Consider the following 121868-nt stretch of genomic DNA (forward strand, 5'->3'; position numbering starts at 1 on the left):
GGTTGGTTGGTTGGTTGGTTGGTTGGTTGGTTGGTTGGTTGGTTGGTTGGTTGGTTGGTTGGTTGGTTGGTTGGTTGGTTGGTTGGTTGGTTGGTTGGTTGGTTGGTTGGTTGGTTGGTTGGTTGGTTGGTTGGTTGGTTGGTTGGTTGGTTGGTTGGTTGGTTGGTTGGTTGGTTGGTTGGTTGGTTGGTTGGTTGGTTGGTTGGTTGGTTGGTTGGTTGGTTGGTTGGTTGGTTGGTTGGTTGGTTGGTTGGTTGGTTGGTTGGTTGGTTGGTTGGTTGGTTGGTTGGTTGGTTGGTTGGTTGGTTGGTTGGTTGGTTGGTTGGTTGGTTGGTTGGTTGGTTGGTTGGTTGGTTGGTTGGTTGGTTGGTTGGTTGGTTGGTTGGTTGGTTGGTTGGTTGGTTGGTTGGTTGGTTGGTTGGTTGGTTGGTTGGTTGGTTGGTTGGTTGGTTGGTTGGTTGGTTGGTTGGTTGGTTGGTTGGTTGGTTGGTTGGTTGGTTGGTTGGTTGGTTGGTTGGTTGGTTGGTTGGTTGGTTGGTTGGTTGGTTGGTTGGTTGGTTGGTTGGTTGGTTGGTTGGTTGGTTGGTTGGTTGGTTGGTTGGTTGGTTGGTTGGTTGGTTGGTTGGTTGGTTGGTTGGTTGGTTGGTTGTACAACTTTTATTTCCATCGGAAACGGGGAGTCGTACGCCCCCGGATTAGAGGCTGGCAGGTAGCCCTTGGCTTCTTGCGGCCTCTTCCGCCAGATGGACGGCGCGGTGCTGGATCGCAGGGTCCGCGCTTCGCAGCAGGGTATCCCAGGCTTCTCTACTTGTAATATTTTGCCCTATCCCTGGAGATTGTGGGCACTCCCAAATTATGTGGTCGAGGGTCCCTCTCGCCCCACAGTGTTTGCAGAGATCATTGTCCCTAAAGTCTGGTAGCGCGTGAAACGCCCAGACCGGGTTCATGAACGTATTAGTTTGTAGCCGCCTCCACGCGACAGCTTCTCTATTATTTAGTCTAACATCTGGCGGGGGTACCAGTCTACGTCCCAATTTATAATGGTCGATGATTTCCCCATAATTTTGCAGACGCTCGTCGTATGCCCAGTGTTCGGGGGGCTCGACGGCTACCCGGAAGTAGAGAGCTCGGGCTAGCTCGTGGGCCGCCTCGTTACCAGGGACGGCAGCGTGAGCGGGTGTCCAAATTAACTGAATTTTCCTATTTATTGTTCTTTGGGTGAGGATTTTGGCCGCCTCCGGCGATATCCTCCCCTTCCCAAAATTTCTTTTTGACGTTCGAGAACGACCTTCCTGAAAGCGGAGCTGTGGATGGTCGGCGCGCGCTATGGAGAGATGTTATAATAAATGGCATCGACGATGAAGACTTGCGCAACTAGTAGGTGACGACACTAGAAGGGGAGGTTTCTGAATTTAGTTATAGGTGAGTGAGAGAGCGATTGTAGCGCTGCTTGCGCAGAAAAGGGACGCTATCGAAAATTTAGGCAATCACTGCCGCTTGAATTTAAACCGATTGCGTCCTTGCCCGCTTCTTCATGGAAATAAATTTCAATAAGCACGTTCTGCTTTAAATGTGAATATAAATTTGTAACCTTGTGCAGAGGTGGGAAGCGAGACCAGTGCTGTCGCTTTTTCTGTGCAGTTCTCTCGGAGCAATGAATCGCACCTTCTGTTCTTCGTTTGTGCAATGCAGTCCTCCCTCGTTAGATGTGACCTTAGCTTTCCTATCAGTCCGCCGTACTGACTGATTCCAGTGTCAGCAGGGACATGGGGCAATATAAAGGGCAAAAATAACCAAAATAAAATGGAATCCGAAATAAATCATTATGTAACAATTCATCCTATTTTTCTTCTTTCATGCGTAATAAAGTTCTGAATTGCTATACACGCGTAGCAAATAGCGCCTCGTATTTGCATAGAGCCAATTCTAGTCAACGCAAGTCGGCGGTTGGTAAGTACTGAGATCTAATAGCTCGGTAGGCTTTCTGCTACGGCTGAAAAAGTTCGTTTTTTCATGTTATGTACTTGCGACGACAATGTCGAAACGCCTCCTCTCTGAGCTGTAGCAAACCGGTTCCACTGCCGCTTTCACCGCGCTAGCGAAACATGCACACAACAGCCCAGCGCGAGCAATTTAGCGACGCTCAGGACGCCCTCCTTGCAAAGGTCTATTGGTGGCACCAGAAGGATCTCGTAATTACGTTTGGTCGCTCTTCTACTTCGTCAGTTTGCAAACATTCGTGTAAAAACGCCCTTTAACGTGTATACTTTTCACTAAAACGTGACAGCAACTTCTAAATGTGTCGGTGCAGCACTCCCTGGACGGAAACAATTTCTATTTTCGGCACCCCTCGAGGAGTTTTACCCCTCCCGCCTATAATTTCGTTTTTTTTTTTTTTTTTTTAGCCTTTTCCGCAAACTCCAGAATATCTTTCTTGCACCGGATGCCAGCGCAGTTTCCGTGGTGTAGTGGTTATCACGTGCGCCTCACACGCGCAAGGTCCCCGGTTCGATCCCGGGCGGAAACAAATTTTGTTTGCGGCGCACGAAATATGTTTTTTTTTTCTTTTCTTTTCTTTTTTTTGGATGCGACAGGCTTAAAGGTTCCGTTCTGCAAACAATCCGGCGTCGTTGTCGGCGTCGTTGTGGGCGTTGTGAGAAAAACAAATCCCGGTGGCATGACCGATTCTTCGATGGTTTGCCACGTGGTATCAGAAATTTGGAAGAAGCTGCAAACTCTGGTTGTTCATTTGAGCAGGGAAGATGAAGAATCTACCTTACGGTGCTCGTGGATTCAGAAGGAGGTCCGCTACACCCAGGACTTAAAGTCAGGGGGGTCTCGAATGTATAAGGACTGTATGAATACGAAGGAGGATACCATTTTTATTTTTGTCAGACATTTCTGCTCTGTTGCTTCCGTAATTTAGAGGTGAGTTTTAATAAAATCATTAATGTATTTTCTAAAACACAGGACACCAGCGGCTTTCTCTCTCTCCCTCTTTATTTCTCTTTCCACCTGTGCTCGAATCAACAAACCCCCTCCGATGGAGCTAGACTTTAAGCACTGGATACACCTACTCTGCGCAGGCGCGTTCATACGGCTTAGTAATTAAAGTGGGGGTTTATATGTGGGCTGGTAGCCAATGCTATTGCGTCATATCCTTAAATGCGGAATATTCCACACACACACACACACACACACACACACACACACACACACACACACACACACACACACACACACACACACACACACACACACACACACACACACACACACACACACACACACACGTTACGGTGCTCGACTACTGTTCCCAAGGATGCGGGATCGAATCCCGGCCTCGGCGGCCGCTTTTCGATGGAGGCGAAAAGCAAAAGCGCCCGTGTGCTGTGCGATGTCAGTGCACGTTAAAGAACCCCAGGTGGTCGAAATTTCCGGAGTCCTCCACTACGGCGTCTCTCATAGCCTGAGTTGCTTTGGGACGTTAAACCCCACAAACCAACCAACACACACACACACACACACACACACACACACACACACACACACACACACACACACACACACACACACACACACACACACACACACACACACACACACACACACACACACACACACACACACACACACACACACACACACACACACACACACACACACACACACACACACACACACACACACACACACACACACACACACACACACACACACACACACACATATATATATATATATATATATATATATATATATATATACATACATATATGTATGGCGTTTACGGCGCGCGCCAAAGAGCGCTGCGCCAGAAAAAGAAGAGCGCCGGGGCAAGTGGTGTTTGCCTGGTGTCCTCCGTTCTTCTGTGTCTATCTCTAGGCGAACACAGCGTCCCACAACAATATATATGAGGGGCGTCCGTGTGCTGTGCGATGTCAGTGCACGTTAAAGAACCCCAGGTGGTCGAAATTTCCGGAGTCCTCCACTACGGCGTCTCTCATAGCCTAAGTCGCTTTGGGACGTTAAACCCCATAAACCAACCAACCAACCAATCTGTTTCACAACCTTAGCAATGCATTTCAAATCGCAGCTCTCATCTCCGTTTCTGTGGTCTAGCGGTATCACAGTGATCCACTTCTGGATGCCGAGGCGAGCAGACCTCTCTTCTGTGCTCCAATGTAGCGATGTCAACGCCCAACGCAGCGAGCTACGTGGTTCCGTCCGCGCCGAGTAGTGCGAAAGCACTTCGCGAGGTGCTAAATCCGAACCCAGGTTTGTGTGTTCTTTTGACCGGCCGCCGATTTAGTAGGCGCTACCAACTTCGCGGTTGAGATGGGAAGGAGATGGGAAGGTGAGATCAGAACGCAGAATCGGCTTTGTGCCTATGTCGCTCCGCCCCGTCGGGGTGGTGCAGTGGTAAGACGCCCGACTACTGTGCCGGAGTTCCCGGGTTCGAACCCGACCGCGGCGGCTGCGTTTCGATGAAGGCGAAACGAAGAGGCGTCGTGTGCTGTGCGATGTCAGCGCACGTTAAAGATCCCCAGGTGGTCGAAATTACACCGTAGCCCTCCACTACGGCTCCTCCTTCTCTCTTTCCACTTTCACTCCCATCTTCATCCCTTCCCTTACGGCGCGGTTCAGGTTTCCACATAGCAAGTGTGACAGATACTGCGCCTTTCCGTTCCTGTGAACCAATTATTATTATTATTATTATTATTATTATTATTATTATTATTATTATTATTATTATTATTATTATTATTATTATTATTATTATGTCGCTCCTGGCAACTCGGACAGCATACATCACGGTCATGTGGTGGTTGGCAAGTGAAATGACCAGGTTGATTGGTCGGCGCTTTGTGACGTCACCTGCCGTAACTTTGGTAACACTGAACGTGTGCGTGACGCCTCGGCAGTGATGTCAGCCTACAAAGCATCGAAGAATCAGTGCCTGGCCATGCCTGCACGCGAACACCTGCCAGCGCAAGGCCCATGATCTTTTTCTCACAACGCCGACAACGACGCAGAAGCCGGATTTTGTGAGTAACAACTACTGTAGCGCTCGTTAAAAAAAAAAAAAAAAGAAGGAAAAAGCAATGCGCGCCGCAAATAAAAACAGCTTGTTTCCGCCCGTGATCGAACCGGGGACGCTGTGCGTGTGAGGCGCACGTGATAACCGCTCCACCACGGAGACAGAGATGGGATACGTGACGAGAAATATATTCCAAAGGATGTGAATCTGTCTGCTTTGAAATGGATGACGAGCGTGGTCCTTCGCGAAAATTACAGGGGACTGAGATGCGCCGCTTCAAGCGGCGTAATAACTCTCGACGACAGCGACAATGTCATTTGCATCTAACAAGCTAAATTATGCCAATCTACTACTTTCAGCTTCTCTAAACATTTACATATTTTTTTCGAATAGCTTGCGATGCCGTCGGAGTGTGGAGCCAATTTCGTAAAAATGTTTTTAAAGACAGCAAGCCGAATAAATCGGCTGGCAGTAATTTGAGGTGCAGGAAGCAAATAAAGAAAATTTAGTTTCAGGAAATGATACGAAAAATTGATGAGAAGAGGTTCGCCGTCAAAGTTTTCACGTAGGTCTACACAGTACAAATATGGGCGTCTGACAAAAGCAATGACTATATTCATATACTCATTTATATTAACTTTTATATCCGATGAACGCAGTTAAGCAGATGCACTATCAAAAATGCAGACATAATAATCCAACAGCTAGCTAAATTATGTGCCAGAAGAAGCATGAAAACAATCACTTTTCAGAGGATAATAGCGAGAGTAGACATATTTATTGACCGGCTCTAGATGACGCAACAGTTTATCAGCCTATAAAGTCAGTACAAAGCCCCTCTATCCTTCGCAATGCAACGCCATTTTTAGATCGTGCCAACGCCCCGCTCATATCGACGCTTCCTCCTCACGTTCTTCTTTAGCGGATCTTGAATGTTTAACGTGCGCTGAGCCCCGCCGGGGTGGTGCAGTGGTAAGACGCCCGACTACTGTGCCGGAGTACCCGGGTTCGAACCCGACCGCGGCGGCTGCGTTTCGATGGAGGCGAAACGAAGAGGCGTCGTGTGCTGTGCGATGTCAGCGCACGTTAAAGATCCCCAGGTGGTCGAAATTACTCCGTAGCCCTCCACTACGGCTCCTCTTTCTCTCTTTCCACTTTCACTCCCAGCTTCCTCCCTTCCCTTACGGCGCGGTTGCGGTGTCCACAGAAAACAAGTGAGACAGTTACCTCGCCTTTCCCTTCCTATAAATAAATCAGTAAATCACACTCCCCTGATGGGGCTGGGACAGGTGGGTCGCCGCTACTTGCGGAGGGGGCCAGCCTGCCACCGAATTTTTATCTGTTGTGGGCCATCATTGCATCCGCCACCGCTTCGGTGGTGAACGACGGCTGTTGTTGCGGCGCGCGTCTCTCTCTCTCTTCCTTTTCTTCCTTCTCTACTTTCTGTTCTGTCTGCACGAGGCAGCGGAGGTGGCTCAGCTACAGAGCCAATAGCAGGGCCGTGCGTTTTCTTTTCCTTCTTCCTACAGCCACAACACCTAGTCCGAACTCCTTGTAATCCGAGAAGGCCTCAATCGAAAGAACAGACCTCCGCCTCCTGCAATCAGGTTAGAGCTCAAAGGACTAGCAATCAAAGAAGTAGACACCATCCGAATCCTATGCATGTTCATTCAGAGTAACTACAGGAACTTAACAACATTAGATAAACTGACCACAACAGTCACCCAAACAAGCCAGACTAATCAAGCGAATAGCCAGCGAGAGGAGGGGCATGAAAGAACGCGACACCTGTCAACTCATTCAGGCTGTCATCACCAGGCTAGTCAACACCCTTCCCCATCTGCATCTTTACCAAGACGAAAAGCAAAAAGGTTGAGCGTCTTATCCGGCAAGCTTACAAGACAGCACTAGGACTATCGAGAAACACCTCAACCGATAAGCTCCTAGCTCTTGGAATGCACAACACACTTGATGAACTGAAGGAAACGCATTTAATATCGCAGTGCTCCAGACTGGCGCACACCAAAGCCGGGAGGCTTGTCGTGCTGAACCCATGGCGGACAACCCCAGGCAAATACCCACAGCAATCGGGAAGGAGCTTATTATCAAGCCCCTCCATAAGAATATGCACCCCATTCACCACGAAGGCAGGCGACTAGCACGCGCACGTGCACTACACACCAAATGCAAAGAAAACCAGTCAGTTGCTTACGTAGATGTCGCCGAATATGAAAAGACGGACCGAGGTTTCGCGATTTGTGCGGTGACTGGGGCCCTTAACAAAGACCGTTTTTCAAAATTCCAATTAGAAGTATTTTTAAAAATGAAAACCAGTAAATCGAAACCGAAACTGCTTTCACGGCCAGAAACGACGCCCCAGTTGACGAAATGGTGACGTCACACTCAGTATTAGAAAAACACTCGTACGTGCGTTGGATGGTGAAAATAAAGTATGGAAATCATGACGCACTGCATAAAATGCCTGAGGTAGTTAAATATAAGCCTCACAATTTCATAATCACGCGGGAAGTGGACAGTAACGCAAGTATACTGTTTGTGACGTCAGAAACTCAGTGTTGTCCGCAGAAATACTCTCAACTTAACCCATGAAAACGGCATATCTTAAAGTCGTGCTGCGCGCGAACAAATTACCGTACGGCGCCCAAATTTCGTAGAATGCGTCAGGACGGATAGAAGAACCCACAGTAAAAATTTTATTAGAATATTCGAATGTAAAAAAACCTCCGGAGTTGCCCTTTAAGCAAGACCCAGGAGATACTCTGGCGCTAGCTACAAACCCGCTCCTTCCCCTGCCCCAAAGTATATTCATATACTATATTCAAAAAGCAGGTTGACCCTAAATGCTGTTGTTGTTGTTGTTGTTGTGGCTGTGGGAAGAAGGAAAAGAAAATGAACGAGCCTGCTACTGGCTCTGTAGCTGAGCCGCCTGATTGATTTATTGATTTATAGGAAGGGAAAGGCACGGTAACTGTCTCACTTGTTTTTTGTGGACACCTCAACCGCGCCGTAAGGGAGGGGAGGGAGGTGGGAGTGCAAGTGAAAAGAGAAAGAGGAGCCGTAGTGGAGGGCTACGGAGTAATTTCACCACCTGGGGATCTTTAACGTGCGCTGACATCGCACAGCACACGGACGCCTCTTCGTTTCGCCTCCATCGAAACGCAGCCGCCGAGGTCGGGTTCGAACCCGGGTACTCCGGCACAGTAGTCGGCAGACAGAAGAGAAAATAGAGAAGAAAGAAAAGGAATAGGGAGAGAAAGACGCGTGCCGCAACAACAGCCGTCGTCCACCGCCGAAACGGTGGCGGGTGCAATGACGGTCTACAACAGATAAAAATTCTGAAGGAGGGGACCTGGCCCTACGGGGCTGGGACTGGTACTCCCCTGATGGGGCTGGACAGGTGGGTAACCGCCGCTTGCGGCGGGGGCTAGCCCTAAATGCAAAGAGTGTGGCGTCGACGTCACTTTAGATCACATTACATGTGGGTGCGCGGCCTATCCGCCACCCGCCGATTTGCTGCTAGCTCCATCTCTGGAGGAGTGGGAGGCCGTGCTGCGCTGCTCGGACCCGAACATCCAGGCCTGGTTCACTGAGTGGGCCGAAGCTGAGCCACCTCCGCTGCGTCGTCCACCAAGTGGCGGGTACACTGGCGACCTACAATAGATAAAATTCGGTGGCTGGCTAGCCCCCGCCGCAAGCGGCGTTGACCTACAGTCCCAGCCGTAGGGCCAGAACTGCCACCCTTCACCCCCCCCCCCCCCCCCCCCCCGCCACTCGCCGCGTTTGCTGCGTGCGTGCTGCTGTGCGCTTTGCTCGCAGGACAGCTGGACACTCCACGCTCCCACCTTGCCAATTAAGCGGCTTAAAGCCGTCACTTGTTTGAACGGCGCTCCGACTGCCACCCTGCAAGCCCCTCCCAATAGAATGAAAAAAGCGCTGGAAAGCACGCAGGAGTGACATAGACGCTACGTCACTTTTGTATCACGTGATTGCGTGTCCAGAGCCCGTATTCCGAGTTTGCATCGTTCATTTGATTGGTGAAAACGCCGAAGTCAGGTGTTGCCACTGCGGAACCGGAAGAGGTGTCAACATCACGTTTCGGCGTTTGCACTAATCCACGGTGCACCAATAAGATGACTCGAGGTCATGTGAGATAGCGAGACTTTCGATAACGACGCAAACTTGGAACACGGGCCCAGGACCTGTAAAAAATATCCTTGTACTTCGACGACTGGGGGAGCGGAGAGCGTGTGCTAAAATATGTGGAAATTACACAGCATTATAGATTAAATTCAGGCTTACCTTCCCACCCCTCCCCCTCCCCCCTCACACACACACCTGACGCAAAACTAGATAACAGACGGGCAGTCGCTTGGAGATGATTGCAAACCTACACGTACCCGCACCCAGTTGAGCCACATGTTCCCCGAGGCCAGGAATGATGAACGCAAATACTGTGATGAGAGAGGGACCATCGATCACATAATTGGGGAATTTCAGCCCTTTCCCGGAGGAGTGCACAGAATAGAGAGTAGAGAAACCTGGGAGCCCTTGCTGCGTAGCTAGGACCCCGGGTTCCAGCTCCTAACCATCCGACTGGCAGAAGAGGCCGCCGGGTCACAAGACCTCCCGGCTAGCAACTGCTCCTTCCCCCATGTTCTGTAGGCCTGAGGTGAGGGGAGCCAGCGATTTCCGGTCGGAAATAAATGTTTTTTCATTTTATTCCCGCTCCAAACCGGCTGTGGCTTCCCATACATAGGGAAGTGCACAGGGAGCGCCATGATACCGTTTCATTCGGTACAAATAAACTGACATATGCCTCAGTTACACCTCAGTAAAAGACGTGGAGGTGCCCGGGATACTTCTTTTATACAGTGAAGTTTTCAAACTTGCACAATTTCGCAACACTCCCGGCGCGTATCGAAAGCACAGCTTGCCTTGCTTGCGATCCACACTTTTAATATACGAGGGTTTTACTATTTAAAGAAAGGCTCGTTACTTTTTTTTGTCTCTTTTTGTTTAGCGCAATGTCGGCTAAGCATTCTCATGGTCATTTACTAACCGAAGGAAAAAAAAAATCACTCTTGAAAAAATGTTGCGTATCCTCGAACAAAATTTTCTGCGCGCTTGGCTAACACCCCCTAGCTTCGCCCGTCTACGCGTAGTCTGCTATCGCGGGTAGGCTAGTGAGTACTCGCGCTATGCTACGTTAATACAGATTTGATTGTATTCTGTACTTTTGGTACACAATATTTGACTATATATAAGTTATTTGATGCAGGAATGGGGACACAAACAGAAGCACTCAGAACGAGAACTAAGCTGACTAAGCTAAGGGACCCCGCCGGGGTGGCGCAGTGGTTACGGCGCTCGACCACTGTTCCCAAGGACGCGGGATCGAATCCCGGCCTCGGAGGCAGCTTTTCGATGGAGGCGAAAAGCAAGGCGCCCGTGTGCTGTGCGTTGTCAGTGCACGTTAAAGAACCCCAGGTGGTCGAAATTTCCGGAGTCCTCCACTACGACGTCTCTCATAGCCTGAGTTGCTTTGGGACGTTAAACCCCACGAACCAAACCAAACCGACTAAGCTAAGGGCTAAGCTTAGTCCTCTTTCGGTGTGCTTCCTTCTGCGTTCCTGTTCTTTTGGATCCTGCTGCATAAAAAAGCCTGATGTACCAACTAGCTCAATTATCCACCATTTTGTCTGTATTACCGGTTTTAAAGATTTACCCGTCCGTGACAAGGCTTCATTTTTTACTGTGAGTCATGCAGCCCATGCAGTGGCAGCTGTCCGACGTTACTGGCAACGTACAGAAACTTCGAATCACGAACGCAAGAACTAAAACTTAGACGAATACTTACTTTTCTCAGCATCAGGTTGCGCGGACACTTCTGTCTGAAAGGAGACATTTATACTTGCAAGCTCGCTCTGAATGCCTTGAGAGTATCTTCGCTGCCCAGTACCAACACCCCCGAGACTAGGTGGTATTGCCAGTACCCAGTTCACTGCTTATCCACTTTCTTCGCATCTTTTAAATGCTTCCGCATTAGTCCTCCTTCCGCGCGAAGTTCTTCTGCAGAATATGATGCGTTAGGCGGCGCATCCGCCAAGTTATACGTACATGGCTGAGCGGCACTTCGACGCTGCAGCCGCTTTAGCTTCGCAGGTTTCGCTAAAGTTTGTTTCAATCTTGGCGCGAATGCAGGCGTGTTCCGCATAAACCAAAATAAGAAAATGTGCGCCTGCGTCTGTGTATATGATTTTATTAAATTATTTTGTTTTATGAAAAGTTAATAGCTAATTTGTGCCTTTATCTGCAAATAACGTCGCGCAAATTGAGAAGCGGTTGGCGCTACTCTCCAACAACGTTTTAACTATAGTGCCTAGAATATATTGGCTAGTGTGCCGACTACAGTGCCTAGAATATACTGGCTAGTGTGCCGAGCGCCCGCGCTTCCCTATGGGCGAGGATGGCGTTGTTTGCAATGAAAGCCAATCGTTAGCGGCAGAGGGCGCTGCTTGTCGGGAGGGTACTACCTGAGCAGACGATGCAGTTTTCTCACTTCAGAATACAGCAATCTGTTGGTGTTGTGCGTGCGTGTTAAACCTGCTTCTGCGCGTTTTTTGCTTTCACGAAGGTGCAGCAGTTTGTTTACGGTGTAGGTATCTGCTCATGCCAGTCGTTCCGCACTTCTACCTGCTCGGCGACGATTGCATCGGTTTTGTTTTTTTCGCGTTTTGTGCGCGCGTTCTGTGCTCGCCTGTATCCCTTCTTTTTTTTTTTTTTTTTTTTTTTTTACTGTGTCGCCCGCCAGTGGTGAAGCGCGGTTCGCGATTGTTGTTTCCCCAGTGCCTCTCACTAGACTGCAGAGAAAAATGCCAAAGAGAAAGCTGTGGTGCACAGAGAAGACTTGCTTTTTTGGCAAACGGGGCTACCGTTAGAACAAGGAGCGTACGTATTACTGCGCTATCTGATGCTACGTAAGTACGCATTCTGTACAATGGGAACGAAGCATCGACAGAAATGACGGAAGGTAAACGGCAACTGCTTTTGTTGGCGAGAAACATTTTTAGAGCATGCAGTTATATTCACAAGGATGGAAACCTGGACGAGTCGGTAACGGTGCTCCATGGCAGTGTGTAGCACAAAGAGTGTACACAGGCGCTACAGGCAGCACCTGTGTTGTGTACCTTTTCTGTGTCCCTCGAGTGTCCTTTTTTGCGCTGCACATACGTCATATATATATATTTTTTAGTCGATATTTATTGCCTCAGGGCATCAGTAGGTTATGAGATGATGTCATATGGATGCAGTTATATATTAGGCGCATGTTTCACCGTAAGCGCGGCATTACCATGCGAGCTTCCTCGTGATGAACCGGCCGCGTCTCGTGCGTATTGTATATCTGAGAAAAAAAAAAAAAACTTCGTCAGCTTCTTCATTCAAAAGATGGTGACTTCGGCAAAACCCTGTGTGCAATCACAGGCCGCGATGTACCTTAGCCGCTGTAAGTAAAGGTTCCTCGTTTGTGCTCTGCTGTTCATGCAACTCTGCCATATGTGCCTGTGTTTGTTATTACATATACAAAAGAGGAGTGTTGCGTGACTTTATTTCCTGTGTTGTTCGCATATACAATATATAAATAAAACTGCGCGTACGTGTTTACTTGTCAGCAAGTGTACAGTGCGCAGAAAGAACCATATGTCAATAAAAATAAAGCATTTCACTTTGTTCAAGAGATTGCAAATATATTTTATATCAATAAATGCCTATGCTTTAATTGCTCTTCGAATAGAAATTCAGTGTTTCCCTTTGTGAGCACGGGATGTCCGGGACTAAGATGCTCAAACTTCGCAGAAGCCTTCGCAAGGAAGAAGCGTTAAATACGTGCGCCGCTTCCAGTCCAACTTGTAGTCAGCGGCTTCAGTTATAGCTGAGGTCTGTTGCGACTTAATGAGAGCTGAAATGCAGTGCAAGCAGCCCTCTTGCCGAAGATGTGAGAGCGCGGTAAGCAGCAGACAGCGCGGCTGGTACCCACCCAGTTTGCAGCGCTCCTGGCGGCGGCCGCCGGCATTCATCGCTCATGGTGCCACGCGGGAGGCCTCGGTCGGCACTATAGTGCAATGGTAGCGAAGGCTGGGCCCAAAAACGGTCCAGCGCGACAGCAGCACAGCCACTTTGGGGGGGCCAAAACACTTAGATAATGAAATTCAAAAGCACAAATAAAAACGCTATAAAACAACATAAAGAAATACACATTTTAATGTCACGTTTTGTAAAATAGGTAAACTATTTTAGCAAAATATTACTCCCCATTTTTAATTTTTTGCAACGTTCTTGTTGCGCCCCCTGTTGATGAGTGTGCGGTGCATTTGCAGCTTGACTTTGCAGGCCTTGTTTCGGCACCCAGCCACAGTGGCCGCGGGAGCTCACGAAGCGGTTTCTTATCGCCAGTCTCGAAATGCCCCTTTTGCGAAGTTTTCGTCGTCCTTGCGCGTCGCGTCTCTGTCACCGTTTTGTAAAATTTGCACCCCGCCGCACCGCTGCGGCAGTTTTCTCGGTTTTTGTCGTTTCCTTCGACGTGCGGCCAGTGCGAAGTCTTTTTCCGTCTTTGCACGCTTCGCGCTGTTCTTTTGAAGCGCTTAGCGCTTTATTTCAAGATGAGCTTGCGGCGTGTGAAGAAACGATGCGCCGTGGCACATTGCGACAGCATGGACAGTGGCGTCGGTGTCAAGCTACACCGCTTCCCGCTGGACTTTCACAGGTGAGCTGTTGTCAGTGTCGTCTGCTACAAGGCGTCTGCTCTAGGTATGCTCCGAATGCTTTCGTTGGGCTGTTTCTTCTGTTTCTGTTTGTTTGGGCTTCTGTTTCTGTAACCAGTTCGTGCGCACGTGGGTTCATTTTTTTCGGTGATATTTATGTAATACACTACAGGGCACACACTTTAAGTGCTGAGCTGTGCGAAGGAGGCCCCCCCAGGCCCACCATTTGTCTGATTTATGGTGAGTTTCATGCAACCGGCTATCACCAGCGTTAACTTGATACCGGGCTCTCAGGAGCAACCACGCGCATGCCACTGACCGGAAGGCCAATTTAAAACCAATTGTGCTGCCTGACAAGTCTGAGCACAACACTGTATAGTTTTCCAACACCGCGAAGCCAATTTGACCCTCGCAACTGGTAGTATCAAAATTCAGCCACGTGTATATGCGCGGCCTTGAGGGTGCTTTAACTGAATTCACTCAGGAGTTACTGCCTGTCTTCTTATTGCTATCCTGCATATGCATGACCGTTAGGGTAACTTTAAACGCACTTCATTCTCGTCAATCTTAACCATAGAAAAGTATAGCTACCCGCATGCCATGAGGACGAGCGTACGTAACCGCACTCTTAGGCGCTGAGAGCTTGGGGCGAGCATTTACTACCATAGTTCAGATATAATGGAAATATAATGTACTGCAGTTAGCATTGACAGGAATAATGACGCATTGGCGTTTGGAGTATGCAGTATTCCTTACGGTGCAATTGTGAATAACGTGCACGTTGCATCACGTCCAGGTGCCGAGCGTGAGCGTGGGTGCTACCACAACGTCAGCCTGGAGAAGAAGACACCATGGCAGCTGCGAGACTTGCGGGGTTTTTTTTCAAGCACTTCGAACCTTCTGCGTATCTGTCGTCAAAAAAGCTGCGACCCGTGTTGATGCGCCTACTTATGTCATGTCATGTTTGCCTCAATTGAAGCAGCACTGTCTTCTATGCTTTTCAATTTCCTACCTGGCAACGTTCGTGGAACTGCAGGGCTTTTTTCTATCCGCACTGTGACCATTAAGATGAATAGCCAGCTTAAAGAAACTACTGCTTGAGCTGCCTGTGACGTGTATTTTTTGTTGGTGTGCTTTATCACTGTATTTGTTTGGTTGCTGTAATAAAGCATGAATATGAAAACCATACTTGCCGTACACTGTATTGCAAACTGTGCACTTGAGCCTGTGCTTTGTGCATCATACCTTGTACTCAAAAGTAGTAGCATCAGTATTTCCACAAAGGTTTCCCCTACGAATCATGCATGATTGCATTCTTAGCCAGCCAAGATAAGCCAGCGTCTGAAAGTGTTGCTGCCTTTCTATGCTGCCTTCTTTGCCAGTAACTTTCATTGGGTTCCGAATTGCACATTACCAAGGCCATAACTAGCAGGAACTCGAGCACATTTGACTGGAAAAGGTTGGTGCGCACTGAAAGGCAACCTTCATGAGATACCGGCTTGAAAAGGCGGGTTCTTTAAAAAGACCACTTTAAAATTCGCGCTAAAAACATACGTATGCGTGACGTCATTCAACGTCACTCATACGTAGTTGCCCCCCAATATGGCGGTGCCCATGAGCCGCCATTTTTTGGACCAATGGGAGCCTATGGAACCTTCGCTACCATTGTACATATACCTTGGGCACTGTAACCTCCTTCCATCCTCCATGCTTCCATCTGACAACGGCACGTGTGTGACGGTCGGTGATAAAAGCTACCGTGGCTGTGATGGTAAATGATGAGATGAGTCTGTGTAGAAGTGGAGCGCTGTTTGTGCACGCATACATTGCAGGTCGTTAAAGTGCACGTTATAATGGTGGCATGGCTTGCAGAAGTGATCGTCTTAAGTTATGCTCTCTCGTGTTCTACTAGGTGTCAACTGTGGTCTTGAAGCTGGTCAGCGTTGTGACTGTGCTTGATATACGCCACGACGTTTACGTGCGGCCAATGCGTGTCTGCAATGTATCGGATTTGGCGACCTTGTGCAGTTTTGGAATGCCTGCTACTCCCACAACGGCGTGTACTTCACGGCAAGATTCATCGCGAGCTCGAGAATGAATATTTCCACGGAGTTTTAGAAAAATTACCCGGCCTGAAAGGCAGCGTGATAACACAGCCGAACAAGAACGCCGTGCGTAAGTTTCTCGGTGCTGCTTACGCTGCCGTAGGCACACCCGCGCGTCGGTTCGCTGAAGACTCCGTGCAAGCGGACGAACGCAGCTGCATCGAAAGCGAGCACCTCAAACCTGTTATAGCGGACGTCGTCGCAGACCTGCCGGCAGCGTCCTATGATGGTTTGAAGTGCGTTCTTATTAGCCTTTGCTTGTGGCCGCAGACCGAGTCAACGACGACTCCACACTTTAAACTGCTGTGGAACGCGCTTGATCACGAGTGCAGCGCTCGATGTACCGCATGGGACAAACAACGCCAACTGCTACTAGCCGATTGTTTCTATCATCTGAGGCTAAGCAGGATCACGAACTACAACAGAACCATGCTTCGCTTGGTAGGGCATGCAATCGGCAATTTGACCGCGCAAGAAATGGTTCAGTACTTGTTCTATACAAACCTTCAGCGCTCGATGGTACAGGAGGTAAAACGTGCTATTGAAGGAAAGCTGCTTTCTTGCTTCGAGGAGCTTAGTGTTGCAGAAGTAGGCATAGCTTGTCAAAGCTTTTTCAAATGTCAGGAGGTAATTAGAGACAGGAATTTGCTTGGCTGCATTGTGAAGTCTCTGGAGAAAAATGCTTCAAAAGCAGACAGCATTGTCGTGGGCGCATTGGCAAAAGCACTTCGCTACAGTCGGTCTGGCCACGACACATCCAGATGGCAGAGTGCTCTTGCAGCATGTGAGCCTTGCATTAGTAACTGGGCTCCCTCCACTGTAGCACAAGTAACTACGCTGGCTACTGCACTGAAAAGCTACCACCCTGGACTTCTAGACGCTGCGCTGCAACACACTGTGGTGAAGCTGACAACAGTTCGCCTCAAGGAAATAGCAAGGACGCTGCGAGCTGTGGCACTGTTTAATCACAGCTGTGAAGGAATGAAACAACACCTAGAGTCCATCTTACAAGAGCTGTGTAGCCCTCGCAGGAAAGCAGAGATAGAAGCTCACCACAATGCACTTGTGTCTGCAGCGTGGTACCTGGCAATTATTGGCATATACTCCAATGACCTCCTTGTAATGGCACTAAATGAGGATCGGATGTGTGGTAGTCATAGACACAAAGATGTCAGCTTTCATGCAGAAGCACTCCAGAGTTCAGTGCAGATTGAACACCCACAGTACTTGGGTCCATGGCTGAGTCAGCAGACACTTGAAGGCCTACGGACTGAACGCCACCTAATTGGGCGAGACCTTGACCAGAAAACGACTGGGCTGGTCCGTGCCGAGAGGGCTACATTAGAAATTGCCAACCGTTTGCGGGCCCGGTTTGGTGATGTTTGCCATGTCACACGTGCACTAGCCCACCATCATTATCCTGATATCTTGCTCTCGCTAGAGAAATGTGGTGGAGAGTTGAGAGCCTCAGAATGCAAACTTGAACTTGTTCGCACCGCATGGAAACCACAGGAACAAGGCAAAGCTATGTCTTGTGCCATAGTTGTGCATGGGCCTGGATCCTACAGTACCAATTCTGGCAAGCTTCTGGGAATTGAGAACATGAAGCTGCGCCAGCTTTGCCATTTGGGATTCAAAGTAATTGAAGTGCCTCATTTCCTTCTCCATCAGATGTCAAGATCAACATTTGACCTCTGGATTGAGCAGCAGTTACTGGCTTTGTGGGTGTCTGATGAGATTCCAGATACTTGCTCAATAAAACGAACCATGTAGGCGATGTATCCACCGAAGTACAACTTTTATATACATGGTCAGATGCTTCTCATATGGTTCATACTAGTTTAGTGCTGCAAAATAAGTGTCTGTAAAGGCTTTCATTATGTGGCCAATATCATCAGGGACTAACAAACACGCTCAGTTTAATAAGTGAACTTATTTTCAGCACATCACAAATGTGACTCATTGCAGGTGTTTGTACCAATAGAAAATCGCGGTGCATTTTTTCTGTGACGGCTTTTTTGCAAAAGCTAAGGTTCTCATGCTTAAAGCTAACTTCTATGCTGATCATGCCGTGTACTTTCTTTTTAGCATTCTCCATCAAGCCACTGGGAATTTACCATGTCACCATGTAAGGCCGTTAGTAGTTACTGTTGTAAGCATCCACTGAAGAATTCATATCGAAAGTTGCTTTCAGACTTCTTTTCTCTCTCTCTAAACGTTGATTTCTCCACCAAGATGATACTTTATATACATCTCCTCTTTTGCACACTCGGCCTTCTGCTTCTTCTTTAGGGGTATGCAAGTAATACTTTATCGAAAGTGATTCAGATATGGTTGGAACAGTGTAACAGCCCGAATTGAATAATTATGTGATTATGCGCTACTTGTGTGAATATTCGTACAAAATGTATATTGATGCGAAGTGCTAGTGGCGAGGCTGAAATTAAGGCTGTAGCTGTTAAAAGATGCAACAGTGATCTCCACTAAGAGCACACAGCGTGAAATCAGTAAATTGAGCTGGTGACCCTCAGGTCATTGACAGAAAAAACTACCTTTCCTAATGACGGCAAGTAAAGAAATTAGCATTATATCTCGGGTGATGAGAGGGGCGGGAGTTGCGAGCCACAACTTAATGTGTGGGTGAATACCGCCGTGTCGCCTGGTATTGGACGCCATGTGGTTGTACGAACTGCTTTGTGGTGCTGCAAGTGCAATTGCAGCAGCATACTGTATGGCGTTGGAAGTGTAGTTGTTTTTGAAAGTCTCCAAAGAAAACTACAGTGTGCCCAATTCAACCAATTCAAACTATGCGTCTTTTATTAAAAAGTACTCAAAACAAGAACTTGAGATTGTATTTGATAAGGTTGAATGTGTACTATTTGATTCATCCAGAGCATTAATTAGGGGGATGTTTAATTTGATAATAAAAAATAAATATTTGCACCCCCCCTATTCTTTGACTTCCAGACAAACACTAATGCTGTTTTGCAGAAGCCACTGATATCCACAATTCTTTGCCGATGTGGAGATTAAGGAAGCCACAAGTTCTCCACAGCATCACAAACATGCGACATTAAGGAAGTTTCTTGCACATTTTACATGATAGCTCTTAAAAGCCCTGTTCATTAAAACTGGTGTCATTGTTATGAGCGAAAAATTACGAGTACGATTGGCTGATGGTAGTGGGCAGGCGACATGGCCGTGCACTGACCGGCCCTCGGGTTGTGTGGCACCAAAAGAGCACGAGACATGGTGCTTGCCAACTCGGGCTTCACCTTTGAGGTGGGAGGGTGAGTGTTAACAAGCTCTTGATGATCCTTGGATCCAGAGTTGACATGCTACTCCTAGGCCACGTAGGCCCATTACTAGTTCAGCTTAGCTTTACATCTATCAGGTGGTCTTTCACACAATGTGACAGCTTTTGACTGTATGCTAGTATGTGTGGGATAACAGAGGCACAAAATGAAAGATTAGTGATTAAGCAAGTAACAAAGGGGAAGGAGACTGCAGCCATGAAATTAGGAGACGCCTGCTTCTGGGAAAGAACAATGGTTAGCCTTGACCGCCTAGTAAAGAGCAGAGACATTAGTCTGCCAACCAAGATTCGTATAACTCGTGCTATGGTCTTTCCAGTTGTGATGTATGGATGCGAGAGTTGGACTGTGAAAAAGGCTGACCGCCGAAGAATTGACGCGTTTGAATTGTGGTGCTGGCGAAGACTCTTGAGAGTTCCTTGGACTGCCAGAAGATCAAATCAGTCGATATTGTCGACCATAAACCCTGACTGCTCATTGGAGGGTCAAATTCTGAGGGTAGGCACTGTTAAGTTAAAGCTCAGCTACTTTGGTCATCTGATGAAAAGAGAGGAGCCGCTGGAGAAAGATTTGATGTTGGGAAAGGTTGAGGGTCGCCGGAGAAGGGGTAGGCAGCGAACGCGATGGTTAGATGGCATCCCCGAAGCACTGCAGATGAAGTTATGTGATGTTAGGAAGATAGTGAGAGACCGGAAAGCGTGGCGTGACATGGTCCATAGGGTCACGAATAGTCGGACATGACTGAACTGAACTGAAAGGGGCATGTATGTGTGTGTAGGGGCCATTAATGCTGTTGCTTCGTGTGCAAGTGTCCCAATTGTTCTTGACAAATTGCATTTTCACATTAAATGTCCGTGCCATACTTCAGTATTACTGGCCAATAATGAGCAACAGTTTAGCAACTCTTCACTCTTCAGGCTTCCCTGTACCATGCACTAAATGGAAGTTCACAGTCTATTGAGCACAGGTACATTTTGTACAAGTCCAAGGATATCCTGCTACAGTGTACTAGTACACTGTGACCGTGCCACCATCCTGGAATGGTCGTGCCAAGTTGGCTGTTTAGTGTGGTTTGAGGCAACGATGGACCTGGTTGCTTGCTAACACTGCTACTAGCGCACTGCCAAAAAGCAATGCAGACCTGCCAACCCCACAGTGCTAAATCTGCTATAGCAGATGCCAAAAAATACTAAAATGTTTTTATTACTCAAAATCTCTTTTCAATGATTGAAAACAGAGCAGTCTAAACTAGAGTTCCGAAAGGTTCGTAAACACAACTTCAGAAATACTTATTTGAAGTGAAAGGTTGGGAAAGTACTGAGGAGGTTACTCCTCTTGCCTTCCGCAGAAAGTCCTTGTCAAACACCTGCTTGTGACAAACTCCAGACTCCTAGCATTTGACAATTAAGTTGTTCACGGCCCTTTTTTTGACATGGAGGAGGATAATCTGGTGCATGTCTTCTTGACTTTGCTAAACACTCTTTCACACTCTGCGTGAGTCAGAATGCAGTGGCATAGCCAGAAATTTTTTTCGAGGTGGGCTGACGTTGCTGCTCAACCTCCTCGTATCAAGATACCTATCATCAATATGTCACCACTCAACTGCGCCACAAATTCTGCATGCCGGGATGCAAAGATTGCACGGAAGAATAGTACCGTCCGGGGCTTTTGTTCCATTGAGTATCCTGCGCATGTATTGTTCCAGACGAAAATCATTTGCTTAGCTAGCAAATTCAGAACTGATAATTCATCATAGGCAGTCTTCCAGCCATAAAATTAACAGTAGTTCGAATATGCAGACTTCTTGACAGACCCGCAGATGAAATGATTGCCTACCCTCTCTCCAGAGTGCTTATAACTTTTGATTATAATGCAGCATCTGACCTCTAACAAATTGAAGTGTTACAGACGAGGGCTCTCAGCAGACCACTTCGACACTTTTCACCGGAGCATAAATAGCGGCTAAAAACACCGAGATCCAGTGCGAACAAGAGGCCCGAGAGGAAGAAGACAGCGCGGCGTCAGAAGATCGAGTTTGGCCTGCGGAGGTTGCGCATGTGGCGTCACGCTCCTTTCTAGCTATTTTTTCTTTTCTCCACGCATTCCATCTCTGCGTGCTTTGTCAGCTTGTCTGATAGTATGGTATAGTATAGTATAGTATGAACGATTTCAGAAAACTAAATGCACCTTTCCATTTTTTATTCCCACCGACATCTCTTTTCGGGCCTGAAAAAGATATACTGGAGACAAAGTCCAGATTGACTTCCGGCTCTGGTGATTGTTTTGGTCTGCGGTGTACGACAATATGAAAAAATTGCGTGGGGGGCTGAAGCCCCATAAGCCCTCCCCCTGGCTACTCAGAATGCCTAACATAACTTCTGAGAGCGTATAATACTTGAAAGTATGCGCAATGTCCTGAAGACTAGCAACAGCGTGCCCTGCTCGTCCGTGCACTCCTGAATGGTTACTTCTACTCGATCAGAAAAGCCGTGAAGAGACACCCGGCTTGAATAGTGGCTTGGTCCACTTCAGAATTAAAATACCCATTAATCTTCTTGTTGGTGTCAACGATACTTGCCGAATCCTTATTCTTCTTTATACCAAGATGGAGCTGAATTTCCCGACGACCGGAATGCGCAATATTCACATCAAGCAGCAGGAGGTGCAGAAAGTGTACCTTTCGTCTTTGCTATATTTTTGTATGCACAAAAATTCCATTGAATATTTGGGCATGAACACTTCAAAAGTACTTCTTGTAGACATCTTACAATCGCACCCGCAGCAACTATGCTGCCAACACAGTAAGCCTAACAACTTGACAGCCTCGGCTAGCCGAAAAGTGAACAATTGCGATGATGATGTAGCCGTATTTTATTTAACGGGCATGATCTGATTGAAGTAGAAGCGCCGGCAAGTGATGCGACAAATAAGATGCGCCGCGGAGTACACAGCCCGCCATGAGACGGCGCACACGGCACAAAACCAGCTGGGTTTGCGTTTTCACATGTCAAATTAGGAAAAATCGTAAAATGAGAGTGGGCACTACGATACTCGTAAGAAAGCACTGAAAATCTGGCACTTTACAATAAAATCGTAAAATGTGGCGGGTATGGCTATGCTTGACATTCTGTTACTTAAGATACCGGTTTAAAGTACTTGGAAGAGTAGCAGCTGCAAAGACTACAGGTTCATGCCTTGCAAGAAATTAAAGGAATGTTTTATGAACTATCTTACTGGGTCTCGTAAATTGTTTAAGAATGGCATGAATACTTGCCGACCAGCTGAACGGAAGATGTAGCCACTACTCCTTGCTCTCTTGTGACATGAGCATTTTCATGCAAAAAAATTTACCGGGTGCATGCACTTTCATGACTTACCCCTGCATCATGATCATCAGCAAATGTCGGACTAAGGTGACTGCAGAACAAAGACCCCTCTCATCTCGAACTGAGTCAGTTCTATGCTACCAGCACTCAAAATTCCCAACGTTATGCCCTGGTATGCTTAGCAACTCTCAGATTTTGATTGGAGTGTCATTAACCTGCATCTACTCTGGACCCACTCTGCTCACTTTCTCTCTTGTGTTACTGCTGTAGCCAGAAAAATTAAAAAAAGGTGCACCTTTCAGCAAGCCATGAATTTATGCACTTTCAGGCAAGAGAAATTACACAACTTTTGAGGCACTAGAGAACCAGCACAGACATCATTCTCAGCATGCTGGCCGAGAATCTGGAAACTTAACTGAAAGTTCCACTGCTTTTCAATGCGAGAGAATAAGGTCATCTCTCACTACATGGACTTTGACAAACAGCACACAAGTAATTTTGCAGAATTTATTCTCCTTGCCATTTAAAATGTACAATGCTTTGAAATAATTTTACAATGATCAAGTTAATCATGGCACATACAAACACTAGTACTTGCAAGGCAAAGTTCCACTCGGCTTCGGACCAAAATAAGCAGCCTTTACAAGACAAAACACTATAGGCGACTTTTCATATATCTTTTAAAAATAGAGCATAACAGCCAAACTCGAAAATTAAAAAACTGGCTCTGATACAGCACAATGCAGACTGTTATTTGTCAATGATTTAAAATCATCTGCCATTCTAATAGGCCATACATGTAGCAACTGCTTAAAAGTGGAATTAAAACTAATATATGCTATACCTGTTGTGTACAGACTAAAAACCTCAAACCTTGTTGTCCATGACAGCAAACGGCCACTCACTGCTCTGCAGTACGTAAAATTTACACGGATGTTTTGACGAAAGGCAATGAAGTACTGCTCCCATCTAGTATCCAAGTGAGCGTAGTCCATCTATTAAATAAGCTGTATCCAATGCTCACTTGAACTAGACGTTTCTCCAGCCGAGTCGGCATACTCTCCAGACAGACCTAACACAAGACAATTGTAACATATGACCTCAACATAGACTGGCTTCGCCTTTACAGCAAGGAGGGGCAGTGTAACACAAACTCATATCCTCAACATTCACAAATGACTGTTCAGATCAGAAGGGACTGCTGTTTAAACACCTTTGAGTTTGCACAATTGAAGCCATTAAACTGGGTGCTACCCAGCACAAAGTACACTGGACCATTTGCTACACTACTGAATCAGATGGACTGGGCATCACCTAGATTGGTACTAGTTCCCTTTCTGGTGGCAACACACAAGGTACAAAGTCATGAAAAAAAAAAAAAAAAGGATAAGCACAATTGACAGATCCCAGGAACTGTCAAATGGCAATGCATGGTTTTACCGTTCGAGAACACATAGATACCAGCTGCAAACAGCTATTTTTAAAAATTGTTAAAAAAAAAAAAGGGCACTGCAAAGCTTTCAAACTTGACTTGAATGCTCAGAAACCCTTTACAGATCTGTTGCACAACTATAGAAAGCAGATTATCAAAATCGTTTCATGGTTTCTTTCAGCTGTTCCTTTGTATTCACTGCTGGCCTTCCTGTTCTGCTAATACTACTAGCGTGTTCATAAACTGCAGCATCACACGATGCAACTCCAACTTCTGGTCATGTCACTTGTGCTAACCTTTTTAACTGGCTAGTGTACAATAATCGCCACAAGCAAAACCACAACAGTCTGCTGCCAGTATTTGCCATACACAGACAAAAACATGCAGCAAGCAGTCACACAAGGCGTAGCCAATCAGGAAGGTTGCCTCTTCCCCGTCATTTGAAGAAAAACTGCACACGAGTGCTAAGCATTAAAAACTAGCCATACATGACTCGTCCCTGACATCGTGTGCAACCGTGATGTAATACACATGTATAATTGCTAAACTTGCTACCCCCTACAGCAGCAGGTTGTAAAGGAGTACATAACGGGTACATCGCTTTTGCTCCAATTCTGCCTTCTGCCTACTTTCACTGGTTACACCAGTGCAAATATGCAGCTAAGGTGTCCCCAGTCCCTCAGCTTCTCATTGCCAGTCACATGGTTGCACATGAATAACCCTTATGATCTCAGCCCAAGCACCTTCGCATGCTCAACAAAACAATGCATGTTTGGATACAGAAACCTTATTAAACCATCCCGAAGGTCCGATATACAGTAAGCCAAGAGGCAAACACCTTTTCAAAATTTATATGTTGTCATGCAGCATGCAAACTGGAAGTTTCTTCGCAGCATACTATCTACATTTTGCCCTGGCAACACATGAACTCAAGTTACATTCTGTATGAAGCCACAGTCTTCACACAACCCTGACGTCATGGCAACACTTTCACAGCTTTTTGATGTGTGCAAATACCGGCTTAGTGGTCAACGCAAATTAAAAGCATATAGGCTTACATATTTCACATTTCTTACAGCTATCAATCTACCACTGTGTCAGCCATTCAATTACTGTTTAAGCATCGCTATCTGATGATTTAATGCTAGATCAAGGTATGCATAAGAGCTTCAAAGTATATGCCATTATGAAACCTCTTCACTGATGGCATTGACATTGCTCATGCAGCGTGGCTCATCTACCTTCACTGAACGATGATCTACACGTGTGCCGCCAGGCAAATAAAATGTTAAAAGGATAAAAAAGAGAAATCTAGTCTCGTGCCGTCAGGCAAATCCAATGCTGGTAGGCCAAGTGGAATTCCTGATGCCGTGCATTCCTTGCTCTAAGCAACATCCAAGTTCGAACACAATGCCAATACTCTACTGCCAGTCTTCCACAACACCCAAGCAAAAAACCAAATCGCTTTAAAAACCAGCACCCAGCTAAATGAGGTTTTCAGGAAAACACGATAAAACTCCTGCCAAACTGCAACAGAAAATAAAAAAAAAAGATTTGAGATGAGAATATCGCCTAAAAACAAAATAAAAGGTGAGGATGAGCAACAATGAAGGAACCCGACAATGGCCACCTCTGCCCGTCATGTGGGCACAAGAGAGAATGCGCGTGGGAGAAGCAATAATCACACTGCGGTCACGTAATCAGGGAAGATGGGCTGTCCGTTGAAGTCATATTCTTCCGGTTACTTTTGGCCTTGGCTGCAATCTGTTTCTGCAGTGTCAGGAGCTTGTTCTGTGAAAAAACAAAAAACAAAGTTCAAGCAAATATTGAGGCACTTGTGTAAAGCAAGAGTGGCATGCTTCCTTTCTGAAGCATCTGCGGAAAGAAAAGAAAAATATTTCAACTTAATTCAAAACTTTTTGCATCTGCACCAAAATGGACTTATAACCAGTTTTGAAGCAAATGATAGTGCAGCCTAGCCTCTGAAATTTGCACGAAAAAAAAAAAAAAAAAAAGAAAACGAACAAGAATCTGTCAATGTACTGCAAGGTGTGTTCGATTCGACTGCACTTGTGGCACTAATTCAAAAAGCACAGTACCTTCGCATTTGTTCTAGTGCATGCCCATTGCACTTCCGCTTTCGGGTTGTATAAAAGTATGTGCCTAATGTAGAAGAAAGAGCTGATGTTGATGCTGAATTTTAACGGCACAAGGGTGGCTTGGCTTGGACAAAGAGTGCCGACCCACTTTCCAAGCATCTCACATCGGAGAAGCCAAGCACCACACCAAGGGAAAGCTTGTCCCCATTCAATCACTAGTGGGTACCAGCACCGAGTATAGACCTTTCCACAAATTGTAGCGCCGCGGCATCCCCTGGCGGATCCATGCAAAGCATGATGGGAGAACGGAATGATCGCCACCCGCGTCAGCTGCTGGCAAACGTGTTGGCATGCTGTGGTGCTGCTTTCTGCCATCATGCGTCTTCTCGTGCGCGTTGTTAGTGCTTCCTTGCAAAATGCAGCAAGCCTTGGATTGCTTTGATGGTTAACTGCTAGTCTTTGTGCAATTTTTTGCGACTTTTGAAGCGAAGGCTTCACTACGCCATGTAAAGCAAAGGTCGCCATGTGTGGCACCCGCAACTACAGCGGACCCGCCGTAACCATACTCTCTGCAGAAAAATCGTCAAATCTTCAAGCTGGGCGAGACTTTGGCGTGGATGAAAAGAATGTTCGCCGTTGGAGGAAACAGCGTGATAAAAATTTTGCTTGCGCCGCAACGAGGACTTTCACAAGACCGGAGAAAGGCCACCACACTGAAGTGGAGTCAGCACTGGCCGAGTTCGTCAAGTTGCAGAGAGCAGCAACACTTCCAGTGACCACGGAAGTGCTACAAGCCAAAGCAAGAGAGCTGGCAAGAGTGCGAGGTATTCCATGGGACCAGTTCAAAGCCAGCCGGGGCTGGTTGCAAAAGTTCATGAAGCGCTTTGGCTGCAGCTTCCGACATCACACGTCTATCTGTCAAAAGCTGCCGGGCGACTTTGAAGAGAAGCTGATTTCGTTTCAGCGATTCATTATAAAGAAGACGATGGAGAACAGCTACGCCCTAGGGCAAATGGGAAACGCTGACCGAACACCTGTATGGTTTGACGTGCCAGTGGCGTACACTGTCAATGAAAAAGGTGCGATGAAGGTAAAAGTGTGCTCAGCCGGGTATGAGAAGTAGTGTATGACGGTGATGGTGTGCTGCACGGCGGATGGCCACAAGCTGCCCGCCTATGTAATTTTCAAACGGAGGACGCTTCCAGTTCTGGAAGTGTTTCCTAGGAATGTGATTGTCTGTGCTAATGAAAATGAATGGATGACAAGCGAAATGGTTGAGGAGTGGATAAGAATAGTTTGGGAGCGGCGTGCAGGGGCCCTCTTGGCCAAACATTCACGCCTAGTCCTGGACTCATACTGTGGCCACTTAACTGACGACGTAAAAGCTGCGCTTGCCAAAGCTAGCACCGACGTCGCTATCATGCCTGGCGGCATGACAGGCCAGTTACAGCCTCTAGATGTATGCCTTAATAAGCCTTTCAAGGATCGGCTGCGCGAATACTACTTGGACTGGCTTGGTGAAGAGCGTGAGCTTACACCAACAGGTCATGTAAAGCGCGCATCGCTGGGAGTCGTGCCCAGTTGGATTTCTGCAGCCTGGGATGATATCCCGGAATGCCTGGTTGTGCGCGCATTCCACAAGTGCTGCATTTCCAATGCACTTGGTGACACCGAAGACTGTGCACTCTACGAGGAGCCCAGCGATAAGGAAGTCTGTGATGACGATGACTGAGCAGGATAATGTAAATAAATGTCATTTGCGTGCGGTACTTCTTGTTCGCAGTTGTCTTTTCGGTCGGCCTAAATTCGAGTAAATATGGTAGGCCTGAGCAGATATGAATGACCACCAACCTGAAAAGGTGAAAGTTCTTTCTTGAAAGGATGTGGGTGGCGAGTCAAGATTGTAAACACGACAAGCCAAGCATGACAGGCAGCATTGCAGTGCAGGCTGGTAAATTGTGCAATGCACGTAAGTTTTATTCAAGAAGACAGTTTACGGGGCTGGTTTATGGGAAGACATTAGCCACAATTCTGCTGTCAGAAATTTTGTGTTCCTGGAGGCCAATAATGTAAGCAGTACACTGCTGCTGCTGCGATTTGGCAGCAATGCGATGGCAAGCAGACAAATGCCTCCCCTCGACCACTCATTTCAGAAGCTGCCAAGGCCGAGCGCTGCACTTGTACTGTCTGGCACTGTCCACTGATGGCACTGCCATGGCATGAGACTGGTGCAGTGAGTGCAAGCAAAGCAGAGAGGCCTTTAATTAAACTCAAAGCTCGGTCAGTGATGACGACATGGCAGTGCTTGATTTCTCCTCTGGCTTTTCCTAGCATATAAAAGCTACATCCTCAATCCTTACTGAAAGTGGAACCTTTGTCAATAAGATGTGTAATATACCAATGCAGGCAGACTACAGTCCACGCTAATGGAGGAAAATTCTGTCCAATTATTCTTCTCCAGAAAAACTGACCCTGGTGTTTCTGGGCTAAGCTGATGTTTGTCTGGCAGAAAAAGGCTCATTTCCTGCCAGGAAAGCTGGCTATAAAAATGTATGCTTGCATTTCCAAGTGTAGATGTAAGCATGAAATGCCTTGTAGTATCGGTGCAGCATATTTTACAGAATGAACCTCTATCCAAGACACGGTCTAGTCCAAGACACAACCATCCCCTGCAGTGTCGATAGTGCGGCACGTAGAGTGCAACGTCTAGTACGTAAAACCTCGATGTAACGAACTTCAATTTAACGAATTCCCGGTGTAACGAAGTAGTTCAGTTTCTGTAACTTCGGGCACATAGAACACAATGTATCTTTATAGTCCCCCTATAACGAAGTAAATTTCACCGAACTTTCAATGTAACGAAATTTAGTTGAAGGCTCAATGCCTGAACAAAGGTGTACCATGAACCTGAGCGGTTGAGAGCAGCGCCCATCAAAGCGCACGCAGCCTGAAAACAAGCGCAGCATGGCCAAGGTAGGTCAACCTTGGCGCGGCAGCGCAGCAGAGTTGAGCGCGCTTAAAAATATGATGATGATGATACGACGCGACATACGCTGCGCCATCTGATGTACTAGTGCGCAGGAGGCGCGAACATGGTGTTGAGCAACTTCGCCAGGCGGCACGAGCATCGGCTCAGGTTAGGTGCCGCGGCGAAGCATGCAGGCTCCCTACCCAATTTATGCCTATTTTTTGCGCAGCGCAGGTGGGCGTGCAGCGTGAGTGCATTTGCTTGTTGTCGCATTGTCGCGTGACTGGTGACCTGTTCCTCATCGTCGTTGCAGTCGTGACACTTGTCTGGCGGCTCCGTTCCAGCAACATGAGTGGCAAGCAAAAGGTGCTCTCTCTAGAAGTGAAGGCCAGCATACCGGATGCCGTCGCGAAGGGCGAAAAGAAAAAAGATATTGCCGCAAAGTTCGGGATACCACAAGTTCACTCTCCACGATTTTGAGCTCCAAGGAATCCATCATGGACTCCCTAAAAAATGGGACAAGCAGCCAGTGGAAAAGGTTGAAGGCAGCGACCTATGAAGAAGTGGATAAAACCATTTTTAAGTTGTTCATGCCTACCCGGGAGCAAAACATTCCCATGTGCAGGTTTCGCGGATGATTTGAAAAATACTGCTCCAAGGTCCAGCATTTCTGCGCACATCACTGACAAAGTCTTGGAAAATCAATTCTATGTTCATTTACTGAAAGGCTACTGTCTGGTGGAAAATTAATACAAAGATTACACATTGTCATGCACGCATGCTACGACGCACATGACCCGGCTTGGTGTCGCCGGGTGAACCAGCATGCTTGTATGATGCATATCTTGTTGCCACCCAAGCCAGCGGGAAGCACGTCACTGCAAAAAGACGTGCCCCTCGTATTTCCTTGTATAGTGAGGTGCACCCAACATGCCTGCACCCCATTCTGGCTTTTACACTGCATAACAGTTTGTTCTTTCTGGTGTGAATGCAAGACGAGTCCGCTGCTGACAGACAGTGTGTCCGGGATTTCAGGCCGATCATGGAGGTCGGGACGACGCGTTCATAGTCAACAATTTTTACATGGAAAAAATTATGTTTGCACGAAAAAACCTTTTTTTTGGCTTACATTTATATTATTATTTCTTTTTAATGTACCGGTCACCAAGTTTGGGGTATAGTCCTTACACAAGTGGTTATGATAACTGGACAAACACTACAAGTGAAAATATCTAAAAAAATATATCTGATGTACAGCATACTTCCTTAATTTGAAGACTTGTGTAAACATTTCTTGCCATCTCATGCACATTGAGATAGATTCTACCACGTTAGCGACCTACACAATTAGGCTACTATCCTCTATATCAAAGGTGGCTTGCATCAATAACAACGTGCTGTTTAGAGACTACATACAGACTCACAGTGATGGTGGTAGTTCTCAATGCGAGTGCAATGAGACAATGAAAATAACTCTCACCATAAGGTCCTGCACAACTTCAGAATGCTTCTTTTGCTCCGCCTGTAGTTTACTTCGAGCATTGCGCTCGTCCGACGACATGTGGGCTTTCAGTTCTGCAATCTGTAATAAACATCACATTAGCAAATACTGCCTGGTTTAAACAGCAGAACGAGGCTTTCCTGCAATACATATAAGTGGTTGTAAAAGGGGTTCGGCATTCTGAAATGACTCTGCTATAAGGAATGCCGTAGTGGAGGGCTCCGGACTGATTTTGACCATGCCCTAACATCATACAGCACACAGCTACCTTTTGCATTTCATCACCATTGCAACGCAGCCACCATGGCCAAACTTCTGCACGTAAAGGCTCAATGTTGATAGCATTACCTAGAGGGCCCTAGTGTAGCTACAAGAATGAAATGCTTGTACTGGGCAGGTGAACACAGCATGGAATACGCTAAGAAACAGCTGTGCAGCTTCGGATGTCACAACTCTCCTCCACTGAAGTTGCAGCAAACACTCTCTGGCTTAACAACACACTTTGCAGCATTTCTTTTTTAGTGCAATTAACAACCCCAGGTATGAACTGGTCAATCTTGCTCAGAAGCTTCGACTTCCAAGTCTTGTCGTCCCTGCCAGCATGTGGTGCTTAAACCTCAACGCACCTGCTTGTCCTTGGCAAGCAGTTGCTGGTCCTTCAAGGCCACCTGCTTCTGCAGAGAAGACACCTGCTCTCGCAACTGGGTCAGTACGACCACATGGTCACTGCTGGTTGGGTCCAAGAGGCCACTGGTTTCCGGGGTGCTCCTCAGAGGAGTGCTCCCGTTGGCCAACTTTGCTGTGGGGTCCAGCCGTGGCCTTTTACTGCCTCCATGCTCGCTGCCAACCCTGGAATAAAGGGTAGTAACAAGGGGGCACAAGTCAGTCAAGCCAATGAAACCGGCACATCCAGAGGTCTGAGCAATAGAAGGCTATGACCATACCATTGCCACCTAAAAGACAAGGCATTCAGTATATGTCTAAACAAGATATACAAGACATTACACATGCCACAAACCCATTTCAACAACAGCAAAAAACAACCAACGGTACAGGTTGAAACAAGATGGATGATTTGGCTTCCATAAGTGAAAGTATTGTTCTCTCAAAACTATGCTTTGGAAGCAACGCAAAAGTATGTTTCAATAGTAGTCCGAGGAATCTTGTATGGTTTGTATCACTAGAAGCTCGAGATACAAGCATGATAGCACATTCCCATACCTGCCAACCTAGCAAGGTCGAAATTCAGGAAATTTATTATTCACACAATTGTACAAGCGAGGAGAGAGAAGAAAAGCAGAAGGAGGGTCCTTTTATTATAGACTTTGCAGTAGATCTTGCTAACTTCTTCAAACCTCTGACAGAGAGAGTAGCATGCCGTGATGAAGTGGCTAGGGCACTCGACTACCGTGCCCAAGGATGCGGGATTAAAGACCGGCCGCAGCGGCCGCTTTTTGACGGAGGAAAAAAGCAAGGCGCCCGTGTGCTGTGAAATGTCTGTACACATTGAAGAACCCCAGGTGGTTGAAATTTCCAGAGCCCTCCATTACATTGCCTTTCATAGCCTGAGCCGCTTTGAGACATTAAACTCCATTAACCAAACCAAACAGTAAGAGTAATTTCACTCAAAGCGTGATCCATAATGATGGCCGTTCACGAGCAGCAGATGTTGCACACTAATGCATAGAATTCTGTTCTAGTTTAGGTTTCAAATCACCCCTTCTGCCGTGAGACACACTGACGTCACATCTACACATTCAAAATGTTCACTTTTTTTTGAAGTCATGAAGCACCAAAATTCATGAGTATAAGATTGAAATATCGCTTCTTGGGCTTTGATGGTGTCGTGACTTCCAAGCATACAAAGATTCTAACTTGACACGGTGCACGACACATGGCCGGCCTAGCTAAGCAGAAACATATATGCAAGCAATTGCAACTGCGAGCATGAATTGCTACGAAGCATACAAATTTTGCTTTGGGTGGCTGCTTAGCCAAAGATGCTACAGCAGCCGTTGATGGTGGTGCTAGTGATTACGATGCAGCTGCAGATTCCGTGGTGCTGGATTCGCAAACACCATTCTTGCGTGGGCACAGTGGGATTTTTGATTGAAAAATTTTATTTTCCACCAGAAGAAGGCGATCATCCCCGCCCCCGGCACATAGGCCTGGAAGACGGGGGTCACCACCTTAAAGGCTGGCTGGCAGGCCTTGTCCCATGGCAGCCTTCTCCGCCAGGTGTACGATGTTCCACTATATGCTCAGGATCCGAGCATTACAGCAGAGTCTCCCAGTTCTCTCTACTGAGTATATTTTTCCTACACTGGGAGAGTGCGGGCGTTCCTGATATTGGGTAGTGGTCATATAATCCGCCTTTTGCGCGAGGATGTGGCGCCATCATGCGGTAGCGGGCGGGAAACACATTGAGCGGCAGTGTAGCAGACGACGCGAAAGCGCACCATACGAAATGGCCACGCCAACGCTGGTAGAAAGCGAAAGCTTCCCCCCCTTTTTTTGGCCTCGGAGCGGAAAGTAGTGACAGTGATTGCAGCATATCATGTTCACGCAGTATGGGGGAAGGTAGAGCGTTTTCACAATCCACTCATAACGCACGTACGCATATACTATCTTCGTATTGTAAGAGCGTGTAGCGCGGGCCGTGTTCGACGTGACAGAATGAGACGCTCTCAGCGTGCAGGTTTTCGGCAGACAGGAGAGCGTGGGGGCAGAGAGAGAGAGAGGGATCTCAAAGCGCAAAGCAGCCAGGGGTTTGTTGATGCTGCAGAGCTAGGTGGAATCGTCTCCTGTGACTTTGAGCGGCGCATAAGCGGGGTGTCTTGAGTTACCGAGCACAATGCGGTCACCGCGGCGCCGGCATGGTGCAATGGGCGTCGCTTCCTCCTCGCGTCATCTACAACCGTGCAGCTATAGGATTTCATCCACGAAGATCGACAGAGAGTCACATATACACACCCCGTGAAAAGGGCATTGTCCCGGCCGGAATGCACACCTGCAGGAAACGCGCTGCATTTTTCTGGCAATGGATTATTCAGAGCTGTAGCCGGTTTCTGGCCTCAGGAGTCAGAACGGATGTGGTCGCAGTGGTGAAAAGGTTCTCGGTGCAAAGAGAATGGTCATTCTGTTGTGAAAGGATCTCCAACGTTCATTTCTGCCTCCGCCGCGATTTCTGCGGAATCAACAACTTGGTGACACATGTGAATCTCCTACATATCGGATGCGCATCTCGGTCAGGAACCAACTCTGTTCTACGTCCAGAGCGATCCACTCTGCAAGTGAACGAGCATGAACCCTTCAGGAGACTCATTTATTGTGCCGGGCGGTTTCCTTGCCGTTGCAAACGGTTGGACGAAGACGACGATTATCAAGCTCCCTAACGAAGTGCATCTGATTGCGTACATTAAAGGAACAAAGTCCGGATGCTTTGGCGTGCACGAAGGCGAGCCTTTAATTAAAAAAAAAATACTGTGCGTCGTGCAAGTGTCAAGTGCGTCATATGCTCCGAGCGGCAAAAACACAGATACTACAGGTATGTATGCATCTAAGCGAAATAGGCATGATGAAAAGTACCTACTGGAATTTTCACCCAGGCTGTAGCGCACCAGTGATAGCTGCAATGAGGATTTCTTCGGTGCGTGATTGCTTCAGTTGCACCGGGGCCTGAAGGCGATGTATTTTGTCCCTTCTTATCTTTATGTGCGAAAGGGCTAGGTAGCTTAGATATCACAGGCGGCTGTGTGCGCTAGGCCGTAATATTTAGCATGTTTTATCGTGACTGCCACCTCACTAACAAGAAAAAAAATACGGCGTTTTAATGCACTGCCGTTCGCGAGCGCCTCATGACCAGCTCAACCACTCGGCTCGCTAACGGCGGTGCATCACAACAAACACCCTTTTTTTCTTCTTTTTAGTCAGCGGCAGTCGCGATAAAACATGCTAAATATTACGGTCTAGCGCACACAGCCACCTGTGATATCTGCGCTACCCGGCCCCTTCGCACATAAAGAAAACAAACGACAAAACACATCGCCATCAGACGCCCCGAACAAATGCTCATTACGGCTATCACTGGTGGGTTACAGGCTTGGTGCAAACTCCGGTAGATACTTTTCATCATGCACATTTCCTTTAGATGCATACATACCTGTAACGAAGTGTTTTTCGCATAGTCGAGAGCACGCAGTCGGCTGCCAAGGTCGCCCATTCACGTCTTGACGCTTGGTTGCCCTAATCCAAGCTTCACGCCGTTGCAGGTCGCGGCTCGCCGAAGGAAACCTAACAAAACGCGTCTTGCATCCCGGCACGCCTCGATAGTGGCAGCCGTAAGCGGCACAGGTGGTTGGCATCGTTTTACCGAGGCTGTGAACGTACCGCGCCTCCAGCCCCCGTGCGTTGGCTATGAGTGCGGCGACGAGAAGCGCCGTCGACGCCTCTCAGTGTGTTTTCATCAGTCGCCGCTGGGGCTTCGCGCATGCGCATAGAACTCGCGCAAAAGGCGGATTGAAAAGTTTTGTAAAAGATGGGGAGTTTCCCAAGCAAGCCTGGAAGGCTGGCAGGTGTGCCTTGGTGATGAAAATTTATTTCCAGATTATTTCATTTTTTCTGGAAGTTTGACCAAATGTGTTTGTCAGATCTCTGACTTCAACCTCAACTCATACAAAGTTATACACATTTTTCTGCAAACAAAGCAAGCAGTACTGTTCACGATTGCCTGAAGCATTTGAGTTTCCCTCTTTGTTTTCAAAGCATAATGAGAAATCTCGGTGAGTGCTTCCGAGATTTCACAAATTTAATCTTTAGGGCCACTGAAGTTGTCGAATTCAGTCTGTTTATGTCCCTTACAGAAGCCTACATGCACTACAGATTATAGGTTTGCCCACAGGTTAATCTTACCACTGATAACTCAAACTGCTTACCAGTCATTACCCAGCTTGTACTGGTAGTTGCTTTAAGGCACAGGTGGTGTAGGAGCTAACTTGTAGGATCTAACTAAAGCAGCACTTTCAAAGACTCCAATAGAGCCTGGGTGGGTTTGGCTTGTCAGCTCGCCATTTACTAGGGTCTCTCAGGATGCCAATGCACAGTGGCGCAGAACATTCTCTGTTTCATCAGCTTCAATCTTTGTTCTGCACCTGAATGCCGAGTTATATGTGCTGTTTACTTGTAGCTAGTTAACACAAGAAGTTGCTTCACCGACGGTGCAAGGAAACAAATGCTCTCGGCCAAAAATGTTTTACAAGAACTGTAGCTTTTATGGCGTCAGGCCAGTGATTTTCACCTGAAGGCACGCACTTGATGCCCAGCATTGAAAAAGATATTGACACACAGTGTCTGGTGAGACAAAGCAGTGGCTGACGAGAGCCAACACCAATGCAGAAACCTCCTTTCCTTTTCCGGTTTGACTGCTTGTGCCTGCCACCCCTAACACGGCCGATGGGCTACACACTGGTTTGGGAACAGAAATGTAGTGCTTCACCAAGCACAAAATGTCACTTTTTTTAGTGGGGACACGGTGTTACCTCGGATCAAAATGGCTTTATGTCCTTCCTGAAGTGAAAGGTGTCGAAGAAAATTGCGCCGAAGGTATCCGCAGCCGAGCGGGAGTATGAAAGTATGGATCTTTATTCATTTGAACACACAAATTCTTGCAGAAACCCGTGTGCGTGTGCTGCAATTAGTAAAGAGATGTCAAAATTAACACTTTTGCAGTTTTAACAGCAGACTGAATGTCGCTGCTCTTACGTGTCTCCCCGCATAGCGGGATTTGTTACTTATCACATTTTCTTTCACGTCGAGTGATAGGCAGTCGTGCTAGTCACTTCTTTGTTCCGCGCATCTCCAGCTGGGCTTTGTGCCACCATGGCTCTTTCTGCCGTGCGAATTATGCCTTGTAAGAATCATTGCTACATGCATCCCACGCTTAGAGTGCAATCGCACCAGGAGCAGTCAATGGCTGCCCTGCAAGTTGCCATAACTGCTGAGTGCCCTTTTGAGAAAAGTTTTTATTTTAAAAGACTTTTTAAATCCATTTTAAAGCATCTCAAATGAGACAACTATGAATTTAATTCTGGGCAGTCATAGGTAGGTATTTGTGAGCACCGTTTCCAGTCCAGTCGTGCAGACAAATATGCAACCACAACAAACATGGTAGCTTAATTGACAAACAATGTCAATTAAATGGCATGAGGGCAGGCTAAAGAGATCCTGAAACACATTCTACCTAACTTCTCATGGCTTCTGATGCTTACCCTCTCTGCCTTCCTACCGGGAGATGCTGCCAGAAGGCATCAGGTGTTACACAGAGCGCATAGAGAACTACCCGTGGATTACCTCACATTGGCCTATTCTCACCTTCGTCAAGGAGCCAGCCAGCAGTAATGCAATCTACACTAAATCCACACGCACAAAAAAAGCGAGTCTGAATGAAAAAATGAAAAGCTCCACTCAACAAATGCAATAACATATGCCAACAAGGCTTCTAGGCAGGGGTGTGCAAATACTTGAATAACCGAATTTAATAAGTTCTCAAATCATTGATTCGCAAATCTCTCTATATTTTGAGGCAGGCATCACGTCTGTGCTGGGAAGACTAGATACAGTAAAATTTCGCTAATTTGACACCTGCTAATTCGAATTTTCGATCAATTCGAACAAGAAGCACAGTCTCGGCCGATGCCTATGTAAATCTGTGATATTGGAAGCTTGACAATTCAGGTGGGTGGGCCACATCAAGGCGCAACTCACGAAGCCAGCGATCGTTCAAATAGACCTGCCTGTACATGAATTGCTTGGAACAGTGTTGCCTGCACACCTGAGATGCGGCTCTGTAGCAGGAGCTACGACTATGGAAAATCCCCCTCTAGTCGAAATATATAGCCCAACAGCATAGTTTCAGTTTCACTTCCCTTGAATTCACACCACCCGCTGCTGACAACGGGTGCGCGCATCGGCCAATGGCACCATTTTGGACTCTGCTTTGCGCGCCAGTGGTATTTTAGTTTTACAGTGAATAGCGTCATGCCATTCTAGCACCTACGCCTATTTTCCTCTTACACATACACATGCTTCCTCTGCGCTTGAAGTATGTTGATGTACTGAATTTTAATGTGATAGCATTAAAGGTTCTGTTACTCAAAACATCCGGCATTGGCGCTGTGATAAGGAGCTTGGCGCTGGCAAGTGCTAGCTGGCAGTTGGCTTCGCTGGGCACTGATTCTTCAGTTTGTGAAATTTACACAATATCAGATGTTTGGAAGGAGCTGCAACTCTGGTTGCTCATATGAGATGGCAAGGTGAAGTAAGAATCAATCATCCAGTGCTCTTGGATGCAGAAAATTACTCCTGGGCTACACAGGTACATTCACACGGCTTGGTTAAAGTGGGGGTTTATGCATAGGGTAATTGCTTACACTAGCTTAAGTGATCCCCACAATTTTGCTGACGATTCTCTACACGCCATTGCACAGCCTGTGCAGTTAAGTATCTTCAAAACACGATGGGGCCATTTGCGAAGAGGCACTGATCAATTTTGTCGACTTTCCCGATTGTGTGCGCAAAGCAAAGCACGACAGTTCTGGCAGTTCCTTTGGGACATTCAATAATTTGAGCATGTTTACTGGTACCCTGAAGGTACCACATATGTTTGGCTCTGCTGAGCAAAGTTCAATGTTCAAACGATTCGATTCAAAAGACTACATATTGGGTATTTGCACAACCTTAGTTCCTGGTAGCAGGAGGCTGCTGCCACCACTCACTTGTGGTTGGAGAGTGAGGAAGAAGAGTGGGAGTGCTTGCGATGGTGGTGGTGGTTTTGGCTGGAAGAGGAAGTAGCGTTGGTGGTGCCTCCACCAGAGCCCGAAGATGACCTGTGGTGGTGATGGTGGCTGTGGTGGTGGTGGTGGTGGCTGTGGTGCGGTGCCGAGGTGGCCTTGCCCAAGGTAGAGTGCCGCATCGGGTCGTTCTGCTTAGCCTTGGCCAGGGCCCTCTTGTACGACAGCGTGCACAGCCAGCACAGCAACTTGCCATCAACCTGCAAGGCCAAAGTCAAAAGAGGCACTTCTGACAGCATATACTACAGCACAAGCTGCATGTCATGTTTGCAATGTCCTGTGCACCAAGGTCTTCAGCAAGAGTTAAGGATTTTGCCTGGGCTATCTGGGAAGGATGTCTAGAAATGTTCCATGTTCACAATTAGGCAGATGGATTTGGCACAAGCTGGTTAACAATGAGGAAAGATTTTCATCACGAGCATCCATTACCAGTGAAATGAAGCACAAGGAATGAGCGCAAGACTGTCCTGATTAAATACACAACATATATAAAAGCACTTTAAAGGTAGGAAACAATGCAGACGTGGCAATGACACAAAGAGAAAAGAGCCTCCATCTGGCAAAATATATTTGTTCACTAATACACTGAATCCCTTGAAAACTGTGCTATTTTTGTTTAAAATTTTACAGATTTTGTAGCGTCACAGCATTATAACGTGCAGAGTTGGATCTCTACCAAGGCGATGCCTTATAAACTGTACCATCATCCCACCCTTTACTTCCTTTTACCACCCCTGCAGTTTTCTGGGGCCGTGACCATGAAAACAAAGAAACACGCGTCATATAAAAAAGCTTGTGCAAAAGCGTTCATTCCTCACAGATCACCTGCCATCACACATTATTAACGAAGTTAACTTGCAAACTTTTCAAGATCAGTAGCAACAAAACCTTGGGAGCTAGCGTATTCTGTATTACAAAAAATATAGCTGCTGATGATAATAAGCTTAGACAAATAATTCACAACAAAAAGCTATTTATTAATCATATTCTGCAATTTACAATAGTGAAAAAGTTGTTAAAGAACGTCAAAAGTTTGCTGAAAATCAAAAGTGCACTGATACCAGCCTCACAGCATGCGAGCCAACAAAACCTTGGGAGCTAGCGTATTCTGTATTACAAAAAATATAGCTGCTGATGATAATAAGCTTAGACAAATAATTCACAACAAAAAGCTATTTATTAATCATATTCTGCAATTTACAATAGTGAAAAGGTTGTTAAAGAACGTCAAAAGTTTGCTGAAAATCAAAAGTGCACTGATACCAGCCTCACAGCATGCGAGCCGCCCACCCTGCAAAAAGCCGAGTCAATCTAATCCAACATGGCTACACGCGCTGGCGCACTACTCTCGCGCAGCGCTGCTGCATATTAACTGAGCACCCACCTCAAGTACGTATTGGCTCTTCTACTGTGGCAGCTCAGCCATGTGTTGGCGTTGTAATCATATATAATGCCTCGCCTTGCGGAGGCCGCGCGCTGGCTAGATAGCACAACAACAAAAAAAGTCTGCATGAATAACATATTTGCTGTGCACCAGCTTAAAATGAAAATGCACTGCAAAATATATCGTGCCATTTTCCCTGACTTGGCGAATGTTTGATGATTTCCCTGACATTTCACCGATTTTTCCTAGTGCATAAAATTTCCGACAATTCCCGGTTTCTAGACACCCTACAACTACCCTTCCTTGCTACTGGAGGGCCAAAGTGAAAGTAATGGCTAAAGGATTGCAATCACAGTCCCCGAACACACAACGAGGAAAAATCTGCATTAAAACACAGGTATACTTAAACCCAGGTACCAGCAAGCACTATACGCGCATAAGCTTCGCATACCTTTCGACGGCTGTCATCTTTGCGGTCAAAAGCACAGCGCTGCTTGCACTGCTCGCAGTTCACAGGTGGCCCATATCTTTTTTCAGAGTTGGTACAGCGCTGGCACTTGTTGCCAATGAAGGCAGCGATGATGTTGCAGTACTCGCAAGCGGTGGGCTAATTTCGAGAAGAACGAGAAGAGGGACATGTGACAACATATCGGAGAGCAATACCAAGGAAGCGAGCTACTTCCTTGGCACTTCACAGAGCTTACCTTTCCGTATGCCTTGACATTCTGCTCGCATTTCTTGCAGATGGTGGATGTACTGCCCTTACTGCATAAAGAAGAGTTTTGAGAACTAGGACAACACACTGAAAAACTGACGAGCTTAATCATCACCACCACCTGATGGACTATGTCCACTGCAAGGCAAAGGCCTTTACCGTATTTTCTCTAATTAACCCAGTCCTGTGCTAGCTGTATCCACCTGACCCCCGAGAACTTCTTAAAAGGAGTATAGACACCTATTTTTGGGTTTGAGTTTAATCCCCTATAATAATGCATAAGACATTATTTTACATGAATCACCATGTAATATTCGCCTATGACTACTGAAAAATTTGTAATCACATTTCTTTTCTCACCTGTTTCGGTTTAGGTTTCAATAGCCAAGCAATGACGTCAAAGTCAAGTCTAGGTCACGTGAGGAATGAAAAGCAAATAAAGAAATAAACGTTTCTTTGTCGTTTGAATTCACTACAGTGCTAAAGCCAGCCTGCCACATGAACAGGGATCACAAGAAGTGAACAGTCAATGATTATATCATTGTTTTTTTTCATGCCGCGAGTGACCTAGACTTGATTGTGAACTCACAGCCATCTCTAAGCTGCTGAAACCGAAACTGGTGAAAAAAGAAAATTAATTATAAATTATTTAGCAGTCGTAGCTCCACATACAGGAATATTTATGCATCCTTAACAAGAAGAAAAATGCCATCAAGATTCGGTGTCTATACTCCTTTAACCTCAACCGCCTACCTAACTTTCTGCCGCCCCCTACTAGGCTTTCCTTCCCTTGGAATCCAATTTGTTAGCCTTAGCGACCATCCTCTCTTAGCACTATATATGCCCTGCCCATGCTACGGTGATTTCTTCTCGATTTCCACTAGAATGTCTTTAACTCGAGTTAGCCCACTATGCAAGCTTGCTATCTCAAAGTTACACCTGCCATTTCTCGTTCCGTAGCTCTCTGCGCTGTCCTCAACTCAACTCGGGAACCCTTTTCGTTAACCTCCAAGCTACAGGCCCATATGAGAGTACAGATAAGGAGCTTAAATATGCTGCAGACTAAAGGGTTACCAGTATATGCACAAGCAGGCAAATAGTGTCCTGACTTCCCTCCAAGCTTTCATAGCTCACAACACTCCACATATCAATGTTCCTAGGTCTGCAATCATAAAACACAGTCCTGCTTATGTGTGTGTGTGTGTGTGAAAGAGAGAGAGAGAGAGAGAGAGAGAGAGAGAGAGAGAGAGAGAGAGAGAGAGAGAGAGAGAGAGAGAGAGAGAGAGAGAGAGAGAAAAAATCAAACTAAATATCCAGCCATTAACAGGCCTGCCATATTACTACTAAGGTATAACCTAGCACACTTCCTTTATTTCCCACAGCATTTGGTAGCACACAGTACTGCAGCTATTGTACTTCTGGAGAACCATTTTGCTTCCCACATTTCGGACACTTTGTACTTAAAAAATACTTGTGCTTACTTCATTTACACAGATTCCTGCATATACCTACCCATAAGAGGTGCATAAAAACTGTTATGCAAAAGTCCTTCTGGATAGCCATATGGGATAGCCATGGGATAGCCATACCCATGGGAGTTAAAAACCAATGCAGGATCATTCCACGCGAACCAATCCAGACTTTGCACTCTGCTATCTTCGATTTCTTTTCAGGAAATCATGGCTTGCTGCTCAATTATGGCAAGCATTACCCCAGCTTGTCTTAGTAGGAAAAGTTTTTATTGTGTGCCGTGGCCGCCATTTTGCAAGCAGCAGTAAAACCTAATCACAAAAAGGATTTGTAAAAAATAAACCTTTTACACATGACCAACAAAGTTTTTGCACAAATAAAGCATACCACACTTCCGTATGCAGAAACTGAACTGAATGTTTGTTTTTTTATGTACAAAACATACAAGAAGGTACAAAACGAACTCTATCAAATTTTAGGTTCTCACAGTAGTCATTTAAATTATTGCAGAAATCCTCCAGAAAACAAGGAAGGAAGAAAGGCCAAGTTCACCAGTAAAAAGTTCTAAGTTTGAGATAATTTACTTTTTGAGGCATATTCAGCCATCAAATAAGTAGTATGTTAGTCCTACTAAAGCTATGAAAGACAGTAAGTTGCATGGTACCATTTAATGTCATTTATGCATTAAGGTTTAATGTAATGATTTTTAAATGAGAAAATAATTTGCAAACTGAGTCCTTGCCCTCAACACTGTTGTTATTCTACGATTGCTCTTCCCAGCAAGTACACTTCCTGCCAGCTGAAAATATATATAAAACCAGCACTCCACTGAAGGAATGCAGTGGCGTTCTGGGCCTGCATGTTGAGAGCTTCAGCAATACGAAAATCCACTGCATGCATACAGAGAACAAAACTGCTGTGGCAGCGTGAAGGAGGTTCAGAGTACCCGGCACTGTATGGTAACATCGCAGCTCGAGAAGAGTAAACTCTATGTAAACGAGAATAGTTTCTCAATGTAAACAGTACAGTGTGTGCTGGCTCTAGCGTGCACTGCAGCAAAGAGCAAGCACAGAACATCACAGTTGCATCAGAGTTGTATGCAAGGGATTCAACTCACGAAATAATCTTCTCGGCTGAAACAAAAAGCTACTCATATTAAACTTTCAGAAACAATGCGCGTGAATGGTACGGAGCAACTTACCATTATATTTTTACTAGGACCAGCTTACTATGCACTCGATGGCTAAAGATGACCCAAAAAGCAAGTTCCCAAATTTAGTTTTTCTGCCGATACTCCTTGCATTTCTTAATTTCTGACATTTTTATAGGCTTCTTTGCCTTCTAGGCAACTTAGAAAAATAGTTCGAATGACTACCGTGAAAACAAAATTTAGTGAAAAAATCTAAAAAAATTGTTTACCTTCTGACACAGTGATTTGTATATATAAAAAAAGTCAAATGGTTCAATTTACCGCATACGAAAGCACAACGTATTTTATTAGTACAATGTTTCATACTCAAGCATAAAAACTTTGTAAACTTTTTTTTATAACTAGGTTTGGTTACTGCTTGCAATTTAAGATAAGCCACGATGTTAAAAAATTTTTCCTCCAAGCAAGCTGGGATAATGCATCTCATAATAGTAACGCAATAAGTCACGATTTTTTAAAAAGGAATCGAAGATGGTCGAGTACAAAGCATGGACAAGCTGGCATGGAATGGCCCGCAATAAACACCAAAGGTCGAGAAAAAGACAGCAGGAGGCAGTGCAGATGCAATATTAAAATGCTCACTTTTCCTGCTGAAACTCTGTGCGACAGTAGGTGCACTTGACAATCGGGAAGGCACCTCGACAGTCCTGCACAAAAATTCATTCATTAAAAACACAGCCACTCAGGCAAGGCAGAAAATCATGTGGAGGCACAGCTCAGAGTGAGAAACAGTGGGACTGGGTGGGCAGCAGAAAAAGTGCTACCTTTTTTTTTTTTTTTAAACATTTACCTATACTGTGTAAGGCATACTGCCATGACCTTCCAACACTGTCATTCTGTGAATGCCCCATTTCTCTTCAGCTTATTCCCTGCTACTGGATGTTGCTGCACTCAAGCAGGTTTAAAACTGCACCCCTTAAAATAGTTATCTTGCAAACTTTTGTTTTTTATTCACAAAGTAACATGTCATTAGATGTTTTAGTCACAAGGACAGGCTTGCCATTCAAGTGCAGATATACCTTCTAGGCAACTTTATAAACTGAATCTTTCTTTCCCAACAATATGCCAGAGTCAATTTATTTTATTATATGTCACTTGCCCAGGAAGTCCCAGACCTAATGACTGGCTTTCAACTCATGTCGGGAAAAAAGTAGTGCTAGGCAGTGACTAAAGATTTTCTTGAAATGGGATTCCAGTGAAACGGGAGAGAGTAGAAGAAATATATAAGAGGACAAGGTACGCACAGACCTGAGAAGTTCCCAATATGAGCAGTGCCTCCACAAACTTCAGCTCACAATAACAGTGATGCATAGCCCTTTTGTTTTTATTTCTTTTTGCAACATGCACATCACAACCGTGGTGCATAAGCCCTCCATTTTTTTTTTTAATTTTTGCAACATGCACACTGGACTGTTTTGTGTGTTGTTTTTTCCATCTCTTTTCAAAATATCTGACATAACCTAACCCAAGATCATAACAATGCAGCTTGACTTCACTTGTTATAGATCATAAGTACCAGTGACACACACCAGAGTGCAGTCCCAGAAAGCAACATTAAAAAAAAAAAAAACCGGGAAATTTTTTTTTCCTTGGCCAAGAGCATGAAATTGGAACCACTCTCTAAACTGACCGGGATAGCTGCACTTAGCAACATAAGGTGAAATTGATCAACAATTCAAAGCAGGTACAAAGTTAGTCCAATGCACTCAAGAAATCTCAAGGCAGAGTTGATTATACAAGAAAATAATTGCCATTCACATCAATCTGAACACAGCCACATTCTATGTTGACCCATGGTTGTCATTATAGTGGTATGACCATGCTCAGATTTGTGCTAATAGCAGTTGCACCCTTATTTCACAACTACTCTGGGAATCCCATAAACACATTGGACCATGGTTATTTAATGACTGCTTACTTAAAGAAATAAAGGAAGCCACGCTCCCTGCTTTCAATGATTTGATGCCAATCCTCACTGATGAAATAAATAGCTTGCTTAGCTGATTACTTAATAACACAAGTCCCACATGCTTTCATGCGTGCTATAAAAAGGCAGTAAATGAAAAAGAGCGCTGAAAAAATGACTGCGCTAAGCATACTAGACAGCAAGTGGGAATAAAGGCTCCAAGAGAATAGCACTAGTTCCTGCATAGCCTCATGCATGCTTACAGTAGCTGACAGAGATCCTGGTTAGTGATATTAGTGCCAATAAAAGTGCACTCAGTAACAACTCCACAAATTTCAAAGCAACACCATCGGAGTGCAGCTCACTTGCGATCCCCCACTAAGAGATTGAAAACAACACACAACCACGATCCAGCGGCCCCATAGTAATGATAAGGCCAATGTAGAATTCGGGCATTTCCTTACCTTTGTCGAGAGGCAGTAAGCTCTCTAGAGTGGAGGCACTCTTCATGGTGGGCACAATAGGCTGTGAGAAGAAGAAGACACAAGGCAAAATGCCACAGCAAGCATGAGACTTCTGTGACTCTTGCTCCACTGGCAAAAACAGCTCCTCAATAAACTGTTCCCAGTGGTAACGAGTATTTCCATTCTAACACCAACAGCAATCACATCATCACATGAATTTAGTTTTTGCCTTTAACCAAAACAAACTGCACACACTTTACCAGGTGTTCACAACACTAAAGGCAACACAACCTCTAACACAAGGTGTTTCTCTATGCAGTAGATAATGTGTTCAACATGTGCACACTGCACACAACACAATTAGAAAAGTGCTTCTGCCCAGCTCCACCATTTAGTCTATGCGTCATGTTTTGTGCCACTGTGCTTGAAAATGCAGTGAAGTGCAAGCAGAAAACGTTCTTTGGGTATAAAAATATAGAATACCGCAGAGTTGGCTACCCTAAAGAAGTGCTGGCAACCACAGCCAATGCAATACAATTGTTTTTTACTATGTTCTACCACGGTTATCTCCAGCACCAACCAGCTGAGCCCAGTTATAATTGTGGGGAAAAATAAACTGGAATAGGAAAATTATCCCTATCCCGAATGTGAGACAACTGTAGTAGCAAATGCAACAAAATTTCTGTATGGCCTCCAGTATTCATCAGTGTTACTGCCAGAAGCGATACGCTTCACTGATTATAAATATGCCTAACACTTGCACATTTCAATACATTAAAAACTGCACTGCATAAACAAAGAAATTTTCGCACTACCGGTGGTGTGCCTGCACATTTTGCTGTGCAACAAAATGTGGATGTTTTAACTGTAAACGAATGACTTTATAAGAAAACAAGGCTGAAATTTGTTGGGACATTTCTGAAATGCAACCATTCCCTTTTCCCACAACCTTTACATGGACACAGGGAAGCTTGTTTAAAGTTCTGAAGTTGATTTCACATGTGCCGAAAGATGTTCCGGGTGTGTCATTAATCCACGCAAGGAATGAAAACATCTCTCCCAAAGACATAATGGAAGCAAGACGAGACAATAATTCATAGCTCAGTGAAGCACCCAACAAATCAAAGTCAGCCAAGAATGCTGCTTTCACATAACCCTCTCCGGTGCAAAGGCTATCATGTGATCTCCTCTGAACAGAAATGTAGCCAGCTACAGTCCAAAGGCATTATACCTTTGGCACATGGGAACAAAATCAAGAAGAGCACTAAGTGGCCAATTCAAAAAATTATAACATCATTGTGAAGGGCCACACGGACAACATGACAGTGTTCCCACTAGTGTCATTTGCACCCTAATGAACCCAGAAGTGGTTGACCAATGAAATGCATGCTGTTAGCATAAGAGAATACGTTTGAGAATGAACTTCGCCAAGCTCTCTTTGTGAAAATACTTTGAAGGTAAATGGGTATTCACATGTGCCAATGGAATATTTTGGACTGCAAGGCTCACACGGTTTCATTTTAAGCAATAAAATTCTGCTTCATTTTCCCACTAATAATGATTTGCAAAGATAGGGCCAAAATAGTTTTCTGACCATTCCCACAGTGTTGCAATTATACTGAAGTTACAGGTTCCAAACAAGAATCACGACAGGTAAAGGCATTAGGCAATTAGTAACATCATTTCTTGTATTAACATAGCACAGACATTCCAAGATGGGTACAAGTACCGTAGACTACAAATGCAACCAGCCATGCCAGGTCATATCAGGTGCACTTGTTCATTAAGTCCCCATTAGCCCACAAAAGGTGTAAACAAGAGGCCCACGGCATGAACTCCTTCAGATTTCATTTAATAATAGGGCAGAGAGAACAACACTAAGCGTTCAGCAACAGGGACAAATGCACTGGCTACAGAGAGGCCAAACGCAAGTGCACAAAATATCTCCGTGCAGAGGACAGGTGAAGCTTGGCACAAATAATAGCATCCAGGTAACACTTCAAACTGTTATCAAATGGAAGGCAAACAGGTGTACCCACTCTGGCTTCACACAACTGGAGTCCCCTGTGGATCACTAATGAACACACATCACACACGTACACATTTAGGATGACTGCTGGTGGCCACTAAAGCACAGTGGTGGTCCCTCTTTTCTCACAGTCCTTGTACTTCCAGCTTCACATTTACAGAGCGTGGCATGGTGGCTCCTGTTTCATTGTCGTTCGGCCACTTGTCTATCCCAGCACTGTTCACCTTGATGATGCAACACAGCTCAATCTCTCCTGTTGGCACTCCGGACAGAAAGTGAACATTCTTCAGTCACTTCTCGGGGCACTTGCAGATGCTTGACTCTGAATTCCCATCTCCAGTGTATTTGCTGCTTGTGAAGCATCAACTCGGTCTATCGAAGCCCGAAATCCAGGTTCTGCACTACTCACAGGGTCAGACACCTTCCCGACATCGAAACAAGATTTACCATTTTTTTTCGCCTTTCCAAGCACCCCACCCCCCCTATTTAAAAAAAAAAAACACAGTTTCCATTCAAATCTAAATACCCCCTTTTTTTGTGGGGAAGAGCATGTAGACAAGGCTGTCAGTGCACTTGCTCACTCATTCACTGAGTCAGAACAGTCGTAGTCCCAAAGTAGCGAGGCGTCCACGACACTATCTCTGGCTTCTTGCGTTGCTGTGTTCAGACACTACACAAATGCTGCCGGCACAGAACACCAAAAGCCAACCGAAAGCGGCTTCGATAACTCTATCAGCGTGTTGTTGCGTGGACACGGAATCTGTGACTATTTGACAGCGCTCGGCAAATTTTTCAGGTATCGCAGGCCTTCGTTGCTATCTGGTGTCAGCTGTTTGACAGCCACGAAGGGAGTCTGAGTTTGAAAAGGGCTACCATAGTTTGAAGTTCAAGCAAACTGTAATCGCGTTGGCCAAATAAACTGGTATTTCTAGCACCCATCCTGTGAAGATATCACAGCAAAAACAAGGTGGCTACAACTTAATTCAGGTCACCAGGAGTACTTTAAGGTCTGCTGACATCAGACAGCACATGGGTGTTCTTGCATTTCGTCTTCGCTAAATATGGCTACCCTAGCCACAATCTGATCCCGCAGCTTTGAGGACAGTGCTAATATATTTTCTCCTCTTATGGTCGAGTTTTCCAAGCTATTCAAACAGAACCCAAAGCGCCACAAGAGAAAAAAAATTCAACCACATCGTTTACCAAAAGTAGGTAGATGTTACAGAATGCTTCAAGGAAAAAAAAAAAAAAGAAGCAAATAAGAATTTAGTGCCTGTCCTCCTTAAGTGATGATACGCATGCATCCTGTCACACAACAAAGCATATATTATTGGCCAAACCGACAAGCACACAGTCACCTGAGGAAGATGTCAGCAGATATTGTTTACAATCACCACAGCACAAACTAGCTGGCCTCAAGAGACTGAACAATAGTGAATAAAGAAGGTGCAATTATGCATTTTTTTTTTGTGCCACACATGACCTGTATTTAACTTGGATGCCATACTCATCTTTACACTGTTGAACATAACTTGCATGAGGAAAGAATTTCAGATTATTTACCGCTTGCTGGTGAATACAACCTGGTAATCAGTGCTAGTAATCAGTGTTGTTAAATCTGGAGTTTTTCCTTTGTCAGTAAACGAGTAATTTTGGAAAAAAGGAAATTTTTCTGGGTTTCAAAGAGCTTTAGGAATTGAGCTTGTCTCACCTGTTTAAAACTGTTTTAAAGCTGCCACATGGATAAAGGGCCAGAGTAGATTTTGGTGTCTATTTAAAGAAATATTCACAGTTGTAGCATGGAACATTATTATACTCCGTTTCATACATCAAGTGCAACACTACCAAAGCTACAGCTCTTGTTTGCGCTCTCCGCATCCGCGATAAAAAATAGTGCCTGCTCTTGACGAAAGAAAATAATAGTTGCTTTGTCTGCAAGCTTAATACATTTTACATTTGCCATCAACTTCATAAAAAGCACCTTTTTTAGGGAGAAAAGGTCGGATTCGGCTAATTTGTATGTTTTTTTATGTCGTTTTTGTTCGTGCCGCGTTTTGCTGCCCCGCAACCTTGTAAGCTGTGCCACCAGATGGCGTTGGCTGTGCCCTCCGCGCTGCGCATCCCTTTTTGAGAAAATGGTTCTTTGGTGCGCATTTTTTCTATAAGATCCGCTCTGTGAAGATGTCTAAGCATGCGAAGCATGTTATTGCAAACGTGTATGCTCGAAGCAGAGCCCGTTTCGTCAGGAACCACTCGCCTACAGAACGAGCGCGTAGTGATACGCCTCCCGTTTTTTTTCTTGCGGACTATTTGCGTAGCTCTCGCTGCGTTGCACCTGATGTATGAAACGGAGTATAGTAATGTTGCAAGGACATAATCTTCCCTTTTTCTATATCTAATTCTAAATTTCCACATAGCGCTGCTAATTTCCATTGAGAAAACACATCCAGTACCAAAGTAAATGCAAACTGGTTCTCCAAGTAAGATAACGATTACAAATTTCTGTGCACAATCTTGAGAGAATGTCAGGTTGGGAATGCGATTGCACTATCATCTTTACAGGTGCGAATAAAGCTATGTCACCTACAGCAAACCTATATGAAATATGTGAAATTCTTCATTGGGGGAATTGGTTCATTCTGTTTCCACTGCTGCAAAATGAAGAACAGTGCAACCTAACAGGGCAAGGTGACATCCCATATTGTTCATTCGCTTTTCAACGCACATCATATCACGGTTATTATATTCCGCAACGACCACATTTCCTATACCTGTAACGAATATGTCACAAACCAATCAATTAGCCCAGCTCCTGTTCGGCGTTTCTGACAGACGGATATATCGATCAATAGGAGCTAGATTGAATGAGAAGGTTGGTGACTGTTCTTGCTATGCGATTGTCACATAATTCTGCCATGGGAGATTTGATTTTCAACCAAAATTGTCCATAACGTGAGCCGTTTAATTATAAACTGAAAAAAAAAAAAAAAAAAAAAAAAAGCATTCTAATCAAGGTGTGCTGCTGCACATAGCAATAGCCAGTGAAGTTCAAATTATACAATGTTAAAAGCTTCCAACCATTAAACCCTTGCTGTCATTATGCTTGAAATAATGGGGTGCAGGTTGACATGCCAAGCGGTCTACAATAAAGTTAATTGAATCTCACAGCTGAATGACCTAACTCTTAATGCAACTGTTCACATCCTACAAACTTCTACGTATTGGCACTCAGGTGGCAGACAGCTTCTGTACGATGCTTTCTATATGGCAAAAGCTGTCGGAGTTTCCTTCCCTACTATTCATGCAAATCGGAATACGGTTAGATGCATCGATTGGGCAACCTGGCACTCAAAATGCAGAAAATAAAACATTTGGTCGGGGTAGTAGCGATTTTGTTTTCATCACTGTCCAAACTAGTTTTGAAAAAAAAATGCGTAGGCTTAAATGGGCTTTGCATTTTTTGTTTTCCCTGTCGATTGTCCAGACAGTGAGTTTCCATATTAATCAGGCACAAATACAATTAATAGGTTTAATTCCTACAAAATGTCCTTAATTAGAGTATTCTATGTTAAATGGGGGTTGAATTAAAGCATTACGACTGTAAATAATGAAAAGCCGAGTACCCTAATGGGTGGCCCTACATAGTTTATGCAAGAGAAAAAGCCCACGTAAAAAAAAAATGTTCTGAGTGTTCTATGTGCAAAGGCAAGTACTGAAGTATTTTCTTAAAAGGACAGACTCTTGCAGTGCCTCTCCTGGAAAGAATCGGCATGCAAACCCCACACAGTGGCGGAAATGGTCAAGATCTTTTGGAAGCAAACTTTGTAGCAGGAAAACTGCCAGTATGAAACACCTTACTGTGGATTTGTCACAAGGAATCTAACAAATTACAAACATATGAATACTCAAACAAGACATCCCTGGGTAAGAAGCAGACGAACTTGAATACCTCACAGTACATGCGAAATGGGGGTGCTAAGACAAGGAACTTCTACAGAAATAATGCCACTCCTTCTCATTAAGCCTCGTTTAGAAGCCTTTCTGTCATATGCTGTTTTACTCCTCAAACTCGCAAGGTTGTTATTACCCAATCATCAGACATGTCCTAGTTGTAATGCCAACCTTTACCAAGCAATGATATTTATATATATTGCTTAACATTTTGAATAGAACTATGTTAGAGAAGAGTTATGAGGAAATGCTATGGCCTAAACTATGCCATGGCATCACCAGGTAAAGTAGCAAGAACATTTCCTATCAGGCTGATGTGTGCATCAAGAACAGGCAACAGCGAGAGGTGGGCTGTACAGAGCTCGGACTCAATGGCCAGGTAGCAAACTAAGTGATTTAGAGCAATGGAAGGTGGTTAACTTAGAAGCTTGCGAGACACTGAGAAAGCTTCAGTTCTTTCCCTGCAAACATGAGATGTTTCAAGAACTGGCCGTTACAAGACTATGGACCTCACGGATACAAGTATATACCACCTGAAGAAATGTGGCTTCCTTAATTTGTGTACTGTAACAATCCGTTCGGTACTGTAACAATCCGTGACAAAGCAGAAAACTAGGGGGCATGGTTGCATGTGGTCAGTTGACCAAGATGTGTTAGCCACATCCAGAGAGAAACTCCCCGCTCGACAAGTGAGTGCCGTTGTCGCAGTCCCTAAGCGCCACACTAGCTGAATGGTGTGCACCACTGTGCTGTTAAGTGGACGCAGAGGTGCCAAGCACTGAGCTGCCTGCAGTATTTTTTTTTTTTTTTTTCCTTTTTGTATGCTGGCCAGACATCAACCTACACCATACTTCCAGTTGCAATGCATATAGCCATGATACATGGGGGTTGAGAAACAGTACTGTGAAGCTTAGGAAGGTGTGGGTTATTGTGAAAAGTATCTGGCTGAAGAAGCTACCACAACACATTGTAGCAGCAATGGGAAGCAGAAGTGACAATCTAATAGAGGCATGCACGATAGCAAGAACATGAGTGTAAACAAGCCAGTTACTGGATCGCCTTCTTGAATGCAGGCAAACGAACTCAATAACTTTTGAACACAACGGATGCTTTTAGTTCCTGTTACCGGCAAATATAGGCGAAAATTGTCCGGGGACCACAGCGAACCTTAAGCCAAACATTACTGAACAATTCCAAATATTTCCCATTAACAACACCCAGCGGGGAAAAAAAAAAAAAAAAAAGCTACAAGAGAGATTAAAACCAGCATTGGCACAAAGAAGCCTTGTTTTTTAACCCATTAGACTACCTTGGCCATTGCTACAACCTCCTGCGCTTTGAATTCCCATAGTAAGACTTGCACTACTGTTGTAAAGTTAATTTGTCTCATCTCTCAAACATTAGTTATGCATTTCTCAATGCTCAGAGGCAGTATGGATGGCACCTTGGCCGTGCAATAGAGGGGATCAAGTCAAGGAATAAAAAGACTCACCTACGTAAACTACTAGCAGCTTTACGCAACTGCACACAAAAATGAAAAGCTGACCCAATTCTTCAAGGCCAAAGAGCTGCGAGCGCTATGGCATGCCAAGCAATGAAGCACTGCCTAGTGTGAAAACGGTAACGGGCTGAATGCAGATGCAAGTAAAGATAAAAGAACAAGCAAAGGGCACTGACCGCACCGTTCAGGTTGAAGAAATTCTATAGAAGACAGTGGCTCGCAGTCAATGCTATATACAACTATAACACTCTTCAGGAAATAAACAGTGATTCCTTCACCCTGCAAAAGTTCTTGTTCTATTTTAAGATTGCAAACGGGCATGATGAAATGAAAATGATATCCATCATATACAGTTCCAAAACAAGCCTATATATTCTCTGCCTTCACTTTCTGTAGCATGTTACATTTAAATTTGCTTGAAGTATGCAGTCTAATACAAAACTATGTGAGCTTACTGAAACAGCACAAAAGAAAAAAGAAAGAAGCATCCTATCAAACACATGTTGACATAAGCAGAGGTGGAAGCAGGCCTGCGTATTTTAGAGCAGCTTTGGAGCAAGAAAAGTTTTGGAGCACATTTCTAAGGTCAAACGCCTTTGATAATTGCAGTTTTCTTTTTCTGAAATGCAATATCTTCAGTCCGATTCCTCTTTATGCAAGTTCAACGCCTTCCCAACTTCACAGAGTGACGAGACAAACGGCCAAAGCATGTAAAGATATATATATACATATATAACAGAGGCTGACCTTAGCATCAACTTGGAACAGACTAGCAGCAAATGGAATGCTTGCTGGTGTCCTTCATAACTGAACACCTAGTTTCACCTAATGCGTTTACCTATTTTGACTTGTCGAGTCGAGTCTACCACTTAGATGCGCTTGAGCAGCGATACTAATTTGGAGTATCTTGTGCATATCCTCCTATTTGTTTATTTAGAATATACAACTCAAAGCCACCAGATATGGGGTATTACACGATCCTTTTTTATCCTATGCCTGGGCTTATCTGATAAATTCCCGAACACTGGTTATTTTGTCTGCCAAAAAGGCACCTTCAAACCACAATAACTTGCCTTGAAAAGCTTGGCGCCAGTGCCGCTCCCATACTTTTTGCCTACTGTTGGATCATAGATGACTGCAGCGCCACCTCGATCACCTTATTTGTATGTAAACATGGAGGAGGTCTACAGTGGTAGAAATGGCTCGAGAATTTTGGAGCACCTGTTAGACAGACAGCATTGAAGACCATACCATCCTTCAGCTTTACTTCACTGCCTCCTGCCAATAGTTCACCATTCTTTGCTTGAGCAATGCTGGGGCTCATTTTTAATATTTTGGCAGTAGGCCATATGCCTTTCCAACCGTGATTGACAGCTTTGCCGTACCCACCCATAACGCTTCAAGTATGATTTTGTCTGACGTAGGCCTGATGTGCTTTTCAGGAACAAAGGGGCTTGATGTTGAAGTACTGGCCTGTTTTCATAGTAAAAGCATTACAAATACGTGTATTTTTTGCAGCCGGACAAGTTTCCTAACAGCTCGCGGTAGTTTACGCTATCTGCTTAGTTTGCTACTCTCGCTACTGGCGATTCGAAAGGCTGGAAGGAGCTGCTATGTCACATGCACAGCATTTTTTTTTCGCAAATATCTTCAATCACCTGTGGCTCATTGCAAATTTACTTGTGAATAAATATTTATTATGCTCCATGCTTCCTTGCCTTACAAAAATTTCATTTCTATCAAGTCCATTGCAAGATATGTTAATGTTTTTGCCCCTGGCGCTGTGACATTGTTCCTCCGGTGTTCTGCTTAATTTGATGGCAGAACATCAAGGCAGCCAGTTTGGAGCAGGGAAAGCAGTTTGGAGCAGAATGGAGCAATTGGAGCACCACTTCCACCCCTGCATAAGCCTGCAAAGAGTTAAGACCAAGGCCCGTATTCGAAGTTTGCGCCGTTATCAGAGGTGTCATTCTCACCATTTTTACTCTTATTTGATCGGTGTGAACGACAACTGGAAGCGCCGGTTGCATTTACTTCCTGTAACCACCAAACTGACATCCAGTTCTGGTGCTTCCACCAATCTGGTGACTCAAGGCAAAGTCAAATACATCTCCTGTTCTCCTTGGAAAGAAACCAGAAGACTTTTAGACATTAAGGCGACAACCATTTTAATGGCCCATGCTCGCAGATCGTGTCAGTCCGCAACGCTTTCGTTACGTGGGAGGCGGTAGCTAGCAGCTGGTATGGCCGAGCACTACATGAACGTATGGCTTCCAGACATTACGTTTGGCAGGAGCTGAAAACTCTGGCCTCTTCTTTCATATGGGAGAGTGATATCAGAATTAGCCAGCCAAGACCCTTGCATTCACATTATCCCTAGGCCATGCAGGCATGAAGTGGGGCTTTATATGTGGGCTGGTAGCTTATGCTATTGTGTCAGGGCGAAGGTGGGAGTGAAAACAGAGAGAAAGGGGTGCCGTAGTAGAGGGCTTAGGACCACCGCACGATAAAGGCTTTCGCCTCATTGCAGTTTAGTGATCCAAAGTGACCCCTAGAAATTTTTGCTTAGCATTTGCTGCACTTCCTGCCCTAGTTCAACGTGTACTGCACTTGATTTCTTGATTTTTCAGTGCACAAGAGCACTTGTACCCCAGTTCTTTATTCTAGTGTATGCACACATGATGCTGCCCCTGAGCAGAGACCCTTGCATCTGCTTATGCTAAGCAAATACAGGTCGCGTTTCTCCTACCGTCGTCACCTACTGCGAGATACATCTCCCCCCTTTCCTCTCACAAACTCCAGCCCAGTATCCTCCACCATAACCTCCGGAGACAGCGTTCCACTTCTGGCTTGCAATGGGAATTCCTCCTTTGCTGCAAAGTAGATGCATACTTCTCATGTTTAAAGAATATATAAGCAGCATTCCCAACAACGTATTTGAAGAGATTACTGCATCCAGTCAATATTCTCAGTTTACCTAAATTTTGAGGAAGTTCTTGGTCCTACTTGACCCACTGAAACGCAGCCAATAAAGGGAGAAATGAAGCCTATCCAAGCGAAAGATACAACTCCCCCTCCCGATGTTCAATATGTTGCCTGTGTAATTTTTGGCGTAACTAATAAAATTAAAATATGAGCAGTACTGCCCCCAGGTCACGTTTCCAACTTCCTTCTTTTCATTTTATGTTTGTTTTCGGTCTTCACATGTATAAAAAAGCTTCCTCCCAGAATGACCTACTGAACGGCGCCGACTACATTATCGCAGGTTATAAACCCCAATCGCGGCCGATGATATCGGTAGGTAAAGCGTAAAGTTTTACATATTACGGCGCAACTACAACTATGTGCCGCCTCCCGCTACGTAGTACTCCCTCAAAACAAAGTAAAGCGCTATATTACGCAATAGAGCGAGATCAGGTGTGTTTCAGGCGAGCTCGACCCAGCGCAAACGTGCAACGCTACGTTAACTTTTGCTGCAGCCCGTTCATTCACAGATTTCTACTTTCAAGCCAGCTGCACAGGACGGCCCATCACCGGAAATGCACAGTGCCACAGAAGAGCGGCCATTATGACTCATGCGCGTCGAAGTAGGTGCGGAAGCGAGTTGTCCCAGGAAACTTTCCTACACGCTTGTGTAAGCATACCGCGCGATTGCGGCGATCTGCAGGATCTGTAGCATCGCCTCCTTGTTATGTACGACCATGACCGGTCGTGTATACGACAAAACAAAAATCGCCGTTACAACGCACTCCCAGATATTCGCATTGCGGAAACGACATAAAAAAAATCGCAGGTATTCGATCATAGCACTTCTTCGATCATAGGCAGACCAACGTACGCAAATACGGAGCATATGACGAAATATCAAAATTTTTGCTAGCATGTCGAGGAAAAATATATAAAGGAGCATCCGCTAGCATCTCATGGTAACAGCATTAAGCCTAATGCGAAATTCAGGTATCTCAACGCACTGCACCCTAAACACATTGTTAACCTGCCCTTGTGACAAACTCTACGCATTATCGTTTGGCAAATTGTATACAGTGAAGAACAAGAAACTATAGCACTTTTCACCTACTTTACAAAGCTGCTGCCCTTGAGAAAGTTCTTCGAATGGATGACGTGCGTTGCATCTTGTGCATGCGAACAACGCCGAGGCCATATAAAATGCTGGGTACAGTAATTAAACGAATAAATGTGGCGCCTGCAGGACCACACAGCCAATAATTAGTCGCTTTCACCAGTCCACTACGCCTTGCCAAACGGTCAGATGTCAGAAGCGTCAACTCCGATCTCTTTTCAATAACAGAAGTGAGCAGGAGCGGCGCGACCAAACCAACCATTGAACATGTAATATTAGTAGTACGTAGACGGCGCTAGTAGAAAGACACTTTGTTTTCGAAAAAGAGACTATTTATATTTCTCTAGATTTGGGGGTCAGAATCTATTTTCGCTTTCACAAACCGCGTATTGGGTTCAAAGCGGCTTATAAATGTTGCGGTGAATCTGGTAGGTGCTCAGAGTAATGTTGGTTCAGAGCTTGTCATGAGTGTAATCGTGAGGAGCACGCAGTGGCGGTACGGCCATGTTGAAAAGGTAATATCCAGAAGTGTTGATGGAAATGAGACTTGTAAATAATCCCAGTAGCTTGATGATCAACCCAGGAACAGCCTGTAATAAAGGGACATGTTTTCAAAAAGCTGCAAGTGAACAAAAACAAATGCGGCAAGGAGGTTTTAGCGCGTGTAACGAACCATGTCAGTTGTCTTGATAAACTTCTCTGCATAGACGATCTCGTTGCAGGCACAGGAGCGTGGATACATAATGGATAACGTTCCAGCGTGGTAGACGGCGAGAACGAAGTATAATGGGTGCACTTGCATAATGTCGGCCTTCGGGGATAGAAAAAGGATTTAAAAAATGGTTATGATCAGCTACGCAATGTGAAGCAGATGCATGCGCTTCACGCGCTTCACGCTATGATGCACTTGCTTGCTGCCTTCTGGAACTTTCAGTCAGCGCAAGAAAATGTCGAAGAACGAGTTACATGAACCTTGCACGTAGCTCAATTCATACCAACAGCGCGTTGCACAATTAGAGGCGCGATGTAGAATGCTTATCCCAGCTAAACCGCGGAATCCTCGCAGTTCAAATTTTGCACAGAAATGGTATTTTGTTGCTAGTATTTTTTAATACCAAATTTGCTTGGGGTACTTGCCTGATTCGATCAAAAGAAGTCAAACGTTCTCATCTTATGCGGCGGCGACGACGCCAGACGAACCACTGCCCTAGCGATGGTACTGGTGGCGCCACCTCATGCTGCTACAACAACTCTGTAGCACGAAAAGAGGGGGCGAACGTTTCTGGCAGAAGGTTTGAGTTGTTGTAAGCAGCATGAGGTGGCGCCACCAGGACCATCGCTGGGGCAGCGGCTCGTCTGGCGTCGTCGCCGCCGCATAAGATGAGAACGTCTGACTTCTTTTGATCGAATCAGGCAAGTACCCCGAACAAATTTGGTATTAAAAAATACTAGCAACAAAATACCATTTCTGTGCAAAATTTGAACTGCGAGGATTCCGCGGTTTAGCTGGGAGAAGCATTCTACATCGCGCCTCTAATTGTGCAACACGCTATACCTCAGTGCATAAGTAACGTTGACATGGCCCTCATAACATCGTAGAGAAATAGCTTGGTGCCATAAGTGGTCGGAGGACAGCCAAGCCAACTGGAGCGTCATGAACTCTGACACCACTTCAGAAACTCCGCTTGAAAAAGTGACCAGTTTTAAACATTGAGTTAATACACTAACTGTTAAAACCCATTATTTGAAAGAAAGAGAGGATGATGATGATGATGATGATGATAGTGCTGGCTAGTCCCTTTGTATCGGCACGACCGGTCTCGAGGGAGAGCGCGCGATCTTTCTAACGGCATTCTCAATCGCCGCGGGAGCAATGAGGACGTTTCGCCCATGACCTCCGAGATCACCCCCGCGTGCTCTCGGAGGCCATGTTTCGCCTTGAGTTACGCTCTCCGCCGTCGCAAGGGGCGCGACCTGCTCACCGTTCACTGCGCGCCTGCTGCAGCGGCGACGGGCGGCGATGGGTGCCTTTCGCTTGGTTTCGCGCTGTCATCCGCTGGTTTCGTAGTGCGCACAACACCGAAATGAAAACAAACAGGACGTAGTTGCTTTAGCGGCATGTCACCAGTGTATTCCACATGTGAAGGAACTTGGAAGCCTTTATAACAAAATTTGCCCGTTCGAACCAACAAAAAGATGAATCACTATTCTTCTTCTAAAGTATGACGAGCATATGACAGATACTGCTGATTTAAATGCAGAAGATGGCGTATTCTTCCATTCCCTGCAAATGACCATACTGGGCTGAGAAGTACTATAAGGAAACATATTAATGCAAGGTTGCCATGTGGCGTGTCTACCGGATTTAAAGTCCCAAAGTAACCCATGCTATGAGGGATGCTGTGTGGAGGTCCTAGAAATTTCGACTACCTGGTTTTCCTAAATTAATGTGCACTTCATCCCGCACCGAGCACCGTCGCAACCGAGGTGGAACTTCAGATATATCGCCCTGTAAAAACATCTAAGATGACTACTGTCGCCAAATTCATTTTTTTTAAATTTTTTTTTTGGGCAGAGGAAAATCGCAATTTTATATTCTGTAATATGCACGCTGGCAGTTGCTGATAAAATTGGCCTAATTTTCATGGACATCAAACTTTCGCGTTTTTTTTTTTTGCGAGTTGCATAATTCACCCGAAAATATATAGCTCTTTAGAATAACGTAACGAAATAGAAATTAATAATTCAGGGAATAAAGTTCCTCTCAGATTGGCACGCTTCTCCTATTTAGAAATATAAATGGAAAATAAAGCGGTCTCTCCCGTGGCGGGTGTTCTTCAGAAGTTCTAGGTTCAATAAAATCCGTTATGCTCATTTCGAGACGCTATCGACACGCCAAAAGCTCTCCAGCGGAGTCATGTGCTCAGCGCCAAGACTCTCCGCAGGCAAGCTGCTTTCTAAACAATATATATAAAAAGTATAGTGACAGTTGTGACGACGCCAGATGCGCCCCTAACCTCATACCCTCCTGCCATAGATTGTGCTTATGTGAAATAATGGACACAACTTTAAAGGAATGTTCACCTTTTTTTTTTTTAAGGGGAATGTGATTTTCTATTTCCTTAAATTTACTTTAAAAGGAGACCATTTTGAGGTCCTCACTTCTGCAAAGTAAATATTTATACCCAATGTCTTGATCAAAAGTTGCGTCAGTCGCGAGCCTACATACTCTTTCAGCACAGTGATATCCTCTGAATGTAATGCATATGCAACTTAAAGACTGTGGCTAAAATTGCGGCTGTCCAATGCACTGCCAGTATATCCGGTGGTCTAGAATACCCAATATTCTAGAATTCTACAGGACGCAGTAGGACGGGGGAGGAGCTCGCTACTTCAAACAAGAAATTTTTAATAAGTAAACCAAGAACGTTTTCGTTTAGCAGGAAGTAAATTAGATGCATGGCGCCGATAAGCAACTGCAAAAAATTGTGGTATTTGTAGATTGCTATTTTTTTGTCACACTACAATGCCCACGGAAATTTCTCGTGCCGTCATGCGTTGGAAGTAGCTTGGTGCTATAAAGTTGTCATAGGATAGCCCAGCCAACTGGAACGTCATGAACTCTATACCAACAGTAAATACTCATATACCTTGAAATGGACATACATATGTGTTGTAGGTATACTTTTTTCGAATTTTAATGAATATAATGTGTTACATTGCTAATTACAGCGTGTAAAATGCTTCTCTCTGCTACAGAGACTTCTTGTTCGTGCAACAATTAGACACGTGGCGTGGTAACTGATGGCTCCTTCCCTCTAATAACATATTAGAATGAAATGCTTGGTTGATTCAGTAAGTATTAAAGATCCGAATCCTCGACAGCGATGGTTCCAATTCGTCTCGCTTCTTCTGGATAAACGACCGCTCAAGTGGAAGTTTTGGTGAATTTGTTTTAGGGCAAGTCTTTTTAGGGAATAGCGCTGTAAGAATCAGCGGTGTATGCCTTTTTGTCGCCTCGAACGGTGCGGATTTCAAATTATTTATCACTGAATCATGCAAGTATCATATTATTAGAGAATATTAATTAACTGCTATGTCATCCGTTGAATGACAGCACGAATAAGCAAGTGTTGTAGCCAAGAGAAGCATTTACATGTTGAATTCAGCGATGGAACACCATAATGATAAAAAAAAAAAAATGGGTGTGTGTAGCTGCTTTGTGTTCGAGGCTAAAATAGATGTCTTCTGGAAATGTCAAATATACGGAGTAAATATCTCGTGGACGTTCATAAGATGTTTTATAGTTTGCTAAGTCATTAACAAATCAGAGGTCAGTAGGAGGGAGGTCGAAAACTAAGTACATACATTTCTACATTTCAGCGATATCGATGTGTCACGTATATCAGGATTGAATGAGACATAACTTCATCACCATATTTCGGGTATCTAGACACCCAAGGGTATATTTACAATAAAAAAGGTATTTCCGGTTATCACTGTAAAAATTCCACTGTCATGAATTCCGTCATGTGACCTTTGAATGCTATGGAACTTTTCAGCCCGTACCAATAAATGAGTAAGATTGATCGTTTCTCAAAAGCAAATGATGTTGCGCAACCCATACAAAATCCATGGTGATGAGTGTTTTAAACGAATGCAATAACTTATTGAGTATTTGTTACTTTCTTAGGTAAATATCTGCTCTTAATTACTGATGCGTCGAGTTTATGTTCTTGTTGTCAGCTTCTTAAGCTAATCATGCTTGAATGGAGGGGGCAAGGTGATGAGGTTTTAGATTTAGGTGACCATATCCAACAGTAACAAACATACTTCAAATATCGATGAGGTTCGAACTTCCTTTTAAACACACACACACACAAAGAAATTACCGGGTATATATGCGTCTGCTTCAGGAATCTACAAACGCCGTACTGGGCCCACCTGCACTGTCTGAGACCACTCAACGCTTGCCGTTTCACTCACCAGATGGGCGACGTAAGGGGAAAATATGGCGACCACAACCGTGTTCTGGCATAACTCGCACATGACGGACGTGACGAGGGAGATGACAATCTGGACGTACAGGGGGCGAGGCAGCGAGTGCTCGTACACTTCGTCCCTAATGAGCTGCTGCAGGCCGGACGACTGCACATATCACATATTATATTATATAATGCTTATGTTGTATTTTGAACATTATTTCAATGTTGGAAAGAAATGTTTTAATAATCTTCTACCCGGTAAATAAGGCTTTATTCATAACTGTAAAGCAACATAGCAAATATATTTCAAGCAAGTTGAGTTCCAGCGCTTCTTGAACTTTTTCTACTGTAAACATGCCTTTAAATAACACATTTTGAAACTAAATATTTGAAATAATGCCTGCCACAGGTTGCACACATAGCCCTGTTATTTTCTCAGGAAGCTTCTTATTATCCATTCATCATTATCACTCATGGGACACGCCTTGGCGGAGGATATAAAAGAATGACTCCATGCTATCTGTCCAGACGTGAGTGTAGGGCTTGTGCTGTATTATGGAGTTGTGTTGTATTGTAGATTTTGCAAAGTGTGCAAGCTGTACCATTACAATCAGTGGTGGGCCTGCATGCTTGTGCAAGGCTGCTTTATCATTTTCAAGAACGTTACATTTATGTGGCATACGCGTTATATATGTTGTTATGTTCACTGAAACATTATACTAACATTTATATGTAGCACTGCTACAACATTAGAAAAAAAAACACACATTAAGAACATCAAAATAACGTTTGGTAGAAACAAAATTGTAACATTGCTGTAATATTTCCGTGATACCAGGGGCTCGCCTCTCAATGCACACCTCAACCGCGCAGTGAGGGAAGGAAGGAAGCTGGAATTGAAAGAAAAGAAAGAGGAGCCATAACAGAGTGATTCGGAATAATTTAGACCATATATACATTTAACGTGAACTGCCCAGTGGCGCCTTTCGTATTCGCCTCCATCGAAGCGTGGCTGGAATTCGGTCCCGCGCCCTCTTGACTCAGCAGCCGAACATTGTAATCACTAAGTCATCGCGGCTTACTTAGGTGTTTTAATGGACGACGACGCGCGAGGCACACACAGTTCATCGGCGGCTACAGCAATGTGCCACACGGGAAGGACGTGTGCACTCTCTGTCTGGTATATCAGCGCTCATGACAGCGGTTTTTGCGATGTGTGTTTCGTATGAGGAGTGTGCACCTATACGTCAGAGTGGAGGTCATTTTGCGGAGCATGTAGAAAAACGAAAGACTGTGAGTTTATTTAATCGCCTGATCATTGCCTGATCATCGCCTGATCATCGCCTGTTCGGGCTCGCACTGCTCAAGCTGTGCCCTGCACCGCAAAACGGCGCCCGTAACGTCACGTAAATACCTTTTATACCTTGTACACCTTATGTAATTACCACAGTACCAGGGACACGACAGCACATGCGCGTCTTTTACCAGATGTGACCAGTACGGTACCGGGACACACACTTTGCCGTGGTAATAAATGCCGCCATCATTCGGCTGTATTCCTCTTGTTACTGTTAGATGCCTTTGGCCACACAATATGGCACGACGTCAATTCGACCTCTTTTCAGATTAAAATCTCAGATAATTGCCAAATCGCTATTCTTGCCGACGTGAACGGCCATAATTTATGCGGAGCCAGGCCTTTGTGAAAATATGAGATTGGTTAGTCGAAACTCAAGCTTTCGACAGCACTCTCTCATGGGCAATTTCCATTTGGGGGCAGCTCCTACTCACTCTGAAGTAGCTGCTGAGCAGCACGCAGGTGTTGGCCAGCAGCAGGGTGTACCAAGGCATATTGTTGTTCAGCTCAGCCCACGTCAGCAATCGATGGCCGCGGTCGCACCTCAGCAGCGACTCGGACGGGAACACAAACAGCACGATAGTGAACGCCACCCACAGGCCACTGTGTGTGCTGATATTTCGTGAAAAAAAAAAAAAAAATGATATGAAAGCTTTCCCACAAGCCTAAGTCGAGCAGAACTACCTTTCTTTCTTTTGGTAGAATGTTAGTATATTGCGGTAGTGTCCCTTTTTCTAAAGCTTTTTTTACACGTTAGAAATAAACGTGGTAATAACATTTTCTTAACCATAATTATCAAAACATAGAGACAACTTTCACTAAAATAGAAATGCATCCCTGTAAGGGACCTATAAATCGCGACAGGTTCAATCATGACCTTTTTAAGAGCAGGGGTTAACAATGCCAAACGCACTATAATACAGCGTGACTACTGTTGTACATGCAGCTCATATCCTCGCCTCTTTGCGGATAGGCGTGAAGGGTGCCACAAGTGACAGTGGTGGATGGGCAACATGCAATATTTTCTAAGTCAATTTTGGAGGCTGTACATGCAGTCTTTGACAGCCATCATGTGATAAACTGAACTGTAGTCGCTGCCAGTTCAGAACGTCATTAGTTCACATAAGTTTTCAGACACAATGCTTGAAAATATTTGTAATGCTGCTTTACTTATTATTTGGGCAACATTAAACCATATAATTTGCAATGTTTCTACATGATTAACGTTTTACTCACGGAATGCAAACTAATGTGCATGCACTACGCGAAGTATACATTATTTGATAACCTTTAACATTATATAAGGTAACATTATATAAGGTTCACAAGGTAACAAAAAAACCATGTGTAGTAGTTTACATCACTGTTCTGTGCAAATTTGAGCTGATAACAAGAATTAGCCTACCCGAGGGATACTAGGGTAGGCATGTTCCGGTTTACCGTGTACCGTGTACGTTTACCGGTAAACCGGTAAACGCCATTTATTGTCTGCATAGCATATACAAAATCAGGCCATCCGCCATTTATCGTCTGCACAGCATATACAAAATCAAGCCATCCGCATTATCACCTGCAGCACTTTTTCCACTAACGCTCGTCCCCTATTATATGAACATGATATCTTATCAGTCCATCCGCTTTTTCAGTATCACCTTGTAATCGCGTTCTTTAAGCTATTGAATGGTCGCTTCATTTCCAGTTTGTTAATCCGTTACTACTTTCGAACTATAACTCTACAAGATTTGCAGCGAATAACAAATTTCCTACTCCCGGTAGTTCGTACTAATTATGGAAAAGTGACATCTTTTGCAGCCATTTCATTCTGGACCTCATTGCCTTTACCACTGAAAACTTATATGTCTTTGCCGACATTTGAGAATAACTTGAAGGAATTGAATTGCTGATGCTTTATATTTTTTATGTCTAATACCTGCGTTAGTGCCTTTGTTTTTGTGTAAAAATACTGTTTTGCCATGTTTGGTATATTATAACCTTTCGCTAACTTTGCTGTTATTATTTATTTTGTTGTAGTGATCTATCGAGAGTCCAGGTGCGGTCTTCTGACTATGGGACCCTCGTCTGTATTTTTATGCACTTTGTAAATATGTTCAAGCTAATAAACTTTCACTTTCACTTTAAGAAAAAAAACAACGGCATCTGCCTCCATCCTAGTACCCCTCTGGTATGCTAAATCTCTCTATTATGCTGTGTCCCTGTCACCTCTTTTATGGTATTCTTTTCTTGTGTTCATGTATCAGAGGGTTTACGTGAGCCCGAAAAAGTCGGGTCGGGTGAGTCTGTCGGGTTGAAAACCGGCTGTCGGGCTCATGTATACGCTAAGGACGAGCGTCGGGGCGGATTCCTACCCGACATCTCTACCCGACATCTCTACCGATCTCTACATCTCTACCGACATCTCTAGCGATCTCTACCCGACAGAAGAGAGTTCATGTAAACCCGGACCGACTGCTCCGTACCCAACCCGCTTGTTGGATGCCTCTATAACGAACTGTTTGCGAAGGTGTGAATGCGAGGCGAAAAGCTCCCATGTTTGCGCTGCGCTCGCAAGCAAGCGGCAGTTAGTGACCCAGTGTTGCTCGAGGTTGAAAGCTGTAGGAAATTTAAGAATACAGAGCACATGAACGCTGGTAGAAGAACCACTGCCTTTGATTTTGTTTTACCATACTCGGGCAAAGTTGAAGTCATTGGAGGTTAGCGGTCAGGACACAGTGAAAGTATCCATTACTGTTAAGGCGACCAATTACATTACCAATTACAAGCAGATCATTATCAATTGCAGCAGAGAGAAAATACGAAAGGAACGTGACGACAGCAGCGCCGAGTCTAAACGAGGTCTATCGGAAAGCATGTCAACGAAAACGTGCCTCGGGATGGCTACAAATAGCCTATATATATAAAGAGCAAAGTTAATTAACAGTAGGAGTGATTTTGCGAATCATGAGTGTGACAGAAAGTGACTTAACTCAGTGGTTATGGGTCTTTGAAATTTCCGCGCTTTCATTTCTCACGCACTTCTTTCTTCACTTCGCTCTTGCTCGCCGCGAATCGTACTACTATGCACTACTACGCGCTATATTTTAACGCGAGAGTGGCCGGCGTCGGCGTTGTAAGCGAAAAATACGAGCATGGCGCTGGCAGGGAGTAGCATTGAATTACCGTATAGGGTCATGTGACGTTACTTGTGGCAGGAGCTGCCAACTCTAGTCTCTCCTTACACATGGGAGGGTGATATCAGAATAAGCCTGCCAGGATCATTGCATTCACGATTACCTCTAGGCCACGCAGGCACGTTCATACGGTTTGATTAAAGCAGGGTTTATATGTGGGGTGGTAGCCTAGGCTATTGCGTCATTTCCTTAAGGGCGGAACTTAAGTGTCTCCATAATTTTTGAGCCTCAAGGAAATTTCATATTTCCGGTGGAAGCGGGCGTCTAGGTACTGCACTTCTAGGGAAAAAGCAAAAAAAAAAAAAAAAAAAGGGGGGGGGGGGGGAGGGTATGAAAAGCATTTAGTTTCTGCAATATAGTCTAAAATAGGGAACACGCCAGGTCTTACAAATAATTTGCTCGTAGACTGAAAGTAACCACTGGCCTCCAAACATTTTGACCACGACGGTTGACAAGCTCTGAACCCGGCGTATATCATACGATGATGTCAACTTAATGTAGGCGTAAAAGCAGGCCTTTGCGGTCATACCCTATTACGTTGTTCAAGTCGTATTCCCCATAATGCAACAGATTTATCTAGCTTTTCTTTTTCGTGAGGTGAAGCACAATATTTAATCAAAGTTAGCCTTAATTCCTCGCCCGTAGCTAGTCCCCAGATATTGTCTTCACCATCTGAGAAGAACAGCTTTCGGAAGGAAAGGGGCAGACGTTCAGGCATCCCGCATAAGTGGGAACTCTAGGAGGGGATTTTCTGAGCCTCCCATTCCTCATTTTATCCCCTGTTTAGTGGAGGTAGGTCCCGCACTCACATGGTGAACCCAGTGCGGTGTCTGAGCGCTGTGGTGAAGTCGGAGCCTATGAAGAGCAGGGCACTCAGCAGGGCGTAATTAAAAAGTACGCCGCCCTCGTGCAGTCTGGAAAAGAAGCATACATTAAAGAGTGACCACTACATGTCAGACGGCGCGTATAGCACGAAGGACTGGGAGAATGCAATGAAATATTTATTGGCATTCTTTAGTCCATCAGTGGAATTTTTAGTCTATATAGGATCGACCCCGTTGCATATGCTTCCTTCCTCGCTCTTCAAGCCACGAACACTCGATTATGCATGTCCCTTGTCCTCCTCCCTTAAACTCTGACGTTCGTTGACGGGTTGGAATCACTATAACTCGCTGGCTTAAACACAAACTAAAGAAACCGATTGGGTAGAAAGTTGCAAGATATTTTTTTATTTGGACGATCTTGAGTGACCACAAAGGGCTTTATTGAACAAAACATCATGACTTGTCTTGCTGTTGAAAAGCCGCAGCTAAGCTTCACTGTGGTAAAACATGTTCTACGAAAGAAAAAAAAAAAATCAGAAGGAAACTATAGCGCCCAGGGCGCGAATGTGCACGTTGTCATGCGCGTGTATACTTTGTCTCAGAAGCTGTTTGTAGCACTGAGAAAGGCAGGGGTGACCTGGTCAAATCAGGAATTTGCGCACAATAATAGATAATCGTGCTCCTATATTGCCACCTGACGGTTCGAGGTAGCGCTTGAACGACGAAGAAGTTGGAGACTCTCGCGCGCTTCGGCTAGCTAGGACTGTGAACTCTTGAGCTTGTGTCTTCGTGTTACCGTTTCCCGGGAACCTCTGTATTGACTGTGTGTATCTGCCCCTGTTGCCGATACACATAAATCCCTGTCTTCGTGACAGTTTTGGTGGAGGTGCTGGGTGCTTCGTGACAATATGTACACGCCAGCCTAGCAATGGTTCCGCACGACAGGAGAGCGCCGTTAATAAACAAATTTCATGCTGACATCTGCTATTGATTACGGGAGATGAAATTGTTTTCTTTTCTTTCTTTCTTTGCTTTCTGTTTTTTTTTTTTTTTTTTTTTTTTTTTTTTTTTTTTTTGCTGCAAGGCATTTTGGGGAGCTTTGTAAGTTGTATCCGTTATGTACCATTGGCTGCGTGCGCACTGAGTTGAGGCCGTTGCCAGTTTCACTACTGTTCAGATCTTAGGAATAGCCAGTCTTGAGCTTGGAACCCCAAGTGCTTTGGAAGTGAGGTGCAAAAGGGGTCGTCAAGACGCAACGCTTTAACAAGTGGAACCGTTCCAATACAGACGCGCGCGCAGCAGCTGAAACTCACTTCAACGGCCCCAGAGCCTCGACCTGCTCATCGATGGCCTCTCTGAGGTCCTTGTTTATGTTCTCTCGGTGCCTGGACGCCACCCTGCCAAGAAGCACAGAGAAAAGAAGGCAAGTCACTGGGAACTCGCGAATAAAGAGACGCTGAGGGCAAGTAGAAGACGGCCCGTGTCGATAGGTTGCCGCGGTGTAATCACGAAGAGACAACTCTACCGGGAAACAGAACTATTTTGAACCCACAAAAGACCAAAGAACGAGGAAGAAGTGTCGTCATCAAGGTAGATCTTGCAAGTAAAATGCACGCGTGTGCCGGCACCAGTCTTTGGGTGCGAATGCTAGATGACACGATACACAGCCGTTCACTTCGAACGGTGATCACGAAGTCCATTTAACTAGTGACGCCACGAGTTGGTTGATTTGGTTTATGGTGTTTAATGTCCCAAAGGGACTGAGGCTATGAGAGAAGCCGTAGTGGATGGCTCCGGAAATTTCGACCACTTGGGGTTCTTTGATGTGCAATGACATCACACAGCACACGGACGCCTAGCTTTTCGCCTCCATCGCAAAGCGCCCGCCAAGACCGGGATCGGAATCGAGTGGCGTTAAAATTTCTGAATACAATTTTATTGGAGATAAACGTTTGTTTTGCTGCCAGACCAACGTCAGAATAACAAGACAGAGCCAGGAAATCGATATCTACTGAGAACAGTGATCGTACAAAATTGTCCTCGGTGTCTTTTTAATAGATGGTATTTTCTAAAAGGCGTCGCCTTGTATAGCCCAGAGTATGATAAATATATGGATTCCCTTGCGAAGCTCTGTTTCTTAGAATGCTTACCATATAAGCAAGTCGTCTGATAGGTGTGTGTTTGTAAAGAGGCGCCTTAAAATCATAAATTTACTTGAGAACGGCTAAGAAACAATAAAATCGCATCTAGGAGGCCATAGCCTCTTACAAAATAATCAAGTGAGGCTCATCTTACATGTTCATCAAAGTAACCCACCAAAATAATATGCACATTTCAAGTGAAGCAGCAGATGTAAAGGGATGGCGATCAAGAACGTAGTTTTCACGAAGCAAGCGCATAGAGCAAGGTCGCGTGTGCTGCAGCCTCTTAAGTAGCCGCCGCGTTCTCATTTTGTATGACATATACTCTTTTTCAACCTGCGATAGCTCGAGTCTGGCGAACAAAATGCTGACAGAACGACAAGTTAACGGACAAGCAGGCTACCTCGATTATGCTGCTGAGAGACATGTTCTCTTAAATGATGAAGATGGGAGACGTTGTTGCACTGTTCCCGATTCTCCCACATGGATTATGTTCACTTGTTAACCAGACGATCATTTTGTCAATTTCTGGCCGCCGGAATACTGGCGCTGCGACGACGCTTTTCTCCCAGACAGGTTTTGCCATAAACTACAACAGTCTCCCATATCATATCATTGGGCTGCATCCCTACACAGCTTTTGGGGAGGTTTGGCGAGAACAGTGACGCCGGGCGGTCATGAAGCGTTTCTTTTGAATTTCACCAGGCAGGATGCCCGAGCGGGATTATAGGAAAAAAAAAAAAACAAAAAAAAAAAAACGAATCTGTGTCATGCTAAATGAGAAAGCGACGACTACTCAGGTGGCTTAACTTTCAATGCGCTTAACTTTCAAAAGCGAGGAGTGGCTGCGCACTTACGACTTGCCGAGTGCGAGGAAGTGCAGGACTGCCCAGGTGACGCCGAGCAGCATGAAGCAGAGCGGAACGTGGAAGATGCCCCACGCCAGAGGGCTTATTCTCATCTGGTCGTATTCCCTGCAGGGAACGCCATCGGGTTCAGAGAGAGGCTGAAGGGGGCCTCTACAATATACTCAACTCTTGAAGAAATCCGACCAGGTAGTAGTTGATGACGTGGCTCGACAGCAAGCCCATGCCACCCAACGTTGCACAGAAGCCGACGCCGATCAGGCTGGTCTGCCGCATACGGTCCAGCTTCCTGCATGCATTCGCGCGAAACGACCACGTCTGGCGCAAATGGTGAGAACGCGAGGACGAGGTTCATCTTCCACTTACGTGAATTCATCGGCCAGCTCCTCCGTTATAGGGATGTTGTCTGAAAGATCAGAAAGTGCACAAGCGGGAGAAGTTAAAGTTAGACCGATGCGCTGCAGGGCTAGAACAGCAATAAAGCCAAGAGACAAATAAAATGACAAGCTTGGGCGAGATGCCTAGGCTATTACGACCAACGGGACAAGTGCACTCACGCTAACAGCCAAGGATTGCTGTGCGACAGTCCATCTCATGTTTTGCCGCGCATACGACGGAATAAGCGTTCCCACATGGCTCACTTGCAGGCTGCTTTTATACCTGGTGGAAGCCTTTATAAATACACAGGGGCCATCGTGCTTGCCAAGTGAGCAAAGGCGCGTAAGGCAGGGTGACTGTCGAAAGCCTGTTTTCAGTGATTCATGGCAATCACGAAAGGACTTAATGTTGATTAGCTATAGGGCACTCACGGGAAAAGTAGGCCAAGTCAATATTTGATGAAGATGTCGAGCGCAGTTCCTTAAGGGCTGCACCCGCATCTTTCTGCGCAGGCTTCTTAAGGCACGCAGTCTTGCATTCTTTCAAGCAAGAAGGACGAAAAACTAGTAGTGAGCGCAGTTTTATTTATTCACAAATGAGGGGTGGTCTGTTGAGGTCCGAAGTAGTGAACAGGAGTATCCAACGTTCCGGCTCTTTCGTCCTTGAGATGTTGCAAAACTACAACACTACGACATCTTGCATTAGGCCACGGGTACGCGCCATGAAATTTCGTAGCCGGAGTTCGAACTATGGCGTCCGCGGTACTGCCGACAAGTTTTCAGAAAACCCAGGCTGTCTGCTCCTGTTGTCCGACTTTTGGGTTGGAAGTGTTTCAAGAGCCATGCTCGTCTTCAGGCACATTGAATCCTTGAAGTACAGCTTTTGTCAAAAATATACGGCCCAAGGGGTTCTCTTCTAAGCACTCTAACTAAGCCCTTGGAGGCAACACTGGAATATATAGGTAAGCATAGAGAGGAATGGGGACTAGATTTGTCCTCTACTAGATTTCGAACGGTGCAGATACGTACTGAGCCCCGTCACGGGGCTTAGAAGCAAACCCCTTGGGCTGTATATTTTTGACAAAGACTGCACATTATACTTTTCCATAAGCATGGATGCTGCAGAGTGGCGAAATTTACCGCAGACAGCTCATGAATTTTATTACAATATAGTGACCGGTACCGCAAGCTGAGAGTCGAGAAGATGCCTTGTGGGGGAAGCGTCTCCCATCATGCTACGCTCCAAGCGATCTCGGAGTGGCGTCAGAGGCCATTTGCGTGACGCTATGCTCGCTTCTATAGTTTGGCCGAGATATCGAAGCTAATCAATAAGCGCAAGGTGGCCGATATTAGGAAGTATAACATGGAGAAAATTGAGCATGCTGTAAAGAACGGGGGAAGCCTTAAAGCGGTAAAGAAGAAATTGGGCATAGGCAAAAACCAGATGTATGCGATAAGGGACAAGGCGGGCAACGTCATCACTAATATGGACAAGATAGTCAAAGTAGCCGAGGAGTTCTATACAGATCTCTACAGTAGCCAAAGTAGTCAGGACCGTAATGAGATTGGCGGTAGGGAAAAACAGTCAGACGTTCCACCAGTGTCGAAGGACGAGGTCAAGAAAGCACTAGAAACTATGAAAAGGGGGAAATCAGCTGGAGAGGATCAGATAACTACAGATTTGCTGAAGGACGGGGGGGATATCGTGCTAGAAAACCTGGCCACCCTGTATACGCAGTGCCTGGTGTCATCGACGGTTCCGGAACCATGGAAGAATGCAAACATTATCCTCATTCACAAGAAAGGGGACTCTAAGGACCTTAAAAATTACAGACCAATCAGCTTACTGTCTGTTACGTATAAGGTATTTACTAAGGTAATCGCTAATAGAATCAGGACAACCTTAGACTGCAATCAAGCAAAGGATCAAGCAGGGTTTCGGAAACGGTACTCTACTATCGATCATATCCATACCATCAATCAGGTGATAGAAAAATGCTCGGAACATAACCAGCCCTTATACATAACATTCATTGATTACAAAAAGCATTTGACTCAGTTGAAACCTCGGCGGTGATGCAGGCATTGCGAAATCAGGGGGTAGACGAGCCATACGTGAAAGTGCTGGAAGATATATATAGCGGCTGCACAGCAACCATAGTTCTGCATAAAGAAAGTAACAAAATTCCCATAAAGAGAGGTGTTAGGCAAGGAGACACAATCTCCCCAGTACTATTCACAGCTTGTTTAGAGGAAGTATTCAGAGACTTGGAATGGGAGCAGTTAGGGATAAGGGTAGATGGAGAATACCTCAGTAATCTGCGATTTGCTATGACATTGCCTTGCTAAGCAACTCGGGGGATGAACTGCAAATAATGATTGATGACCTAGACAGGAAAAGTAGAAAGGTAGGCTTAAAAATCAATATGCAGTAGACTAAGGTAATGTTCAACAGCTTCGGGAAGGAACAGCAGTTTACATTAGGTAGCGAAATACTGGAAGTAGTAGGCGAATATGTCTACTTAGGACAGGTAGTAACCGCAGACCCGGACCACGAAAAAGAAATAACAAGAAGAATACGATTGGGATGGAGCGCATTTGGCAAGCACTCGCAGATTATGACTAGAAGCTTACCGGTATCGCTCAAGAGGAAAGTATACAACAGTTGCATCTTGCCTGTACTCACCTATGGGGCTGAAACGTGGAGGTTAACCAAGAGAGTTCTACTTAAGTTGAGGACTACCCAGAGGGCTATGGAGCGAAAAATGGTAGGGGTAACATTAAGAGATAAAAAGCGTGCAGAGTGGGTCAGAGAAATAACTCAAGTTACCGACATTCTAGTAGAAATTGAGAAGAAGAAATGGACATGGGCAGGACATGTAGTGCGAAGAGAGGATAACCGATGGTCGCTGAGGGTAACAAACTGGATTCCAAGGGAAGGAAAGCGTAGCAGGGGGCGACAGAAAGTTAGGTGGGCGGATGAGATTAAGATGTTCGCAGGGGTCAAGTGGATGCAGCTAGCACAGAACCGGGTTAAGTGGAGAAATATGGGAGAGGCCTTCGCCCTGCAGTGGGTATAATCAGGCTGCTGCTGCTGCTGCTGCTGATGATGATGATGATAGTTTGACAGCAGTGGCTACATGGGGGATAAAGTTTTCAGGTTTACCGGCGCGTCGCCACTGTCGAAAGTTCCAGCGGTCACGCGCTGGCCACTGAGAATGGACGCCGAAATGTTACGTGACCTACGTGTATAAGAAGGTGACGAAGTTGCCGCACTCATTTCGAGCCCATGGGAACTCAAGGAGGGAAACGTTCACCTTCTCCGCTCGTGCTGGAGGTGATGTTGAGCTCGCGGAAGGAGGTGTCCTGCGTCATGCGCACGTAGGTGTTCCTCTGGATGATGCCGAACGTCTCGTTGACCACGGACACCGTGGCCAGTGTGGCGATCGCGTTGTCGACCCAGAAGGAGATGGCCATGGCCACAGCCATCAGCGTGAATATGCCCAGCTCGATGCCGTTCGCAGCGTGGCGCAGTACCCACAGCGCTAGCCGGTGGCAGAGTCCGCTGGTAGTGGTGGCAGCTGTATACACCAGCTGGCCGAAGCACGTGAAGAACAGCTCCTGTGTCGGGATGTTTGACAGACTCACTCACGCGGGATACTTGCTAGTTATACTTAGGTAGTTTCCTATCTGGGGAAAGAAATCGCTGCGGGAACATGATTTATTTATTTTCGTCGGCCAACAATGGCACCTAAAAGCAAAAATAAAGCGGGCGGAGACAGCAGCTTACGGAGGCCCCACGGCATTAATCCAATCACAGATAAAACAACGAGTGCCTGACACTGGCCAAATCGAAAAAAAAAACAACAACAACAGTGAAAGTAAACTGGAGAAAAGAATACTACTTATGATGTAAGCATGAAATGAAATGTAATCATAGTACATGATTTGGAGACAGCAGTAGCAACAATCTTCAAATAGGTATAGTGCAAAGCACCCTACACCCCGGGCTTTTCTTCTGCCAACAAGGCAGCGCGCTCAGTCTTTCTCGCAGGCTTTTCTTGCCGCGACAAAGCGATCGCCTGCAACTATATGAGGTCTTATGTAAGCAGTTGCGATTCATGGCGCCTTGTTACCTTCGTGAGCGGCTACATAATTATAGCGTTGTCGGCAGGGGAGAGGAGTCTCCTTCCGTGGCGTATGGCTCGCAAAGTGACCGCCTTCCCGAAAACGCTTTCTACCTCTTATCAGGCTCCATTGCTCGGCTGAATACAGCTGTGACGACGGCGGCAGTGAAATGCAGCAGGGGCAGATGCGTACGGGCCGCGAGGACAGGAGAAGGAGCGTGCTCTAATTCTCCTCGTATGTCTACACAACCTTCTACTAAAGAGAGAAACGCCATCAGCTTACGACAAAACACAGTGATATACTCAATTTCCAATTCCCGAATGCTCTTTGAGCTGCCATAGAGAAAGCTACTGCTGCTTCGACCACCGGCGTCGGGAAGCGTTATACTCGCCTGATGATAATGGTGATGATGATGTGACTATCTCTTTGCATCGGGGGGTGGGGGGGGGGGGGCGCACGACGTGCGCTATAGCTGTTTACATGCCATAAGTCATAGCATACATACACACACAGCAACACACAGACCACCTAAACACAGTCGGGGGCGCCTTCGCTGGAGTCGCCGAGTTCTCTTTCGGCTTGCGCTGCCGAGTCGACCCCCACCACCCGTGGCGCTATCTTTGGGGAGGGCGCGGAAGCGTGAGGAAGCGAACTCGATCGTCTCGTGAAATCTTGTTCGGAGCCTGCATGTTGACGTTTTGGTGCCCGGATGAAGAGAAATATGTGCCCGGATGAACGAGAATCGGTGCCCCGATCTTGGTTTTCAGTTCTATTTCGACGTCCCTCAAAGTCGTCAAGGCGGCTAAAATCATTTGATGCTTTAAAAAATCGGAGGCACGGGAATGCAGGTTCACAAAGACGTGACACCCAGGAATAGCCTATGAAGCAACATTACACAGAATAAAACAAGGAAGGTGACCGGGTGCCCAGGAACTCTGCCCTGCCAGCAAAAAATATTTGTTCTAGGGCACCTTGTGCGACCTGTGATAAAAGTGAAGGATCAAAATAAAAACAAACGTCACATTAAAAAAAAAAGAAGAAATTATTAAGGCTAAACAATAAAGAGATGAAGGTATGTGACAATAAAAATTCAAGCAGAAAGAAAAGGACACGACGGGTTTGCCGCTCGAAGGCCGGACCACTGCAAGAAACGATGGCTTGGTCAAAGGCGTCGGCAACTTTGACCAGTATAGGCCGTTTACGCGATTCAGAACTACTAACATAGGGAGCACGAGCTGGTGATGCCGATTCATGTTTCTATCACGCAGCTGGGCGCGGACAGGAGCCTACCGCTGGTATCACCATCCTCATCATCATTATCCCACTGCAGGGCGAAGGCCTCTCCCATATTCCTCTAATTGACCCGGTCCTGTGCTAGCTGCCTCCACTTGACCCCTCCTAACTACTTAACCTCATCCGCCCATTTAGCCTTCTGCCGCCTCCTGCTACGCTTTCGTTCCCTTGGAATACAATTTGTTCCCTTGTCTACCTACCATCAGTCCTCCTCTCATCGAACAACATGCCCTGCCCATGCCTATTTCTTCTTGATTCACACTGAAATGTCATTAACTCGAGTTATTTCTCAGACCCACCCGGCATGCTTCCGATATCTTGACGTTAAACATATCGTTTTCTGTTAGATAGCCCTCTGCGTTGTCCTCAACTTAAGTAGAACCCTCTTCGTTAGCCTCCACGTTTCAGCCCCATTGGTGACGTAACCGTTATATGCTTTCCTCTTGAGCGGTACTGGTAAGCTGGTAGCCATAATATGTGAGAACATGCCAAATGCACTCCATCACAGCCTTATTCTCCTAGTTATATGGTCGGAACGGCAGAAGTAAGCGGGAATTCGCCCATGGCCAGTAATAAGACAGATCGAACGTCGGTGTGGAGGAAAGAAACAGGGAAATGCCAAAACGTTAGGCAACGACGTGCAAAACAAGGTGCTTTTTTTATTGGTGTGCCATCACGACGCCAACATGCGCATAGGTGAGACACGCATGGCGCTTCGGATACTGAGGGCTGAATGTCAAACCCGGAGGAAGAGACCACATGCATGATGCGGCCAAGATGGTTGCTAGCTTGACTCGGTAAAAAGTATCCTTAAAAACTGCATCAGGTATATTTATTTACCGTTATCATATGCTCCCGAAAGCACCCTGTCGCGGAGTCACACCTAAATCATCGACCCGTCATCATCAGTACAACACCTCTGGTAACCTCTCCCAGGGCTGCTGTGGGGCTAGGGGAGCTTTTATGTTCGAGGTGAGGGCCCTACCAAAGCTCGGGGGCGATCGTGCGGTGACACGCTCGAGGCGGTGGCATCATTCACAGATACAGCCCTAATCACCACTGTGGCAACAAGCCAAGAGAGTGACCGGACCTTCATCGTACCTGGAGTGCCTCGAAGGGCGACCAATCCCTGAGAAGCCATTATATTAGCACAGACAGCTGACCCCCCAAAACCAAACTAGAGTGAACTAGAAGAAGTTCACTCTAACCAAACAAACCACAGGCCAACCAAGTGGTCATGACATACCTCTGCTCACCGCGACACGCCTTAACCGTTGAAGGGAGAACCGAACCTCATTTTATGGAATATTGTGAACGAGCCAAGGGACAGAACTCCCACTATTCCACAAATTGAACTACTTCCAACTCGCCCAATATAGCGTACTGTTAAACCAAACCTCCTTCCATAGTTGTGAAAGCGCTTCACGTAGGCCTGGGACTTTCCTGCCCAATCGCACTTGGTAATGGGTACTCCACGAGCAAGAGGATCACCATAACATATTTTTTTTTAAGGCGAAGGCCGATTTCAAGGCCTATGGGCAGAAATCCCGTGCGCGAGAGTTGTGCACGAGATCTGGCAACGCCTTCTTTTAGGAGACGTTGCATCTGTTAGCAAGATGTATTCTCCTTGCCTAGCACCCCGCCGGGGTGGCGCAGTGGTTACGGCGCTTGACTACTGTTCCCAAGGACGCGGGATCGAATCCCGGCCTCGGCGGCCGCTTTTCGATGGAGGCGAAAAGCAATGCGCCCGTGTGCTGTGCGATGTCAGTGCACGTTAAAGAACCCCAGGCGTTCGAAATTTCCGGAGTCCTCCACTACGGCGTCTCTCATAGCCTGAGTCGTTTTGGGACGTCAAACCCCACAAACCAAACCAAACCATCTCCTTGCCTAGCGTTCCTGCCATCTGCAATCCCACACTTGAACGCGCGCCAAGGAACGCCACGCGAAAGGAGCGATGGGTGTCTCGCCGGGGTGGTGCAGTGGTAAGACGCCCGACTACTGTCCGGAGTGCCCGGGTTCGAACCCGACCTCGGCGGCTGCTTTCGATGGAGGCGAAATGAAGAGGCGTCCATGTGCTGTGCGATGTCAGCGCACGTTACAGATCCCCAGGTGGTCGAAATTACTCCGTAGCCCTCCACTATGGCTCTTCTTTCTATATTTCCACTTTCACTCCCACATTCCTTTCATCCTTTACGACGCGGTTGAGGTGTCCACACAAAACAAGTGAGACAGTTAACGCGCCTTTCCCTTCCTATAAATCAATGTTTTTTTTCTTATCGGTTAAGGCGTCCGCGGAGAATTTTGACAGAGACGGCGCCTTCTCTTTCCTGTAAAGCAATTTGAAACGCCTCTGATGCGTTCTGCACTGAGTGCCGCACGGAAGCCTGGATCGAACGCACGGCGGGGTCGACTTCGTATATGCGTGAATCGCCTGGTGACGTCATCACCAGTCGCGACGTCAGGACGGATGGGACGTCATGATGACGTCACATCTGCTAATGACATCACATACAATGACAACACCATGTGATGACGTCATAACCAGTCATTGTCATTACTCATGAGTACTTAGTCATGCCTAATGACTAAACTAAACCAGTTAGTGACTAGTTAGTCATTAGTTAATACTGGTTAGTGACCAGTTCGCCATTAATCAGCACTGGTTAGTGACTAGTTAGCCATCAGTCATTAGCACTACACCACTGATGTAGCTCTCTAGACGTGATGTAGGAGCAGTGCGACCACCACTCAGTCACCGCCACAGCGAACATGCGGCTGCACTTTGCGGCCAATGTATCTCTCGCTACAAAATTTCTAGGGGGCACTTTGGATCACTAAACTGCTATGAGGCTAAAGCCGCTATTGCGTGGTGGTCCGAAGCCCTCCACTGTGACACCTCGTTCTCTGTTTTCACTCCCGCCTTCCTAATTTTCCATACGGCTCGGCTAAGGTTTCCGCAGAGAATTGTCAGATACTGTGACTGCCTTTTAGGGCGAAAGTTTGCTGTAATGGCTCATACTCGCGGTGCTGTATCTGTCCTAAGCTTTAGCCAGTAGCCACCTAAATTCCTACCGACATGAAGCCTTTAGCTATAGTGAATTAGTATTCTAGTTCACTATACCTTTAGCTGTCTTTTCACTGTTGACTTAAATCGCCGCTAGGGGTGGCACCAAGGAAATATCCTACAGCTGAGGGCATACCAATGAAGTTAAAAAAACAAACAAAAAAAAACTGCCTACCGTGAAGTAGTTGTTGCAGACTTCGGACATGGTGTCGATTTCGAGCAGCGGAATGTACACGAATGGCAGGAAGCTGGCCACGCCGGGATGCACGGTGCCGAACAATAGCTGCTGGTACGTTACCAACAGCACGAAGAGGCAGCGAAGACTCTGCAGTGAACAGACTCAAAATGTCAGGCTATCGAACGTTGCTGCCTTCGGGCTACATATGCAACGTGGCCTAGTTTGCCTCGATACCAGCACAAGGCATGAGTGCATGAATGTACCCTAACCTCACCGTCGAAAATAGCATAACTTAGGCCACGAGAGGTCTGCCTCGGCTGCTGCCTTTTTTAACGCAACGAGCTCTTTTTGCACTGTTTTGAAACTCTGAGAGAACCTTTATGCTCTTCTTAATAACGTTTTACGCTACCGAGTTAACGGATAAAGAGAGTAGTTTTAAACGGAAAGGGGTAGTGAAAATTATACTGCCTTTTCCGTACGCGAGAACAGATGTAAGCATGAAATGGTTACGGGCTCCATAGCGCCCTTGTCACCTTGCGCGGCCGTATATCATGGCGTTGTCGGCAGAGGCAAGCAGTCTTCTGTTCTGACGTAACTCACAAAGCGACCGCGTTCATCAAGACATTTCCCGCCTCTCCTATTACAGGCTGTATAGCTCCCACGAACTAAGAATGCTTAAGTGTGTAAAAGTTTTGGGGCGTATCTCTTCATTTGAAGGTCATTGATGAATTGGCCATACTCAACTAAGGTTGAACACCAATTTGGTGACATTCGAACGAAGTCAAATTTCGGTAGTCTAGAGGGCCAAATTTTGTGAGTGCGCACAAACACATTCTGTAATAAACGGCGGTCTTATACAATCGCTTAAAAAGCCGGGAACTCGTCTCGTTAAATCTCGTTCGGTGCCCGGATGATCCCGTTTCAGTGCCTGGATGATGGCTCTCAGTTTTGGCCAGACGCCTCCTCAAGGTCGCAGACGGGGGCTAGAAACATTTCATGCTTAAAAAAAGACAACTAGTCAATGGAAAACGGGCGGAGATTAAGCTGGAGGCCAACATCGAAACTAACATTGGGGTTTGCTGCTTCGTAGGCAGCGTTCTAATGGGATTAGAGGGACGCGTCATATAGAGGGAGCTCGAGGTGCACCCCTCTCACATTCCACCTGATTGATTTATAGGAAGGGAAAGGCATGATAACTGTCGAATTTGTTTTCTGTGGACACCTAAACCGCGCCGTAAGGGAAGGGAGGAAGGTGAGAGTGAAAGTGAAAAGAGAGAAAGAGGAGCCGTAGTGGAGGGCTACGGAGTAATTTCGACCACCTGGGGATCTTTAACGTGCGCTGACATCATAATCCACCTGATGACTCAAATGCAGTGCCAACTATTAAGGGGTGGAAGGCTGCCCTAGCCAGCTCTGGACTAGAGCCCAACGGGCCCTCGTGACACGTGCGCAGATAGCAGCGGCAGCCGCTGGAGTCCCGGACTAGGGAACCCACATACACATCCCCCTCCCTTATCCATGGTCAATAAAGTTTTTCAGTCAGTCAGTCAGTCTCTTCACATACCTTCTCGTTCAAAGCAGGACAGACGTCAGAGTCACGGTGTTGCACATGCGTAGGGCTGAGCATTATGTCTACAAGACAAAACCAAAAGAAAAACATGCGTCCCCGATCGGAGCGCATTGCGGCAGCCCCGAGGCGCAGCTGGCGTACCTTATCTCCGACTTTGATGAGAGGTGTGAATAATAGGGGCGCCGAGTAGCCGACCATCATGCGGAATATGTACGTGGCTCGCTTGAACCAACGCACGTAGATGGGATCAAGCGCCTCCGACATCGTCTCGCTGCAACGTTGCGAAAAGAAGGAAGAGCCGGTTGTCTTATCCCTTGACGATCATAAGCTGCTTAAAAAATTAGCACACGCTTCAAACATAGCAAAACAGGTCATGCCTAATTCATTCTCTTCTGCGTATCGAAAACATCTTTGCTGCGAATGTCGGCACTATATTTAACCGAATTCGGGACGGTCGAGAAGCCTGGTTGATTTACGCCGTTTTGAAAAATTTGAAGTGGAAACCTGGGCTAGTCGGTAATTAGAAGAACGAGACATATTGTGTGAGAGAATATAGACTGAGGAGAAAAAAAGAACCGCAGATATCAAGCATTATTTTGCGATTTCACGAAGTACATTTTTTTGATGTGTTGGGTGGCGGCGTGAATACATTCTCAGTATAACATAATTGTATGTGCGCATTTCTGAAGTTAAAGACAATATTTCCGGTGCGGACACGTGAAATGGACCTGGGTCGACGCTTGCTTCACCCCTACTTCATATATATCTCATTGGTTCTTCACAACAATCAGGCAGGTTCAGCCAATGTTTCACCACGGTGTTGATAGTATCGATGGGTTCCTGGGTTTGCCTTTTCTGAACCCGACTACGGCGGCTGCGTTTTGATGGAGGCGAAATGCAAATGCGGCCACGCGCAGCGTGATTTCAGTGAAAGGTAAGAGATCTTAGGCTGTCGAAATTATTCCGGAGCCTTTCACTCCCATCTTACTCCCTTACAGAGAGGTTCCGGTGTAGCACGGATATGTGTGAAAGACATTGCATCTTTCGGTTCTTATAAACCAATTGACATATTTACATTTTACGCCACTGCAGCGTGTGCACTCTCACCGTGAACTGCTCTGCTGCTTTTGTGTTGTGGGGATTGCTGCGTTGAGCTTAGTGAATGTGCGGCCTGGCTCAAATGACCGGTCTCGCGGCTTGTAATTGTTCACTATTCCGGCGGCGAGTAAAGGATGCAATCAATATCGCGATGAAAAAGTTGATACGGCCTACACAAACGCACTCATGACCCATGCAAACCCCTCAGCCGACATTCGTTGTGGTTGGCGCGCACCCGATGAGATGACGGTGGCATAACACATGACGTAAAAAGAGAGCTAGCGCCACGCCAATTGGCTAAACACCATTTTGATTCATGACGGCGAAGTTCCGTCTCCCCTTCCTTTCACCCTTCTCCGTCCTTTCGTCTCTAGCACTGGACCACGGGACGCCCGCCTTATATGAATGTATACTAAAACGATTGGCGTCGGCATTTAACATTGCTCCTGTTTTCCCAGAAATTATTACCCGAAGGGCACCAGGCAATATTTTCTCGGTCTCACACGAAAGGCAGCAGTTCACCTGCATCGGCGAAGAGAGCATAAGCGCATATCTCAAGCTCCCAATTCCTCTTCAAGCTACCGTACGTTGCTGTACGCCAGTGGGAGAAAGTACTGCTGAAATAGAGATTTCCAGAGCAATGTTTAGCTACTGCTAGATTACTAGATGGCGCGCAGCTCTTCCTCAATGCGGAATCCGGGCTACACAGTCAGGGTGTGTGTGTGCATAAAGCCGCTGGGAGGTGGAGGAGGTTAGAAATGGGCTGGTCTTAGTCGATTCAACGCGTACTCAATAGATAGCTTCTAATGGGCGAAAGGCTGTTCTGCATTCGTGTCTTAGGCGTAACGCTTTGGTTTAGTTTGGTTTGTGGGGTTTAACGTCCTAAAGCGACTCAGGCTATCAGAGATGCCGTAGTGGAGGAGTCCGGAAATTTCGACCACCTGGGGTTCTTTAACGTGCATTGACATCGCACAGCCTACGGACGCCTTGCATCTCGCCTCCATCGAAAAGCGGCCGCCGAGGCCGGGATTCCATCCCGCATCCTTGGGCATAGTAGTCGAGCGCCGTAACCACTGAGCAATTCCCGGATAAAGATGAGTGCAAATTATGGCAGACCAATCTCAGTGCCCTTACGGGCTTGTTAGAAACAATGCATTCACACCACGGTATTTTTGACAGCATTTCGGGCTCACCGTTTGAGGATGTCGCTAGGGGAACAAAGTGCTTGCGATAGCCGGTTTTTCCGTTAATAGGCTGAGCGCGGACGATTAGGTAGAAGATTCGGGAGTGAAAGGCAGGAGAAGCAGGAGACAGACAGCCAGCCAGCTCTGGGACACTTTTTCTTCTTCCGGCATGATCTGGTGCGTGGCACGAGGCGAGCGTGGAACACTTCTGGTTCACGCTGGAACGTAGCGCGAGGCGAGGATGTCGTCGCTTGATTTTACTGCTGTTAAGGCACCCACCACTGCTGCCTGGACAGGCCTAGGTGGCCTGGAAAATTTCGCCTCTCCACTTGATTGACGACATAATAATGGTGATCGGCGTCTCCTCGTGTACAAGAATGCTGAATTGGGCGAGTTGGTGCGTTTGCATTTTAGGAAGCGTAGCGCAAAGAAAATGATTTCGAAGACAAGGTTGGGAAGGGAAGACAAGGTTGCGGTGCCAGAACGGGCCGAACTTCATAACTGTTACTTCTGTGGATCCGCATGCGTCACCTTGACACGCGAAATAAAGCAGGTATTTCTCTCCGCGGGGACTTGTCGTGGCGTTTCTACCTACCTTGTGTTTATTTTTCCTGTGTGTGTCTTTCTGTGTGAAACTTGTTCCTACAATAATATGCACCAACTCGCCCGACAAGAAGTTCTGAATTACGATAGCAATGGCGGAAACTTCTTTTGCCTGCTACAATATTCTCCTATCACGCCCTATCAGTGTAAGGGGCTACATTATTGGGGACACTTAAGCTCATTTTTTAAGAGTATGACGCGAGAGTAGAAGTTACCAGTCTTCTTCTTCTGCTCCTCCTCGGCTGTTCAAGGTCAAGCGTAACCTCCGCCGGGACCAAGCGACGGCTCGAAACCTAGCGCAGTATTGCTATCGCAATAAAACAATTAGCAAGGCTCTCAAGCTTCACCTAAATCCTAGAGGCGACAGCGCCTTTAACGTCACCTATTCATTCAGCGTGTTTTTACGCTCTTTTTTTAGGTTGTTCTTTCTTGGAAGAGGAAGGCGCAGTTCTGTTTGGTTCACAGGGTTTAACGACCCAAAGCGACTCATGTTGTGAGAGACGCGAACTACGGAAATTTCAACCACCTGAGTTGCAGTGCAGTGACCTTGCATAGCACACGGACGTTACTCCACTTCGTCTCCATTGAAACCCACTCGCCAGCGGTCGGGGTCGAACCCGGGTACTCCTGCCAGTGGTCGGGCGTCTTAACAACTGCGCCATCGCGGCAGGGCAGGAAGGCGCGGTCTCTTTCACAATTGGATGGACACCTGCATTTTATTTGCAAGTTGGGGTTGGGTTGGTTTGGTTTGTGGGGTTTAACGTCCCAAAGCGACTCAGGCTATGAGATACGCCGTAGTGGAGGACTCCGGAAATTTCGACCACCTGGGGTTCTTTAACGTGCACTGACATTGCACAGCACACGGACGCCTTGCTTTTCGCCACCATCGAAAAGCTGCCGCCGAGGCCGGGATTCGATCCCGCGTCCTTGGGAACAAGTTGGTTTAAAATGTATATGACGCAATATCTGTCACAGTTCTCAACATACCCCGACCGCGTCTAAGAGAATTGGAACGACGCCTTATCTACAGGACATTTTCCTATCACGTTCCGAATCATCATCATCATCATCATCATCATCATCATCATCATCAGCCTGATTATACCCACTGCAGGGCGAAGGCCTCTCCCATATTTCTCCACTTAACCCGGTTCTGTGCTAGCTGCATCCACTTGACCCCTGCGAACTTCTTAATCTCATCCGCCCACCTAACTTTCTGTCGCCCCCTGCTACGCTTTCCTTCCCTTGGAATCCAGTTTGTTACCCTCAGCGACCATCGGTTATCCTCTCTTCGCACTACATGTCCTGCCCATGTCCATTTCTTCTTCTTAATTTCCACTAGAATGTCGGTAACTTGAGTTATTTCTCTGACCCACTCTGCACGCTTTCTATCTCTTAATGTTACCCCTACCATTTTTCGTTCCATAGCCCTCTGGGTTGTCCTCAACTTATGTAGAACTCTCTTGGTTAGCCTCCACGTTTCAGCCCCATAGGTGAGTACAGGCAAGATGCAACTGTTGTATACTTTCCTCTTCCGAATACTTCCGACAAAATCCGATAAAGACCCCGCCGGGGTGGCGCAGTGGTTACGACGCTCGGCTACTGTTCCCAAGGACGCGGGATCGAATCCCGGCCTCGGCGGCAGCTTTTCGATGGAGGCGAAAGGCAAGGCGTCCGTGTGCTGTGCGATGTCAGCGCACGTTAAAGAACCCCAGGTGGTCGAAATTTCCGGAGTCCTCCACTACGGCGTCTCTCATAGCCCGAGTTGCTTTGGGACGTTAAACCCCACAAACCAAACCAAAATCCGATAAAAAAGGAGCGGAAACTGTGGTACGGTGACGGGCTTTTCGACCGGATGGTTTGTATATGCTTTCGTGTATTATGCAATCATGCTTGTGGTCCCTACTGATGGAGAACAAAAGAGCAGTCTCTGGATAACAGATGTGCGCGAAGTTTCGCCGAAAATAGAATATTAGAGCGTAAGCTCTACTACTTGGGCTGCGACTCCGAGTTTCACCTGGTTGGGTTTGAACGACTTTGAGCAGGGTTCGAATGACCTTGTATGAAAACAGCCGCTTAGATTACTGGGAGAAACTACTCCTCAGTACCTTCAATAAGGACCAGCGCAAGATCATTACATGTGCTCTCGCTCGGATAGCCCTCCAAGGGCTTTCCTTAGGTTTGTAAGAGGGCCCTTCGTACATGGAGGGGGCTCTCAAATGCCATGTAGGGGGCAACGCCTCCACCCTCTTTAATATTGGCAGTAAATGTTCCTACCACCACCACCGCGGCGGCCACTTTTCGACAATAATGGGTTCACTGGAAAGGAAAGGCGCAGTACTTGTCACATTTGTTCGATGGACACCTGACCCGCGCCGTAAGGGAAGGGAACAAGGTGGCAGTGAAAGCGGAAAGAGAAAGAGCCGTAGTTGAGGCCTTCGGAGTAATTTCGACCACCTGGGGAACTTTCACGTGCCCCGGCGCTGTGGGAGGAAGGGTGTCTGCTCCTGGCCCTACGGGGCTGGGACTGGTAGGCCACCGCCGCTTGCGGCGTGGGCTAGCCTGCCACCGGACTTGCATCTGTTGTAGGCCGTCATTGCACCCGCCACCGCTTAGATGATGGACGACGGCTGTTGCGGCGCGCGTCTTTCTCTCCCTCTTCTTTTTCTTTCTTCTCTACTTTCTCTCTTCTGCCGGCACGAGGGGTGGCTCAGCTACAGAGGCAGTAGCTTATTTTTTTTTTTTTACCATTTAGTGCAGTCGTGCCTGTGATGAACGGTTTTAACCACACGCTACGATGGTATAAGCTTAACTACCGTTTAGGTCATGTGTTTAACAAGCATTGGAGATGCTGGACCCAGAAAACTTTCCACACTTCATTAGGAGGTTGGTGTGGTAAGCCAAGTACTGTACTTTGGCGGAAAGGGCCTAATTGTCAGGCGGAGCTCAAGCCCAGTATAGATGCAGTAAATATTCCGTCGTGTACTCGGCCATCAGTGAGAACTCAACACAACACTGTCTTTCTGATGCACACGCTAGCCAACGCTACCGCAACACGGCGAGCGTGGGTGGCTGCAACCGCGCCCGCACAGCTTGTAACCAGGGCAAGAAAACAGCACATACACTAATTGAGATGCTTAATCTAGCACCTGTATACCCAACAAGTGAAATGCGCTGCTTCATGACTGTTGATGGCAATACAACGCGTACAACACGCGCGCCGTTGACAGCTTCGCATCCGTGCAAACATGTTAAGTAGCGATTTATTCACGAATAACGCGTCCTCGCAGATGCAGATGAGAAAAGAAAACGTTGGGCCCACGAATTGCAGGTGATCAGGTTTTATTTCTAACGCTACAGTAAAAACAACAGCCTATTGCAAAACTATTTAATCACGCTGTACGAAAACGAAACCCCACTCTGTTCTTCGCCGCAGCATATATTTCCTCAGATCCGCCACATTTTGCAGTGGATGTACCCCGCGGCAATGGGGGACCCATTCCGCAGGGACACATCCAGCCGCCGCCTACAGGTGGCCTTTGTATTGAACCACAGTGCGCTTGCGCTATCGGAAGACGAGCACGAATTGGTGGGTGTCGTTGGCTGCCTCGCTGAGCGGCGGCGACGTCGGAGGCTCCCTAGCAGGCTGCGGTATGCGGCCGTACTCGAGGGGCGACACGGTGCCGTTGGCCGCGGCGTACCAGTGTCGCAGCGCCCGCATCAGTGCCAGCGAGCGCCGGTTGCTCTTGGCGGTGGTGATGGCCAGTGCCACTGCGGCACCCACCACCATGGTGACGATGGCTGTCACCATCAGCGAGGTCCACAGAGCCTGTTGCCGCCACGCCACATGATGGACCTCGCGGACAGCACCGCCGCCGTCGTGGCCCTGCGTCAGACCACGTATAGACAGGATGGTTGTCGCCTCGTAGCACGAGGTTCGGTCACAGCTGTTTGCAATGAGGAGTTGAATATCGTACAGCCATTATTATTTGTCTTATTTGTTAGAATGCGCGTGACGTTGATATGACGTTAGTAGTGCTGTCACTGCGTTCTAACTATCAGCGGGGTCCGTTGCAGTGGAGGCGTCATGGTTGGCATCACTACATGCTGATCAATCAACGTAAGGCGCTTAACTTAATTTCAATTTTTCCTTGCCTTCCTGCCCCGCCGGGGTGGCGCAGTGGATAGGCAGCTCGACTACTGTGCCCAAGGATACGGGATCGAATCACGACCTCTGCGGCTGCTTTTCTGTGGAGGCAAGCAAGGCGTCCGTGTGCTGTGCGATGTCAGTGCACGTTAAAAAACCCCAAGTGGTCGAAATTTCCGGAGCCCTCCACTACGGCGTGTCTCGTAGCCTTAGTCGCTTTGCGAAGTTAAACCCCATAAATGATAAACCAAACCTTGCCTTCCTTCCCCTTAATTATGCATTGTAGATATCACAGAGCTGGGAAACATGTCCTTAACAGCTGTTGATATAAGGCGGCGTAACTAAAATAAGTTTTGGTTTGGTTCTTGGGGTTTAACGTCCCAAAGCGTCTCAGGTTCTGAGAGGATTAAACTAAACGAGGACGAGAAGAGAACCAGAAAAGAAAACACGACGGTCGCTGACCCCTAACAGCGTGATATACGCTAACACTGGACCACGTTATTATCAGGAAGCCAAAGGGTTCAATGCACAGAAAAGGTAGTTTAGTCACTTTTGCAGAGTCTAAAATCAAGAAATCAGGAAGCGGAATTAGCAGCACACGTGGACTTAGTCGCCTCGCCGTCAAGATTAACATTCACAAACAGCGTCTACACTCGAGACAGGTAGTGGTTACTATAAGAAAAGAAAAGGTAGCGCCAAGACAGGGACCTTGTGCAAAAGCAAGAAACAGCGGGAGTGGCGAACTAACCAGTCCTTACCAAACTTTTCAGCTAGAGATCAACTTTTTACACTAGGTATTGCTGGCACATGGTGTCTATAGCTGCTTTCTTGGTCCTCATGCAGGTCTATCTACTTCCGAGGCTATTCTCCGAAACTAAAGGAACGAGCCGAACCACAACGTCCGCCACGCAACGTGGCGCGTCTCAAATACTTCGAGAACGATCGCATGGCAGACCACTGTATTTGATACTTTCTGGAAGTTTAGGGGGTCAGTGAACGGACATCACATGCTTCGATGCAGTGCCGATAGGCAAGTGGATCCTGCTCTCCGCACCGCGTTGTGCTTGTTACGCGATATCGTGTATAGCTCGTTCTTTGGCATTGTTGTAATCAAGGTCGAGAAAGATGTGTGGAGAAAAACGTCTACGTGGTTTCGTATCAAAATTGTGACGCAGCGGTGTTTCGTGCAACGTTCAGTGTGGTGTCCCATTTAATTTCCTATATAACAACAAGCTGATAATCAGTTTGAAGGCTAGTTTGCAACAAGGATTCCAACGCACGACATATGTAGCTCGAATTGTATGCTGTTCATTGCAAGCGTAGGTGTATGCTGGGAAGTCAGACAGATGCTACTCCTTCCTTTCCCTAAAACCCAAACTAATCACAGACGTTTAACACTTTGCCAAAGACTGTGGCAGTGTATGAATGAAAAGGCTATATTAAATACTCTATGGAGTCTACTCACAAGTCGAATCTTAAGCGCCTGCTAATTTTTTGTGCCACAGTGCTTGCAGTCACGCACTGACTCTTGACGCGTACCTTCACAGACACATATCACCGTATATATAGGACAGCTGAAGACGCGGATTCAAAGAGTGCCTTTTACAGCTAACATGTTTTAAAAAGTGGGAAGGAACACCTAACACGACTGCCACATGGACGTTTAGTGTTACAGATTTAGCGATCTCAGAGTAAAGTCGTACTCACAACGCGGAAGGGGATAAGGCTTAAAAATACATAAATAAGCCAACTAATTTCATTTGCTGCCTGATTGACATACATACTCGAATACTATCTCAGGAGCAATTTAGTGGGAAGAGGAGGCAAAACAGAAATGTTTACAGTATGCAGTGTTTGCGAGGCGCGAAATACGTGGCGAATAAATACGCCGCTGGAGAGTTTGTACGCGATGCCCGTAAAGGCGGGGTAACCGCCGATTCCGGTCGCAATAAAAGGCATATTTGGCGTAAGCGAACACAGGCCACGGTTTGGAGTTGCCGGAACCTTTAAAAAGGCAGGTCGAAGACGCCTGTTGTCCTAATATTGAAAGAGGGCTCTGCAGTGTTGTCAAGGTGCGATAGGCGGGGCCAGCAGAACGGAAATTGTAAGAGTAGAGGTAAATAACAAAAAGTGTTAAATTTTAAAGGAAGTTGGAGATGGCTGCGCTTCGTCATGATACGAAGTTTCGTAGCTTGAGGAGCCGTAGGCTATATTTCTGGCGGTGGCAACGAAATAGAGATGGAGGAGCCATCTTACCCGTAAGCTGGCGCTTGAGCCTGTTGGCACGAGCACAATGTGTTGCTTCTTGCGCGAGAGCACGGGGGAGGCCAGGGGGCTCCTGCTGGCGTCCCAAGGCGCGGAGTAGCGCGAGCCCTGGATGCTGGGCCGGAGCGTGTGCACGGACAGCTCTGCTTCCTACGGCGAAAGATTGGCGCGTAGGGGTAGGTCTGAAGGTGCGCAGTCCCGAGGTGGTCACTTCCAGAGCATACGTCGCATTGCGTGGTAACACTACCATGCGCGAAACACAGTTTGCTTCTAGCTTTAACGCGTTTGGTGTTTTTGCCAAAATAGAGTTGCATTTACGTATTTGCGCTCATTGTGGCTTGTGCACACATTCTGTGCACCGAATCTATGGAAGGAAGTGCATATTGTGACGACAAAGTCAGCATGAGCGGTTTTACCTTCAGATAGCTAGCCTGCGAGTATTGCGGGAGTAAAGATGAGTTCTGCGAGCCGACAGGAGCGACAGTACCTCCGGACTGCTGTCGTGCAAGTCGACGTCGTCAAAGGGGCTCCTGTCGTCCTCATCCCTGCTGCTCCCCGTGCCTGGCGAGCCCTCGTGTGGCTCGTCAGCGGTGGCATCTGGCGTGGAAGCGTCGCACTCGCGGCCTCGCCTCGCCTCCTCCACCAGACTGGTGGCCTCCATCTTGCTGTGGTCTGCCTCTACGCCAACAACCTGGCCCATCACAGCGCCGGGTCCGGTCTTGGCTCTTACAGCTGCTTTCTGAGAGCTCTTACGAAAGGTCTGGCACGCGTCCGCGTGCCGGATTCTTCTTCATCTATGAGCAAGGTTAAGCTTTGGAGCATTTGAGCACAGTTCGTGCTTCTACTTGGCATGATGACATTTATAATATCATAAAAGAAATTGATTAAGTTCTTCCTTTTCAATTTGTTAATAAAATTTTAATATACATTTTAAACTTCGGCGGAAAAAAGTATGGTTCCACGTTTACAGTGTATCCACGCCTTGATAAAGCCATTTAGTAGGTTTGGCAGTTAAGCACGCCGGTAGGTAACTTTTACTTGAATCTGCGAAATTTCTTACCAAGTCCCATTTATTGGAAAATTGTAATAATATACCAGTACCTGTGGAATTAATGCCAGGAAGACAGGGGACTGATTTTTTTTTTTGAAATGCACATCTCATTGGAAACAAGAGCCATAAAGGACACGCTACTACGTCACATTTTTTTGTTCGCTTTCACTATTTGGAAGAATCAAAGCGCAGCATTTTTGACATGAACGTATTTCTGCCTAAAAAATAAAAAAAAATCAGCGCTAGGCAGCTCCTACTCTGAGAAAAAGTTGAGAGCTCTCGATTTCCCACAAATAGCCTTAGAGGGTCCTTGGAGCAGTTTTGAGGGTGGCTGTAAAATGTGTACATTAAGTACAGTAAAGGATACTGTGCGTTCATGCTGCTAGAAGCTATTCAAAAGTGGTCCGATATGAATAATTAACAAACAATTTAAAAATAAAATCCCATTCGCGTGCCCCGCGGTGACTCTGATGCCAGTGTATCATGCGAAATCTCGCCTCTTGACATCATAGGATCCCGACGTCGTGAGGCTCGTGTGAGATGAGTCACAATGAGCTCAAAAAAAGCAAACGATGACGGGTCCGACCAGAGCACAACGTGTGCATGCACATCCCTCTAAAACCTGGTATGTGAGGTACATTTGTGACCTTTTCTAAGAAGCTGATTTCTTCCTCTGACTTCGTTATTATTACCTTTTTTTTTTTTTCGTTTAGGTGCGCGAGCTACGTATGTAAAATAAAGTCCGTTTATTGTAATAAAGAATATAGATGAATGCCAACTCTTATTCCATGTTATTTATATTGTACTGCCATGGTGTTCTTTAATAACGAATGCACTAGTACTTGGCAGTTTGCATCTTTTATTGTACTAAAAAGCATTTACTTGAACGGCCGCAAACAGAGGTATTGTGCTCGGGAATCAGACTTTTCTGTGTTGCTTAACTTATTCCTTAGGTGAAAGGAGGGCTTGGTATGTAAAAGTTTTAACTACGCAATCAAGAACTGGACCTCAGTGAAGAGCGGGCGGGTTGTAAAAGAAGAGGTGGTGATGTTCGTCAGGTATCTAGTGTTCTACACAAACGTCAAGAGATAGGTCAACAACTGGGAGCCTTATGCGCAGCACTTCAGCAGTACACAATTTTGTAGGATAAAAAAAAGTAAATGGCAGTAACAACAAACGCCCGGTTGATCTTAGTCCGGTATACGTACAGTCGACGTCACCCTTGTGTAGAGGTCGATCGCTACATTTCCCTGCACACTTCCCAACAACTAACTCTACTGATGACGCACTTAGGTTTCTCATCGTTCAATTGAAATTTGTTTGCATTTAATCCGCTTTTGAGGTGTTCCGTCCAGCTGTTAGCTGCGTTAAAGACATCTTCATTGTTTTGCCCAAAAAAAGAAAACGGTCGTTTGGTCCGCATATCACACTATGTATGGCGTATTTGGGATGTTCATTATGTCGTTGATGTAAATAAGAAACTATGCTGAACCACGATTGAGCCTGATGAACCCCGCAGTATAACGCGATACACTCAAAGCAAGATTCATGTAACGAAACGAACTGCTTTCGTGAGCGGAGGTAGTTTTTAACTAACGCATAAGCAACACCTCTAATGCCATACTAGGGTAAACTTTGACCAATAAATCGTGATTAATCGAAGTGAAAGCTTTCTTAAAGTCAAAAATAGATCAGCTGTGAAGATCTTTTCTTTTTAAAACCTGAATTATGCGATGTTTAGCATGCAAAAGTGCCTGCTCTCTAGACTTTAGTTTTTGAAAACCAAATTGTTCGGGAACGATTGCCTTGTTATTTTCCAGGCGTCCAACTAATCTAATATTTAGCACACGTTAAGGTATTTTAGAATATAGGAATGACTGAAACAGGCCTGTAGAATGAGGTTGCTAACTGTGCCACCCTTATGTACTGCTACAGCATGTGCGGTTTTTATAACCAGAGGAGATTTGCCATTCGATAAAATGAGGTTGCAGTTATGGGCGACAGGTCGACTTACAACTTGCGCTACAGTGTTTATCGGCATTGTGCTCATATCCTCTGCTCCGCACGCGCTCTTGTTCTCTAGTGAATATATGGCATAGACTGGCTCTTATGGGCCTGTTGGGTGAAGAAATATTATGGGGATGTTAGAACGCGTATTATAGGCTTCAAATTGATCGAATAAAACATTACTGCAGTGTACACCCGAACGTAGAAATAGAGTATATTATTGTTATTATTATTATTATTATTATTATTATTATTATTATTATTATTATTATTATTATTATTATTATTATTATTATTATTATTATTATTATTATTATTATTATTATTATTAAATTCGTTGGCTAACTCTGATTTTGACGGGGCGTACCATCAATTGTTAAGACTGAGAATGGTAGGCACTTGAGATGGTCCGTAAATCATTTAAAATTTTCATAAGTAGGAAGAGGCTGCCTGCAGCCTTTTCCAAATTAGGAAGAGGCTGCCCCGCCGGGGTGGTGCAGTGGTAGGACGCCCAACCACTGTGCCGGAGTACCCGGGTTCGAACCCGACCTCGGCGGCTGCGTTTCGATGCAGGCTAAACGAAGAGGCGTCCGTGTGCTGTGCGATGTCAGCGCACGTTAAAGATCCCCAGGTGGTCCAAATTACTCCGTAGCCCTCCACTACGGCTCCTCTTTCTCTCTATCCACTTTCACTCCCCCTTCCTCTCTTCCCTTACAGCGCGGTCCAGGTGTCCACAACTACAAGTGTGACAGATACTGCGCCTTTCCTTTCCTGTGAACCAATTATTATGCCTGCAGCCGCAGCGAATTTATTTTTATAGTAATGGGGCTTAGCTTGTTTTAGCTCAGAGTTTGCCTTGTTACGGAACTGCTTGTAGGATTTCAACCGTTTACAAATTTGTTTTAATAAATGAGTCAAATAACTTGTTACGCTCCTCAATTTTATTATTAGGTTAACACGAAACCTATACTTCGTAATTTTCGGTGAGTTTTGTGGGGTTCGAGTGGAAAGCAGCTGTCGTAAATATTTTTAATTTAATTATTAACTTGTATACCACATATGCTTTCATTTCCGTTTCTATTTCAGCCCTGTAACTGCTAGCCATAATCTCTTGAACTTCTTAATGTTATTGTCGCTTATTTTTCTTGCTGATTTAGCTTTACGTTCCTTTGTCCAATACCGTGAGGGTCAGCGCACGGTATAACACAAGATATGGGCAAGCGATCGCTGATATCGCTTAGCAGTACTCCTTAAAAGATCTTGCAGAAATGGCTGGTGAAACATAAGCATAACAACGTACGTTTTTCGAGACTAATTCTTCTTGGTGACTGTAGTACATTCTGACAGCCGTAAGATTGGAAGACGTCCAGTAGATCACACTTCTCACTCTTTAGAGCAAAATGACAATATTGAAGTAACTAGTTCATATAGCGCCGGCGTTTTATAAACTAAATTCTGGTCCAGGATATTTTCCACAATCTGCAAAATATTTCTGAAACGACCTGTAGGTGGGCGATGTGGCACAGCAAGCAGTAGACCATTTCACTCCGCCACTAATGACTCACGATTTTTGTTTGTTATGCGGAACTCTTCCAATTCACTGTACGATATGTCACCTGCGGAAATAGTAACTGCACTGAAACATGTTTTAGTATATGCCGGCACATAGAACTTAAAACGCAAAGAATCGAGAAGTATGCTGATATAGTCCAGCTTGTTACTGAGACTTCTGGAATTCATGTGAAAAAAAAAAAAAATGGGAAAACATATTTTGCTGCGGACACGACTGCTCACGGTTTCCCCGAGCCTTCTGTGACTGTAGTACTGGTTCTCAATTATTCATTTCGGTCATTCACGCTTATTTTGTGGCTCATCAAACTTTATTCTTTTTGTATAGAATATCTTCTCTTTCACTTTTAATTACATCTTCCCTTTTACGTTTCCTGACGAAAAGCTCTCCATCTCTCCCCCATGCGAACATGTAGAGATTATCGTTCGCCTTTGTTTTCATTAACCAAAACAACTTCCAGTGTGTCGCTCTGAGGTTTTCACAGAACCACACATCCGTTTTCTTTTCCTCAATGTGACCATTCTCTGGAACCACTCTTCTTTTGTTGGCGCGGACACAAGACACAATTATCACAAGAATCGCTTTAGTTTATTTTTTTTTGTCTGGGAGCCTGTGAACGGCATCAACATCCTGTTGTAGTGAGAAAGTGCATACCCATTTTGAAATAGATGCTGCTTATTTTGCCAATTAAGTCCGCGTCCTTCCTGAATGTCAAACCATGTATTTCTAAGTTATGGCGTCGGCTATATCGCTCAGCTGCTAAAGATCTTTTCTCAGCTTTTTACTTCTCGAGTTCTCCCAGATGCTTCAATTGCGTCTATTTGTTTTTTGTTTTTTCAAAGCATCCATGAGATTTTTGTGTTGTCTTAACCAGAATCGTGTCATAAACAAGCTTCATAAAGGAAACGATACTGTTCACGGTTTGTTTGAGCTCTAATAGCGTTCCCATATATTTCTTTATCTCGTTCACTTAAAGCAGGCTTTTGTTTATGGCAGTTACAGAATCGAAAACATCGGTGGTCGTGCGGGAACTAGGGATGTGAGGTGCATTAGCGTCTTTTTTTGGGTTTATTTTTATTTTTACCACCCCTTCGAATATGGCTCATAGTTTCACACTGACCAAAAAAGATTTCAGAATGATACCTGTAGCCGCAGAACCTGCACGAAATGCCGTATGAGTCACCTAATAACTTTTTGTTGCATGAGGGGCACGGATCAGTAGTGCACATGTTAGAGAGTTGGACACATATGGAAACACATGCGTAACAGAACCAGCGACAACAATAGATAGTAGCGAGGAAAGAAGTTCAGCCTTAAAAACGGGCATTAACCTTTGGAAAATCAGCGACAGAGATGCCGCCGTGCATCTTCTGCTGAGTGTAAAATTCTGTCGTTCTTCCGCTGATGTGGCTTTATATACAGACCCCTGGTGGCTGGCACTTTGGCAGACAGTCGATGCTCCTCACAGCAGGTACGGAACAGGCGCAGATAGTTTTGCCAACTACAGATACGAGGCTGGCATCCGCACACGTGGCAGTGATTGCGCTGTTGCTTGTAGATGAATGCCTTGACGTATGACAAATGCGCAGACAGGAGGAACCTGCGTTAACACGAACCATTTCACGGCTAGGAAGGATATCTGCCACAGAGCTACCGCCTTGCGGCTACTGCCGTGGAGTGCTAAATACGATGCGAGAGAAGGAGCTAAAAACGGCACAGTAATTATTATAAATGGAATGCGAAGAAAATGAGAAGGTTATGAAGAAGAAAATAGCTGCCGAAGTCTAACTCCAGATGTATTCCATGTGGAAAGGGATGAATCGAATGAAAGTAGTGAGATGGATTAAGTCCGCTGCTGAATGCTTTCGCCCACATGCGGTCGTCAACGTGCGTGGGTGAATCGAGAGCACTTGGGACATCGCATCTCTCAATGCGCCCACGCTGCAGGCGCTCTTGGGAACAGAAGTGCAGATATGTCGTTGCATATGAGCTTAGTTTTCCGCGGCCTTGTGACACGCTTGTCATTGAGTTGAAGGAATTAATGTGTCGAATTGAAAAAAAAAAAAATATCGCCTGCAAAGCTTGGGTTACTGCGACCATGTCATTTTCTTGGTGCTGCTTTTATGATGACATGCTTAGCATCTGCTTCGTGCATGAATTCAGATATTCAGTGGCTCAACTGAAAGTAGAAATAAGAACAGCTCGGTGAGGTGAAGTTAGAAAAGAACAGAACAAACACAACGCAGTGTTGATGTAATCGAATGAAATATTGAAATTTTTTGGAGCGAAAAAAAAAAAAAAAGAAGGCGATCTCCTGAAAAGAAGGTTTTGTCACAGTTGAGACCAATTTTTTAGGTTTAGCGTCACTGAAAGGGGCATTGCTTTAGTAAAATCTGCAATCTGCCACGGATTCGGCTTGAAAATACGAAGCGAATTATTGTCGTTTTCCGTACTGGCACAAAGTTGCAGTAGGACAAGAACTGGCTAAAATTGTAAGATTGATCGCCTCGAGCCCCTGTTATACCATTTTCATGAGCCTAGTGTGTTTAATTTGCAGGCAGCGAATGTGGTCGGCTTTACTTCCCTCTCCTTTGCGTGAATTGTAGGCGTAGGCTGATATTTTCGCATTGCAAGTCCAGGCATGGGACGTATAAAATTTGTCAGAAATGGCGAGGTGGCTGGCAATGGCAGTTAATAGAAAAACCTCCCTCTACTCGGGAACCAACGGAGCGCTCGAACGCACGTCCGCACAACAAGTACCCGCAAACCTCTCGCCCTGCTAACGGTTCACACTCAGATCCGGTATCGTACGGGTTAGCGCAGCACTATGCGGATGCAATAAGAGACTACTGGAGCTATTAATTTTTCGTGCCCCGTGTACTTAAGAAGCGAGCGGCGTATTAAACACAAGGAAAACAAGGTATCTTCAGTGCATTAGAATTCACTGCATGCAAGTAACATGCGGACGTACAGTTTCCGTTTACAAAAGAGCTGCTTTCTTTTAGTGGACACGCTGTTGTATTGACTCGTTTATTTGGATACGTGCAGCATCCTTACATTCATTATTCTAGAGAGGGGGAGGTAACAAGCAGCATAAGTGTAGAGATGTCGCCTCAGCGTCGGTTTTCATCGACTAGAGTACAAGACAAAAAAAAGAGGGTTGTATACTCATGCCATCCGCAGCCATGAGCCACGTAATAACAGTAACTGGGGCAAACTGTAAATACTTTAAGGGAAAAGAGTACGTAAGCAATTTTGAAAAAAAAAAAAATATTCTGAAGCGTTGGCTGAAAGACGGAGAAGGCCCAGGAAAAGTTTCTCTGGCAATCTGTTTCAGTTGTGTGTCACCCTGCATGCCTCCTAGCTTGGCCTTATTTGAAGAGCTCGCAGCATCCTTGAAACAAAGCCCAAGTGTCAATATCTGAGAACTAGGGCAATATTTTCCTTTTCGATTTGTTGAGGACGTGTTCTGCAGTAATCATAAACCATAGACACAGCAAACTGAGCTGTGTCATTTCAATATGAATGCATAAGAAAAGCCAAGTATGTGTTGAAAGTGAGTGTTAAAAGGCAAAGAGCCGTCCCTAGGGTCGGAATTAAGAGATGATCCAGCTTTTAGCTGGGTATGAGCCGCAATCACTCAGCAACGGGTGGGGGGTGTGTATCAATAGGAAGTTCCGGCAGTGGTGTTCCATGCGGTAGCCGAAAACTCCCTTAGTTCAACAGAGATAGAGCGCAGCGCTTTGGCGCCCGTTCCTGCGTTTCGCGTCGTCGTCGCCGTTGTCCCTCGTAAATAGCTCCGCAGCTTGTAAAATCCCTCCCCCCCGTCTATTCCTCCGTGGCGGCGACCGCGCGTGTTCTCCGATCGCTGCGCGCACTACTGCCGCCACCATTCGCCGCTGACAGCACTCATTTCTCACATAAACACCTCTCAGTAAAGGGTACTTGAAGCCCCGCCGGGGTGGCGCAGCGGTTAAGACGCTCGACTACTGTGCCCAAGGACGCGGGATCGAATCCCGGCCTCGGCGGCTGCGTTTCGATGGAGGCGAAACGGAGTGGCATCCATGTGCTGTGTGATGCCAGTGCACGTTAAAGAACCCCAGGTGGTCGGAATTTCCGGAGTCCTCCACTACGGCGTCTCTCATAGCCCGAGTCGCTTTGGGACCTTAAACCCCACAAACCATCCAACCAAAGGGTATTTGAAAAAAAAAAAAAAAAAGAACCGAATCGATTACGCACGATGCAGCTGAAGATTCAGCCGAGAACGAAATGTGAGAATATACGCTACCGCCAAATTATCTTTGCGCAAAACTATCCACAATTAAGCACTGCATGCCTGCGTGCTTGCTGTGCTGTGTTATTACTTATGGGAGTAAGCTATGGTGTAAACGAACCAGCACTGCACCCCGCTATAACCGTTATGCGCTGTGTAATTTTTATTGATTGGTTCTTATTTTTATTTTGTTTTATATTTTAAGCTATTCTTCATTTTTATTTTGCTTTCACTTTGGTCATGATGTCATAAGGTTTGGTGACGTTAGCAATTACATGTTACGATATACTACACACCTCATTAACTTCATTCTTTGCCACAACCTCCTCTCCTCCCGCATCCGCGGTTCTGGAAATCACGTGACTTGGGACCATGTTTCCTGGACACATTTTTTCGGACAATTCCGACTTGATATTTCTTGCCTCGAGAGCCATATAAGGTTTTCTCAGTGGATGAGAGTGCCGAGAGCTGTGTATAAGCTATGACCTCCGAGATATGAAATAAATGCACGGTTTACTGAATCCCTTTGCACACTGCCGCATCACCGAGTCCTGGACGGCGTGCAAGAGAATTGCGAACGCAGCCCCACATGCGAATAGCATCACGGCGTAGAGTCCTCCACCGTGCACATACTTATCGTTCCAGAATATATCATGCGCTCTCTCAGTCGGTCCTGATTTCGAAGCAGTCGGTGGAGATAACTACCACATGTCTTATACGATCTTCGTGCCAAGTATCTGGAATCTATTGGAAAGTTTTGAAACACATTGTATTTGTTTCAAACGTCTTTGAACTATCTCCAATCGAATGGAATAGAAGAATGCTGAACTTGCTATTCGCAATCTTTGTTCGGCCGGCGCTTTATTTCGTCTAAGAAGGCAGCGCTTATAAAAGCTGACGAGCACTTGCTAAAAACGTGGTACATACAGTCTGTTTCATTAACACTAGCATGAGAGGTACTTGTATTCATCACCACTGTGAGTAGCTGAAACAAATTAGAGCAAAATAACTGAGAACAGAGGGCAGGAGAAAGGGTTAACTCGTTATGACACACGTACTAAGGAACAAAAAAAAAGAAATTCGAATATATTGTTGATGGCTTTGATGGCAGCTCAGATCTGTCCACCCTCAGCGTCGTCGTCGTCGTCTTTAGGCAGTCTGTCGCAATTTATTGTCCTCTGGAGCACGACTAGCGAATACCGCTTGTAACAATATAATGAAAGTGTTAAGAAAGTCTTCTATATTTCTTATCATGTAATACGGAACAATAGAAAATGAGTATTATAATCTTTTTATGCCTTAAATAATTGACAAATGCAGAAGAAGAAACAACTGCATGCATGTCGCTGTGGGTATGTGCCATTATAACGAGGGAGAAGAAGAAGAAGAAAAGGGTGTTTGTTGTTCTACTTCCGAATCGATTCTCGTTCGGCACACTCTCTCCTCGGCCAATAATGCGGTGACACAGAAAACGTAAGCAGAAGGGCCTTCACGTATGGAGGAAATAACGGAGAAACGAAAGGAGACCGAATGGTGCTTTCACAAGACCTGAGTAAGCATCTCAAGCTTTCAATGCCGATGTCCGCTTTGAGCCAAAGGCGGATGCGCCGTTTTCCGAGAAGGTGAGAAATATCAGCGACACCATCGTAGACAAATGCGGACACAGAGCAGGAAAGGGATCAAGAATGCCGCACAAACGCGTGCAGTGTGGATGACGGACCCCTCAAGGTTTCCAGACAAACCGGATTTTTTTATGGAAATACTCAGAATAGAGAAAGTGTGTGAAGTGGCATCTTCGCAGTGAAATTCCTAATGCGCAGCTCTCCTTATAGAGTACATAGAGCCCCTTGTTGAGAGCAGTCAGGAGGGCTATAAAACCCCCATTTATATACGCGTGCCATACATATCTGATTACTTTTCACAAGTGCGTTGAGGCAGCAGGCTCGCCTGTTTACTTTGAGCACGCATTACGGGCTTGTGGAATGTCGGCGTTGAGCCCGAAGGAAATCAGAGTGGTTCAGCCTGATCTCAGGCATGGAATAAATTTTTATCACTCTCGGGTTTTATCTTTACGCTTTTTTATTTACGCGCTGTTACAATTCATGAGACTTGCGAATGCACATTATAATTGATAAAATATTTAGAAACATTTTTCGAGGTAAAGTAAGAGAGAGAGAGAGAGAGAGAGAAATTTAAATGAAAATCACAATTCAAGGGCACATAAATGCGGTGCTTGGCTGACCAGGCCGAGCTGGTCTTCAAGCTGCGTCGGCGACAGTAAGGCACTTCAGGAGGGTTTCCATCGCGGATGACGAAAATAGAAATATGACATTAGAATTTTCTCGTGTTTTAACCTCTTAAGGGTCGCTTTTATGAGACTCTCTAACAAGTACCGCTAATCTAAACGACCCGGTCTTATACCGAAACAGCATACTTATTAACACCAAAATTTGATGCTTCGCAGCTGAGACAACTGTTAATAGTTGTTTCCATCATCTCAATTTCCGAAGTGTCGTCAAGGATTACGGTGGAATTGAAGCTGTGAAACATAGGCATGCTGCTAATCGCTGCCCTATTTGGCGCTACTATGGTAGCCTTATCTGCGTTCAGCCAGCCCCGCAAAGCTTTCTATTGAACAGTGACGGAAGCCACAGTTCAGGCACCTTGGACTCTTAGAGCTTCTTATATTTGTACTTAGTCGCCGTTTGAACGCATACACAGTCTCCTGTCATCGAAAAAGCAGCATCCATGTCCACCAGCAGAAATCGTCATGTGTTGGGCTAATTCAGGACATGATTTGTCATTTTCTCAGCCTTAACTAATTTCTGCTTAAATTGCTTTGGAATATCTGGAAAGAAAAATACGAATATAGAAAAATCAGTGCTTAAAATGCTCGTTATATTATGCTAATGTTGTCATATATTAAGAACAATTTATTCTTTTACTATCATAATCCACTATACTTTCGCCTAATAAAAAACAACTTTACATAAACAAGCAACTGTGCGTGACGCAATAAGCCCAATTCGGTTACGGTCACATATATTTCAAGGAACTAAGGAGTAATGGCATGTGCAAATAGCGCCATCCAAACAGACAGCAACGTAGCTCACTGTGTTGTTCATGCATTCTCTAATATTATGTTTATTTGTCTCATAAAATGAATTGTAGTTTTGAATATCCGTGTTTTCGATTCATACATTCCCCTAACCAGTTGTGGACCTTGCCTATTGTCATAGCATCCCCCATGATTAGTTAAACCTTAATTTATTATTCAAATGCTTTTGTGATTACTATTCCACACCACCATGTTATGTACCTTAAGTATGAGAGAATCTTGGAAGATACTCGCAAAATTAAAACCAAGCGCTTAAAATAAGCTATCTATTTTTGAAAAGAATGGACCATTTTACCCATCTCACTGGTATCATCCACGTATGCGTCATGGACAGTCCAGTTTATCAGCGATACCCCTCGCATCATCACACCACCGATGAACGATTATTTACAGTGTAGGTCCACGGTAATTATTTTGCTAGGTCTTCAAGGTTCGAAAAATACACAAAATACGGTGCTCCTTGCGGATGACGAATGGCGTCACGCCATCAACAAACTGTAATTAAACAGAAGTCCGCTAATGCTAACATGGGTTCCCTGGAGAGAGCCAGCTTCGAACTAACCTTGACGAGACAGCAAAGTAAAACAATTAAGTTTCTTCAAGAATGTTGAAAATAAGCAAAACAAATACTTACCAGTCTTGTAGTACAACCTAGAACAGCACGATCCTGCTCTGCTAATCACATTTTGTTTTTGCGTACTTTCACCAACAAGCAACGTGGCATGGGTGCAGGCTCTCGTCTGTTTGTGTTTTGATTTCGACGACATATCACGAGGCTAAGCGGACAGCAAAAACAGTCGCGACAGTGTGACGCGTCATCACATTTTCCCGCCAGTCAAGCCTGTCGCGCAGACTGAGAGCGAGAAGCAATCGACGAAGAGCGACGCTATCGCGACCGCTTCTCTCTCACCGACGATGTGACCCGAACTTGTCGATGCCAGAGGACAGGGCGGGCGTGCGATGCATTGCCAATTACAAGGGACGAAGAGATGGTGCGACAGCCGCCAAGTTAGGAATGAGCGAGCGGCTTCGGAATAAGATGCGGAAAGATGTCGAGACGAGAGTTATAAAGCGGATAGAAAGAAAACAAAAGACAGAAAATATATCTTTCAACTTGCGTGCAGCGCTGAATTTCTTATTTCCAGTGGCCAGGAGAACTGCTCTGCTTGCTTTTCATTCCTATTTGAAAAAAAAAAAAAAAAAATACGGCGTGCCTTAAGCTGCTCAGTGGCAAGGGGAGGGTCACTCAAGGGTTTTGTGATTTTTATGTTACTTTTGCTTTTGTAAAAACCCTCCACGCGTGGCCGAAAGAAAAATGATACAACGAAATCAAAGAAGATCTGAAGAAGAGTCCAGCGGAATGATGAGAAGAGATCGCTCTGGAGACCGCCCAGACTCTGCACACCTCCTCGCTCCATGGCATAGCGACTATAAAAGGGTTTAATCCCCGTCGCCACGTAGCCAGTCTGTAAGCCTGGTGGAATGGTTCAGCACCATCTGGAATGATGAGAGTAAGTACGGATGGTGGAAACATTAACGCCGATGTGCCGCCAACAATATTTGCTTATAAGCTGTGGCGTGACTAGCACTTCCCTGATGAAATAAGTCCTAGCAACGCGAGAAGCTCAAAACAGCGGTTATCGCCGTCAGGTTTTGCCTATTAAGTTTCGGTAACTGCAATTTGCACGAGATGTATGTATGTCAATTTAAATTGCAAGAAAAAGACCTACGTCATGACAAATATTTGTTTGCGGTGCTACAACATTTTCAGGGTTAGTATTGACCGAGTTGACGAAAGAGAGCTGTTAGGACGCGGGCGATGTGTCGTATAATGTCTGCATGGAAACTACCATGTGACTGCGCAACTTTCGAAAAAAAGTAAGTTTTTGCGTTGAATAATAGCGTCTCTCTTTCCTGCAGCTAACGGCTTTGATCTTGCTGTCACTGGCGTGCGTCGCCCATGGCGCTGACTACCACACTGCAGTCTCCGACACAACGTCCCATGTCGACGCTTCTCCGGCTGTAGCTACCGACCACGTATCTCCGGATGCAGTGACAAGTGCGCACGGTGATGTACATGCCGCAGGCGCAAGTGCTTTGAACGTGGTGCAGGCAGCACCAGCAGTCTCTGGTGTTCAAGGGGCATCGTCTGTGACAACTGTTCACACAGAACCAGCTACGACTGCAGTGCACAGTGCACCGGCGCTGCCCGCTGTTTATGGTGCTCCCGCTTTCGGTGCCGCTCACACTTCCGTAGACGCTGCTCCGGCAGACGCCAGTGTTCACTCATCAACCACCAGTGCTGCTCACACTGATCCAGCGGTCGCTTCCATTCATCCATATGTGAACGGCGTGCATGCTTCCCCAGCTGCTGTAACTACAGCTCACAGCACACCAGGAGTGCCAACAGTTGATAGCGCCGCAGCAGCCGTTTCTAAGGTAACTGCTTCCACCTACCAGCCGGCTCCGTTCGTGGGTACACCTACGTCCTATCAATCTGCACCCGCTTTCAACCCGTACCAGGCACCGCCAGGCTATCCAAACTTCTACCAACCCACACTGGCTTATGGTCCATACTACCAGCCTGATTCTCTGGCCTCTGGTGCTACAGGGTCGGCGTCGAAGGCGACGAAGTACGACCCTTACCAAACACAGCCTGCACAAAGTGTTTATCAGCCTGCTCCTGGTTTTGACGGCTACTATCAGCCCGGACCTTACGCTGGCTTCGTACCTGGCTTCGGCAGACCCTCCCCTTATCCGACGGCGCCAGTATTTCCCACTTACCCCTTTTCTCCGGCCGGGACTGCTTACCAGAATGGTGCTGACGGAACATCCGTTCAAACATCTCCGTCAGTTGGCAAGGATGCAAAAGTTGACAGTTACCATGCCTCTCCGGCTGTTTCCACCACATACCCAGGCGTCACTGACATCCACACTGCACCCACTGTCGCCGCAGTACACTCCGGCTACGATACTTCTTCAGGTGTAGGTAGAGTTCCCTCTGCCCCGGCTGTGGCCACTGCCAATACTGCTTATCAGTCCACCCACGATGTGGCCACCTTCCACTCAACTCCCGCTGTGGGTACTACCGCGTATAATCCTGCTGCCACAGCAGTCCACGATACCCCAGCTTTGAGCACTGTCAGTACTGGCCCAGCTGCTGCTGCCTACCAGACAATTCCGGCAGCAGCCACTGCTCATGAAACTAGCCCTGCAGCGACGGCCGTGCACTCAGTAGAGCCAGCAGTCACGACCGCCGCTGTTCACGAAGCCGCACCTGCCGTGGCTGCCGTTCATCCGGCTGTACCGGCGGTCACCACTGCAGCTGTGCACGAAGGCACCGCACCCGCTGCTCCTGCAGCTCACACTGTGACCACCACCGCCCTCCATGAAGCTGCTCCCGGTGCAGCCGTGGTTCATTCAGCTATACCAGGTATCACTACGGCAGCTGTGCATGACGCTACCGCACCCGCTGTGTCCGCGGTCCACACAGCAGTACCAGCTGTGACCAGCTCCACTGTTCATGAAGGCGTGCCAGGTGTGACCGCAGTCCACTCGGCTGTACCAGCGGTTGGCACTACAGCTGTTCATGCAACAGGGCCTGCCGTGTCAGATGTGCAGCCAGGCCACTTCGTGGCCACCTCGCCAGAAGCTGTCACCGGCAAAGTGTCGAACGTCGAGACGTACCACGTTGCCCCGGCCGTGGCCGGAGTACACGGCGCCGCTGCACCTTTAGATACCACCGCGGTTCATGCCGCCCATGGTCTGGCTTCGCCGTACGGAGCTTTTCCATCTCTGCCTGGCGGACATGGTTACCCAGCCGTCGGTGCTTACGGACAGCCCTTCGACTACGTTCCAGCCTATGGCGGGCACGACCTCGGCTACGGTGTCGCCCCCTTCGGTGTTGGCGTCGATCACGCGTTCCCTCACTACGGACTCAACTATGCCTACGGCATCGGCCCGATCGACTACAATGCACTATACCTCCGACGCAGGAAGAAATGTAAGTTTAACGGTTTGCCTGGGGACATTATTTTGTTTACATTTTCGCGGATTGACTCTGAACAGCCTAATCATGACAGAACACTTCATCATGAAAGCAACCGTCAATTAAGGAGACTAGAGTCATGACAATGTTAGCCTTTCACAATTATGTCTTAGATTTGAGAGATTAGTAAGTGAGATTAAGAGTGAGCAGTTCTTAGTAAAAATTAGATGGGAACAAACGCTTGAGGATGTCTTTTTTGGCGCCCAGGAAAGCTTGTTAGGAAGTGCTTGAGTGTGCAGCATTAATTACAAATGCTGCAAATTAGTTCAAAGGCATACTGTAGAGCAGTGGTTGCGATAGCGTCTTGCGTCGGATGATAAAAACTGTAAAAGTGTCCGACCGGAAAGAAATGCTTCAGCAAGCTTAGCATGATCCTTCAAGAAATTATAATGGAGGGGGCTGTTAAAAAAAAGATAAAGTGCCCGCTCATGCCTCCAGATGTACAACGAGTTACAGTGTGCCCATGACCCCGGCGCATGCTTTGGGCACAGTTGCATTAATTTTATGTAATATTGTAGACTTTAACGTATATGTATGCACGAATGTACGTAAATGGGCCGAGGAGCGCCGTCGTTTGAGAGCTGCTCCATCGCCTTGTCCATCTCCACGTTTCGCACCGTCGACGCGAGGGCTGTGCATCCTTTCGACATTAACTTTACTTACATTGGGTGCTGTAGAGAGTATAGACGGCGATGAAATTTACGAAAGAAATCTCTAAGAAAAAACCAAGTGGGATACATTTAACATATGATGCACATGCATTGTGACTAGTTGTCACGTTATAATATTCACCGTCAGAAAGGTGGCTTACGTCCGAGCGGCTTGGTAACAGTACGCGTTTTCATTGTCCCAGAGATGCAAATTAGCTTTTCCAGGTACCGTAGTGGAGGACTCCGGAATAATTTCGAAGACTCGGGTTCATTAATACGAGCTGTCGTGGCACTGCGCATGAGTGAAAAACGTGCCCGCACGCAAAGTGCCGTAATTTAAGTCCCTTAACTTGTGTAGCTAGTTTTGCTTAACCACTCAGCTCATATCTATGCTGCGAAGGTAAAACTTGTTGTTACACCAATGATAATAAGTTTACTTGCACCAACGTAAATCAAGATTCTTTCAATACCAACAACATGGGGATACTCTTTGTCAGTTTGTTTTTAAATAATGGAGCTGTCATGAACAGAAAAGGAGAAATATTTGTGTTGCTGGAATTGATTCTCTCATATCACGTAAAAAGAACAATGTTTCAAAGTGGACAGGAAATCACTTTTCTCGACTGGCATTTAGAATATTGTCCAAGGACTAACTGACTAACCAGGAACAGCGAGACAGTTATTTGCAGCGTACTCTTGTGCTTGTCTGTGCCTGCGTCTGCGCTGTTCTTGACACGGTGCTGTAATAATCTTGTTTCTTTTTTTTTTTTTTCACTTCCAGGAACCAAAAAGGCATCATTCATCGCTACTCATTTAACTCACACACATTTCACCTTCGAAGCTACACATCCCCTTCACACACTCAGTTACTGCCACTTGCGAACAAAAACTCACCCTCAAAACTTCACGTGTTTCACTCAGTTGCTAATAAACAGCCGCGATACGTGTCACTGTGTGCCCTTTCTTTCGTGCAATACTGCCCGTGCAATACTTATTATTACAACTGCTCTTCCGAGCTTGATACTGCTGCACTTTTTGAAACTCCTTGGAAATATTCTAAAAAGTTAGTTTTTGGTACTAATGATGATACGCCATGTGTTAAGAAACCGCCATGTCGGTTGCATAACGTACACATAGAATGTCTCTTCTCGTGGCGCATATAAACAGGTGAACACCCACAGGAGGTGTTTGCTGGCAGTAGTAGGGTTTGCAGAAGATTAGCTAGCACTGATTATTAGAACCAGTTCATTAATAAGGTTAACAGGCAAGGAGTTCCTGGATCTGTGTAAGTATAGAAAAGAAGTGAACTGCCTGTGAGATTTCACCGAGGAGGTCGATATCGTGATTGCATGAGTAGTAGAATAGGTGACTACGGGCTCCATCATGACTGGTGTTGTCAACAGGCACCAGCCCAGGCTTGCACCAGTGTCATTGAGGTTGTCATACTTTTTTCATGCGAACGTCCTCACTGCCGACTAGAACAACCAGCAGCTCCGATTTCTCTTGCCTAGTCGTTTCTGTGCAAATCATTCTCGAGAACTCATCCCGGTTATCTCATGCATGCCCTATTGGCGAATAGCCCTAACTGTGAAAGATGCGGCTGCGAAGAGACCACACAGCATCTCCTTTGCGAGTGCCCTGCTTTTTCAAGCGAAAGATCTGCGCTGCGTTCGGCTCTGGACCATCTTGACAGCCGTCCTTTCAAAGGAGAAAATCCTCGGCCCACGGCCACAGAAGACGTCTAACGGCAAAACCTTCAAAGCACTTATGTGTTTTATGAGAGACACAAACTTTATTGAGAAACTGTGACTGTGCTCCTCGCCGCCTTGCCTTTCCTATCATTCTCTTCTATCTTTCTACTTTAAACTCCTCATTCCCCTTCCCCAGTGCAGGGTAGCAAACCGGAAGCTTTCCTGGTTAACCTCTCTGCCTTCTCTCTCTTTCTCTCTCTCTCTATTGCTTAAATATCTTCCAGTGCTCAAAATAATGCTTGACAAAACAGTAGAGGAAGCCGGTCTGTTCGAAATGTTGCCGGAAACGTTTAAACGTTTAGAAGCCGCACTGAATAGCAAAACGAAACAAGCTATTGCTTTGTGGACAGGTCCCATGTATGGAAGGAAGCAAGATTTGAACAATAAATTATTGATTACTCTTCAGTTATCTGCGACAAGCACACGCATTTCTGACGTCAAGCCAGCTTTTTTTTGTTGGCGTATAACATCAAAAAGTCATTTTCAACTCATTACTTATTGCTCCATACAGGCCCCAAAGAGAATTGTGTACGGCAGGATCAATGGGCGGAGCAGAGGAATAGTCAGAAGACTAGACCTGCACTACTCCGAGCACAAGCCAGATCATTGTGCAGAACACTAGGCAGAGCACAATTTCAATGAGTAATAACAGCATTCCTCCGATTAACGGAAGAATACAGATGATTAACGCGTACAAAAGAAAGCAAACTAACTTGGTATCCTAGCAGTCCTAGCTAAGATCATTGGCACAGAATGAAGCAGGATTAGTTAAAGATGCAATTGAATCCAAAAAAGTATTTTCAGAATGTGACAGAAGCGCAAACGAAGTAAAAGCCTTTCTACGCATGTTCGTAGGTGTTCTAAAGAGTAATGTTATTGCGGAAGCTTCTATAAATGCGCAGAAGGGGGCCAAGCGGGAGGGGAAAAGACATCATAATGCGCATACTTATTCAACAAAACACTGAAGCAAAACCGAGTGGTAATTTTCTAAATTTGGTAGCATTGTTCTTTTTAAATTGTCAGAGAGTTGTTGGAGAATAACCTTGAAACTCAGTTTTGCATTGATTCAAGTTTTATCCGTGAATGGGTCGGTTTAAGGAGCTATAGTTGACGCAAATTCTAAATGGTGCGTATATATACTCCCCGTAGTCTAATTTACGGACATAAGCAAGAGCTACTCTTGGTTTCTTGCGGAAATAATAAAGTAAGCAGGGTGCCTTAGTACAGATGGAAGGAATATTCTCAGACCAGAAAAAGTTAAACGCTCAACGGCCATGTAATAGCAGGGTGCAATTGCAGACACAAGAACATTATTTTGCAGGTAAGAAAACGCGTGATTATTACATTCTCAGCTCATTTTGAATGCTGAAATTTAAAGAGGTCAATTGTCATGAGAAAATTTCGAGTCACCTAGAAATATCATTCTGATCTTGTTGAATACATGATGAGCACCAGGGAATTTTATTTTCTATCTGTACACAAACGCACACAAGATATATTGTGGCGACGACAAAGATGAACTGAAGAGCGAGGATGGGGAACCACATTCTCCCCGTCACTTTCTTATCGAACTGGAATTAATGTTTTTTTCCTGATCAGTAGGGAGAAGGCAGTGTTTGTAATGATGTACCTGGAGGCACGCGCTTGAAACGATGGTGGACTCGGTAACATTTCCGTGGCAGTCAGTTGGAATTGTCAGAAAGGAGATAGCAATTCACATACCCATTTACCGATGGCTGCCGAAAAAACCATTGAACTGAGTACCTCATAAAACTCACAAGTGTCAACATTGGCTAAAATATTAGGTGGTTTATCATTAACGTGATGAGAACCAACACAGGAGAGAGATGACTGCCTTGAGGAACATCTGATATAATAATAAGAAATAGTGAGGTGTAATTATTAACGAAGATAAACTGTTCACGAAGAGAACGGAAGTTAAGAAGCCGCCATAAGTTAGGGGGAATTCAGACGTAGCGTGAATAATTTGGAGACTAAATGGCAATGAGCTGTGTAGCCAAGTGCCTTCGAAAAATGAAATGCACAGTCAGTTCTTTCACCTTTATCCATATTGAAACTCAGATCAGCTGTTCAGTTGAGATGTTGTCTATCCCAAGAATAACAACTCTGAAGGCACGCTGGGTAGAAAAAGTTATTGAAATCATGATGACGGTGACGTTACAGGAAATGAATCGTTTAAGAAATTTACAACACATACACATGAGAGAGAGAGGTTGTAGCTAAGAGATGAACATCTTTGACCGCTTTTAAAACCTGCAATTATTTTTACCGTTCCGCAATCTTTAGGGAGTTGGCCTGTCCGCAACGTATATACGACACCATACTTCATTGAATATAAGTGCAATTATTTTCAGTTCTTTAGACTTTATATTAGCAATGACAGGTAAAGTATACAGGTAGGGCTTTCAATTAGAAGCAGAGTCAACCGTTTGGTTAAGGTCGCTCAAAATCGAGGACAAAGTATAGTTATCTATCTTTGTGAAGACAGATGAACACACTACTTTGATAACTGACGGGAATTTTATCCAGAAAAGGCACTGTAGGTCCCCGTGCAAATAAATGAGGTCAGGATCTCGGTGCGGCGCAGTCGCCCGCCAAAAATTTTGTGCGTTGACTTTAGCAGCCCGGGAATTCTTCCATTTCAACTGTTAACATGAGTTACTGAAGTTGTTTGTATAAATTATAAATGTTTCTGTATCTCCTGAGGAATTTATTGAACCAACGATTGGGCGTATCGTTGACAACGCTGTCTGATGTCATGTACAAGACTACAAACTCGCCAATCCCCTCTCCCCCAGAAAAAAAAAAAATGTTTTCTTGTGGTGAAGAAAAAAACATTGCTCATTTAACAGTAGTTGCTATAATTGTAACCCCTACCGTTTTACTCCCGACTAACTTGCCTATGAGCAAGTTAGCCGGGTAACTGCATTTCATCAATTACCTTGTGATCGTAAAAGTTATCAAACTATGCAATATCTCTTAGGTTTAAACTGCACTGCGGTGAATTAGGTCAAGTGTATTACGAGCTTGCCTCCAGCAGATGGTAGCTGGAATATGACATGACTGGGACATGAGTGGAAGGCGGGTTGTGTGACGCCACAAGACCGAAACACATGACCAAGGCGTCAGGAACTGAAAATTCGGGCAGCTCGTTTCATGTAGGATGGTGACATAGGAGTCGGACTCTCCGGAGCACTTGGATCTCAATTGACAGGCTACTCTTAGGCCATTCTTACAGCTCAGTTGAAGCGGTGTTTTATTTATGTAAAGAGGTATTTGCCAAAATATGGGAGCTTACGTATTTCTCCTAATGAACATGCAGGAGATAATAGAGGCACAAGGTAAGGTATTATATTGGTTAGACGAGTGACATAGTGCATGAATACTAAAACGAGGAGTCATTAGTGCTGTTACGTCATGTCGAGCTTATTTAAATTGGATTTAATTTTTTACTTAGATAAGGGGTGGAACTACTGGAATTAAGCACCTTAGTTCATATGTCCACCTGTTTTCTCACATTTTCCAACGTTAGGAGCGCAGAGGTGGAGAATTCTTTAGCTCTGTATTCTCAGTGTTCGTGGATATGAAAAAGCAGGTGGTCATGTTAGGTATAGTAAGCTGGTTAATCTAATCGCTAACATTTAACCTATTACTTTATTGCTTTCAGGTATCCAGCTACAATTGTATATTTGAAGCCGGCTGTTAGTAATAGCCATTCATTTAATTTTCGAGAACGCTATCCCCCTCGGCATTCCACTTAAAAATTTTCGGTCGCAGTGTGTCGTTTTCGAAAGGGCACTTTGTAGCGCGTACGAAAATACGGCCACCGACAGTCTTCCCTCCGTGGCGCATGCGTCGATTTATCTGCAGAGCTTTGTTTCAAGCGAAATGGTCGGCCAAATATTTCTAACGTGGAAGCTTTGAAAAGAGGAACTTCTTTTGCCTGACTTTTCAGGGTAATACATAGTCAGATTAGTCCTTAGAAATGCCAAGAAGCCTTTCTATGGTCCTTCGCGATTGAACTATACTTTCTGGGAGCTCTCGGAAAGTTCTCACCACAATGGTGTGTATGGTGGCGTTGTGAGCTCTGGTGCAAGATATTGTTACGGACGACAAGGAAGAAGAAGCGGGCAGTGGCGCGGGCAGGAGCGCTCGCGCTAGGCCCGCGAACATTCATTAAACGTCATCTACCATCGTCATCGGTCATGTTCTGTCTCCTGTCTTCATCGGCTTGCTGCTTCCTAACATTTGGTTGGAGGTGCGGCGTACGGCATCCCTATCCTCGCCTTGGAGCATCGACGCCATCTTCAAGCCGGGACCATCACCGAGGGCCCAGGGACATCGCCGAGCAGCTTCGCCCCAGCCCTTCAAGCCCAGACCTGAACAACTACCACCGTCCAGCCCCCAGCCCGGACCTGAAGACAAGGAGAACAGACATACCGATCAGAACCGAGATGAAGGACCCGAATAACCCGAATGACCCGAAGGAACCGATGGACACGAACACGCAACCCCTGCCCAAGCTGCCCGACGTGACCTCGAGCCATCGGTCCCATGGACTCTGATGATGGATGGTTGACAGCTCCAAGGGAGGCGGATCACCCACGTATCAGACATCGTACCGGCAAGCCGTTCTATTCTTCCTTCTTCCTCTTCAAGCATCCAGACACGCCCATCATCATGCCATAAAATCATTAACATCGCTAAACTTCCTCGTCCACGATCGGGACGATCGCTCGGTGGCCCCGGGTCATGTTACGGACGACAAGGAAGAAGAAGCGGGCAGTGGCGCGGGCAGGAGCGCTCGCGCTAGGCCCGCGAACGTTCATTAAACGTCATCTACCATCGTCATCGGTCATGTTCTGTCTCCTGTCTTCATCGGCTTGCCGCTTCGTAACAATATATTAAAAAGCGGGGCATTTATGCTCAGAGGAGGGCTTCGAAAAACGTTACAGTTTCTTCTTCTCCACACTGTCATGCATTGTGCGTCATTCCACGTTTCCGTTTCAAAGGTCAGTCATTTTGTTCTTTCTGCACAGGTTTGAATTAAGAGATCTGTGCTCCAGATACTTAGCACACTTACAGTTACTTGCCGGAAGCTGTGAACAGTGTTCTTGATAACAGCGCTCACGTTCTCGAGCAAGAGTAACTCCTTTGGCGGGCGGGCGTCAATAAAATGTAATAATTGAAACACTTCATGTTTTCCCTGTTCATTAATAACTGACAAGTACTCGCTTCGAGCGCCAGCAAGCTGTTAGAAATGCAAGACACTCTTCTGCCACCACGTCATGTGCGCGCATGAGGTGGCAGCGTTCCCCTTCTCCTCGCACTCTGCCGTAACCTCATGTATGATCTATTTGGCCTCGCATATAATGTTGTGCGAAGCTGGCCAAAGCTATGACTCATCGAGTACTTGAGCGCAGTGCGAGAAGTATATGATATACTGTGTAGGATACTGCGTGAATAAACAGGGAGATGACTAAATAAATTACGATGTGTAAATGAAAAAAAAAAAGTGAAATATGACCAGTGTAAAAGGTACAGGGTGACGCAAAAGAATAAGTAATGATGTATAAGGGCATAAATGCAAAACATTCGCTTTATCGACTTGCGCTTCTTTATCGCTATGTAGGAAAAAAATCCTCCTGAGCTTGGTTTCAGTTAGGATCCAAATTTACACGAGATAAATCTTCAGAATATATTTTTTGTGCTACAAAATCTTTTGCCCCGTCGCAATGGTTTAGCGATTTTTAACGTGGTGTTTAACGTCATAAAGCGACTGAGGCTGAAAGAAACGCCGTAGTGATTGACGCCAGAAATTCAGATCGCCTGTGGTTTTTATAACATGCACATGCAGACGTCAGAAAGTACACGGGCGCCTTGATTTCTGCCTCCATCAAAATTTGGGATCACGGCCAAGACAAACCCACCTCCTTAGGGCCACCAGTAGAGCGCCCCAACAGCTTAGCCACCGCGGCGTACCCTCAAGGGGACGTTCAGCGAATACCATCCTGTGTAGGCACGGAAGAAAACAATCAGGTCAAAAAAAAAAAAAAAAGAAAAAAAGAAAAATAAGCGAAAGATGTGTTTTTAAGGAGCAGCTAGGAGGTATCATAAGACGAGGCGCAGGCAGCTATGGGGATTTTTAAAGCCTGTGTTAGCAACATCTGGCCAACTTGTGGTGTCTGTGGCGAAAACAAGGCAAGTCACAATTTACTTGAAAAGTGATCAAACTTTCAGGAGACTAACTTGTCGTTTTCACGCTCTGTTCCGAGGGCCATTTTGCTGGTGAGCTTCACATGTAGGTGGTGATTAGAGGAAAGGGCTAGGAGGCAGTGAGTAGCGGAAGTCCTGTTGCTAGCACTCTCCTACAATTTCAATAGCACACATTTAATTTTGGCGCAACAGTATCTTATAGATTACCCGGGCGCGCAGTGGAGGTTTGCTAATTATACTTGTAAGAAGACCGTTGTGTTTGAAACTACATTTCTATAGCCGCTGTTCTGTTTGCGTTCGAAGTCAGTATGTGATTTGCTGCCTTTTACTCATCAGTTGGCCCAGAGTCCTGATTGGTACCGCTGATGTTCAATACAAATATCCGCTGTAACCACCGCCTCATTGCTTATCGTGAACGGCCAACACATGCGCCAGTGAATCTGTAGCCAGTCTCAAGACAGACGGCAAACAGTCACTGAGAAAATTTAATAACAGCAGGATGCATGAAAAAATATCTACGTGTAGTAAGGTAAATCAGAATGTTGTTTAAAGCCTGAAGGCATGGCGCAACGTGCGTGCTCCATTTGCTGCAACCAAGTGCACTTGTCTTGAACACCAGTTCTAATTATGAAGTAAACGTGCAACACTGTAAGATACCGTTATGAACATAACAATGAAAGGCCTTATGTTCAGATTAGTCGCAATATCAATTAGTAGCCTTCAGATTGCGTTCTGCGCTTAGACCGACACAAGAAAGCAAACACGTGCGTTTTTTAAAATAATAAATGGCAGAAAATTGTGAGCGTTCAGAGGGAAAAAATGTGGGAATAATAATAATTTTTATGGTGCAATCTGCATTCACAAACAAATTCCTGTTAAAAATAGGGTTGTCTAGAAGTTCGCGATGAGTGGATGCCGGCTGATTAGGTATAGGTAGCGCGGCAGTTTTTCAAAGCATGTTCACACCACTAACATTTTTTTCATCATTGTACAGATGGCGTAATGAATCTGTCTCCTGGATGTGAGAGAGGAAATAGTGCCTGAGTTAACACTGCTACAAAAATAGATGCATTGAAGTAGCTCCTCGATTTTGAAAGTAAATAGCGTAGAAGGGCTGCTTTAGAGGACTCAAGCCAAATGTATCCCAATCAACTAATGCTTCCCAGTATCGCGCATCAGTGACTCATGCGTTAGAAATGAAGAAGTATAGAAACAGACGCGAAGGCTGTCGAGCTTCCTAGTGGTTTCCACGCGGCTGTAAAGCTGCCCTTTCTGGTAACTTGGAGATTCTGCTGAGAGCGCTCGCCTAAATCAGGAGCGAGGAAAATCCTTGTAGCGCTCTATTCGTAGCAAACCATTACGGGCACTCCGATGAGCTTCGTCAGACAGCACTGCCTCCAAGTAAACGCCCGTCGCAACGAGGCTTACTGTCGACCAGGCCAAGCACGTTCGCGAACGGAATGCACAGAAGATCGACGGAGGGGAACAGTACAGTGGCGTAGCTCTGACGATACACAGGACATAATAATGGAGTCCTTGAGAATGAGTACGGTAGCAAAGCAGGTGGGGCCCCTCCACTACATGTCAGAATCTCCGGTTTCGGGCTGTAATAGCCGGCAGTGAAGGCCCTGAAGGAAACTGAAGGCCTAGGCGAAACTGGAGACGGGAAGAGTTGGTGCCACGTACACATAAAAAACAAAAAATTGATGAACTATCAACGAGTGGGAAGCGCGAATGTTTCCAAGGGTTATCCGGCGTAGAAGGAAAGCATTTCTTCTCATCATCCTCTTTCGTGGCACTGATGTCACGCAAGACGTCAATAAGTGTATTACGTTACTGTGTCTTAACCTGTCATCGTGTCTATACTTTTGGTGTGGACGCCAATGGCGTTGCTCGTTTCAGTAAGGACTAGTTAACGCCCGTAAACCACGTGGTCCTCAAGACCGTGACAAGAGATGATTGTAAGAGGGAAGATCCTCATGACATATTTGTAATAAAGGTCGTAGTGAGCTTCAGTCATTATGTAATGATGCGGAAATGGGAGATCTTTCTTACAGGGTCTACCCCTCCCCCTCCACTGCATACCTCATCCTCTCTCCCAGGGTAGCCAGATAGCAAATAAAGTGCGCCCAACTGTGCCACTTGCAAGGCACAACGTGCGAAAATGCTTCGCAAACTTAGATCACTTGCTAAACATGCGGAAAAGGCGACATGACCCATCAAAGGGCAATTTAAATAAAAAAGAAAAATCTGCAGATGAGCAAGTAGAAACCTAACGGCATGAATATCTCATCCGGAGTGTGCGCAGGCTATACTCCCTCTATTTCTTTTTTCTAGCGGGAGTATAATAATGACTCAGTTTTTCAAAGGCACGTCTAGCTTTTCTGTGCAGAGGGTTTCCTTCTGTCTCGCAAAAGGGCCTAAAATTCCCATCTTTTAGATGTAATGCGCTCTGTGAGAAGGGAGCAAAGTGCTGCTAATGTCCGGAATTCATTTTTGCGTCCACGATACGTCAGTGAATAAAGTGCTGCTTAAGCGATCCCGACGGCAAAACCCGCTTTTTCTCCAAGGCCGCTCCGCAGAACTGGCTACAAGAGCGAAATGTCGAAAGCGAGGGAAAAATAAGGAGAGGCGAGGGTGGTTTCGTAAAGCGGCGTCTTGAAGTCGCCCCAGCTAATTACCTACTCACAGCACGTAGACTTCCGCAGCCAATGCTGGTCACATTCGCTGGCAGAAAAGAAGAAGGCGAACAAAGAAACCACCCGGGAGAGGGCAAGTTCATCGTGGCTGTGTATTCAAAAGAAAGAAAAAAGCAGTTTAAACGAGCGCAAGCATATGTTCGGCACGTGAACCACTATTCTCAGGAAGGAGCACGAAACAAGGCTTTTGCCTGGTCTAGTTGGTTCATGGCTGTGTGCCGCCCTGTGTTTCATTTCATTTCATTTCATTTATTAATACTGTCAGCCACCATAAGGGGCTGTAACAGGAGTGAAAAATACAAAACGAAAAAATGAGCAATATAGAACACGATGAAAATCAATAGTCAATCAAAAATTGTCTCTGAATGCACACACAAACAAAACAAAAATGAATTACACAGAAATCGGAACAACAGCCATCCTACACAACAGCAATAGAACCTCATCACCCTGTGGTAGTGCCATAGATGAAATTTTCTAAATGGCGTACAAATTCAGATAATGATGATGATCGAACAGCAGAATCTGGAAGAGAGTTCCAGTCCTTACAAGTTCGCGGAAAATAACTAAACTTGAAGCAATTATTTTTTATAGCCGGCAATGGAATGAACCTACTATGACGATGCCTTGATGTCTCATTAGTTTTGATCTCAAAGTAGTTTGATTTATTAATTTTTAGATAATCATTGATAATGAGGTAAAGAGTTTTTAGTCTTTCATACCTGGTTCTGCTTTCTAACATTGGTAGCGCGTGTTCCTTCGTCCTCGTTACTTTTTTTTTTCCCGCACAGTTCTTTCGTCGCTCAAGACAAGAAAGTGGCACGAAACTGTCTCAGTGTGAGAATGTTGACTGCTAAGATGTGTTCTCTGCAAGTCAAAGAGAGTCGTCATTGTATGTTAGGTTGTTGAAAAATAGTGGGAATGAAATGTTCTGCAGTTTCGGCGAAACTTCGCCAAGGTTCAGGAAAGATCATGTAGAGCTGATTGGTCATGCATATGTTGTCAATTTTGTTGGATGGCCAATAATATCTTCGTCCGTATTATACGCTGCTGTTCGCTCACTCCTTTGTGTAAATAATTTATTAAACGATTAATTTACTAAATTTTGTAGGGAGTATTAAAGTAAGATTGATATATAGAAATAACAAAAAACAACAACATAAGAAAGCATGAAAAACGAGATTGCGCAAAGCACACTGCCTTTGTAACATACTTAGTTACGTAGTTCAAAGAGAATCGCTGCTGCGCCATACTGCGTAATGCCAGTGTAGGCTGAAGCCGCCGCGTGTAAAGCCTGTCCAAGGCCGCTACAGGAAAGAGCATTTGGCAGACCCTCCACACTCGAGCACAGTGCCCCTAAATCAAAGGGGAACTGACAAGTATGCTACTCCTGCCTGTTCATCTGCTGCTGACATTTATTACGTGCGTTTCAAGAAAGACCCACACTAATAATTTGAAATCGGCTTTTTCGAGCTAAAAATATGCCTTCTTCGGCGATGTATTGACAGTAAATCATTGTGTCTAGTAGACTGGTTAACGAAACTCTAATATTTAACATTTTGGCCTTTGAGATAGATATCTGGTTGCAATGAAATATTTCTAGTGGACCATTAGTAACATTCTCAGTAACATTCTCAGTTTCGCGAACACAATTACTCTTGGTTTTGGGGTTGAAAAAAAATTGGCTGTATTTCTCGTTGTCCGTATTGCCCTCTTGTGCGATATAGGCTCCAAATCCCACCTCGAGACGGCGATCAGGCCAAGGGCCAAGAAAAAGGAACATTTCGGTGCACAGCGACGTCCATCAAAGCGTGCCACGTGACCTTCTCTGTCTCATCCTCGCTGGTTGCTTGCCGCTGCTGACTGCCAGAGTCGAGGCGGGGACGCATAGGTCACATGACACGTGCGGCGCGGAGTGACTTTTAATATTAGGCCACTGGGCGTCGGTTTCCTCGCATCGAGGGTGCGTGACTTTGTAACGGGGCGAGAAATGAATTTTTCTTGAGCCACAGCGCCAAAGTTAGTCACCTCGTCGGAACTGTAAGAACAGACACGAATACAACTTATGGAAAGCCCTAAACGTTTCATTGGAAGCAGGTACCCTTTTATTCAAAAAGTTAACTACCTTTTTTTTTTTTTTTTTCAGAATGTTTACTACTAGAATTTATTGTATAGACTATGGGGTGTTTAACATCCCAAGGTGAAATCTGCTATGAAATAAGCCCCGTTAATTTCGACCACCCCCGGTTTTACAACTCGCACCCATCGCCTTACGTTTCGCCTTCACAGAATCGTGGCAGCTGCGGCCAAACCCGCGCCGTCGGGATCAGCAGTCAAGCGCCTTAACCATAGAATTAGCATTACAACGTTGCTAATAGAAGTTAGTTAACCGGTCTACAAGATCAGATGATTCGCACGTTTTCTGACGCCCGCCAATAGTAGTATCAATATATCGAAAGAAACCGTCACTTTCTGGAGATGAGATCTGGAGGTGGAGGAAGTGCTTTATAATCGTTCCGGATTATGTGATCTAAAGTACCTTTTTCGCCCAAAGCAGCAGTTTGGACTAGAGATGCGAGAAATATGTGCGATTACATGTCTGTGTTGGAGAAGGAGTTGGTCAGAGGGGCTCTGCACGCCGCCTGCTGTTCCCTCGAGAGGAAGCAGTGCAGTACAAGGAATTGCCTTTGTCCGAGTTTGAAAGGCGTGGTGCAGTCACGGTAGGAGGTCAGGGCTTCGCCCGTTCCCTTCGGACTCTGGCAGTCCACTGCTCGGTTGGCCCTAACTCGAACTTGCGTGTGGGAGGCCTCGTTTGCCGGCGTTCCAGCGTGCGCCGGGACCCATACCAGGTCAATGCCTCGGAGAGGGGATGTGCCGCTAACATTTTTCCAGGATAAATCAGGCCGTGAATGAGATTGCAGAGTACGTGGGGATGTGTTTGAAATCGGTAACAGTGGTTGTAATACCTTTTTGGAAAGGAATCACTTGCGGCTTCTTCCGCGTTTTCTACCTCTTGGTGATTAGTAATACAGTAGCTAAAATGAGTGAAGCGGTCGGGTCGGTCTCGAGTGTTGGATTCCTCGTAGAAGGCTGTCTTGTCAGATAATGTCTTGGTGTCTATCGGTGTCGATGCACACTTCATGGCTCTTGCCTCCCGCAGACCGTGTGAGGATGTGAGGGAATTAAACAAGTGGGAGTAAGTATAGTAGGATTAAAAGAATAAGAAAAAAAACACGAGAGAGAGAGAGAGAGAGAGAGAGAGAGAGAGAGACCGATACAAGCCGCATGAACTGTCCTCACATTGCCGCGGAGCTATTGATGGTGTATCTCGCCTCTTCCGACATGGCACATGCCTACGGGAAGCGATCAGGGATATGACTTGGTGACATGTCCCGGATAAGATGACGATACGGGTTTGATGACGCGTGGAAAGCATCAGAAGAAGCGCTTCGAGTTCTTTTACTGTGCCGCTCATCCTGACCAAAGCTTTGGGTGGCTGACTGACTCTGCGAGTTTGCCTTTCATTTATAGTATTGCAGTCTTACCCTTTCTGTTCAGCACTTAGCAGATCAGTAAAGAAACCATTCTTGGAGATCAACGCCGAATCCAGTCAAAATGCTGCGATGTCCACTTGCTGCGCATCGCCATATAAGCGCGCTAGAAGAAGAGAAAGAAGAGCTCTGGACCATGTTAACTGAGTCCAGCTGCCTTATTAACCGGCATCTTTTAAGTTACCCTTGCTCATTTACATTCTGCCAGTACTTTCGGGCATGTCTCCATGGAGCACACTGCCTGCACCTCTCTGCTAACCGCCGTCACATTGTGTCTGGTAAGAGTCTGCATTTCGTTTTAGCAGTAATAATTGGAACGGAGTCTCTGCAAAAATTTGAACACATCGTTTCGTTCTTGTTCGCCATGGCGCATTCCTTCTAACTGTTCACCTCTATTGAAAACTTGAGTAGTGTACGAGACCATATTAGATTTGAGCGATGAGGTTCTTGAGTGGCGCGGTCCGAATTCCCTGACACTGTGCTGCATATAGTGCCTGTCAGAGTTATTAAAGGAAAAATTG

The 121868-nt window shown here is 45.8% G+C and overlaps 5 protein-coding genes and 1 non-coding gene across 7 annotated transcripts in view; 4 read left to right on the forward strand and 2 right to left on the reverse strand.

Moving 5' to 3' along the window:
• Positions 1 to 2454: 2454 nt before the first annotated feature.
• On the forward strand, positions 2455 to 2527 carry TRNAV-CAC (transfer RNA valine (anticodon CAC)). Its single transcript has one exon. It is a non-coding gene; the product is annotated as a tRNA-Val (tRNA).
• A 13006-nt stretch (positions 2528 to 15533) lies between these two features.
• LOC146207317 (FAST kinase domain-containing protein 5, mitochondrial) lies at positions 15534 to 17707 on the forward strand. The gene has a single exon (XM_084585342.1). It carries the CDS (start codon positions 15822 to 15824, stop codon positions 17697 to 17699), a length of 1878 nt encoding a protein of 625 aa, XP_084441468.1. The 5' UTR covers positions 15534 to 15821; the 3' UTR covers positions 17700 to 17707.
• Positions 17708 to 23059: 5352 nt separating this feature from the next.
• On the reverse strand, positions 23060 to 81359 carry LOC146207318 (protein FAM76B-like). 2 transcript variants are annotated; one of them, XM_084585403.1, is made up of 17 exons: positions 81237 to 81359; positions 79523 to 79672; positions 74180 to 74483; positions 70852 to 70891; positions 70655 to 70774; positions 70477 to 70593; positions 68792 to 68875; positions 67464 to 67568; positions 63901 to 64078; positions 62111 to 62272; positions 43775 to 43839; positions 40502 to 40562; positions 40249 to 40404; positions 38339 to 38613; positions 31193 to 31415; positions 30546 to 30647; positions 23060 to 25789 (listed from the first exon to the last, which is right to left on the reverse strand). In XM_084585403.1, the coding sequence occupies exons 1-17, from the start codon at positions 81357 to 81359 to the stop codon at positions 25691 to 25693; spliced, it is 2364 nt and encodes a 787-aa protein (XP_084441529.1). In that variant the 3' UTR covers positions 23060 to 25690. The 2 variants fall into 2 exon arrangements, with proteins under 2 accessions (XP_084441529.1, XP_084441561.1); XM_084585435.1 differs by lacking the exons at positions 62111 to 62272; positions 63901 to 64078; positions 67464 to 67568; ... (5 more) ...; positions 79523 to 79672; positions 81237 to 81359 and adding an exon at positions 57122 to 57388.
• Positions 81360 to 87401: 6042 nt separating this feature from the next.
• On the reverse strand, positions 87402 to 91092 carry LOC146207319 (uncharacterized). The gene is made up of 3 exons (XM_084587094.1): positions 90880 to 91092; positions 90384 to 90542; positions 87402 to 87866 (listed from the first exon to the last, which is right to left on the reverse strand). The coding sequence occupies exons 1-3, from the start codon at positions 91090 to 91092 to the stop codon at positions 87546 to 87548; spliced, it is 693 nt and encodes a 230-aa protein (XP_084443220.1). The 3' UTR covers positions 87402 to 87545.
• Positions 91093 to 103883: 12791 nt separating this feature from the next.
• LOC146207320 (uncharacterized) lies at positions 103884 to 108059 on the forward strand. The gene is made up of 3 exons (XM_084585494.1): positions 103884 to 103922; positions 104332 to 106414; positions 107891 to 108059. Coding segments are annotated over exons 1-3 (2094 nt in total). The 5' UTR covers positions 103884 to 103913; the 3' UTR covers positions 107893 to 108059.
• Positions 108060 to 121574: 13515 nt separating this feature from the next.
• LOC146207321 (uncharacterized) overlaps positions 121575 to 121868 on the forward strand; it is a 4329-nt gene continuing 4035 nt past the window's right edge. The window contains exon 1 of the mRNA XM_084576524.1: positions 121575 to 121625. Coding sequence (XP_084432650.1) covers positions 121575 to 121625 — 51 coding nt within the window. The remainder of the gene's footprint in view (positions 121626 to 121868) is intronic.

The sequence above is a fragment of the Amblyomma maculatum genome, chromosome 1, assembly GCF_055883805.1.
Source record: "Amblyomma maculatum isolate TAMU_Amacu chromosome 1, ASM5588380v1, whole genome shotgun sequence".
In the NCBI taxonomy this organism is placed as follows: Eukaryota; Metazoa; Arthropoda; class Arachnida; order Ixodida; family Ixodidae; genus Amblyomma; species Amblyomma maculatum.

Bases quoted from the DNA above. Each gene is read 5' to 3' on its own strand.
- LOC146207317 (XM_084585342.1), top strand. From the start codon at position 15,822: ATGTATCGGATTTGGCGACCTTGTGCAGTTTTGGAATGCCTGCTACTC.
- LOC146207318 (XM_084585403.1), bottom strand. From the start codon at position 81,359: ATGTCGGAGGCGCTTGATCCCATCTACGTGCGTTGGTTCAAGCGAGCC. The intron at 79,673-81,236 runs GTACGCCAGCTG...TGTTCACTGCAG, and splicing joins TCATCAAAGTCGGAGATAAG to AGTCTTCGCTGCCTCTTCGT. The intron at 74,484-79,522 runs GTAGGCAGTTTT...ATCCCGACACAG, and splicing joins TCTGCAACAACTACTTCACG to GAGCTGTTCTTCACGTGCTT.
- LOC146207319 (XM_084587094.1), bottom strand. From the start codon at position 91,092: ATGGGCCAGGTTGTTGGCGTAGAGGCAGACCACAGCAAGATGGAGGCC. The intron at 90,543-90,879 runs GTACTGTCGCTC...CTTTCGCCGTAG, and splicing joins TGCACGACAGCAGTCCGGAG to GAAGCAGAGCTGTCCGTGCA. The intron at 87,867-90,383 runs GTAAGATGGCTC...GGTCTGACGCAG, and splicing joins GCTCAAGCGCCAGCTTACGG to GGCCACGACGGCGGCGGTGC.